The 133,200-nt window shown below is 48.2% G+C and overlaps 2 protein-coding genes and 3 pseudogenes across 2 annotated transcripts; 1 reads left to right on the top strand and 4 right to left on the bottom strand.

Moving 5' to 3' along the window:
* Positions 1–25,993: 25,993 nt before the first annotated feature.
* Positions 25,994–30,084, bottom strand: LOC129053934 (olfactory receptor 7E24-like; annotated as a pseudogene).
* Positions 30,085–41,056: 10,972 nt separating this feature from the next.
* LOC129053932 (olfactory receptor 7E24-like) lies at positions 41,057–44,006 on the bottom strand (annotated as a pseudogene).
* A 7,492-nt stretch (positions 44,007–51,498) lies between these two features.
* Positions 51,499–55,890, bottom strand: LOC100435912 (olfactory receptor 7E24-like; annotated as a pseudogene).
* Positions 55,891–64,852: 8,962 nt separating this feature from the next.
* On the bottom strand, positions 64,853–118,050 carry LOC129053930 (olfactory receptor 7E24-like). The gene is made up of 3 exons (XM_063723202.1): positions 117,243–118,050; positions 86,350–86,502; positions 64,853–67,532 (listed from the first exon to the last, which is right to left on the bottom strand). The coding sequence occupies exons 2-3, from the start codon at positions 86,447–86,449 to the stop codon at positions 67,147–67,149; spliced, it is 486 nt and encodes a 161-aa protein (XP_063579272.1). The 5' UTR covers positions 86,450–86,502; positions 117,243–118,050; the 3' UTR covers positions 64,853–67,146.
* On the top strand, positions 107,257–120,002 carry LOC129053929 (putative glycosyltransferase ALG1L2). Its single transcript, XM_054545975.1, has 5 exons — positions 107,257–107,333; positions 111,464–111,574; positions 118,034–118,144; positions 118,836–118,957; positions 119,801–120,002. Exons 1-5 carry the CDS (start codon positions 107,257–107,259, stop codon positions 119,893–119,895), a joined length of 516 nt encoding a protein of 171 aa, XP_054401950.1. The 3' UTR covers positions 119,896–120,002.
* Positions 120,003–133,200: the final 13,198 nt, after the last annotated feature.

The following is a 133,200-nucleotide window of genomic DNA, read 5'->3' as shown; positions in this document are numbered from 1 at the left end:
ACAGGACAGAAAGCATCGTGGAAGGATAGGGGCTTTGGAGTCCCACAAACCACAGTTTGCAAGACCAGGAGCATCCTGCACTTCCTTGCACACATCCTGGGTGGGTGTTGGAGCATCTAGACTTAGAGTGAATCTTTTCCCCCTCCTCCCCCAGCTGGGCTCCATTACACTTCCAGCAACAATGTGGTGTATGTACACAATGGAATACTATTCGGCCTTCAAAAAGAAGGAAATCCTGCCATTTCAGACAACATGGATGAGCCTGGAGGATATTATGTTAAGTGAAATAAGCCAGGCACAGAACGACAAATACCACCTGATCTCACCTATATGTGGAATCTAAAAAAGTTGAACTCCGCCAGGCATGGTGGCTCATGCCTGTAATCCCAGCACTTTGGGAGGCTGAGGCCAGCAGATTGCTTGAGCCTAGGAGTTCGAGACCAGCCTGCATAACACAGCAAGACCCCAGTTCTACAAAAAATACAAAAATTAGTGGAGCGTGGTGGTGCATGCCTGTACTCCAAGATACTCAGGAGGCTGAGGTGGGAGGATTGATTGAGCTTGGGAGGTCAAGGCTGCAGTGAGCCAAGATCACACCCCTGCTCTACAGCCTGGGCAACAGAATGCGATTGTCTCAAAAAAAAGAAAGAAAAAGGAAATAAAAAAGTTGAATTCACAGAAGCAGAGTAGAATGATGGCTGCCAGTGTGGGGAAGTGGGCAGATGCCAAAGGACACAGAATGTCATTTTTAGAGAGGAAGAATAAGTTCAGGAGATCCATGGGACAACATGGCACCTATAGTTAATAACAACATATCATACACTTGGAAATCACTAAGAGAGTAGATTTTTTAAGTGTTCTCACCACAAAAATATAAGTTTGGGAGGTGATATGTTATTTAGCTTGATTTAGCCATTTCGTAATGTATACATACTTCAATCACATCATGTTGTATACTCTCTTGTACATAATTTTTGTCAATTCAATAAATTCAACAACTCCAAAAAACAAGACATTTTCTTTACAAAAATAATTATTAAAAATAAAATTCAGAATTCTATTTTATTTATTTATTTATTTTTGAAAGAGAGTCTCGCCCTGTCACCCAGGCTGGCTGAAGTGCAGTGGTGCGATCTCGGCTGACTTCAACCTCTGTCTCCCAAGTTCAAACGATTCTCCTGCCTCAGCCTCCCAAGTAGCTGGGATTACAGGTGTGTGCCATCACACCTGGCTAATTTCTGTATTTTTACTAGAGACAGTTTCGCCCTATTGGCCAGGCTGGTCTCAAACTCCTGACTTTAGGTGATCCGCCAGCCTCGGCCTCCCAAAGTGCTGGGATTACAGATGTCAGCCACTGCACCTGGACAGAATATAAAAGATTGTTTAATTCAACTAAAACCTTAAAACATAGATTATTTCTATAAGTGGTAATTTTTCTAACATGTTTTGGTCAAAATAGTCTCCTTACCCATCCACAATTAAATGGTTAATTGACATTTGATTGGATTTTGATAAAGTTTTCAAATCATGATTGACTTTTCCACTTATTTAATGCAGTAAAATGTGTTTGAAAATATTTCATAAAAATTAATATTTAAAAATGGTCAGGCATGGTGGCTCATGCCTACAATCCCAGCACTTTGACAGGCCAAGGTGGGCCAATCACTTGAGGTCAGGAGTTTGAGACCAGCCTGGCCAAACCTCATCTCTACTAAAAATACAAAAGTTAGTCGGGCATGGTGGCACACACCTGCATTCCCAGCTACTTGGGAGGCTGAGGCAGGAGAATCCCTTGAACCTGGGAGGTGGGTTCCCCAGGCTTAGAGCAAAACCCACATCTTGTCTGTCTCCACTCTCATCCCAGGCAATCGCGGTCATTTCCACAGCCTCAACCACTGTCTACCCGGGATGCCTCCCAAGCCAGAGTCTCCAGCCCAAACCTGCCTTCCCAGCCCCAGACCCATCTGTCCTGGCACACATTGCCCCCTGGCTCCCAAGCAACCTCAGCCAATGAGTCCAACATCAACTTCCTGTACTTGTCTGACACTGTCAGCCCTGAGATCAGACTTGACCATTCACCTCCGGTACCTGATAGGTCCGTCAGTCTTTTGGCACATATCCCACGAACATTCCCCAAACCAGGCACCGGACTCCACACATCAACACCGTCATGTGAGTCACCAGCATCCCTGGCAGGGACCCCTGTCCCAGCCTCCAACTCATCTCCTTCCTGTCCTTTGAGTTCTGTGTCACATACCAGAGGCCACAAGAAGAAAAATGACCACCTTAATGAAATTAAAAGAATTGAGAAGACATTTCCCTATGGTCCAAAGTCTTTCCAACTGAGAAACACATAACAAGATCCAGCCTGCCGGCCCTGCGGTTAAATGTTCCTGAAATAATTAAAGCCCAGGGCAACACAGCCCCCACTCCACAAGTACTCCCAGCACAGCAAGACTTGCTTCTCCACAGGGGTTTGAAATGTCCAGTGTGTACCCTGCCCCTCTCTGTCATAGCTAAAAGGAATGTGCTCTGTGTCTTCTTCCTGCTCAAAGGACCATCCACCAACCTGGGCAGGCAGCACTTTCAGCCGGGGGGATGCGAGAACTTCCCATCATTTCCCACTTACGCACTGCATTCCTCAGGAGCCTGCCTCACAAATTACAAGAGCGCCATGGCAGACACACCACGTTCCAGTGGGTGGCCAGGTCTTCATGTCAGTTTGAAATATTGTCGCCAGGGAAATATCTATATCTCCGTAGAGAAAGCTTCAGCCTGTGTAGTCCAGCTGTGCTCAAATGGAAATCTGGAAACCCAGATGTTGATCCAAACACCCTGTCTCAGACAGCCAGCTCTGCAGGTCCCCAGCGTGGGAATGAACTGGGTGGGCCACCTGACCTGCCTGCCCACATCCCTGCCCCCTGGAGTCATGGACCTTGAGAACCAGGGTGATGTTGTGGGGAACAGGCAAGTCTTGTGCAGAAAGCCAAGTTGCCACCCAAATCCACTCTGCAGTCCAGGTGGGTGATATTCTGGTCTGCACTGCACCAGTGCATGAGGGGATGGAGGATGAACTCTAGACAAGTCAAATGTAACAACATATTGCCCAAGTATTTTGTGCTTTGTCTGTGTTACAATGCTATGCCCAGCCCAGCGTGGTGGCTCACACCTGTGATCTCAGCACTTTGGGAGGCCGAGGCAGGCAGATCACCTTAGGTCAGGCATTTGAGACCAGCCTGGCCAACATGGTGGAACCCCATCTCTACTAAAAATACAAAAATTAGCCGGGTGTGGTGGTGGGCACCTGTAATCCCACCTACTCGGGAGGCTGAGGCAGGAGAATCACTTGAGCCCAGGAGGTGGAGGTTGCAGTGAGCGGAGGTCATGCCACTGCACTCCAGCCTGGGCAACAGAGTAAGACTCCATCTTTAAAAAACATAAAAATAAATAAATGCTTTCCCCAGCATTTTCCATGTACTGTCTTATTAGCTCAGTAAATCCCATATAACCTTCCTATGAAAGTGTGTCTCATTTATCTCCATTTTATAGATGAGAAAACTGAGGCCCCTGGAGTAGTATTAATTTCCCAAGACCGCATTGCTCATAAAGGGTACAGCAGGGACCCAAGCTCAACATTCTCACCCTCAAACATTTCCACAAGTGTAGACCAATGGCTCTCAACTGGGGTGGTTTTGCTCACGTACCACTCCCTTGCTCCATGGCATTTGAAACCGCCTGGAGACATCTGGGGCAGCCATAGCTGGGAGGGTAGAAGGCACCTAGAGGATGGAGGGCAGAGATGCTGCTAACTCTCCTACAACACCCAGGACGGCCCCGCCACCACCACCACTAATGGTCTCACCCCAAGTGTTGTCACTGTGCCAAAGCTGAGAAATCCAGGTTTCTCCTCAGCAAGAAGGGAAAATACCTGCAACGTGGATGCACCTCTACAGGAGCCCCAGGCTGACAATAACCTTCCTCATCTGGATTCAACCCTGGATGCTTTTACCTGGTGCATCCATCAGGGATTTCAGGGACTCCAATGAGTTATTACCCTTGAATGCTCGGTTCCGACTGACAACCCAGAAATCTCTGCTGAGGTTCCTGGTCTTGGGGAAGACTCAGCAAATGGTTGAGGTAGATAACCAGATACCTAGGAGAGACATTTCTCTCCCTTCAGGAGGAGCTGGGGGTCAGACACACCCTGGGATCATTCACAAGCAGTCAATAAAGGCTTGGGGAGGGCCAGGTTTTCTAGGCCTTCTCAATGGGTTGGGTGTTTGTGGATACACAAGAAGCCTGTGAAACTTCTGATATTGGCAGGAAATCAATGCCTCCCACCCCCCACCCTCCACCCCCCCCATCTCTCCACCATAAACACATGCCCTGCAACAGGACTTGGCACTTAGGGGCTCCTGGGGGCCCGATTTATGTGCTAAAACATCCTCCAGCCACCAGCGAATAAAGCAACCCGTTGCCACCCAACCACAAGAGCACAGCCTGGGAGCCACTCCAAGGGACATCCAGTCCCACTAAAACCTCAGCCATCCAGAGCACCAGGCCTGGTGATGAGAAAGAACATTTTATCCTTAAAAGCATCTGAATGCCCATGCTGCTTCTTGCAGAGAAAAGTCCAAAATAATCTGCCATTAAAGAACGAGGATGGTTTTGACATTTTTGCCAAGCTAATGGTCTACACAGACAAAATCTCATAAAAGGGCACTCTGTTCTTCTTGATCCACTCAGACATGGCCTGTGAGTGAAGAAATGGGCTCTCCTCCTCAAAGAAATCACTGCTGATCCTCACACCAGCCTGACACAGCTTCATGGGTTCTTCAAGGAGAGTATTCCCATAGAAACTAAAAAGGAAGAGAAATGTATCTGGCGGGCATTGTGGGCAGCAGTGGGCTTTGGGCCAAATTTTAAGTTTGAAAATCAAGATTCCCTCTTTTCGAGGGGCCACCGGACTGAGCATATACAGGCACCGTGAAAAGAGGGTACCATGTTCAGATGCGGGAAACAAGGATGGTTTGTGTTCAGTTCCTCCATCATCCTTCACATCATGGGATTCCCATTTCCCTCTGTGGACCAGAAAATTCAGTGGGGTTTCTGCCTTTTAAATATTTCTTTATCAATATAACATCCTTCTAGCCTCCAGAAAGCATTTTAACATGGAGATTCTGGCTTAAGATTCTTGTGGGTCTGTCTGTCTCTCTGTCTTTTCCTTGAAACAGGGTCTCATTTTGTCACCCAGGCTGGAGTGCAGTGGCATGATCACAGCTCACTGCAGCCCGACCTTCCAGGCTCTAGCAATCCTCCCACATCAGCCTTCCAAGTAGTTAGGACTATAGGCACACATCACCATACATGGCTTTATTTTTTTTTTTTTTTTTTTTTTTTTTTTTGGTAGATATGAGGCTTCACCACGTTGCCCAGGCTGGTCTTAAACTCCTGAGCTCAAGCGATCCTCCCCCTTAGGCCTCTCAAAGTGCTGGGATTATTGGCTTGAGCCACCACGCCTGGCCAAGAACCTTGTCTCTCGTGATGCGCCCCAGAACAAAACATCACTGCAAAAACACACCAAGGCATGAGTTTCAGTCCTAAGTCCCATTTATTCACCATACACTATGTGCCAGGTACAACGCTAAGTGCTTCTATGGACGAGCTTCCCTTAATCTCAGCAGTAACAGCCCCAGGCAATGGGGCCTGTTGACAGATCCATTTGCCACTGAAGACAGTAAGGCTCAGGGAGGGTAAGTGGCATGTGCCATGTCAGCCATCTAAGGAGTGGCAGAACCAGGATGCAAACCCCAGCTGCCTAGCTCCAGATTCACGTTCCCAAGGTCCCACTACACTTGGTCACTCACTGCATTCTGGTATCCTAGTCTTTGGCAGAGTCCACGTAAAAGAGGGAGGTAGAGGGAGTGAGTGGGACTTCACGCAATAAAGTTTCCCGGCGTTACACTGCCACTGTAATTGTGTCCCCAACCAGGACCTCTCCCTTCTCATCCTTTCTGAGATCGGCCCTGGAAAACCTTCCAGAGAACTGTCCTCCTTCTCCCAGGATCTCAGAGAAAATTCACCTGAGTTCAGTGTCCAGGTGACCCAAGCTCTGAATGCGGTAACGTGCACGGGGAAATGAGGATGTCACCATGAGCAAGCCCCCCAGACAGCATCCGGGAGCAACCCCAAGACTGGGCAAGTAGGGCTCTGATGCCGGCCACAGCGAGGAGGGCTGCCCGTGCTGCCTAAATGGGTTCAGAATGAAGGTCGCCCTCTCTCCCATGTGGGGCTCATTAACCACGAATCAAATTATTAAGACAAGCTCAGCTGAGTAAATGGTCAAACATAAAGACATGTGGAAGGAACAAAGAGGTCAACCCCATTATCCATCAAAAACCATCAAGGTGGCGGCCCTCACTGAGGGGTACAGCGCTCCAGCGGGCCCTCATCTGCCCTCCAAACCCATGTGCCTCCCCAGTGGAAGGCCAGCAAAGCTACACAGGAAGAGCTGGGGTAGGAAAGCAGAAAGTGAACCCCAGAAGGCCGGGCTGGCCACGGAGCCCCATCCCACACACACAGGCCCGGTGACTCAGGGGCCCACGTGTGCAGGACACCCGGAGCTCACAGGGACAGCGCCCCGGGGGATGCAAGGAACTTTGCCTCTCTGTCCCTCTCTGTAGGGGTGGAAAGAGGAGAGCGATTTCTGGGATGGAAGCCATCTGCCTCCTCTCAACTGTCGCTGCCCAACCAGAAAGGGAAGAAAAACAGGCAGATGCCGGGCAGGTGAGGAGCTGGGTGAGCGCCGCCAGCCCGCAGCCCAGCAGAGCAGGGCTTGCCCAATCCTGGCGCCAGGGACTTCCCCACTACCCCCACCACAAGCCCCACGCCGGATGGGACCGACAGAGTCGCAGACAGATGCCCCAGACAGGATGCCCAGCGCAACCCCCGCCCCTTCCCCTGCTGGGGGCACCCAGGACACGGGGCTCCCCTCCCCTTTTGGCCAGCCGCAGAGTCCAGCGGGTCTCCCGCCCAGGGACGTCGTGGGAGAATCAGGAAGTCGAAGCCACACAGCCGAGAAGGGGCAGCTGGCGTCTCGGAGGCCGTCACGAGCTGTCACTCCGCGCCCGCCGAAGTTGCCGCTCAGTTACCAACTTCAACCCGGGGCCGGCCACGGAGCCTCCCGCCGCCCCTACCCCGCGCCCCCGGCACCCCTGGACCCCCGCGCCCGCGTCACTTACTCCTCTGCCGTCGCCACCTGTCTGGGTGCCGGTCTCCTCCCTGCCCGGCCGCGGCGCGTCCTCCCCGTCCTCGCAGTCCTCGGGCTGTGCGCTTCCCCCCTCCAGCCCCAGGCGCAGCCTCTTCTCCTCGGGAGGGACGTCGTCCTCCTCCCTCCTGGGCCGGCCATCCCTGCCTCGGGGCTTGCCAGTGGCTTCGGAGCTGCCGGAAGGGCTGGCCATGGCTCCGGGGGCTCTGCCTGCACTTGGGGAAGAGGAAGGACCCGGCGCGAGCGGCCTCTCGGCGGAGCTGGAGCGTCTGAGCGCGGGCTCGGTGGGTCCGCGCGGCGCGGAGCTGAGCATCGGGGCCGGCGCGGGCTCCTCTGCGGGCCGCTCCTGGCTCTCTGGCGCCCTCTGCTGGCCGCTCGTGCGCACCGCGGACACGGCGGGTCGGGGCCTGCGCCGCGTTCACCTGCCCCCGTCCAGGCAGTCGCTGTCCCTTGCCCGTGGCCAGGCCCGCTCTGGCCAGGCCCTGCACCTCCTCCCCGCCCCAGCCAGGTTGCACCCCGATGGTCTCCCTGCCCAAGGAGGAGAGAAGAGAAGGGACGTCCCGAGAGGGTGGACATCGGCCACAGCCACCTTGTCTTTGCTCTTATTGCATGATTTGGAGGTGGTGGGAAAACCGACGCTGCTCAAAACTCGTGGAGAATTCCGCCTGCAGGATGGCATGAATGCACCTTCGCATTGCCTACCAACAGATCTTTTTTGAGCATCAGTGTGGACCAAGTGTGGTGATGGGGGAGGGGATATTGCGGTGAACATGACAGGCATTGCCTTCACTCAGTGGGGCTCAGCGCTGGGTGACAAGGCATTGAGAATGGACATTGTCAACTGGGCAAAAGGAGGCCAGGGAGAAGTGCTGGGTGCATGAGAATTGAAAAAGACAGGAGGCTCAGCAGGTCCTGGAGCTGGGAGAGGGACCGCAGCAGCAGCTGTTCCAAAGGAAGCAACAGCTGAGAGAGGTCTCAGAGAGTTGTTCTCAGCCCAGTGGAGCGTGATCAGGCAGAGGGAACAGCGTGTGCAAAAGCCCAGAGGCTGGGAAAGAAGCAGAAGGAGGACTGTGGGGCTGGAGCGTGGTGGACAAAGGGGAGAGAGGTGTGGTGGGCTGACAGATTGCCTGGGACCCAGCCGTGCAGGGACAGAGGAGATAGGGGATCCTTGCAGGCCCCCAGTCGGGGCTCAGGCACAGAGACAATGCAGATGGGCAAAGGGAGGAGACGTGGAGAAATATTTTGGAGGCATGCCCTGATGAATGAGCCCAGGATGCACCCTTAGTGTCAGTGTGGAGCTCCTTCCTTGGCTGTGTGATGAGCTGAACCCGGGGGTATTTTCTGGATATCGAGGTGCTACACCCAGAGTCCAGGACAGGCCAAGTGAGCACCAGCAGCTCCCGGCCTACCTCAAAAGCAGGAGAGACAGGGGAGACTGGGGAGGCCGGGGACACAGGGGAAGGCAGGAGAAGCCAGGGAAGCAGAGGAGGCCAGGGAGGCAGTGGAGGCAGGAGAGGCTGCGGAGGCTGTGTCCTTTCCATGATTCTGCCCAGGATCCTAGGCCCCTGTAGTCCCTGAGCTTCCCCACCCCAAGCGCTGGAACGATGTTGCACAATGGTCTCCCCACTAAGCTCCTGATGGCGGCCCCTACCCTGCTGTGCTCCCTATTTCAACCCTAACAGCTCTCACAGTGGGCAGCACATAGTAGGTGCTCAGGAGACACTGGTGGGAGAGCACATAGGTGTGCTCAGCACCTTCCTTTCTCTTCCAGCTGTCCCCTGTCACGAAATAATTCTGTTAACGACACATAGGATTTCAAACCCTCTTCTATTACTTTCCATATGCTAATCCATCTATACCTCACAGCAGCCCTGAAGGTGGGTGCGATTAGGATGCTCATTTTACAGAGGAGACTGAGGTATAAAGAGGATAAGTGACATAGGCACACTACAGGGGCCAGGGCCAAGTGACCGCAGCACTCAATCCCCAAAGGCAAGGTGGACGCAGTTACCACAAAGGACAGCAGAGTTAAAGCTGCAAGCAGAATAGCCTGACTCACAGAGACCTATGGTGCCAGCTGATCGTGGCATTCCTAGAAGTGAATTAGATAGGAAGCCTGCCACATTTTTACTTGATCTGTGTTTGCAGAAGAGTTCTAGGTCAGGTGAGCGGAAGTCTAATCTGAATCATAAAAGCAGAGTCACAGTCCCCAGTCAATTCCCAGACATAAGCCAGTTCACAGACCCACAGGCCCTTGTCTGAATGGGAAGCCAGGTCCCCTCCAGAAAGGACTCTTCTCCACTGCCAAAAATTTATACTGTCAATCTTTCTCCCAGCCTGCCCCCAAAGGAATACACAGCCTTTTACCAGGATGACTGAACAGCGGAAAAGGAACTAATGAGACCTGTGCAGGATCACTGGACACAGGCTCTGAACTGGCACTAGGGCGAGACTAGGGTCTACCCATCAGAATAGGCATTTTGGAGGTCAGGGGAATGTTGGTGCAAGTTCATGTCATGCTACATCCATTAGGTCCCCAAATCCATCCTCTGCTTATATACAAAGTGGCAATGCTGAGATTCCAATTCAAGGCATCCAACATAGAGGCTGTGCTCTTCCTCATTGAACATTCTGACACTAGTAACCAATTTAAAAATGCAAACACCTCCTGGGGCTAGCCAGAGTCCTCCAAACAGTCATGTAAATTGGTTCTGTCAAGGATTTCCTCCTACCCCCTCCCCGCTGAGAGCCAGTTGTAAGGAGAGACTAGGGAAGGGCATTGGGTAACTTTGTTGCTAAAAGCTCTTCTGGATAAAGACGTTTGGGAAAAGCAGCAAATAGAGTTCAGCAGAAGAGGTAAGAAAGTAAGTTTATGTTTGACCAGGCACGGTGGCTCACGCCTGTAATCCTAGCACTTTGGGAGGCTGAGGCGGGCAGATCACCAGGTCAAGAGATCAGACCATCCTGGCCAACATGGTGAAGCCCCGTCTCTATTAAAAATTAGCAGGTCATGATGGCACACGCCTGTAGTCCCAGCCACTCGGGAGCCTGAGGCAGGAGAATCACTTGAACCCAGGAGGCAGAGGTTGCAGTGGGCGACAGAACAAGACTCCGTCTCATAAAACAAAACAAAACAAACAAAAAAAGTAAGCTTATTTTTAAGTCTGAACAAATGTAGTGGTTTAGGGGTTCTGCAAACACGGCCCCAATCAGGCTACAAGATGTTGTGGCAGCAACTTTTACACCCAGTCACTCCTGGCTGGCTGAGCCACTTTTCAAAATACCCTTGTAAGCTGTACAGAGCAGCTGGCTCCACTGGCAGCTGGCAGGGCCATAACTCACACTGTCACTACTCCCTTCAAACCCCTTCAATAAACACTTTTATTTTTTTTCTTTTTGAGACGGAGTCTTGCTCTGTCATCCAGGCTGGAGTGCAGTGGCGCAATTTCGGCTCACTGCAAGCTCCGCCTCCTGGGTTCATGCCGTTCCCCTGCCTCAGCCTCCCAAGTAGCTGGGACTACAGGCGCCCTCCACCATACCCGGCTGATTTTTTGTATTTTTAGTAGAGACGGGGTTTCACCGTGTTAGCCAGGATGGTCTCAATCTCCTGACCTTGGGATCTCCCCCCCTCGGCCTCCCAAATTGCTGGGATTACAGGTGTGAGCCACCGCACCCGGCCTGGTAAGCACTCTTAATCAATGCAACAGGAACAAACATTTGCTGCAGAGCGGCAACGTGCAGGGAGGAACATTGTTCCACTCAGGCTCAGAAAGCAAAACCTCTTGGCTCTTTACATCTATGCGGGAGCTCACAGGAAAAGCCCTCTGTGTGGCTGCCAGCCTCACACACTCCCCCCAAGGGGTGAGTTTCTCTTTCCATGTTAATCTATGCTCTGATGTGCCATCTGTCAACCACCACACCATTCTCAGTTGACATTTCAAAGCATCTTTGCTCAGTGAATGGTCACCAGCCCTGCCCTGCAAGCCCCCAGGTGACATTGAACTTAGAGAGAAAACAGGTTTCGGGGTGGATTTCAGTTCAGCATCTTGGAGTGTCTGTGTGGACATGAAATCTGTCTCCCCAGCTGTGGGCTGCATCCTTGTTTGTCATCTGGTTTGGCTGATGGGGACTTGGAAACTCGTGGGTCCCTTCACAATTTGTGAAGAAGCTGCATGGCCCTTCCAACAAAAGCAAGCAATAGGAACAGAAGCCCAAGACTTCAGATCAAGGTGCAACTTATAGCAGCCTCAGTGTAAAAGCAAACAGGAGTCAGAGGGATTTCTAAGGCAGAATCTAGTCCCCAGGGCAGCTATAAGGCAAAGAGAAAGAGAGAGAGAGACAGAGACAGAGACAGAAAGACAGAGAGAGATGGGAGGAGACACGAGGCACCCAGGCCTCTGCATCAAAATCCCTACAAGAGGGGATTCCTAAAAATGCAGGAGGCTGAGGTGGGTGCACACAGAAGTTCAAGACTAGCCTGGGCAACATAGCAAGACCCTGTCTTTACAAACAATACAAAAATCAGCCGGGTGTGGTGGTGTATGCCTGTGGTCCCAGCTACCCAGGAGGCTGAGGTGGGAGGATGGCTTGAGCCCAGGAGGTAGAGGCTGCAGCGAGCCGAGATAGCACCACTGCACTCCAGCCTGGGCGACAGAGTGAGACTTCATCTCAAAAAAATTTTTAAAAATTTTTAAAAAGGATCACCCTGGCTACCTGAATGGATGGTAAGAAGGTAAGAGCAGAAGCAAGGAGACCAGCAGGGAGATTCTGCAGTGGGAATCCACAGTGGCTCAGACCAGGCTGCCGCTGAAGACCGGCTGGATTATGTATATATTTTGATGATGAAGCAGCTCACTGACTCTTGAAGAGTGGGCTCTAGGAGACTGTATTTTTAACAAGCTCTCAGAGGATTCCAATGCAGGCTGAAGTTGAAGAACTCCTGATTTAGGTGAAGCTTCTGTTTCATCCTTCGGGAAGTACCTACTGACTTTTCTCCAAGCCACCTCAAAAGAGGTGCTAGACAAGTTGTGCTCCAGTGTCTGAACATGTGTGCACAGCTCTAGAGCAGACCTCAGGACACCGAGTCAAAGGTTAGGAGTACAACAGTGAACAACCACCATCCTCTTTTCAATGAGCTTTGCATTTAATGAGAGAAATAGAAAGCAAAAAAAAAAAAAAATCATTTTCAACTCAGAATGGTAAGAGTTATGGTGACAGTATGCCTGGGGCAATGGGGGCACATAGAAGGGGCAGCCAATCAGCCAGTTACAGTTGTTCATGCCTGTAATCCCAGCACGTTGGGAGGCCAAGGTGGGTGAATCACTTGAGGCCAGGAGTTCAAAAACAGCCTGGCCAACATGGTGAAATCCTGTCTTTACTAAAAATACAAAAAAAATTAGCTGGGTGTGGTGGCAGGCACCTGTAATTTCAGATACTCAGAAGGCTGAGGGGGGAGAATTGCTTGAACCCGGGAGGCAGAGATTGCAGTGAGCCAAGATCGTGCCACTGCACTCCAGCCTGGATGGCCAGAGTGAGACTCCATCAAAAAAAAAAAAAAAAAAGCCAGGAGGTGGGTGGGCATCCAATCTATATCAGGTGGTCAGAAATACTTCTCCATCACAGGACTTCTAAGTTGACGACTAGAAAATGGTAGGACTTAGCCAGGTCGATAGGAGAGGTATGGAAGATCATTCCCAGCAGAGGGAAGAGCATGTGCAAAAATTGAGAAGTGAGAGGGTGCGGAGCTGAGAGATGTTCATGTAATTGTAAAAAGTGACTAATGTAGAGGTAAGTTGGAGCCAAATCATAAAGGCTCTTTGTCATGTTTGTCCTGTAGACAAAGGGAGACAGTAGATGTTTTTAGGCAGGGAAGTAATGATCCACTTTGTGCTATAAAAAGAGCAGTCTGGCTGGAGGAGAGTGGGAGCTGAGTAGACCAGGTAGGAGGCTGCAATACACCAAGTGAGACAAGATGGTTGGCTGGACCAGGGCTGTGGCAGTGAGGATGGAGGGGAGACAGTAGACTAACTTGACTGAGAAAGTGGGAGGAATGCAGGATGAGGCCCAGGTGTTTTGGAAGCTTGGTGGATGGTGGTGAGCCCAGGCAGAAGAGGAAATCAGGAGAGGAAAGGTAAGGTGAAGTCAATGCAAGACAGACAGCCAAGTAGAGATCACCAGTGGGCAGCTGGATTCATCAGCCTGGAGTTACACAGAGAGCTCTGGAATGGAAATAAAGAGGAAAGGACTGTGCGAATAGGTGAATCCTCCCTGAATAATGTGTAGAGAAAGGAGAATAGAACACAGGGGACAGAAAAAGGGAAGAGATTTGTTATTAAAACCAACCATCCATCGGACATCTTCCAATAAAACACTTATTAGAGGTTTCCTCAGTGTGAGTTATTCAGGACCAGAGCTAAAGACCATATTCACAATAAAATAACTGCTGGGAGGGTCTTAATGAAAACATTTAATGCTGCTTTTAAAACAACAACAACAAAAAGGCTTTAGCTACTGCACAGACCGTGGAGCAATTTTTCAGCAAGAGTCTATCAAACACGAATCTGATCTGACTCAAGGAGGTGTCATATCAAGTATAAAAATCCAATTCCAATGTCCATAAGAGCCTTTCTGCCAGGTACAAGAACCTAATCCAGTTGAAGTGATTTTCTACTGATTAATAGGCTGGGAATACACAGGCTGTTGGTTTTTGAGATTTCCTTTCCTGTGCCTTCATGCCAGCTGTGAAAGAGTCAAAAGGCTCCCAACTGTCAAAATAAAAATGACACTTGGTCACAGAGGAAACAGATTACAGGTCAATCACCTTGATGACTTTTTAACTATGAGGAGCCATTAATGTTACTAAATAAGCAAATCTGTTTGCATAACCAGATTTTTATAGGCTACTGGGAATAAAGGTTTTCCTAAGTGGGTGATTTGTACAACGATAGCCTTAGGGTCTCTGATGGAACAGATCTGATGAGGAAATGTTCCTTTAATTATGTGGAAGGCCAATTACCACGTTATAGCAACATTGTTTTGCAGATTGCATATAATTTCACCATTTCCATAGCTTCAGCACTATAATTCTGGAGAAAATTCAGGCACCAAGAAGACACTTGAGGCACATTATGCTGGAGATAAAGATGTTTTAGTGAATTCAATTTAAGCTACAACATTAAAGTTATTTTGTTGAATAAAATATAATGCAATAATGAGCTTGTGTATGTCAACTCTATAGTGGAGGTAATAATAGCTAGAGAGAGCATGTCCCCTCTCCTCTTTTTCATGCTCATTAGAGTAATAGATAATGCTATAGAGAGAACCTTTCTCTAATATGTGCTTCATCTCAGGCTAAGCGTGTTTTGTGCAACTGCGCTTCATGAAAGAAAAAAAAAAGGTAAAGGAACTAATTTGGGAGCCATTCACAAAAGCGCTACCACTTGATGTTATTTTATACTCTGGGATTTCTTATTCCCAGTGCCTACCAGGAATGGACTTTCCGGAGAAGCTCAGATTAATCACTCCTTATGAGAGGTGACAGCCTGCTGGCAGCCCTCACAGCCCTCGCTCTCTCTCGGCGCCTCCTCTGCCTGGGCTCCCACTTTGGCGGCACTTGAGGAACTCTTCAGCCCGCGGCTGCACCGTGGGAGCCCCTTTCTGGGCTGGCCAATGTTGGAGCTGGCTCCCCCAGCTTGCCGGGAGGTGTGGAGGGAGAGGCGCGAGCCGGAACCGGGGCTGCGCGCGGCGCTTGCCAGCCGGCTGGAGTTCCATTTGGGCGTGGGCTTGGCGGCCCCGCACTAGGAGCTGCGGGCCGGCCCTGTCGGCCCCGGGGAGAGAGGGGCTTAGCACCTGGGCCAGCAGCTGCTGTGGTCGACTTCTCGCCGGGCCTTAGCTGCCTCCCCGCGGGCAGGGCTCGGGAACTGCAGCCCGCCATTCCTGAGCCTCTCCGCTCCGCGGGCTCCTGTGCGGCCAGAGCCTCCCGGACAAGCGCCGCCCCCTGCTCCAAGGCTCCCAGTCCCATCGACCACCCAAGGGCTGAGGAGTGCGGGCGCACGGCGCGGGACTGGCAGGCAGCTCCACCTGCGGCCCCTGTGCGGGATCCACTGGGTGAAGCCAGCGGGGCTCCTGAGTCTGGTGGGGACTTGTAGAACCCTTATGTCTAGCTGAGGGATTGTAAATACAGCAGTTGGCACTCTGTATCTAGCTCAAGGTTTGTGAACACACCAATCAGCACCCTGTGTCTAGCTCAGGGTTTGTGAATGCACCAATCGACACTCTTATCTAGCTACTCTGGTGGGGACTTGGAGATCCTTTATGTCTAGCTAAGGGATTGCAAATACACCAGTTGGAACTCTGTATCTAGCTCAAGGTTTGTAAACACACCGATCAGCACCCTGTGTCTAGCTCAGGGTTTGTGAATGCACCAATCGACACTCTGTATCTGGCTACTCTGATGGGGACTTGGAGAACCTTTGTGTGGACACTCTGTATCTAGCTAATCTAGTGGGAAGGTGGAGAACCTTTGTGTCTAGCTCAGGGATTGTAAACGCACCAGTCAGCGCCCTGTCAAAACAGACCACTCGGCTCTCTGTAAAATGGACCAATCAGCAGAATGTGGGTGGGGCCAGGTAAAAGAATAAAAGCAGGCTGCCCGAGCCAGCAGTGGCAACCCGCTGGGGTCCCCTTCCACACTGTGGAAACTTTGTTCTTTCCCTCGTTGCAATACATCTTGCTGCTGCTCACTCTTTGGGTCCACACTGCCTTTATGAGCTGTAACACTCACGGGGAAGGTCTGCAGCTTCACTCCTGAAGCCAGCGAGACCACGTACCCACCGGGAGGAATGAACAACTCCAGACGTGCCACCTTAAGAGCTGTAACACTCACCGCGAAGGTCCTTAGCTTCACTCCTGAGCCAGCGAGACCACAAACCCCACCAGAAGGAAGAAACTTCAAACACATCTGAACATCAGAAGGAACAAACTCCAGACACGCCACCTTTAAGAACTGTAACACTCACCATGAGGGTCTGCGGCTTCGTTCTTGAAGTCAGTGAGACCAAGAACCCGCCAATTCCGGACACATTTATATACTTGGCACTGGGAGGTCTGTATGGAGCAAGTGAAGAAATCAGCAGAGTGAAGATAGAGGGAGAACAATATGATGGGGGAAAGGCAAAGTTACTGCCATGTTGGTTTCAATTCTGCCACTCATGAATGAGACCTATGACCTCCTCTCTCTAGGACTCTGTTGTTCTTATCTGTAGAGTGGAGGAATAGCAGGGCCTTTTAAAGTATTAACATTTCCTGTCCTATCTGTAAAACACTTTCTTTCAAACTGATGGGAATCTTGACTACTTTGCTAAGAGGACATAATAATCATCAAGATGAATGCACCAAACAACATTGCCTGAAACTATCTAAGCAAAAACTGAGAAAGTTACACAGGACAGACAAACTTCCTATAAGAGTAAGAACTCTTTAGCACATGCATAGTGTGCCAAAGACAACGCTGTGTTCACACCATTCTGCTTCCTGGACAGGCAGAAAGACTACATTTCCCAGCATCTCTTGCAGTTAGTTTGGAACCATGTGACTGCATTTCCACCAATAGGAATGTAAGAAATCACTTCTGGGCCAAGGTTATCAAAGGCAAGTGTGAGCTATGTTCCGTCTCTTCCTATCCATATAGCAACAAGAGAAAAACTCTGAGATACCAGAATGAAAAGACGGAAACCTCCAGAATCTCTGAATCACTGTTGGACAAGGGCCCCCAAGGAGAATCCCCTGCCCTGCACCAGACTATGTTATGGGTGCCAACACACTAAGAGTTCAGGGTTTATTTGTCTCAGCAGCATTGTCTGGTGTTACACTGACTAATATCCTAAGGTTTGAGAGATCTAGCATATTGTTAACTGAAGCTAGATTTCAATTACACTGAGAACCTTATCTATTTAAAAATAAAAACTCCCCTGAAAAAACAAATAATCCATATTCCTTTTAACCACATGTGGCACATTTGCCAAAAAACAAACAAACAAACAAACAAACAAAAAAACCCCCAAAAGAACTGGCCACATATTAGGCCATAAATAAGTTTCAACAAAATCCACTATACTATTGACATTACCCAGACCACGTTTTCCTGACCATAATGCAACAAAATTAGAAGTCAACAGCAAGAAGATAGCTAACCATAAGCATACATGTGGAAAATTAAAAATATCCTGTCATGAGTTAAAGGAAAAATCACAATAGAAATTACTAAATATTCTCAACAGAACGAAAACAAAACTTTATATATATATATGTATATATATATATTTTTGTGAGTCTTCCTACTTTGTTCTTCTTTTATAAGGTTATTTGGGAAATTCTGGGTCTCCTGAAATTCCTCATAGAGTTTTATGCTGTTTGTCAATTTCTGTGGCTGGGATGAACTGGTCGTAGTTCTCATAGACCGGGGTCTGCGTGTCGCTGTCTAGAGCCAGGATCTGCCGCACCATGTCCATCTCACTGTCCATCAGCTGGGCCAGAGGGCACTCTCTATGCAGCTTGTCTAGGTAAACTTCCGGGTCCAAGTGCGCCCCGTTCAGATCACTGGGGTCCAGGGAGTCGGACCCGGCGGGGAGTCCCACCGCCTCCCCTTCCGAGAGGCCGTAATAAATCTTTAGCATCCTGTGGGCCTTCCGCCGACGCTCCGTGAACCTCCCCCTCGGGCCCTTCTGGGGAGTCCCCAGGTCCACACCCCGGGCTAGGCCCAGCGGCAGCTGCCACAGCCATAGCTCCAACTGCAGCCCACGGGCGTAACTTTTTATATTTTTAAGGTGGACACATGGAGCTACTTTTCTTCTGCTTTCATCACATCATTGAGGAAAGAGGTGGTTGCTTATGGTACCCCTGTTTCTACTGCAATCTGTAATGGATGAGAACCTCCCTGTTGCTGAGAGCAAAACAATGAACTAAGTTGTGCTGTAACACAGCCCTGTGTTGGGGGATTGGGAGTGATCATGCAAACGCTTGCAAATTTGCACAGTGACAGAGACAATTGTTTGGGCAGCTGTTCACTATATGAAAAGGCACCTGACCAAAAGTCAGTTACTGAGCTATCTCAATACTTTCATTTTATTTAAACTTTTGGCATCAGGGTGCAATTAAAGGAGAGAAAGGAAGCAAAGTGGTAAGTGTAAGATAAGGTACACACATGTGTAACAGAAAATGACAAGACAGGATGACTATTTGTCTCTTGGTTAGATCCTTGGGCTCTATGTCTCCTTCCGCAGAGAACCTAGTTTTCCTTTGTCCAGATTTGTTAGGGTGGATAATCCAGGCGCCTGCTCCCTCATGATGGAAACCAAAGACGTCCCTGGAGCCGCCTCCCGCTGCATCCTTTCCTGCACTGCGCACATGGACACAACTCAGCCGATTAGGTTTCCTCTCAGAACTTTAGTCTTGAGCAAAGGGATTAAAGGGTGAAGTGACTGAAGGTATGCCCTTCCAAAGTGGTACGTGAGCTAATGGTTAAAGTTTGCCAAGCCCATCCAAGCACTTTTTTTCGTAATTTTTATTTATTTATTTTTTTGGCACAGAGTCTTGCTCTGTCGCCCAGGCTGGAGTGCAGTGGAGTGGTCTCGGCTCACTGCAACCTCTGTCTCCCGGCTTCAAAGGAGTCTCCTGCCTCAGCCTCCGCAGTAGCTGGGATTACAGGCATAAGCCACCATGCCTGGCTAATTTTTTTTTTGTGTGTGTGTGTGTATTTTTAGTAGAGACAGAGTTTCACCATGTTGGCCAGGCTGGTCTCGAAATCCTGACCTTGTGATTCGCCTGCCTCAGCCTCCCAAAGGGCTGGGATTACAGGTGTGAGCCACCGCGTCCAGCTTCCAAAAGTTTTCAGAAGAGCTCAGAGGTTTTAACCACAGGCACGTCGGAGGAGCATTTTTGAAACACTTTCATGCTTCCTCAATAGGAATGGAAGCCAAACCCCGAATTGATGACTCCTTTGAGGAAGTCGAGAGCTGTAAGGAAAGCCAGGAACAGGGGGAAGGGAGAGATGCGTCCCGAATGATCCTGTGCCCATTCTTTCTGGAATCCTTGATGTGATCTCAGCTGCCCTTTCTATACTTGACACAGTGATTGTGGCACCCACTGGTCTAGCTGTGGTCTACAAGGAACCCCCAAAGAGAAGGGCACAGTGAGCAGGGGCATCGGCCTGAGTGACAAGGATTTGAGAGGGCAGGTTGGATGGAGGGAGAGGACTGGCCAAATGCCATGTGTCTGGACTTAGACTGCCCGGTTCAAATTGGACTTCACCTTTTTTGACTTCGTGATCTGGTACAAGCTGTATGAAAATGCGTTGCTCCTTTTCTAGTCTGTAAAATCACCATGAAATATGCACTAATAACATGGAGACTACACAGATGAAATGAAAGAAGCTGCATAGAGCAGAGAGCTCAGAGCCTGGCCTTTAGGAAGCCTCAGTAAGGGTTCATGACGCCATGGTGTCTGTCGTCATCCTCTTTATCTTCAGCATCACCTTCATAAACTTTTTGTCGTTCTTAGGGAATGGTTTAGAGGGACTGATTCCCTGCTATCATGTGTGAGATGTCTATGAAAAGGACAACCAATGGGGGAGGAAAGCAAAATTTTGAATAAGATTTCTGAGACCCCCAGCACAACCAAGAACAGAAACTCCACAGTCTGCTGAGCAGAGAGTTTGCACATTGGTCTCCTCCCATCTGCCCACCGCACTCTCTCGTTTGTCCTGAGGAGGAGGAAGGAAAACAAGGCTCCCGACCATCCCTCAGCACTCGCTTGAAGGAGTCGCCCTCTCCTCCACACCTGTGGGTATTTCTAGTCAGATGGGATGAGAGACTGAGAAAAGAAATAAGACACAGAGACAAAGTATAGAGAAACAACAGTGGGCCCAGGAGACCGGTGCTCAGCATACCAAGGACCTGCACTGGCACCAGCCTCTGAGTTCCCTCAGTTTTTATTGATTATTATTTTTATTATTTTAGCAAAAAGGAATGTAGTAGGAGGGCAGAGTGATAAGAAGGAGAAGGTCAGCAACGAACATGTGAGCAATAGAATCTATGTCATAAGGAAGTTCCAGGGAAGCTACTGTGACTGGAGATGCACGTAAGCCAGATTTATGTTTCTCTTCTCCTAAACATCTCGGTGGAGTAAAGAATAACAAGGCAGCATTGCTGCAAACATGTCTTGCCTCCCACCATAAGGCGGTTTTTCCCCCATCTCAGAATTGAACAAATGTACAATCAGGTTTTATACCGAGACATTCAGTTCCCAGGGGTAGGCAGGAGACAGTGGCCTTCCTCTCTCTCAACTGCAAGAGGCTTTCCTCTTTGACTAATCCACATCAGCACAGACCCTTTACGGGTGTAGGGCTCGGGGACGGTCAGGTCTTTCTCATCCCACGAGGCCACATTCCAGACTATCACATGGGGAGAAACCTTGGACAATATGCCGCTTTCAAGGGCAGAGGTCCCTGCGGCTTTCCACAGTGTATTGTGCCCCTGGTTTATTGAGACTAGAGAATGGCGATGACTTTTACCAAGTATACTCCTAGTAAACATTTTGTTAACAAGGCACGTCCTGCACAGCCCTAGATCTCTTAAACATTCATTTCATACAACACATGTTTTTGTGAGATTCAGGTTGGGTCAAAGTGGCTGGGGCAAAGCTACACATTAACAACATCTCAGCAAAGCAATTGTTGAAAGTACGTGTCTTTTTCAAAATGGAGCCTCTTATGTCTTTCCTTTCTACATAGACACAGTAACAGTCTGATCTCTCTTTCTTTTGCCTACACTCACTGAACTGCCCTTCCCCTCTGCTGGGCCATGACCACGGAGGACAGGTCCACTGTCCTCCCTGCATGGTGCCCGATGGAGTCTCAGACTCCGTCCCCGAGGCTGGCAAGAAGACAGGGTGAGACATGAGCCTCCTGATACAGGTGACAGGTGTGGAACCCACAGGACTGGACCCTCACACTGCAGGGCTGGAGGCACAGACTATTTACTCTTCTGTGGTCTGGGGAGTTCAAGGCACAGAGCTCCTCATTAGCCAGAGTCGCCCAAGTTCCCCAGCCTCTAAGGATTTCCTCATAATAATTCAAGAATTAGCGGAGAAAAGTGAGTGTCCATAGAAGCTTTGGGGCTCTTCCTCTAATCAGGAGAAAGCTGGTGTGTATTCTTCACTTCTTTCTTTTCTTTTTAAAGATCCAACAGCTATAATTTTCATCTTTTATGGGAAAATATACCACATATAAGTATTGAAAATTATAAATATATATTAAATTATATAGAATGGCCAGTATAAACATTTACAATTTCCACTCTTTTTCAGTTTACAGTTTTATGACATTAAGTACGTTCACATTGTTTAGCAACCGTCACTGCCATCGTCTCCGGAACAGTTTTATCTTTCAAAATGGAAATTGCACCCATTCACCAAACTCTCCACTCCTCTCTGTCCCCCACCCATGGGGGCCAACTTTCTAGTTTGCAACTCTATGAGTTTAACTACTCTAGACATTTGATAGATAAGTGTAATCATACCGTGTTTAATTTTTTTGGTTTGGAGACAGAGTCTTTCTCTGTCGTCCAGGCTGGAGTGCAGTGGTGTGATCTCGGCTCGCTGCAACCTCCACATCGTGGGTTCAAGCGATTCTTGTGTCTTAGTCTCTCGAGTAGCTGGGATTACAGGCGTGCGCCACCACGCCCAGCTAATTTTTGTATTTTTAATAGAGACGAGCTTTCACCATATTGGCCAGGCTGGTCTCGAACTCCTGACCTTAAGTGATCCACCTGGCTCAGCCTCCCAAAGTGCTGGGGTTACAGGTGCGAGCCACTGAGCCTGGGCGTGTTTAACCTTTTGGGATTTATTTATTTCACTGACGATAATGTCTTCGAGGTTCATCCATGTTGTGGTCTGCGTCAGAAGTGCCTGTCCTTTTTTTTGTTTGTTTGTTTGACTTTGTTTTGTTTTGCATTTCCATGGAGCCTCACTCTGTCGCCCAGGCTGGAGTGCAGCGGCACAATCTGGGCTCACTGCAACCTCCGCCTCCCGGGTTCCAGCGATTCTTGCGCATCAGCCTCCCGAGTAGCTGGGACTATAGGCACACGCCACCACGCTCGTCTCATTTTTTGCATTTTCACTAGAGACAGGGTTTCACCAAGATGGCCAGGCTTGTCTTGAATTCCTGACCTCAGGTGATCCGCCCACCTCGTTCTTCCAAGATGTTGCGATTACAGGCGTGAGCCGCCGCACCGGCTAAAAGTGCCTGCCTTTTTAAGGCTGGATAGTCTTCCATTGTATGAAGGAACTGCAGTGTGCTTTTTCATTCATCTGTCCACGAACCCTTGGGTTGCTTCCACGTTTTGGCTGTTGCGAATAATGCTGCTATGAATATGGATGTACAAATCTGTCTTCCACTCCTGGCTTCTAATTCTTTTTGGTAGGTACCCACAAATGCAACTGCGGGAACATCTGATCATTCTGTTTCTAATTTTTCCAGTGCACGCCATTCTATTTTCTCCGTTCCTTCACGGTTTTACATTCCCTCTGATCGTATTCGAGCATTCCTATATCCTTCTAGTCTGACCAATGCTTGTTTGTTTATCATATCCATCCTAATGTGTGGTATCTCATTCTTTGTTTGACTTGGGCTTCCCTATGACTAGTGATTTTGAACATCATTTTAGATGCTTATTGGCCATTGCTATATCTTCTTTAGGGACACGTCTACTCGAGTCTTCTGACCATTGTTGATGGAATGCTTTGGGTTTCTTGTTGTTTAGTTCTAGCTGTTGTTTATATGTGATGGATATCAGCCTCTTTTCAGATATATGATTTTCAAATGTTTTTCCTAATCCACGGGTTATCTTTTCACTCAGTTCACAGTGTTTTTCGCTGCACAAAAGTGTCTGTCATTTAGATGTAATCCAAGGAATCTAATTTTCTTTTGTTGCCTATGCTTTTGGTGTCATATCCCAGAGAGCATTGCCCAATCTGATGTCATGAAAGTGTGGCCAATGTTTTCTTTTAGGCATATGATACTTTTAGCCCTTGGGGTTATGTCTTTCATCCAGTTTGTGTTAATTTTTGCACCTGGTGTGACATGGGGTCCACCTTCATTCTTCTGCATGTGGAAATCAAGTTTCTCCGACACCATTTCTTGAAAAGGCTGCTTTTCCGCCGATGAGTTTTCTTAGCACTCATGTTAAAAATCATTTGAACATATAGGTGAGAAGTTATTTCTGGGCTCAAAAACAAACAAACAACAATCGACAACAGATAAGGATACAGCATGGGCTCGGCGCGGTCGCTCACGCCTGTAATCCCAGCAGTTTGGGAGGCCGAGGCGGGTGGATCACCGGAGGTCAGGAGTTGAAGGCCAGCCTGACCGACTGGGAGAAACTCCCGTGTCTACTAGAAATACAACATTAGCTGGGCGTGCTGGCTCATGCCTGTAATCCCAGCCTCTCGGGAGGTGGAGGCAGGAGAATCGCTTGAACCCAGGAAGCAGAGGTTGCGGTGAGCCAAGATTGCCCCATGATACTTCAGCCTGGGCCACAAGAGCGAAATTCCATCTCAAAACAAAAAACAAAAAACAAAAAACCAGCATGATTTCAAGAGTAGAAAGAGAAGAGCTTAAAAGCAGCATAATGAGAAAGGAAGTTTCTTACCAATGCATCTGGAAATATGCAAGCAATTCTCGTGAGTTAAAATGTTCACCCCGTACTTTCAAACACTAGAACTCACTATTCTATCTTCCTGTATTTTGGGACCCAGTTGTCCACTTGTCTTCATTCCCCATCCCACCCCTTTTCTTCCTAGCGTCTGCTAACCCCCTTTATACTCTCCACCTTCCTGAGATTCCTTTTGTGTGTAGGTGTGTGTGGGATGGAGTCTCTTTCTCTTGCCCAGGTTGGAGTACACAGGCACAGTCCAGGCTCACTGCAACCTCCATCTCCCGAGTTCAAGCGCTTCCTGGGCCTCAGCTCTCCGAGTAGCTGAGACTACAGGCACCCATCACCACGTCCGGCTAATTGTTTGTGTTTTCCGTAGAGACAAGCTTTCACCATGTTGGCCAGGCGGGTCTCGAACTCCTGGACTGAAGTGATCCATGCGACTCGGCCTCCCACAATGCTGGGATTACAGGCCTGAGCCACAACACCTGGCCAAGGTTTCCTTTTTTCTTCCTACATGGAAGTGAAGAGACGAAATATTTGTCATTCTGTGCCTGGCTTAATTCATTTAATATACAGACCTGCAATCTCACCCATTTCGTCCGCAGTGGAGAGGATTTTCTTCCTTTTTAGGCTGAATAATACTTCATTGGGTGTGCATACCACAGTTTCTTAATTGAAACAAATTTCAAAAGAGCAAGTATTTTTGAAATGTCTTGGAATGTGAAACATCAGGGATACTGTGCCCATTTTATTCTTTTCTATTTCGCATCTTATGTATATGCAAGTGTATAACAAAGCACCAATCAATGTGTGTATAAATCTATAACTTCAACAAATGTGAAATGTAAATGCTAAGTGGTGGCAGGGCGCGGTCGCTCATGCCTGTAATCCCAGCACTTTGGGAGGCGGAAGCGGGTGGATCACCTGAGGTCGGGAGTTCAAGACCAGCCTGGCCAAAATGGAGAAACACTGTCTCTACCAACAATTAAAAAAAAAATAAACAAATAAAATTAGCCAGGCATGGCAGCGCATGCCTGTAATCCCAGCTACTTGGAAGGCTGAGGCAGGACAATTGCTTGAATACGGGAGGCAGAGGTTGCAGTGAGCCGAGACCGTGACATTGAACTCCAGCCTGGGCAACAAAGGTGAAAATCTGACTCAAAAAAAAAAAAAAAAAAAGGAAAAGAAAGAAATAGAAAATACGAAATGGTAAGAAAAAACAGCATAATAAACATTTGTATGGTGTTGACGGACAATGCATTTGAAGATAATATTTGAAGAAATCATGTTACAATTAATTTCTGTTCTTACTCATTGGAGCTTGATGTCTCTAAAAACTTTGTCATTGGAAACATCTCTGGTGCTTTATAAGAAAAAAAAAAAATCCACATACTCACACAGGTGCAAGGAAATCCGAATCTCAGGTGTTGAGACCCAGGCCTCATCATTTGTAAGCTCCCCAGGTGATTAGACTCAAAGCCAAGATTCAGGAATGGCGACATGGATCTCTACACATAACCTGCCTAAGTAGATTCTCTAGAAGCAGTTTATGAAGAAATTCCACATGAACTGTGGAAGAGGATATGAATTTGATGTACAGTATGTCCTCACTTAACATCTTTGAAAGTCTCTTGGAAACTTCACCTCGAAGCAAAATTATGTATAGTGAAACCACTTATTTTTAATCAACAGTATAACTACACAACTTTAAACAACCAACGGTGTTGGAGGAGCTTCTGTACATTGTTTCCATAAAGTCAGTTTTCAGGGAATTCCAAAATGAAGTGAGGACTTCGTGTATATAAAAAGATGGTTGTGATTCCACCTGGATGAGAGGGTTACTGCTCAGAAACTAAAAGGGGCCGCCTAGGTATAGAGGATTCTGTCATGAGGTTTCTGCTAAACAAAGGATCCCAGAATACTCACCCATTCCAGTTAAAGGCATAACGAAGAAAGCAATATTCACAAAGGAAATGCGGAAAGGAATAAAAGCCATCAAGCCACAAAAATAATGTCACTAAGGGGCAGGATTTGCAGATGTAGAGATTGAATGTGGTTGCCCTTTCTCACCCACACAAGAGAAAGGATGGAACAGATCAGGAGATTCGACTGTTCTGCTGCGCAGCCTCCGCAGGGCACTTTGTATGTCCCTGTTTCTCAGGCTGTAGATGAAAAGGTTCAGCATGGGGGCGAGCACAGCGTACATCACTGATGCCACCACACCATTCCTGGGGGGTGGTGACACAGCTGAAGTCAGGTACATGCCAATGCCTGTTCCGTCAAATCAGCAAACAACTGCTAGGTGAGAGCCACAGGTGGAGAAGGCTTCCTACTTCCCATCTGACGATGAAATCCTTAGAATGGAGGGGACAATTTTATAGTAAGACAAAAGGATCCCTGAAACGACAAGAAAACCCAACATAGTACTACCGAAATCTATGAATATGCTATCGATGACGCTGTCAGAACAGGCAAGTTTGAGAAGTTGAGAGGGGTCACAGACAAAATGAGAGATTTCCACATTCTTGATGATGGTGAATTGTAACACAATCCAACTGGGCAGCTGGCAATCCAACAGGCTAAGGAAAAAGGACACCAAAACGAAGAAGACACAGAGGTGAGGATTCACGATGACTGGGTAGTGCAGAGGGCGACAGATGGCTACAAAGCAGTCATAGGCCATCACAGGCAGAAGCATGTCTTCTATACATGCAAAAAGGACCAAGAAAGACATCTGTGTCAGGCAGCCCGCATGAGAGATGACTCTGCTATGTGACTGCATGTCCACAATCATCTTGGGAACCGTGGCCGAGGTGAAACCCATGTCAGCCCAGCACAGGTTGGAGAGGAAGAAGTACATGGGGGTGTGGAGGGGGGAGTCAGAGCTGACAGCCAGGATGCTGAGCAGGTTCCTCAGCACCGTGACCAGATACGTGGACAGGGACAGGGAGAGCAAAGCGAGGACGGGCTGCAGTTCTGGATCCTCTGAGAGTCCCAGGAGGAGGAATTCTCAGACACCTGTGAGATTCCGTGGCTCCGTGTGGCTTGGACACCTTGAGAAGGAAAGATTATTGGAAAAATAAAAGATAAAAACCAGCCCTTAATGCTGGATGCAAGCAATTCACAAGGAACACTTTCACACTTGGGGACCATACACCGCCAGCAATGTTTCTCAGCTGTGACAATTCCAAAAATCTCAGAATTATTACGTGGTTTACTTTTTTGCTATACAAGTCTTTCTGTACATACTACTTTAGGGAAAATCCACTGAAGAATATTAGAAGACCAAAACGTCATATATAACAAATCCGTGATCTCAGTAAAATACGGCCTACTCTTTTCAGAAAAAATACAATGCAATGAAAATGTCCTTCTCTCTTTAAGAAAAAGATCTCATCTAATTGAAAGAAATTAAGAAGCGGTGAAATACACTCCATTTTATTCTGACACCGTGCTGCAAGTTCCTGTGATGTAGAATATGTAAAAGGACGACACAAGAGCTAGGACCCCATTATCTAAAACCGAAATCGAAGCTTATAGTTCTCAATCGGAGGACCTTTTAACATGCCTGTTACTTTTCATATTTATTATCATCCTTAGGTTTTCTGACATCATTTCTTCATAAAAGTACATGCACACTCAAATATGGGAGCTGTGTTTCCAAATGAATTGAATATATAACTCTTGGCCCAGCACCATGCCTCACACCTGTAATCCCAGCACTTTGGGCGGCCGAGGCTGATGGATCACCTGAGGTCAGGACTTCCAGAACAGCCTGGCCAACGTGGTGAAACCCCGTCTCCAGTGAAAATAAAATAAAATTAGCCGGGTGTGGTGGCGCGTAACCCTAGCTACTCGGGAGGCTGAAGCAGGAGAATCCCTTCGAACCTGGAAGGCAGAGATTGGACACCCTTTGATAGGATTTTTGATATTCTAGGGAGATATTGCTCCTGACAGCAGAGTGGGCGTACACCCTGTGATATTATCTGTAATATCCTAGAAAGATATTGCTCCTAATATCAGGGTGGCTCTACACCCTGTGATATTAATTGTAATGTCCTACAGAGATATGACTGCTAATAATACAGTGGGTGTACAACCTGTGATATTATTCATAATATATTACAGAGATACGACTCCTGGTATCACAGTGAGTGTACACCATGTTTCTACACCCTGTGATCTTATTTGTAACAACTTAGAGGAATATTACAGCTAATATCAAAGTGGGGGTCCACCCTGCGATGTTATTTGTTATCTACTAGGTAGATGTTACTCCTAATATCACAGTGAGTGTACATTATGTGTGGAGAGACTGTGAAATTCTTCATAATACCCTAGGAAGATATTACTCCTAATATCACAGTGGGTGTACACCCTGTGATATTACTTGTAATCACCTAGGGAGATACGATTCCTAATATTACAGTGGGTGTACACTCTGTGATGTTATTTGTAATGTCCTAGGAAGAGATTACTCCTAATATCAAAGTGGATGTACACCATGTGTGTACACTCTGTGATCTAATTCGTAATATCACAGAGAGATATTTCTCCTATTATCACAGTGGGTGTACATTCTGATATGATTCGTAGTATCCTAGAGAGATATTGCTCCCAGTATCACAGTGGGGGTACACCCTGTGATATTATTCATAATATCCTAGAGAGATATTACCTCTAATATCACAGTTTCTGTACACCCTGCGGTATTATTCATAATATCCTAGGGAGTTATTATCCCTAACATCACAGAGCATGTACACCATGGGTGGACACCCGGTGATGTTATTGGTAATATCCTAGGGGGATATTACCCTTAATGTCACAGTGGGTGTTCACCATGTGTGTATGCACTGAGATGTTACTCGTAATATCGTAGGGAGAAATTACACCTAAGGTTACAGTGGGTGTACACCATGTGTTTCTGTTGTGTGATGCTACTGGTAATATCTCAGAAAGTTATTAGTCCTAGTGCCACGGTGGGTGTATACCATGTGTGTCCACTCTGTGATGTTATTCGTATTATCCTAGGGAGGTAGTTCTCATAACATCGCCGTGGGTGTACATCAGGTATGTACTCCCTGTGGTCTTATTGACTATGTCCTGCGTTGATAGTACTCCTAATATCACCGTGCGTGCGCACCATGTGTGTACATTCTCTGATGGTGTTCGTAGTATCCTAGGGAGATATCACTCCCGATGTCATAGTGGGTGTACAGCCTTGTGATATTCTTGGTAGTATCCTTGGGATGTATTATTACTCGTGTTATCACAGTGGGTGTACACCCTGTGATAGTATTTGTAATATCCTAGGGAAATATCATTGTATACCCTGTGATATTGTTTGGGACATTTGAGGGAGCTATTTCTCTTAAAGTCAGAGTGGGTGTACACCCTGTAATATTCTTCCTAATATCACAGCGGGTGTACACCGTGAGTGATATTTTTTTCTAATATCCAGCGGGGGAGAGGATGATATTGCTTCCAGTATCACAGAAGGTGTACACCCCCCTGTGATATTGTTCCTAATATCCAGGGAAGGAGAGGATGACATTATTCGCAATATCACTGGGGGTGTACCACCTCCCGCCGGGATATTGTTCTTAATATCCGGAGGTGGGGAGAATGATGTTACTCCCAATATCACAGGGGTGTACACCACCCCTGTTTGTAAACACCCCCTGTTGTATTGTTCCAAATGGCCTGTGAAAGAGTAAATATGACTCCCATTATCGCGGGGGGTGTTGAGCCCTGATGATACTGTTTTCTAACATCCAGGGAAGGAGAGTATGCTATTACTCCCAAGATCGCAGGGGTTGTACACCCTTTTGTGTTTTTGTGCCCAATATCCAGGAAAATAGAGGATGATATTACTCCCAATATCGAAGTAATTGTACAGCTCCCCTGTGATATGCTTCCTCATATCCAGACAGGAAAAGAATGAGATTACTGCCAACAGCGTAGGGAACGTATACCCGCGCTGTGATATCTTTCTTTCCCAGTATCCAGGTGGGGAGACGATCATATTCCTTCCAATGTCGCAGGGTGTGTACACCCCCTCTGTGATCTCGTTGCTAACATCCAGGTTTGGGGAGGATGACATTACTCCCAATATCGCAGGGGGTGTACACACCCCTGTGAAAATCTTCCTCTATTCAGAGGGAGAGAGGATGATATTACTCCCAGTACCGCAGGGGGTTTACACAGCCCTGTGATACTCTTCCTAATATCCACAGGGAGAGAGGATGATAGTACTCCCAATATCGCAGGGGGTGTACACAACCCTGTGATATTGTTCCTAAGATCCAGAGCGAAAGAGGATGATACGACTCTCAATATCGCAGTTGGCGTACACCCCTCCTGTCCTATTGTTCTGAATACCCTGGGAGGGAGAGGATGAAGTTACGTTGAATATGGCAGGGAATGCACACCCTCCCCCTCTGATACCCTTCCTGATGTCCAGGGGAAGAGAGGAAAATTTTACCCCCAATATCGCAGAGGCAGTACACCCCACCTGTGATGTTGTTCCCAATATGCAAGGGGGGAGAGGATGATACTATTCTCAATATCGCAGGGCTGTTCACATCCCCAGTGACATTTTTCCTAATATCTAGGGGAGAGACAATTGTATGACAGCAAAGGTCGCAGGGTCTCTACGTCCCTTCCTGATATTGTTCCTAATATCCAGGGGGGAAGAGGATGGTATCAAATATGAAAGGGGGTGTACACCCCCCACCCCTACGATATTGTTCTTAATCATCGTGAGGGGAGACGATGATATCACTCCAAGTATCGCAGGGGTTGTTCGCCACCCCCTGTGATATCGTTTCTGATATCCACGGGGGGAGAAAATCATATTACTTCCAATATTGCAGGTGGCGTATACCCCACCTGAAATACGGCACCGAATATCCAAAGAGGGAGAGGATGGTATTAATACCAATATCGAAGTGTCTGTACACGCCCCTTGTGATATGGTTTTTAATATCCAGTGGGCGGGAGGATGATATTAGTGCCAACATGCCAGAGGGTGTACACTACCCCTGTGATATTGTCCCTAACTTCCAGAGGGGAGAGGATGATATCACTCCCAATATCTCAGAAGCTGTACATCCCCTGTGATATTGTTCATCATATCCAGGGAGGCGAAGGATGACATTCCATTGAATTTCACGACAGTACTACACGCACAGTGTGATATTGTTCCTAATATCCGAGAAGGGAGAGGATGATATTATTCCCAATCAAGTAGTGGGTGTACGTTACGCCTGTGTTATTGTCTCTAATATCCGGGGCCGCGGGAGTGGGGGAGAGGATAATATTCCCTCAAATTTAGCAGGTGGTTTGACGCCCCTTGTGGTGTTGTTTTAAATATCTCGCGGGGAAGACAATAGTATTATTTTTGATAGTCCGATTCATCTGCTCCACCTTTCTGGGGCTCTGAGGCCGGGAGGCGCCATGCAGTTTCCGTGGGATCCCCAATACCTTTGCCGTCTTCTGTACCAAGGGAGCCTAAAACGCAGGCCCGTTTATCTGAGCCGATCCGTAAGGGCAGTCGAAATCTAGGTATCAGATCTCGAAGAAGCACACGGGTTACTTCACGAGCTTTCTCAGTTGGTGTTGGATAGGCCGCCACCCACCCAGAGTAGGTACGCACGCCCAAGAACTAGTAAATACTTGTTACCTCCACACTTTGGCATCTCTGTGAAGTCTACCTGGAGATCTTCAAAGGGGGCTGCTCCATAAGCTCGTATGCCGGGCGGAACGGCTGGACCTTGCCTCGCATCATGCTGTCGGCAGGTAACACACCGCTGCCTCACCGTTTTGGCAAGGGCTGACAAAGGCGAGATGTAGAAATACCGGCCTAACAACTCTTCCAGTGACTCCTGACCTCGATGGGTGGTTTCTTGCACAGCCAGTACAACTGCAACTCCTAGCAGCTGTGGCACAGCTACGCTCCCATCTGGTAACCGAATCCATCCTTCCTCCATCACTTGTCCTTCCCTCTACCTGGAGAATGTCCTTTTCTTTTTTAGAAGAAGTAGGTCCAAGATCAGGTACTTGAGGGAGCACTGATGCCCAGAAGGGGGCAGATGCTGCTTTTCGAGCCTCTGAGTCAGCGCGGGAATTCCCCAAACCCACCGAGGTGGAAGCTCGCTGGTGTCCTCTGCAATGCCTAACTGCCACCTTGTGGGGTTTCCATACTGCTTGTAATCATTGCAAGGTTTCTTGTTGATATTTTCTGTCTTTTCCCTCAGAGTTCAATAGGCCCTTTTCTTTCTATCACGCTCCATGCACTCGAAGGGTTAAAAAGACACCGAGAATCAGTGTAAATGTTTACAGTCTCACCCTCACTGAGTCCTAAGGCCCGAATTAAAGCAATGAGTTCAGCTTTCTGGGCTGAAGTGGCCTGGGGCAACGATCTGGCTTCAACAAGAGTGTCCAGGGTTACCACTGCATACCCTGCACCTCTCTCTCCTTGGGGGTTGAAGAAGCTGCTCCCATCCACGTATAGTTCCCAGTCTACTGATGCCCAAGTCCGGTCCCGGAGGTCAGGTCTGCCAGAGTCGACTGAGTCCAAGACTTCCACACAATCAGGCTCGACAGGGCTCTCTGATACCGGGAGCAAGGTGGCGGGTGTAGGGTGTTACAAACTTCAATGGTTATACGAGGATTTTCACAGAGCCAAGTTTGGTACTTGGTGAGTCTGGCATTCGGTAGCCGACGATGTCCTTTAGCGTTCATGAAAGTCACCACAGCATGGGGGCCCTTTATGTTCAGGTTTTGCCCAAGAGTCAGCTTATTTGCTTCTTGTTCTAGCAGGGCAGTTGCTGCCAAGGCCCTCAAACAGGGGGCCATCCTTTAGTAGACCCGTCTAGTTGTTTAGAGAGGTAGGCCGCCGGCCTTGGCCGGAGCCCAACCGTTTGGGTTCAAAGTCCAGCTGCCATCTTTTCTCTCTCTGATGCATAGAATGGAAAAGGCTTTGTCAGATCGAGTAGCCCCAGGGCTAGGGCTGCCAGAAGTTTTTCCTTTAACTCATGAAAGACTTGCTGTTGTTGGGATCTGCATTCCAAAGGTTCCCGGTCCCCGCCCCCTTTGGGACCTCATACAAAGGCTTGGCTAATACTGCAAAGTTTGGGATCCACAGTCTACAAAACCCCACAGCTCCTAAGAATTGTCTCACCTGCTTTCTGCTCTTGGGCTCCACTAGATTGCAAATGACCTGCTTTCTTTCTGATCCCGGGCTGCGTTCCGAGCCCTGTCAGATAGTAAATCCCAAGTCACGTACCTGCTGTCGGCAGATCTGAGCTTTCTTCTTGGACATCTTATACCCACAGTCCTCCAGGTGCCGGTGTAGGGCATCCGTTCCCTTGGCACACCCGACTGCCGTGGGGTGTCCCAGCAGAAGGTCATCAGCCTACTGGAGCAACACACAGCCTAGGTCTCTGGTGGGAAACTTCTGGAGGTCTCGAGGCAACGCCTCCCCGAAGGTGGTGGGGGAGTTCTTGAACCCTTGGGGAAGCCCGGTCCAAGTGTACTGAGTAGTGACACCTGACTCCGGATCTTCCCACTGAAAGGCAAACAGCCTCTGCCTCTCAGGGGCTAATCTGATAGGAAAGAAAGCATCTTTCAGGTCCAAGCAGGTGAAGCAGCTGTCCTCAGCTGGCAGCAACCCCAACAATGTGGACGGGTTAGGTACTGTTGGATGTCAAGTCAGTGTAGCTTGATGAAGCAAGCGCAAATCCTGTACCGGCCGGTAGTCCTTGGTCCGTGGCTTGGGAACAGGCAGGAGGGGAGTGTTCCATGGAGACTGACAAGGAACAAGAATTGCAACAGTTCTTAGGTGCTTGAGACGGACCTGGATACCTTGAAGAGCTTCTCTGGAGACCGGGTCCTGTTTTTGCCTAACCCGCTGGGCCCCAGTCTTAACTGGCCAATCCCGGAGGGTTGTCTTCTGCCCGTACTCTTGGCCACCGCTTAGCCAGAGCTGGCCTTCTCTCTTGGCCCGGCTCAGTTCAGAAAAGTCTCCATTCCTCCTCTCGGGGTTCCATAAGGGTCACAATGACTCCCGTTCCGGGTAACTTTAGCAGCAAAGAGCCGTGCTCTGTCAGAGAGATCGTGGCTCTCAGCTTGCTGAGCAAGTCCCTTCCCCAAAAGGTCAAGGGACAGTCAGGCATGTACCATAACTGATGAATGACTTTATGTCCTCCTACAGTACAAGTCCGAGGCAAGCCTACAGCTTGCTTTGCTGAAACCCCCGTGGCTCCGATGACGTCAATAGTCTTTTTGGATAAGGGGGCGACCGGGGCGGTTACTAGCGAATGTTCAGCACCGCTATCTCCAAGAAAGTCAATGTCTCCACCCCCGACTGTCATTCTGACCAGTGGCTCTTTGGGGACACTTGAGCCCGGTCTCCCTCAGTCCAAGAACCCTCCTGCCGGGTTGAGCAGGGCCCCTTCCTCCTTGTCCGGGGCCTCCTGCTCTGAGTCATCTTGTTTTCTTTTGAGTTGAGGGCATTTGTTCTTCCACCGTCCTATTTCTTTACCATCAGCACACTGGTTACGCTGCAAACTCTGACAGCCAAGCTGAGTTCCTTTCCCAGGGCCCCCCTTCCCTTGCCTCTTTGTGGGGGCCCCTGTGATTGCTGCAGCTAGCAAACAGGTCGGTGTTTCGCCGGGCCTGACCTCCATTGTCTCCGCCGTTTTCCTGACGGCTTACTGCATCCCTGTTTACAGACACCTGGCTGGCTATTTCTAGTAATTGTGATGTGTTCATCCCCCCAAGTCCAGCGTGTTTCTGCAGTTTTCTTCTCATGTCTTCTGCGCTTTGACGGACTAAAGCCATGTGAATCATGCGCTGATTTTCAGGGCTATCGGGATGAAAGGGAGTATACATAGCATAGGCCTCACACAGTCTCTGGTAGAATTGTGCCGGACTTTCTTCTTTTCCCTGAATGACCTCAGAGACCTTGTTAACGTTTGTGGCCTTCTGAGCTCCCCTCATTAATCCTTCCAAGAGAGCTTCCCCGTCTCGGTTTAGCCTTTGCATATTCTCTCTTTCATGTGGGTCCAACTGGGGGTCGGTTCCTGGCAACTGGGTCCTTCCATACTCTTTGGGGTTTTGATAATCAGCAGGTGCATGCTCCTCTAGCCACTTAGTTGCTGCTTGGAGGACTCTCCGCCTTTCTTCGCTGTTAAAGAGGAACATGAGCAACTGGTGCCAATCAGCCCAGGTGTGGTTGTGGGTCTGGATAACAGTTTGGAGCAAATCAATTAGGGCTGGCGGCTTTTCGCTATAGGGCGGTGTATTGTTTTTCCAGTTGAGAAGGTCGACGGAGGTGAAGGGCTGGTATCCAAAAACACGCCTCCCCGCCACGTGACCATCCTCATCTATGCCAGTATACCGCTGCTCTCTCAGGGGCATTTGTACCCCCGTTTTGGGTCGTACACGAGCTGCCGAGGAAGGGGTGGAAGGGCGCAACGTGACTTACCGCAATTAATCATCTCAATTACTAATTGACACTAATAATTATCAATATTAATGATTGATAATATAATTTTTAAATCAATACCGATAACAAGGATAATGAATATTCAATAGTTATACTAACGATAACAATAAATGATTAATATTAATGATTAATGACGCCTGATATTAATAGCTGATATTGATCTTATTCGTTAGAAAACAGTAATATTAGCTCCTAATAATTAATATTAATATTAATAATCTGAAAATTATTAGCCATTATTTTTTAATATTAATATCAATATCGGTTATTCATATTTATGTTAATAATCAATGAGGAATAATTCCTACTACTATTACGCCTAATACCTCAGTGGGTGTACACCCACCGCTGATATTGCTCCTAATGTCCAGGGAGGGAGAAAGCATGATGTTACGTTCAATATCGCACTAGGTGTACACCCAGACGGTGATATTGACCCGAATATAATCTCCAGGGGGTGGAGTATGACGTTACTCCCAATATAGCACTGGCTGTGCATCCACCTGGTGATTTTGCTCCTAATATTCACGGAAGAAGGGAATGCCATTACTCCCAGAATCGCAGGAAGTGTACACGCCCGGGTGAGATGGTCCGTAACAATACTCCAAGGCGGAGGAGGTGATATGACTACACATATGGCAGAAAGTGGACACCCCGCAGGGACATTGTTCCCATGATCCTGGAGGGAAGAGGATGATATTACTTTAAATGTCACAGAAGGTGGACACGCCCCCACTGATATTGTTTCCAATGGCAACGTGGGGGAGGAGGATATGACACGCGATATCTCAGGGAGTAGAAACACCCGTGTGATACCGTTCTTAACATTGAAGGAGGAAGAGGATGATATTACTCCCAATAGAGACGGATGCACACCCTCTGTACATCGTGGGAGTGCACACGTCTGTGAAACAGTTCATAATCTCTCGAGGGGGAGATGATATTACTGACACTATGGTAAACAGGCTGTGAGGCCACCGCGGATCCTAAGAGCCCAGGGGGGCAAGAGGGGCTGGCTCTCAGTCCCCGCCTCGCGGGGGGTGCCTCACCCCCCTGCGAGGGGGGTCCTAAGAGCCCAGGGGGGCAAGAGGGGCTGGCTCTCAGTCCCCGCCTCGCGGGGGGTGCCTCACCCCCCTGCGAGGGGGGTCCTAAGAGCCCAGGGGGGCAAGAGGGGCTGGCTCTCAGTCCCCGCCTCGCGGGGGGTGCCTCACCCCCCTGCGAGGGGGGTCCTAAGAGCCCAGGGGGGCAAGAGGGGCTGGCTCTCAGTCCCCGCCTCGCGGGGGGTGCCTCACCCCCCTGCGAGGGGGGTCCTAAGAGCCCAGGGGGGCAAGAGGGGCTGGCTCTCAGTCCCCGCCTCGCGGGGGGTGCCTCACCCCCCTGCGAGGGGGGTCCTAAGAGCCCAGGGGGGCAAGAGGGGCTGGCTCTCAGTCCCCGCCTCGCGGGGGGTGCCTCACCCCCCTGCGAGGGGGGTCCTAAGAGCCCAGGGGGGCAAGAGGGGCTGGCTCTCAGTCCCCGCCTCGCGGGGGGTGCCTCACCCCCCTGCGAGGGGGGTCCTAAGAGCCCAGGGGGGCAAGAGGGGCTGGCTCTCAGTCCCCGCCTCGCGGGGGGTGCCTCACCCCCCTGCGAGGGGGGTCCTAAGAGCCCAGGGGGGCAAGAGGGGCTGGCTCTCAGTCCCCGCCTCGCGGGGGGTGCCTCACCCCCCTGCGAGGGGGGTCCTAAGAGCCCAGGGGGGCAAGAGGGGCTGGCTCTCAGTCCCCGCCTCGCGGGGGGTGCCTCACCCCCCTGCGAGGGGGGTCCTAAGAGCCCAGGGGGGCAAGAGGGGCTGGCTCTCAGTCCCCGCCTCGCGGGGGGTGCCTCACCCCCCTGCGAGGGGGGTCCTAAGAGCCCAGGGGGGCAAGAGGGGCTGGCTCTCAGTCCCCGCCTCGCGGGGGGTGCCTCACCCCCCTGCGAGGGGGGTCCTAAGAGCCCAGGGGGGCAAGAGGGGCTGGCTCTCAGTCCCCGCCTCGCGGGGGGTGCCTCACCCCCCTGCGAGGGGGGTCCTAAGAGCCCAGGGGGGCAAGAGGGGCTGGCTCTCAGTCCCCGCCTCGCGGAGGGTGCCGCACCCCCCTGCGAGGGGGGTCCTAAGAGCCCAGGGGGGCAAGAGGGGCTGGCTCTCAGTCCCCGCCTCGCGGGGGGTGCCGCACCCCCCTGCGAGGGGGGTCCTAAGAGCCCAGGGGGGCAAGAGGGGCTGGCTCTCAGTCCCCGCCTCGCGGGGGGTGCCTCACCCCCCTGCGAGGGGGGTCCTAAGAGCCCAGGGGGGCAAGAGGGGCTGGCTCTCAGTCCCCGCCTCGCGGGGGGTGCCTCACCCCCCTGCGAGGGGGGTCCTAAGAGCCCAGGGGGGCAAGAGGGCCTGGCTCTCAGTCCCCGCCTCGCGGGGGGTGCCTCACCCCCCTGCGAGGGGGGTCCTAAGAGCCCAGGGGGGCAAGAGGGGCTGGCTCTCAGTCCCCGCCTCGCGGGGGGTGCCTCACCCCCCTGCGAGGGGGGTCCTAAGAGCCCAGGGGGGCAAGAGGGGCTGGCTCTCAGTCCCCGCCTCGCGGGGGGTGCCTCACCCCCCTGCGAGGGGGGTCCTAAGAGCCCAGGGGGGCAAGAGGGGCTGGCTCTCAGTCCCCGCCTCGCGGGGGGTGCCTCACCCCCCTGCGAGGGGGGTCCTAAGAGCCCAGGGGGGCAAGAGGGGCTGGCTCTCAGTCCCCGCCTCGCGGGGGGTGCCTCACCCCCCTGCGAGGGGGGTCCTAAGAGCCCAGGGGGGCAAGAGGGGCTGGCTCTCAGTCCCCGCCTCGCGGGGGGTGCCTCACCCCCCTGCGAGGGGGGTCCTAAGAGCCCAGGGGGGCAAGAGGGGCTGGCTCTCAGTCCCCGCCTCGCGGGGGGTGCCTCACCCCCCTGCGAGGGGGGTCCTAAGAGCCCAGGGGGGCAAGAGGGGCTGGCTCTCAGTCCCCGCCTCGCGGGGGGTGCCTCACCCCCCTGCGAGGGGGGTCCTAAGAGCCCAGGGGGGCAAGAGGGGCTGGCTCTCAGTCCCCGCCTCGCGGGGGGTGCCTCACCCCCCTGCGAGGGGGGTCCTAAGAGCCCAGGGGGGCAAGAGGGGCTGGCTCTCATTGCCCCCCTCGCGGCGTGTGCCTGCTTCTCCCCCCTGCGATCTGGATCATCATATGCAGCTGGGGAGTGAGGGGTTTTATTACTCCCCGCCTGCGTGGGTCCGCCGCCCCCCTGCCCTGTGGGTCGTCGTATCCAGGGTGGGAATAGCGGGTGACCTTACTCTTCTCTTCGAGGGGGTTCGTCCGTGCCCTTGCGATGTGGCTCGTAATAGCCCGTGGGGGAGTCTGTGGTGATATTACTCCCCGCATCGCTGGGGGCGCCCTCACCTCCCTGCGATGTGGCTCGCAATATCCAGGCGGGAAGACGGCATGATATTTCTCCCTTTCTCCTCGGGTGTTTTCTCTGCTGCCGCACTTTGTTAACACCCTGGGACATTATTTTCCATATTGTAGGAGGATGCCACTGCTTAAGTCCCAGGGGGTATACACCCTGTGATATTATTCGTGATATTGTAGCGAAATGTGAATCCTGATGTCACAAGTCTCTACACACTCTGATATTATTCGCAATACCATAGCGAGACGTTAATAATAATGTCACAATGTGTGTACAGCTGGTGCTATTATTCTTAATCTCCTAAGGGGACGTTGATTTTATTGTCACACGGGGTATTTTCCCTTTTCTATGATTCGGAATATCCTGGAGGGACGTCACTCCTTATGTCACAGGGTTTGTACACCTTGTCAAATTACTCGTATTACCCTTATAAGACGTCACTCCTCATATCACCGAGGGTGTACACTGTGTGATATTATCGTCATATTCTAGGGAAATGTTACTTTCAATGTCACAGATGTTGCAAACCTTGTGAAATTATTCATTATAGTTTTGTTGGATGGGACTCCTATCCTCACACGGGGTGTACACACAGTGATATTACGTGTAATCTTCTCTAGAAATGTTACTCGTAAATCACAGGTCCTGTACACACTTTAATATTCTTCGTCATATTTTAGGACAACGTGACTACTATTGTCACAGGGCGTGTAGACCCTGTCATAAAATTGGTAATATCCCAGCGGGAGTTCACTCCTAATTTCACATTGCATGTACACCCTTTGATATTGTTCGTATTATCCTAAAGAGATGTTACTAGTCATGTCCCAGTGCATGTACATTCTCTGATATTGTTCGTTATATCCTTGGGGGATGTTACTTCTAATATCACACGGCGTGTACTCCCTGTGTTCTATTTCCTATTATCCTAGGGCAATTTTACTCTTAATGACACAAGGGGTGTACACATTGTGATATTATTCATGATATTCTAGAAGGATGTTACTCCTAATGTCACAGGGGTGTACGCCCTTTGATAGTAGTCATAATTTCCCGGGGGTCTATACCCCTCATGTCACAGAAGATAACACCTTGTGGCATTATTCGTAATATTCTGGTGAGATGATTCTCCTAATATCACAGGAGGTGTACACCGTGTGATAGTATTCTTACTATTCTAGGGGGATGTCACTCTTAATGTCACAGGTGTGTTCCTTCTGTGATAGTATGGAAAATATGCTACCTGAATATTTCTCCTAATGTCACAATGCGTGTACACCTTGTGATATTATTAGTAATATTCTGTGGGAATGTTACCCCTAAAGTTACAGGGGTGTACCTCGTGCAATATTGCTCCCAATATTGTAAGGGGATGTTACTCCTGATGTCACAGGGGGTGTATAGCCTCCGATATTATTTGTAATCTTATAGAGAGATACTACTTTAATGATGACAGTGGGTGTACACACATGGGGTACACCCACTGGGATATTCTTTGCAATATCTTAGGGAGATATAACTCCTAATGTCACAGTGGGTGTACCCCATGTGTGTACACCCTGTGATATTATTTGTAACATCCATGGTAAACATTACTTCTAGTATCCCACAGAGGGTACACCCTGTGATATTTTTCCTAATATCATAGGGAGATATTGCTTCTAATAACACAGTGGGTGTACACCATGTGTGTACACTCTGTGATGTGATAGCTTATGTCCTAGGGAGGTATTCCTTCTAATATCACAGTGAGTGTACACCCTGTGATATCATTCGTAATCTCCTAGAAAGATGTTGCTGCTAATATCACAGAGGGTGTGCCCCCAGTGACATCATTTGAAATATCCTAGGGAGGTGTTTCTCCTAAAGTCACAGGGGGTGTACACCCTGTTATATTATTGTAATATTCTAGGGGGGTGTTACTTTTAAAGTCACAGGGGTGTACACCCTGTGATGTTATTCATAATATCCCTAGGAGGGGTTGTTACTTTTAATGTCACAGGGGTGTAAACCCTGTGATGTTATTCGTAATATCCTAGGAAGGGGTTACTCCTAATATCACATGGGTTATCCTAGGAAGAGGTGATAGCATTCGGAATATCTAAAAGGGATGTCACTTTTAATGTCACATGGGGTTTACACCCTTTGATAACAGTCGTAAGATCCTAGGGACGTATGACTTCAAATATCACATTGGGTGTACACACATGGTGTACACGTTGTGTGTGAACACCTCCTGTGATATTATCCATAATATCCTAGGAAAATGGGACTCCTAATATCATGGTCAGTGTACACCCTGTGATATTATTTGTAATATCCTAAAGAGATGTTACCGCTAGGGTCACAATGCATGTACGCCCCCTGATATTATTCGTTATATCCTCGGGGGATGTTACTCCCAATGTCACACGGGGTGTACTCCCTGTGATATTATTCATACTATCTTAGGGGGATGTTACTTTTCATGTCATCGGGGGTGTATATCATGCGTATTCAACGCCTGTGATACTATTCCTAATATCCTAGGGGCATGTTCCTCCTAATATCACATGGGGTGAACACCATATGTGTACACCTGCTGTGATAGTATTCGTAATATCCTAGGGGAATATTACTCCTGATGGCACAGGAGATGTACACCATGGGTGTCAACCGCCTGTGTTATTATTCGTAATATCCTAGGGGGATGTTTCCTTGAATGGCACAAAGTGTGTGCAAAAGGCCACAGAAGGTGTACACCTTGTGATGTTATCTGTAATACCCTAGAAGGATGTTACTCCTAATATGTCACATGGGTGCACACACTTTCATATTATTTGTAATCTCGTAGAGAGATATGATATCAAACATCACAGTGGATGTTCACACATAGTGTATACCCTGTGATATTATTTGTAATATCCTAGGGAGATGCAACTCCCGATATCACAGTGCGTGTAGCCTGTGTGTGTACACCCGTGATATGAGTCATAATATTCAGGGTAAATATGACTCCTCGTATCACACAGTGTGCACACCCTGTGCTATTTTTCATCATATTTCAGGGAGATACTGCTTCTAATATCACCACGGGTGTACCCCATGTGTGTGTACTCTGTGACAGTATTTTTTCTATCCTAGGGAGGTATTACTCGTAATGTGACAGTGGGTGTGCACCCTGTGATATCATTCTTATTTGACCTTGCTGTCTTTTTTAACCCACCCTACAAAAGGAATGGAACAGATAAGAAGATATTGAGATTAGACTGTGCTGCCGTGCGGCCGCCGCAGGACACCTTTCATATCCCTGTTTCTCAGGCTGTAGATGAAGGGGTTCAGCATGGGGGTGACCACCGTGTACATCACTGAGGCCACTGCACCCTTTCTCGGGGAGGATGACGCATCTGAACCCAGCTACCCTCCAACGCCTGTTCCGTAAAATCAGCAAACAACTGACAGGTGAGACCCACAGGTGGAGAAGGTTGATACTTCCCACCAGATGATGAAACCCTCAGAATGGAGGAAACAATTTTACCGTAAGAGAAAAGGGCCCCCGAGATGGGAAGAAAACCAAATACGGCAGCAGGGAAATACATGTGGATGTTACTGGTGAAGGTGTCACAAAATGTAAGATGGGGGAGTTGAGAAGGTTCCCAGAAGAAATTAGGAATTTCCACATCCTTGAAGCAGGTCATGCGTAAGGCAATCAAGTTGTGCAGCTGGGAGTCTAAAAGACTGAGGAAAAAGAAAACAAAGACCACAAATCTAGGAAGCCACAGAAACACGGGTTCAAGATGGCTGAACGATACAGAGGGTGACAGAGGGCTACAAACCGCTCATAGGCCATCACACTCAGGAGCATGTCTCTCTTCCATGCCTCCAAAAATGGCCAGGAGACACATCTGAGTCAGGCAGCCTGCATAGGAGATGACTCTGCTGTGAGATTGGATGTCCACAATCATCTTGGGGACCGTGGTGGAGGTGAAACCGATGTCAGGCAAGGACAGGTTGGAGAGGAAGAAGTACATGGGGGTGTGGAGGTGGGAGTCAGGGCTGACGGCCAGGATGATGAGCCGGTTCCCCAGCACCATGACCAGGCACATGGACAGGAACAGCCCAGCGACGACCGGCTGCAGTTCTGGATCCTCTGAGAGTTCGAGGAGGAGGAATATAGAGACATCTGTTAGATTCTGTGGGTCTGTATCGTTTGGACATCTTTTGCCTAGAAAAGAGGGTTGAAAAATCGGAAACAAGTAAACCAACAGCCGGCATTGCGTCTGCATTTTGGATACAAGGAATTCAGAAGTAATGTTTGCAGATTTCAGAGCAATCCACACTCAGCAACATTTGGTAGTTCTGACAAACTCAATTGCCATATAATGCTTTCAACATCGATTGCTGTGTTATTCACGTCTTGCTGTACACACCTGCCTTAGAGACACTAGCTTCAAGAACATTCCAGGAACCAGATCATCGTATATAACAAATTCGTTATTGCTAGAAAATACAGCCTATGTTTTCCGAAGAAAGAGATGTAATAAAACCATTGTCTTCACTTTAAGGAAAAGGTTATCCTAATTAAAGGAAATTAGGAACTCAAATATTTTGTTTATTCTTCTAGATTGATATAAATTCCCTTGATGTAGACCATTCGTAAACACTGTATAACAGCTGAGACCATGCCATCTGGAAATGAAATGATAGTTGAGAGTTCATAAGCAGGAAATAGTTCCACAGGCCAGTTAGGTCCTAGTGATTTCATCATTGTGTTTTCTGACTTTTCTCCTTCAAGAGAGTAATTGCTTCCTCAAATCGGTGGGTCTTGTTTTAAAATTCATGGAAGCTCTAACTCCTGTCCTTAGCTTAGGTGGACTTAGAGTATTCATCAGAAAGTTTGGCTGGATGCGGTGGCTCACGCCTGTAATCCCAGCACTTTGGGAGGCCGAGGAGGGCGGATCACGGGGTCAGGAGATCAAGACCATCCTGGCCAACATGGTGAAACCCCGCCTCTGCTAAAAGTACAAAAACTTCTCCCGGTATGGCGGCACGCGCCTGTAGTCCCAGCTACTCGGGAGGCTGAGGCAGGAGAATGGCTTGAACCTGGGAGGCAGAGACTACAGTGAGCCGAGATCACACCTCTGCCCGCCAGCCTGGGCAACGAGAGCAAAACTCCGTCTCAAAAAACAAAAAGAAGTAAGTCAAAGTCACGCTGATGACAGCCAATTTTGGTGAAGCAAGGAAGTGTCAGTTCAATCATCAACATAGATGTTTGCTTTTGCTGCCTCCTATGTGCCAAGCAAGATATCGGCTCTGGGGAATCAGAAACCAAAGAGACTCACTTGTTCCTCTCACAGTACTCAGTACTTACTGAGAGAAGGACGAAACAAAATGTCCTGTCTGGAATGCAGGGAAACCAGAACTTCAGGTCAGGGGATATTTACGTTGAATTGTGTGGAGTTGAAGCTGAAAATCTTAAGGAATGTATCTAAAATCCACTTTGCCTTTACTTTATGCATCCGTCAGCTAGAGATCACGCAGCGGGCACCCACGATCGGCTTAATCATCGCTCACTTCCATTGGATCAACTGGAAATCAAGTCAGATGAGAGTGCTGAGTCTCAGAGGACGGACATCTCACCCCTTGCCACACAGAGAAGTAGAAAGGGCGGTATTCAAAATTCATGGCCAGACTCTAAGTCCCGGGTACTATACTTCCTGGTCTTCTAACTCCCAAAAATTGTGGGTTTTTTGGGTTTTGGTTTTGTTTTCGTTGTTTTGAGACAGAGTCTCATTCTGTTGCCCAGGCTGGAGTGCGGTGGAGTGATCTCGGCTCACTGCAACCTCTGCATCCCGGGTTCAAGCTATTCTCCTGTCTCAACCTGCCGAGTAGCTGAGATGACAGGCGCCCGCCACTACACCCGGCTAATTTTTTTCTATTTTGAATAGAGACGGGGTTTCACCATGTTGGCCAGGCTGGTCTTGAACCCCTGACCTTGTGATTCACCTGCCTCAGCCTCCCAAAGGGCTGGGATTACAGGCGTGAGCCACCGCACCCCGCTTCCAAAAGTTTTCAGCAGAGCTCAGAGTTCTTAACCACAGGCACATCGGAGGAGCATTTTTGAAACGCTTTCCAGCTTCCTCAATAGGAATGGAAGCCAAACTCCGAATTGATGACTCCTTTGAGGAAGTCGAGAGCTGTAAGGAAAGCCAGGAACAGGGGAAAGGGAGAGATGCATCCCGAATGATCCTGTGCCCATTCTTTCTGGAATCCTTGATGTGATCTCAGCTGCCCTTTCTATACTTGACACAGTGATTGTGGCACCCACTGGTCTAGCTGTGGTCTTACAAGGAGCCCCCAAAGGGAAGGGCACAGTGAGCAGGGGCACCCACCTGAGTGACAAGGATTTGAGAGGGCAGGTTGGTTGCAGGGAGAGGACTGGCCAAATGCCATGTGTCTGGACTTAGACTGCCCGGTTCAAATTGGACCTCGCCCTTTTTGACTTCATGATCTAGTACGAGTTCTATGAAAAGGCGTTGATCCTTTTCTAGTCTGTAAAATCATCATGAAATGTGCACTAATAAAGTGGAGACTACGCAGATGAGATGAAACAAACTGCATAGAGCATAGAGCTCAGAGCCTGGCCTTCAGGAAGCCCTCAATAACGGTTCATGATGCCATGGTGTCTGTCGTCATCCTCTTTGTCCTCATCATCACCTTCATAATCTTTTTGTCGTTCTTAGGGAATAGTTTAGAGGGACTGATTCCCTGCTATCATGGGTGAGATGTCTATGAAAAGGACAACCAGTGGGGGAGGAAAGCAAAATTTTGAATAAGATGTCTGAGACCCCCATCACAACCAAGAACAGAAACTCCACAGTCTGCTGAGCGCACAGTTTGCATATTGGTCTCCTCCCATCTGCCCACCGCACTCTCCTGTTTGTGCTGAGGAGGAGGAAGGAAACCAAGGCTCCGGACCGTCCCTCAGCACTCACTTGAAGGGGTGGCCTGCCCCTCCACACCTGTGGGTATTTCTAGTCGGGTGGGATGAGAGACTGAGGAAAGAAATAAGACACAGGGACAAAGTAGAGAGAAACAACAGTGAGCCCAGGGGGCGGCGCTCAGCATACCAAGGATCTGCAGAGGCACCGGCCTCTGAGCTCCCTCAGTTTTTATTGATTATTAGTTTTATTATTTTAGCAAAAAAAAAATGTAGGAGGAGGGCAGGGTGATAAGAAGGAGAAGGTCAGCAACGAACAGGTAAGCAACAGAATCTATGTCATAAGGAAGTTCCAGGGAAGCTACCGTGACTGGAGATGCACGTAAGCCAGATTTATGTTTCTCTCCACCCAAACATCTCAGTGGAGTAAAGAATAACAAGGCAGCATTGCTGCAAACGTGTCTCGCCTCCCACCATAGGGCGGTTTTTCCCCCATCTCAGAATTGAACAAATGTACGATCGGGTTTTATACCGAGACATTCAGTTCCCAGGGGCAGGCAGGAGACAGTGGCCTTCCTCTCTCTCAACTGCAAGAGGCTTTCCTCTTTGACTAATCCACCTCAGCACAGACCCTTTACTGGTGTAGGGCTCGGGGACGGTCAGGTCTTTCTCATCCCACGAGGCCACATTTCAGACTATCACATGGGGAGAATCCTTGGACAACACGCCGCTTTCAAGGGCAGAGGTCCCTGCGGCTTTCCACAGTGTATTGTGCCCCTGGTTTATTGAGACTAGAGAATGGCGATGATTTCTACCAAGTATACTTCATGGAAACATCTTGTTAACAAGGCACGTCCTGCACAGCCCTAGATCCCTTAAACCTTGATTTCATACAACACATGTTTTTGTGAGCTTCAGGTTGGGTCAAAGTGGCTGGGGCAAAGCTACACATTAAAAACATCTCAGGAAAGCAATTGTTGAAAATACAGGTCTTTTTCAAAATGAAGTCTCTTATGTCTTTCCTTTCTACATAGACACAGGAACAGTCTGATCTCTCTTTCTTTTGCCTACACTCACTGAACTGCCCTTCCCCTCTGCTGGGCCATGACCGCGGAGAACAGGTCCAGTGTCCTCCCTGTGTGTAGCACGGTGGAGGCTCAGACTCCGTCCTCGAGGCTGGCAAGAAGACAGGGTGAGACATGAGCCTCCTGATACAGGTGACAGGTGTGGAACCCACAGGACTGGAACCTCACACTGCAGGGCTGGAGGCACAGACTATTTACTATTCTGTGGTCTGGGGAGCTCAAGGCACAGAGCTCCTCATTAGCCAGAGTCGCCCAAGTTCCCCAGCCTCTAAGGATTTCCTCACAATAATTCAAGAAGGATAGGAGAACAGTGAGTGTCCATAGACGCTTTGGGGCTCTTCCTCTCATCAGGAGAAAGCTGGTGTGTATTCTTCGCTTCTTTCTTTTCTTTTGAAAGATCCAACTGCTTTAATTTTCATCTTTAATTATGGGCAAATATACCTCGTATAAATATTAAAAATTGTGAATATATATTAGTTCATATAGAATGGCCAGTATAAACATTTACAATTTCCACTCTTTTTCAGTTTACAGTTTAATGACATTAATTACGTTCACATTGTTCAGCAGCCATCACCGCCACCGTCTCCGGAACAGTTTTATCTTTCAAAATGGAAATTGCACCCATTTAGCAAGCTCTCCACTCCTCTCTCTCGCCCACCCCTGGGGGCCACCTTTCTAGTTTGCAACTCTATGAGTTTAACGACTCCAGACACTTGATAGAAAAGTGGAATCATACCGTGTTTAATTTTTTTGGTTTGGAGACAGAGTCTTTCTCTGTCGTTCAGGCTGGAGTGCGGTGGTGTGATCTCGGCTCACTGCAACCTCCACATCGTGGGTTCAAGCGATTCTTGTGTCTCAGTCTCACGAGTAGCTGGGATTACAGGCGTCCGCCACCACGCCCAGCTAATTTTTGTATTTTTAATAGAGACGAGCTTTCACCATATTGACCAGGCTGGTCTCGAACTCCTGACCTTAAGTGATCCACCTGGCTCAGCCTCCCAAAGTGCTGGGGTCACAGGTGCGAGCCACTGAGCCTGGGCGTGTTTATCCTTTTGGGATTGATTTATTTCACTGACGATAATGTCTTCGAGGTTCATCCATGCTGCGGTCTGAGTCAGAAGTGCCTGTCCTTTTTTTTGTTTGTTTGTTTGACTTTGTTTTGTTTTGCGTTTCCATGCAGTCTCACTCTGTCGCCCAGGCTGGAGTGCTGCGGCACAATCTGGGCTCAGTGCAACCTCCGCCTCCCGGGTTCCAGCGATTCTTGTGCCTCAGCCTCCCGAGTAGCTGGGACTATAGGCACACGCCACCACGCTCGTCTCATTTTTTGCATTTTCACTAGAGACAGGGTTTCACCAAGATGGCCAGGCTTGTCTTGAATTCCTGACCTCAGGTGATCCGCCCACCTCGTTCTTCCAAGATGTTGCGATTACAGGCGTGAGCCGCCGCACCGGCCAAAAGTGCCTGCCTTTTTAAGGCTGGAGAGTCTTCCATTGTATGAAGGAACTGCAGTGCGCTTTTTCATTCATCTGTCCACGAACCCTTGGGTTGCTTCCACATTTTGGCTGTTGCGAATAATGCTGCTATGAGCGTGTGTGTACAAATCTGTCTTCCACTCCTGGCTTCTAGTTCTTTTTGGTAGGTACCCACAAATGCAACTGCGGGAACATCTGAGCATACTGTTTCTAATTTTTCCAGTGCACGCCATACTACTTTCCCCGTTCCTTCACGGTTTTACATTCCCTCCGATCGTATTGGAGCATTCCTATTTCCTTCTAGTCTCACCAATGCTTGTTTGTTGATCGTATCCATCCTAATGTGTGGTATCTCATTCTTTGTTTGATTTGCGCTTCCCTATGGTTAGTGATTTTGAACATCATTTTAGATGCTTATTGGCCATTGCTATATCTTCTTTAGGGACACGTCTACTCGAGTCTTCTGACCATTGTTGATGGAATGCTTTGGGTTTCTTGTTGTTTAGTTCTAGCTGTTCTTTATATATGATGGATATCAGCCTCTTTTGAGATATATGATTTGCAAATATTTTTCCTAATCCACGGGTTATCTTTTCACTCAGTTCACAGTGTTTTTCGCTGCACAAAAGTGTCTGTCATTTAGATGTAATCCAAGGAATCTAATTTTCTTTTGTTGCCTATGCTTTTGGTGTCATATCCCAGAGAGCATTGCCCAATCTGATGTCATGAAAGTGTGGCCAATGATTTCTTTTAGGCATATGATACTTTTAGCCCTTGGGGTTAGGTCTTTGATCCAGTTTGTGTTAATTTTTGCACCTGGTGTGACACGGGGTCCACCTTCATTCTTCTGCATGTGGAAATCAAGTTTCTCCGACACCATTTCTTGAAAAGGCTGCTTTTCCAGCAATGAGCTTTCTTAGTACTCATGTTAAAAATCATTTGAACCTATAGGTGAGAAGTTATTTCTGGGCTCAAAAACAAACGAACAACAACCGACAACAGATAAGGATACAGCATGGGCTGGGCGCGGTCGCTCACGCCTGTAATCCCAGCAGTTTGGGAGGCCGAGGCGGGCGGATCACCGGAGGTCAGGAGTTGAAGACCAGCCTGAGCGACAGCGAGAAACCCCCATCTCTACCAGAAATACAACATTAGCTGGGCAGCTGGCGCATGCCTGTAATCCCAGCTACTCGGGAGTTGGAGGCAGGAGAATCGCTTGAACGCAGGAGGCAGAGGTTGCGGTGAGCCAAGATTGCACCATGACACTCCAGCCTGGGCAACAAGAGCGAAATTCCATCTCAAAACAAAAAACAAAAAACAAAAAACCAGCATGATATCAAGAGCAGAAAGAGAAGAGCTTAAAAACCAGCATAATGAGAAAGTTAGGAAGCTTCTTACCAAAGCATCTGGAAATATGCAAGCAATTCTTGTGAACTAAAATGTTCATACTGTACTATCAAACACTAGAACTCACTCATTCCATCTTTCTGTATTTTGGGACCCAATTATCCACTTGTCTTCATTCCCCATCCCACCGCTTTTCTTCCTAGCATCTGCTAACCACCTTTATACTTTCCACCTTCCTGAGATTCCTTTTGTGTGTAGGTGTGTGTGGGATGGAGTCTCTTTCTGTTGCCCAGGTTGGAGTACACAGGCACAGTCCGGGCTCACTGCAACCTCCGCCTCCCGAGTTCAAGCGCTTCTTGGGCCTCAGCCCTCCGAGTAGCTGAGACTACAGACACCCATCACCACGCCTGGCAAATTGTTTCTGTTTTCTATAGAGACGGGGTTTCACCATGTTGGCCAGGCTGGTCTCAAATTCCTGGACTGAAGTGATCCGTGCGACTCGGCCTCCCACAGCGCTGGGATTACAGGCTTGAGCCACCACATCTGGCCAAGGTTTCCTTTTTTCTTCCTACATAGAAGTGAGGACACGAAATATTTGTCATCCTCTGCCTGGCTTATTTCATTTAATATACAGACCTGCAATCTCACCCATTTTGTCCGCAGCGGAGAGGATTTTCTTCCTTTTTAGGCTGAATAATACTTCATTGGGTGTGTATGCCACAGTTTCTTAATTGAAACAAATTTCTAAGAGCAAATATTTTTAAAATAGCAGGAATGTGAAACTTCAGGGATACTGTGCCCATTTTATTCTTTTCTATTTCCCATCTTATGTATACGCAAGTGTATAACAAAGCAGCAATCAATGTGTGTATACATCTATAACTTCAACAAATGTGAAATGTAAATGCTAAGCGGTGGCTGGGCGCAGTCGCTCATGCCTGTAATCCCAGCACTTTGGGAGGCGGAAGCGGGTGGATCACCTGTGGTGGGGAGTTCAAGACCAGCCTGACCAAAATGGAGAAACACTGTCTCTACTAACAATAAAAAAAAAAAAAAAAAAATTAGCCAGGCATGGTAGCGCATGCCTGTAATCCCAGCTACTTGGAAGGCTGAGGCAGGAGAATTGCTTGAATACGGGAGGCAGAGGTTGCAGTGAGCCAGACCGTGCCATTGAACTCCAGCCTGGGCAACAAGGGTGAAACTCTGACTCAAAAAAAAAAAAAAAAAAAAAAAAAAAACGAAAAGAAAGAAATAGAAAATGCGAAAATGCGAAATGGTAAGAAAAAACAGCATAATAAACATTTGTGTGGTGTTGATGGACAATGCATTTGAAGATAATATTTGAAGAAATTATAATTAATTTCTGTTCTTACTCATTGGAGCTTGATGCCTCTAAAAACTTCGTCATTGGAACCACCTCTGGTGCTTTAAAAGAAAAAAAAAACAAAAATCCGCGTACTCACACAGGTGCAAGGAAATCCGAATCTTAGGTGTTGAGACCCAGGCCTCATCATGTGTTAGCTCCCCAGGTGATTTGACTCAAAGCCAAGATTGAGGAACGGCGACATTTATCTCTACACATAACCTGCCTAAATAGATTCTCTAGAAGCAGTTTATGAAGAAATTCCACATAAACTGTGGAAGAGGATATGAATTTGATGTACAGTATGTCCTCACTTAACATCTTTGAAAGTCTCTTGGAAACTTCACCTCGAAGCAAAATTATGTATAGTGAAACCACTTATTTTTCATCAACAGTATAACTACACAACTTTGAATAACCAGTGGTGTTGGAGGACCTCCTGTACATGGTTTCCATAAAGTCAGTTTTCAGGGAATTCCAAAATGAAGTGAGGACTTCGTGTATATAAAAAGATGGTGGTGATTCCACCTGGATGACCGGGTTATTGCTCAGAAACTAAAAGGGGCCGCCTAGGTATAGAGGATTCTGTCATGAGGTTTCTGCTAAACAAAGGATCCCAGAATACTCACCCATTCCAGTTAAAGGCATAACGAAGAAAGCAATATTCACAAAGGAAATGCGGAAAGGAATAAAAGCCATCAAGCCACAAAAATAATGTGACTAAGGGGCAGGATTTGCAGATGTAGAGATTGAATGTGGTTGCCCTTTCTCACCCACACAAGAAAAAGGATGGAACAGATCATGAGATTCGACTGTTCTGCTGCGCAGCCTCCGCAGGGCACTTTGTATGTCCCTGTTTCTCAGGCTGTAGATGAAAAGGTTCAGCATGGGGGTGAGCACAGCGTACATCACTGATGCCACCACACCATTCCTGGGGGGTGGTGACACAGCTGAAGTCAGGTACATGCCAATGCCTGTTCCGTCAAATCAGCAAACAACCGCTAGGTGAGAGCCGCAGGTGGAGAAGGCTTCCTACTTCCCATCTGACGATGAAATCCTTAGAATGGAGGGGACAATTTTATAGTAAGACAAAAGGATCCCTGAAACGACAAGAAAACCCAACATAGTACTACCGAAATCTATGAATATGCTATCGATGACGCTGTCAGAACAGGCAAGTTTGAGAAGTTGAGAGGGGTCACAGACAAAATGAGAGATTTCCACATTCTTGATGATGGTGAATTGTAACACAATCCAACTGGGCAGCTGGCAATCCAACAGGCTAAGGAAAAAGGACACCAAAACGAAGAAGACACAGAGGTGAGGATTCACGATGACTGGGTAGTGCAGAGGGCGACAGATGGCTACAAAGCAGTCATAGGCCATCACAGGCAGAAGCATGTCTTCTATACATGCAAAAAGGACCAAGAAAGACATCTGTGTCAGGCAGCCCGCATGAGAGATGACTCTGCTATGTGACTGCATGTCCACAATCATCTTGGGAACCGTGGCCGAGGTGAAACCCATGTCAGCCCAGCACAGGTTGGAGAGGAAGAAGTACATGGGGGTGTGGAGGGGGGAGTCAGAGCTGACAGCCAGGATGCTGAGCAGGTTCCTCAGCACCGTGACCAGATACGTGGACAGGGACAGGGAGAGCAAAGCGAGGACGGGCTGCAGTTCTGGATCCTCTGAGAGTCCCAGGAGGAGGAATTCTCAGACACCTGTGAGATTCCGTGGCTCTGTGTGTCTTGGACACCTTGAGAAGGAAAGAGGATTGGAAAAATAAAAGAGAAAAACCAGCCCTTAATGCTGGATGCAAGCAATTCACAAGGAACACTTTCACACTTGGGGACCATACACCGCCAGCAATGTTTCTCAGCTGTGACAATTCCAAAAATCTCAGAATTATTACGTGGTTTACTTTTTTGCTATACAAGTCTTTCTGTACATACCACTTTAGAGAAAATCCACTGAAGAATATTAGAAGACCAAAACGTCATATATAACAAATCCGTGATCTCAGTAAAATACGGCCTACTCTTTTCAGAAAAAATACAATGCAATGAAAATGTCCTTCTCTCTTTAAGAAAAAGATCTCATCTAATTGAAAGAAATTAAGAAGCCGTGAAATACACTCTATTTTATTCTGACACCGTGCTGCAAGTTCCTGTGATGTAGAATATGTAAAAGGACGACACAAGAGCTAGGACCCCATTATCTAAAACCGAAATCGAAGCTTATAGTTCTCAATCGGAGGACCTTTTCACGTGCCTGTTACTTTTCATAGTTATTATCATCCTTAGGTTTTCTGACGTCATTTCTTCATAAAAGTACACGCACACTCAAATATGGGAGCTGTGTTTCCAAATGAATTGAATATATAACTCTTGGCTCAGCACCATGCCTCACACCTGTAATCCCAGCACTTTGGGCGGCCGAGGCTGATGGATCACCTGAGGTCAGGACTTCCAGAACAGCCTGGCCCACGTGGTGAAACCCCGTCTCCAGTGAAAATAAAAAAAAATTAGCCGGGTGTGGTGGCGCGTAACCCTAGCTACTCGGGAGGCTGAAGCAGGAGAATCCCTTCGAACCTGGAAGGCAGAGATTGGACACCCCGTGATAGGATTTTTGATATCCTAGGGAGATATTGCTCCTGACAGCAGAGTGGGCGTACACCCTGTGATATTATCTGTAATATCCTAGAAAGATATTGCTCCTAATATCAGGGTGGCTGTACACCGTGTGATATTAATTGTAATGTCCTACAGAGATATGACTCCTAATAATACAGTGGGTGTACAACCTGTGATATTATTCATAATATATTACAGAGATACGACTCCTGGTATCACAGTGAGTGTACACCATGTTTCTACACCCTGTGATCTTATTTGTAACAACTTAGAGGAATATTACAGCTAATATCAAAGTGGGGGTACACCCTGCGATGTTATTTGTTATCTACTAGGTAGATGTTACTCCTAATATCACAGTGAGTGTACATTATGTGTGTAGAGACTGTGAAATTCTTCATAATACCCTAGGAAGATATTACTCGTAATACCACAGTGGGTGTACACCCTGTGATATTACTTGTAATCACCTAGGGAGATACGATTCCTAATATTACAGTGGGTGTACACTCTGTGATGTTATTTGTAATGTCCTAGGAAGAGATTACTCCTAATATCAAAGTGGATGTACACCATGTGTGTACACTCTGTGATCTAATTCGTAATATCACAGAGAGATATTTCTCCTATTATCACAGTGGGTGTACATTCTGATATGATTCGTAGTATCCTAGAGAGATATTGCTCCCAGTATCACAGTGGGGGTACACCCTGTGATATTATTCATAATATCCTAGAGAGATATTACCTCTAATATCACAGTTTCTGTACACCCTGCGGTATTATTCATAATATCCTAGGGAGTTATTATCCCTAACATCACAGAGCATGTACACCATGGGTGGACACCCGGTGATGTTATTGGTAATATCCTAGGGGGATATTACCCTTAATGTCACAGTGGGTGTTCACCATGTGTGTATGCACTGAGATGTTACTCGCAATATCGTAGGGAGAAATTACACCTAAGGTTACAGTGGGTGTACACCATGTGTTTCTGTTGTGTGATGCTACTGGTAATATCTCAGAAAGTTATTAGTCCTAGTGCCACGGTGGGTGTATACCATGTGTGTCCACTCTGTGATGTTATTCGTATTATCCTAGGGAGGTAGTTCTCATAACATCGCCGTGGGTGTACATCAGGTATGTACTCCCTGTGGTCTTATTGACTATGTCCTGCGTTGATAGTACTCCTAATATCACCGTGCGTGCGCACCATGTGTGTACATTCTGTGATGGTGTTCGTAGTATCCTAGGGAGATATCACTCCCGATGTCATAGTGGGTGTACAGCCTTGTGATATTCTTGGTAGTATCCTTGGGATGTATTATTACTTCTGTTATCACAGTGGGTGTACACCCTGTGATAGTATTTGTAATATCCTAGGGAAATATCATTGTATACCCTGTGATATTGTTTGGGACATTTGAGGGAGCTATTTCTCTTAAAGTCAGAGTGGGTGTACACCCTGTAATATTCTTCCTAATATCACAGTGGGTGTACACCGTGAGTGATATTTTTTTCTAATATCCAGCGGGGGAGAGGATGATATTGCTTCCAGTATCACAGAAGGTGTACACCCCCCTGTGATATTGTTCCTAATATCCAGGGAAGGAGAGGATGACATTATTCGCAATATCACTGGGGGTGTACCACCTCCCGCCGGGATATTGTTCTTAATATCCGGAGGTGGGGAGAATGATGTTACTCCCAATATCACAGGGGTGTACACCACCCCTGTTTGTAAACACCCCCTGTTGTATTGTTCCAAATGGCCTGTGAAAGAGTAAATATGACTCCCATTATCGCGGGGGGTGTTGAGCCCTGATGATACTGTTTTCTAACATCCAGGGAAGGAGAGTATGCTATTACTCCCAAGATCGCAGGGGTTGTACACCCTTTTGTGTTTTTGTGCCCAATATCCAGGAAAATAGAGGATGATATTACTCCGAATATCGAAGTAATTGTACAGCACCCCTGTGATATGCTTCCTCATATCCAGACAGGAAAAGAATGAGATTACAGCCAACAGCGTAGGGAACGTATACCCGCGCTGTGATACCTTTCCCAGTATCCAGGTGGGGAGACGATCATATTCCTTCCAATGTCGCAGGGTGTGTACACCCCCTCTGTGATCTCGTTGCTAACATCCAGGTTTGGGGAGGATGACATTACTCCCAATATCGCAGGGGGTGTACACACCCCTGTGAAAATCTTCCTCTATTCAGAGGGAGAGAGGATGATATTACTCCCAGTACCGCAGGGGGTTTACACAGCCCTGTGATACTCTTCCTAATATCCACAGGGAGAGAGGATGATAGTACTCCCAATATCGCAGGGGGTGTACACAACCCTGTGATATTGTTCCTAAGATCCAGAGCGAAAGAGGATGATACGACTCTCAATATCGCAGTTGGCGTACACCCCTCCTGTCCTATTGTTCTGAATACCCTGGGAGGGAGAGGATGAAGTTACGTCGAATATGGCAGGGAATGCACACCCTCCCCCTCTGATACCCTTCCTGATGTCCAGGGGAAGAGAGGAAAATTTTACCCCCAATATCGCAGAGGCAGTACACCCCACCTGTGATGTTGTTCCCAATATGCAAGAGGGGAGAGGATGATACTATTCTCAATATCGCAGGGCTGTTCACATCCCCAGTGACATTTTTCCTAATATCTAGGGGAGAGACAATTGTATGACAGCAAAGGTCGCAGGGTCTCTACGTCCCTTCCTGATATTGTTCCTAATATCCAGGGGGGAAGAGGATGGTATCAAATATGAAAGGGGGTGTACACCCCCCACCCCTACGATATTGTTCTTAATCATCGTGAGGGGAGACGATGATATCACTCCAAGTATCGCAGGGGTTGTTCGCCACCCCCTGTGATATCCTTTCTGATATCCACGGGGGGAGAAAATCATATTACTTCCAATATTGCAGGTGGCGTATACCCCACCTGAAATACGGCACCGAATATCCAAAGAGGGAGAGGATGGTATTAATACCAATATCGAAGTGTCTGTACACGCCCCTTGTGATATGGTTTTTAATATCCAGTGGGCGGGAGGATGATATTAGTGCCAACATGCCAGAGGGTGTACACTACCCCTGTGATATTGTCCCTAACTTCCAGAGGGGAGAAGATGATATCACTCCCAATATCTCAGAAGCTGTACATCCCCTGTGATATTGTTCATCATATCCAGGGAGGCGAAGGATGACATTCCATTGAATTTCACGACAGTACTACACGCACAGTGTGATATTGTTCCTAATATCCGAGAAGGGAGAGGATGATATTATTCCCAATCAAGTAGTGGGTGTACGTTACGCCTGTGTTATTGTCTCTAATATCCGGGGCCGCGGGAGTGGGGGAGAGGATAATATTCCCTCAAATTTAGCAGGTGGTTTGACGCCCCTTGTGGTGTTGTTTTAAATATCTCGCGGGGAAGACAAGAGTATTATTTTTGATAGTCCGATTCATCTGCTCCACCTTTCTGGGACTCTGAGGCCGGGAGGCGCCATGCAGTTTCCGTGGGATCCCCAATACCTTTGCCGTCTTCTGTACCAAGGGAGCCTAAAACGCAGGCCCGTTTATCTGAGCCGATCCGTAAGGGCAGTCGAAATCTAGGTATCAGATCTCGAAGAAGCACACGGGTTACTTCACGAGCTTTCTCAGTTGGTGTTGGATAGGCCGCCACCCACCCAGAGTAGGTACGCACGCCCAAGAACTAGTAAATACTTGTTACCTCCACACTTTGGCATCTCTGTGAAGTCTACCTGGAGATCTTCAAAGGGGGCTGCTCCATAAGCTCGTATGCCGGGCGGAACGGCTGGACCTTGCCTCGCATCATGCTGTCGGCAGGTAACACACCGCTGCCTCACCGTTTTGGCAAGGGCTGACAAAGGCGAGATGTAGAAATACCGGCCTAACAACTCTTCCAGTGACTCCTGACCTCGATGGGTGGTTTCTTGCACAGCCAGTACAACTGCAACTCCTAGCAGCTGTGGCACAGCTACGCTCCCATCTGGTAACCGAATCCATCCTTCCTCCATCACTTGTCCTTCCCTCTACCTGGAGAATGTCCTTTTCTTTTTTAGAAGAAGTAGGTCCAAGATCAGGTGCTTGAGGGAGCACTGATGCCCAGAAGGGGGCAGATGCTGCTTTTCGAGCCTCTGAGTCAGCGCGGGAATTCCCCAAACCCACCGAGGTGGAAGCTCGCTGGTGTCCTCTGCAATGCCTAACTGCCACCTTGTGGGGTTTCCATACTGCTTCTAATCATTGCAAGGTTTCTTGTTGATATTTTCTGTCTTTTCCCTCAGAGTTCAATTGGCCCTTTTCTTTCTATCACGCTCCATGCACTCGAAGGGTTAAAAAGACACCGAGAATCAGTGTAAATGTTTACAGTCTCACCCTCACTGAGTCCTAAGGCCCGAATTAAAGCAATGAGTTCAGCTTTCTGGGCTGAAGTGGCCTGGGGCAACGATCTGGCTTCAACAAGAGTGTCCAGGGTTACCACTGCATACCCTGCACCTCTCTCTCCTTGGGGGTTGAAGAAGCTGCTCCCATCCACGTATAGTTCCCAGTCTACTGATGCCCAAGTCCGGTCCCGGAGGTCAGGTCTGCCAGAGTCGACTGAGTCCAAGACTTCCACACAATCAGGCTCGACAGGGCTCTCTGATACCGGGAGCAAGGTGGCGGGTGTAGGGTGTTACAAACTTCAATGGTTATACGAGGATTTTCACAGAGCCAAGTTTGGTACTTGGTGAGTCTGGCATTCGGTAGCCGACGATGTCCTTTAGCGTTCATGAAAGTCACCACAGCATGGGGGCCCTTTATGTTCAGGTTTTGCCCAAGAGTCAGCTTATTTGCTTCTTGTTCTAGCAGGGCAGTTGCTGCCAAGGCCCTCAAACAGGGGGCCATCCTTTAGTAGACCCGTCTAGTTGTTTAGAGAGGTAGGCCGCCGGCCTTGGCCGGAGCCCAACCGTTTGGGTTCAAAGTCCAGCTGCCATCTTTTCTCTCTCTGATGCATAGAATGGAAAAGGCTTTGTCAGATCGAGTAGCCCCAGGGCTAGGGCTGCCAGAAGTTTTTCCTTTAACTCATGAAAGACTTGCTGTTGTTGGGATCTGCATTCCAAAGGTTCCCGGTCCCCGCCCCCTTTGGGACCTCATACAAAGGCTTGGCTAATACTGCAAAGTTTGGCATCCACAGTCTACAAAACCCCACAGCTCCTAAGAATTGTCTCACCTGCTTTCTGCTCTTGGGCTCCACTAGATTGCAAATGACCTGCTTTCTTTCTGATCCCGGGCTGCGTTCCGAGCCCTGTCAGATAGTAAATCCCAAGTCACGTACCTGCTGTCGGCAGATCTGAGCTTTCTTCTTGGACATCTTATACCCACAGTCCTCCAGGTGCCGGTGTAGGGCATCCGTTCCCTTGGCACACCCGACTGCCGTGGGGTGTCCCAGCAGAAGGTCATCAACCTACTGGAGCAACACACAGCCTAGGTCTCTGGTGGGAAACTTCTGGAGGTCTCGAGCCAACGCCTCCCCGAAGGTGGTGGGGGAGTTCTTGAACCCTTGGGGAAGCCCGGTCCAAGTGTACTGAGTAGTGACACCTGACTCCGGATCTTCCCACTGAAAGGCAAACAGCCTCTGCCTCTCAGGGGCTAATCTGATAGGAAAGAAAGCATCTTTCAGGTCCAAGCAGGTGAAGCAGCTGTCCTCAGCTGGCAGCAACCCCAACAATGTGGACGGGTTAGGTACTGTTGGATGTCAAGTCAGTGTAGCTTGATGAAGCAAGCGCAAATCCTGTACCGGTCGGTAGTCCTTGGCCCGTGGCTTGGGAACAGGCAGGAGGGGAGTGTTCCATGGAGACTGACAAGGAACAAGAATTGCAACAGTTCTTAGGTGCTTGAGACGGACCTGGATACCTTGAAGAGCTTCTCTGGAGACCGGGTCCTGTTTTTGCCTAACCCGCTGGGCCCCAGTCTTAACTGGCCAATCCCGGAGGGTTGTCTTCTGCCCGTACTCTTGGCCACCGCTTAGCCAGAGCTGGCCTTCTCTCTTGGCCCGGCTCAGTTCAGAAAAGTCTCCATTCCTCCTCTCGGGGGACCATAAGGGTCACAATGACTCCCGTTCCGGGTAACTTTAGCAGCAAAGAGCCGTGCTCTGTCAGAGAGATAGTGGCTCTCAGCTTGCTGAGCAAGTCCCTTCCCCAAAAGGTCAAGGGACAGTCAGGCATGTACCATAACTGATGAATGACTTTATGTCCTCCTACAGTACAAGTCCGAGGCAAGCCTACAGCTTGCTTTGCTGAAACCCCCGTGGCTCCGATGACGTCAATAGTCTTTTTGGATAAGGGGGCGACCGGGGCGGTTACTAGCGAATGTTCAGCACCGCTATCTCCAAGAAAGTCAATGTCTCCACCCCCGACTGTCATTCTGACCAGTGGCTCTTTGGGGACACTTGAGCCCGGTCTCCCTCAGTCCAAGAACCCTCCTGCCAGGTTGAGCAGGGCCCCTTCCTCCTTGTCCGGGGCCTCCTGCTCTGAGTCATCTTGTTTTCTTTTGAGTTGAGGGCATTTGTTCTTCCACCGTCCTATTTCTTTACCATCAGCACACTGGTTACGCTGCAAACTCTGACAGCCAAGCTGAGTTCCTTTCCCAGGGCCCCCCTTCCCTTGCCTCTTTGTGGGGGCCCCTGTGATTGCTGCAGCTAGCAAACAGGTCGGTGTTTCGCCGGGCCTGACCTCCATTCTCTTCGCCGTTTTCCTGACGGCTTACTGCATCCCTGTTTACAAACACCTGGCTGGCTATTTCTAGTAATTGTGATGTGTTCATCCCCCCAAGTCCAGCGTGTTTCTGCAGTTTTCTTCTCATGTCTTCTGCGCTTTGACGGACTAAAGCCATGTGAATCATGCGCTGATTTTCAGGGCTATCGGGATGAAAGGGAGTATACATAGCATAGGCCTCACACAGTCTCTGGTAGAATTGTGCCGGACTTTCTTCTTTTCCCTGAATGACCTCAGAGACCTTGTTAACGTTTGTGGCCTTCTGAGCTCCCCTCATTAATCCTTCCAAGAGAGCTTCCCCGTCTCGGTTTAGCCTTTGCATATTCTCTCTTTCATGTGGGTCCAACTGGGGGTCGGTTCCTGGCAACTGGGTCCTTCCATACTCTTTGGGGTTTTGATAATCAGCAGGTGCATGCTCCTCTAGCCACTTAGTTGCTGCTTGGAGGACTCTCCGCCTTTCTTCGCTGTTAAAGAGGAACATGAGCAACTGGTGCCAATCAGCCCAGGTGTGGTTGTGGGTCTGGATAACAGTTTGGAGCAAATCAATTAGGGCTGGCGGCTTTTCGCTATAGGGCGGTGTATTGTTTTTCCAGTTGAGAAGGTCGACGGAGGTGAAGGGCTGGTATCCAAAAACACGCCTCCCCGCCACGTGACCATCCTCATCTATCCCAGTATACCGCTGCTCTCTCAGGGGCATTTGTACCCCCGTTTTGGGTCGTACACGAGCTGCCGAGGAAGGGGTGGAAGGGCGCAATGTGACTTACCGCAATTAATCATCTCAATTATTAATTGACACTAATAATTATCAATATTAATGATTGATAATATAATTTTTAAATCAATACCGATAACAAGGATAATGAATATTCAATAGTTATACTAACGATAACAATAAATGATTAATATTAATGATTAATGACGCCTGATATTAATAGCTGATATTGATCTTATTCGTTAGAAAACAGTCATATTAGCTCCTAATAATTAATATTAATATTAATAATCTGAAAATTATTAGCCATTATTTTTTAATATTAATATCAATATCGGTTATTCATATTTATGTTAAGAATCAATGAGGAATAATTCCTACTACTATTACGCCTAATACCTCAGTGGGTGTACACCCACCGCTGATATTGCTCCTAATGTCCAGGGAGGGAGAAAGCATGATGTTACGTTCAATATCGCACTAGGTGTACACCCAGACGGTGATATTGACCCGAATATAATCTCCAGGGGGTGGAGTATGACGTTACTCCCAATATAGTACTGGCTGTGCATCCACCTGGTGATTTTGCTCCTAATATTCACGGAAGAAGGGAATGCCGTTACTCCCAGAATCGCAGGAAGTGTACACGCCCGTGTGAGATGGTCCGTAACAATACTCCAAGGCGGAGGAGGTGATATGACTACACATATGGCAGAAAGTGGACACCCCGCAGGGACATTGTTCCCATGATCCTGGAGGGAAGAGGATGATATTACTTTAAATGTCACAGAAGGTGGACACGCCCCCACTGATATTGTTTCCAATGGCAACGTGGGGGAGGAGGATATGACACGCGATATCTCAGGGAGTAGAAACACCCGTGTGATACCGTTCTTAACATTGAAGGAGGAAGAGGATGATATTACTCCCAATAGAGACGGATGCACACCCTCTGTACATCGTGGGAGTGCACACGTCTGTGAAACAGTTCATAATCTCTCGAGGGGGAGATGATATTACTGCCAATATGGTAAACAGGCTGTGAGGCCACCGCGGATCCTAAGAGCCCAGGGGGACAAGAGGGGCTGGCTCTCAGTCCCCGCCTCGCGGGGGGTGCCTCACCCCCCTGCGAGGGGGGTCCTAAGAGCCCAGGGGGGCAAGAGGGGCTGGCTCTCAGTCCCCGCCTCGCGGGGGGTGCCTCACCCCCCTGCGAGGGGGGTCCTAAGAGCCCAGGGGGGCAAGAGGGGCTGGCTCTCAGTCCCCGCCTCGCGGGGGGTGCCTCACCCCCCTGCGAGGGGGGTCCTAAGAGCCCAGGGGGGCAAGAGGGGCTGGCTCTCAGTCCCCGCCTCGCGGGGGGTGCCTCACCCCCCTGCGAGGGGGGTCCTAAGAGCCCAGGGGGGCAAGAGGGGCTGGCTCTCAGTCCCCGCCTCGCGGGGGGTGCCTCACCCCCCTGCGAGGGGGGTCCTAAGAGCCCAGGGGGGCAAGAGGGGCTGGCTCTCAGTCCCCGCCTCGCGGGGGGTGCCTCACCCCCCTGCGAGGGGGGTCCTAAGAGCCCAGGGGGGCAAGAGGGGCTGGCTCTCAGTCCCCGCCTCGCGGGGGGTGCCTCACCCCCCTGCGAGGGGGGTCCTAAGAGCCCAGGGGGGCAAGAGGGGCTGGCTCTCAGTCCCCGCCTCGCGGGGGGTGCCTCACCCCCCTGCGAGGGGGGTCCTAAGAGCCCAGGGGGGCAAGAGGGGCTGGCTCTCAGTCCCCGCCTCGCGGGGGGTGCCTCACCCCCCTGCGAGGGGGGTCCTAAGAGCCCAGGGGGGCAAGAGGGGCTGGCTCTCATTCCCCCCCTCGCGGCGTGTGCCTGCTTCTCCCCCCTGCGATCTGGATCGTCATATGCCGCTGGGGAGTGAGGGGTGGTATTACTCCCCGCCTGCGTGGGTCCCCCGCCCCCCTCCCCTGTGGGTCGTCGTATCCAGGGTGGGAATAGCGGGTGACATTAGTCTTCTCTTTGAGGGGGTTCGTCTGTGCCCTTGCGATGTGGCTCGTAATAGCCCGTGGGGGAGTCTGTGGTGATATTACTCCCCGCATCGCTGGGGGCGCCCTCACCTCCCTGGGATGTGGCTCGCAATATCCAGGCGGGAAGACGGCATGATATTTCTCCCTTTCTCCTCGGGTGTTTTCTCTGCTGCCGCACTTTGTTAACACCCTGGGACATTATTTTCCATATTGTAGGAAGATGCCACTGCTTAAGTCCCAGGGGGTATACACCCTGTGATATTATTCGTGATATTGTAGCGAAATGTGAATCCTGATGTCACAAGTCTCTACACACTCTGATATTATTCGCAATACCATAGCGAGACGTTAATAATAATGTCACAATGTGTGTACAGCTGGTGCTATTATTCTTAATCTCCTAAGTGGACGTTGATTTTATTGTCACACGGGGTATTTTCCCTTTTCTATGATTCGGAATATCCTGGAGGGACGTCACTCCTTATGTCACAGGGTTTGTACACCTTGTCAAATTACTCGTATTACCCTTATAAGACGTCACTCCTCATATCACCGAGGGTGTACACTGTGTGATATTATCGTCATATTCTAGGGAAATGTTACTTTCAATGTCACAGATGTTGCAAACCTTGTGAAATTATTCATTATAGTTTTGTTGGATGGGACTCCTATCCTCACACGGGGTGTACACACAGTGATATTACGTGTAATCTTCTCTAGAAATGTTACTCGTAAATCACAGGTCCTGTACACACTTTAATATTCTTCGTCATATTTTAGGACAACGTGACTACTATTGTCACAGGGCGTGTAGACCCTGTCATAAAATTGGTAATATCCCAGCGGGAGTTCACTCCTAATTTCACATTGCATGTACACCCTTTGATATTGTTCGTATTATCCTAAAGAGATGTTACTAGTCATGTCCCAGTGCATGTACATTCTCTGATATTGTTCGTTATATCCTTGGGGGATGTTACTTCTAATATCACACGGCGTGTACTCCCTGTGTTCTATTTCCTAATATCCTAGGGCAATTTTACTCTTAATGACACAAGGGGTGTACACATTGTGATATTATTCATGATATTCTAGAAGGATGTTACTCCTAATGTCACAGGGGTGTACGCCCTTTGATAGTAGTCATAATTTCCCGGGGGTCTATACCCCTCATGTCACAGAAGATAACACCTTGTGGCATTATTCGTAATATTCTGGTGAGATGATTCTCCTAATATCACAGGAGGTGTACACCGTGTGATAGTATTCTTACTATTCTAGGGGGATGTCACTCTTAATGTCACAGGTGTGTTCCTTCTGTGATAGTGTGGAAAATATGCTACCTGAATATTACTCCTAATGTCACAATGCGAGTACACCTTGTGATATTATTAGTAATATTCTGAGGGAATGTTACCCCTAAAGTTACAGGGGTGTACCTCGTGCAATATTGCTCCCAATATTGTAAGGGGATGTTACTCCTGATGTCACAGGGGGTGTATAGCCTCCGATATTATTTGTCATCTTATAGAGAGATACTACTTTAATGATGACAGTGGCTGTACACACATGGGGTACACCCTCTGGGATATTCTTTGCAATATCTTAGGGAGATATAACTCCTAATGTCACAGTGGGTGTACCCCATGTGTGTACACCCTGTGATATTATTTGTAACATCCATGGTAAACATTACTTCTAGTATCCCACAGAGGGTACACCCTGTGATATTTTTCCTAATATCATAGGGAGATATTGCTTCTAATAACACAGTGGGTGTACACCATGTGTGTACACTCTGTGATGTGATAGCTTATGTGCTAGGGAGGTATTCCTTCTAATATCACAGTGAGTGTACACCCTGTGATATCATTCGTAATCTCCTAGAAAGATGTTGCTGCTAATGTCACAGAGGGTGTGCCCCCAGTGACATCATTTGAAATATCCTAGGGAGGTGTTACTCCTAAAGTCACAGGGGGTGTACACCCTGTTATATTATTGTAATGTTCTAGGGGGGGTGTTACTTTTAAAGTCACAGGGGTGTACACCCTTTGATGTTATTCATAATATCCCTAGGAGGGGGTGTTACTTTTAATGTCACAGGGGTTTAAACCCTGTGATGTTATTCGTAATATCCTAGGAAGGGGTTACTCCTATTATCACATGGGTTATCCTAGGAAGAGGTGATAGCATTCGGAATATCTAAAAGGGATGTCACTTTTAATGTCACATGGGGTGTACACCCTTTGATAACAGTCGTAAGATCCTAGGGACGTATGACTTCAAATATCACATTGGGTGTACACACATGGTGTACACGTTGTGTGTGAACACCTCCTGTGATATTATCCATAATATCCTAGGAAAATGGGACTCCTAATATCATGGTCAGTGTACACCCTGTGATATTATTTGTAATATCCTAAAGAGATGTTACCGCTAGGGTCACAATGCATGTACGCCCCCTGATATTATTCGTTATATCCTCGGGGGATGTTACTCCCAATGTCACACGGGGTGTACTCCCTGTGATATTATTCATAATATCTTAGGGGGATGTTACTTTTCATGTCATCGGGGGTGTATATCATGCGTATTCAACGCCTGTGATACTATTCCTAATATCCTAGGGGCATGTTCCTCCTAATATCACATGGGGTGAACACCATATGTGTACACCTGCTGTGATAGTATTCGTAATATCCTAGGGGAATATTACTCCTGATGGCACAGGAGATGTACACCATGGGTGTCAACCGCCTGTGTTATTATTCGTAATATCCTAGGGGGATGTTTCCTTGAATGGCACAAAGTGTGTGCAAAAGGTCACAGAAGGTGTACACCTTGTGATGTTATCTGTAATACCGTAGAAGGATGTTACTCCTAATATGTCACATGGGTGCACACACTTTCATATTATTTGTAATCTCGTAGAGAGATATGATATCAAACATCACAGTGGATGTTCACACATAGTGTATACCCTGTGATATTATTTGTAATATCCTAGGGAGATGCAACTCCCGATATCACAGTGCGTGTAGCCTGTGTGTGTACACCCGTGATATGAGTCATAATATTCAGGGTAAATATGACTCCTCGTATCACACAGTGTGCACACCCTGTGCTATTTTTCATCATATTTCAGGGAGATACTGCTTCTAATATCACCACGGGTGTACCCCATGTGTGTGTACTCTGTGACAGTATTTTTTCTATCCTAGGGAGGTATTACTCGTAATGTGACAGTGGGTGTGCACCCTGTGATATCATTCTTATTTGACCTTGCTGTCTTTTTTAACCCACCCTACAAAAGGAATGGAACAGATAAGAAGATATTGAGATTAGACTGTGCTGCCGTGCGGCCGCCGCAGGACACCTTTCATATCCCTGTTTCTCAGGCTGTAGATGAAGGGGTTCAGCATGGGGGTGACCACCGTGTACATCACTGAGGCCACTGCACCCTTTCTCGGGGAGGATGACACATCTGAACCCAGCTACCCTCCAACGCCTGTTCCGTAAAATCAGCAAACAACTGACAGGTGAGACCCACAGGTGGAGAAGGTTGATACTTCCCACCTGATGACGAAACCCTCAGAATGGAGGAAACAATTTTACCGTAAGAGAAAAGGGCCCCCGAGATGGGAAGAAAACCAAATACGGCAGCAGGGAAATACATGTGGATGTTACTGGTGAAGGTGTCACAAAATGTAAGATGGGGGAGTTGAGAAGGTTCCCAGAAGAAATTAGGAATTTCCACATCCTTGAAGCAGGTCATGCGTAAGGCAATCAAGTTGTGCAGCTGGGAGTCTAAAAGACTGAGGAAAAAGAAAACAAAGACCACAAATCTAGGAAGCCACAGAAACACGGGTTCAAGATGGCTGAACAATATAGAGGGTGACAGAGGGCTACAAACCGCTCATAGGCCATCACACTCAGGAGCATGTCTCTCTTCCATGCCTCCAGAAATGGCCAGGAGACACATCTGAGTCAGGCAGCCTGCATAGGAGGTGACTCTGCTGTGAGATTGGATGTCCACAATCATCTTGGGGACCGTGGTGGAGGTGAAACCGATGTCAGGCAAGGACAGGTTGGAGAGGAAGAAGTACATGGGGGTGTGGAGGTGGGAGTCAGGGCTGACGGCCAGGATGATGAGCCGGTTCCCCAGCACCATGACCAGGCACATGGATAGGAACAACCCAGCGACGACCGGCTGCGGTTCTGGATCCTCTGAGAGTTCGAGGAGGAGGAATATAGAGACATCTGTTAGATTCTGTGGGTCTGTATCGTTTGGACATCTTTTGCCTAGAAAAGAGGGTTGAAAAATCGGAAACAAGTAAACCAACAGCCGGCATTGCGTCTGCATTTTGGATACAAGGAATTCAGAAGTAATGTTTGCAGATTTCAGAGCAATCCACACTCAGCAACATTTGGTAGTTCTGACAAACTCAATTGCCATATAATGCTTTCAACATCGATTGCTGTGTTATTTACGTCTTGCTGTACACACCTGCCTTAGAGACACTAGCTTCAAGAACATTCCAGGAATCAGATCATCATATATAACAAATTCGTTATTGCTAGAAAATACAGCCTATGTTTTCCGAAGAAAGAGATGTAATAAAACCATTGTCTTCACTTTAAGGAAAAGGATATCCTAATTAAAGGAAATTAGGAACTCAAATATTTTGTTTATTCTTCTAGATTGGTATAAATTCCCTTGATGTAGACCATTCGTAAACACTGTATAACAGCTGAGACCATGCCATCTGGAAATGAAATGATAGTTGAGAGTTCATAAGCAGGAAATAGTTCCACAGGCCAGTTAGGTCCTAGTGATTTCATCATTGTGTTTTCTGACTTTTCTCCTTCAAGAGAGTAATTGCTTCCTCAAATCGGTGGGTCTTGTTTTAAAATTCATGGAAGCTCTAACTCCTGTCCTTAGCTTAGGTGGACTTAGAGTATTCATCAGAAAGTTTGGCTGGATGCGGTGGCTCACGCCTGTAATCCCAGCACTTTGGGAGGCCGAGGAGGGCGGATCACGGGGTCAGGAGATCAAGACCATCCTGGCCAACATGGTGAAACCCCGCCTCTGCTAAAAGTACAAAAACTTCTCCCGGTATGGCAGCACGGGCCTGTAGTCCCAGCTACTCGGGAGGCTGAGGCAGGAGAATGGCTTGAACCAGGGAGGCAGAGACTACAGTGAGCCGAGATCACACCCCTGCCCACCAGCCTGGGCAACGAGAGCAAAACTCCGTCTCAAAAAACAAAAAACAAAAAGAAGTAAGTCAAAGTCACGCTGATGACAGCCAATTTTGGTGAAGCAAGGAAGTGTCAGTTCAATCATCAACATAGATGTTTGCTTTTGCTGCCTCCTATGTGCCAAGCAAGATATCGGCTCTGGGGAATCAGAAACCAAAGAGACTCACTTGTTCCTCTCACAGTACTCAGTACTTACTGAGAGAAGGACGAAACAAAATGTCCTGTCTGGAATGCAGGGAGACCAGAACTTCAGGTCAGGGGATATTTACGTTGAATTGTGTGGAGTTGAAGCTGAAAATCTTAAGGAATGTATCTAAAATCCACTTTGCCTTTACTTTATGCATCCGTCAGCTAGAGATCACGCAGCGGGCACCCACGATCGGCTTAATCATCGCTCACTTCCATTGGATCAACTGGAAATCAAGTCAGATGAGAGTGCTGAGTCTCAGAGGACGGACATCTCACCCCTTGCCACACAGAGAAGTAGAAAGGGCGGTATTCAAAATTCATGGCCAGACTCTAAGTCCCGGGTACTATACTTCCTGGTCTTCTAACTCCCAAAAATTGTGGGTTTTTTGGGTTTTGGTTTTGTTTTTGTTGTTTTGAGACAGAGTCTCATTCTGTTGCCCAGGCTGGAGTGCGGTGGAGGGATCTCGGCTCACTGCAACCTCTGCATCCCGGGTTCAAGCTATTCTCCTGTCTCAACCTGCCGAGTAGCTGAGATGACAGGCGCCCGCCACTACACCCGGCTAATTTTTTTCTATTTTGAATAGAGACGGGGTTTCACCATGTTGGCCAGGCTGGTCTTGAACTCCTGACCTTGTGATTCACCTGCCTCAGCCTCCCAAAGGGCTGGGATTACAGGCGTGAGCCACCGCACCCAGCTTCCAAAAGTTTTCAGCAGAGCTCAGAGTTCTTAACCACAGGCACATCGGAGGAGCATTTTTGAAACGCTTTCCAGCTTCCTCAATAGGAATGGAAGCCAAACTCCGAATTGATGACTCCTTTGAGGAAGTCGAGAGCTGTAAGGAAAGCCAGGAACAGGGGAAAGGGAGAGATGCGTCCCGAATGATCCTGTGCCCATTCTTTCTGGAATCCTTGATGTGATCTCAGCTGCCCTTTCTATACTTGACACAGTGATTGTGGCACCCTCTGGTCTAGCTGTGGTCTTACAAGGAGCCCCCAAAGGGAAGGGCACAGTGAGCAGGGGCACCCACCTGAGTGACAAGGATTTGAGAGGGCAGGTTGGTTGCAGGGAGAGGACTGGCCAAATGCCATGTGTCTGGACTTAGACTGCCCGGTTCAAATTGGACTTCACCCTTTTTGACTTCATGATCTAGTACGAGTTCTATGAAAAGGCGTTGATCCTTTTCTAGTCTGTAAAATCATCATGAAATGTGCACTAATAAAGTGGAGACTACGCAGATGAGATGAAACAAACTGCATAGAGCATAGAGCTCAGAGCCTGGCCTTCAGGAAGCCCTCAGTAACGGTTCATGATGCCATGGTGTCTGTCGTCATCCTCTTTATCCTCATCATCACCTTCATAATCTTTTTGTTGTTCTTAGGGAATAGCTTAGAGGGACTGATTCCCTGCTATCATGGGTGAGATGTCTATGAAAAGGACAACCAGTGGGAGAGGAAAGCAAAATTTTGAATAAGATGTCTGAGACCCCCATCACAACCAAGAACAGAAACTCCACAGTCTGCTGAGCGGACAGTTTGCATATTGGTCTCCTCCCATCTGCCCACCGCACTCTTCTGTTTGTGCTGAGGAGGAGGAAGGAAACAAAGGCTCCGGACCGTCCCTCAGCACTCACATGAAGGTGTGGCCTGCCCCTCCACACCTGTGGGTATTTGTAGTCGTGTGGGATGAGAGACTGAGGAAAGAAATAAGACACAGGGACAAAGTAGAGAGAAACAACAGTGAGCCCAGGGGAGCGGCGCTCAGCATACCAAGGATCTGCAGAGGCACCGGCCTCTGAGTTCCCTCAGTTTTTATTATTAGTTTTATTATTTTAGCAAAAAAAAAATGTAGTAGGAGGGCAGGGTGATAAGAAGGAGAAGGTCATCAACGAACATGTGAGCAATAGAATCTATGTCATAAGGAAGTTCCAGGGAAGCTACTGTGACTGGAGATGCACGTAAGCCAGATTTATGTTTCTCTCCACCCAAACATCTCAGTGGAGTAAAGAATAACAAGGCAGCATTGCTGCATACATGTCTCGTCTCCCACCATAGGGCGGTTTTTCCCCCATCTCAGAATTGAACAAATGTACAATCGGGTTTTTACCAAGACATTCAGTTCCCAGGGGCAGGCAGGAGACAGTGGCCTTCCTCTCTCTCAACTGCAAGAGACTTTCCTCTTTGACTAATCCACCTCAGCGCAGACCCTTTACGGGTGTAGGGCTCGGGGACGGTCAGGTCTTTCTCATCCCACGAGGCCACATTTCAGACTATCACATGGGGAGAATCCTTGGACAACACGCCGCTTTCAAGGGCAGGGCTCCCTGCGGCCTTCCACAGTGTATTGTGCCCCTGGTTTATTGAGACTAGAGAATGGCGATGATTTCTACCAAGTATACTTCATGGAAACATCTTGTTAACAAGGCACGTCCTGCACAGCCCTAGATCCCTTAAACCTTGATTTCATACAACACATGTTTTTGTGAGCTTCAGGTTGGGTCAAAGTGGCTGGGGCAAAGCTACACATTAAAAACATCTCAGGAAAGCAATTGTTGAAAATACAGGTCTTTTTCAAAATGAAGTCTCTTATGTCTTTCCTTTCTACATAGACACAGGAACAGTCTGATCTCTCTTTCTTTTGCCTACACTCACTGAACTGCCCTTCCCCTCTGCTGGGCCATGACCGCGGAGAACAGGTCCAGTGTCCTCCCTGTGTGTAGCACGGTGGAGGCTCAGACTCCGTCCTCGAGGCTGGCAAGAAGACAGTGTGAGACATGAGCCTCCTGATACAGGTGACAGGTGTGGAACCCACAGGACTGGAACCTCACACTGCAGGGCTGGAGGCACAGACTATTTACTATTCTGTGGTCTGGGGAGCTCAAGGCACAGAGCTCCACATTAGCCAGAGTCACCCAAGTTCCCCAGCCTCTAAGGATTTCCTCATAATAATTCAAGAAGGATAGGAGAACAGTGAGTGTCCATAGACGCTTTGGGGCTCTTCCTCTCATCAGGAGAAAGCTGGTGTGTATTCTTCGCTTCTTTCTTTTCTTTTGAAAGATCCAACTGCTTTAATTTTCATCTTTAATTATGGGCAAATATACCACGTATAAATATTAAAAATTGTGAATATATATTAGTTCATATAGAATGGCCAGTATAAACATTTACAATTTCCACTTTTTCAGTTTACAGTTTAATGACATTAAGTACGTTCACATTGTTCAGCAGCCATCACCGCCACCGTCTCCGGAACAGTTTTATCTTTCAAAATGGAAATTGCACCCATTTAGCAAGCTCTCCACTCCTCTCTCTCGCCCACCCCTGGGGGCCACCTTTCTAGTTTGCAACTCTATGAGTTTAACTACTCTAGACACTTGATAGATAAGTGGAATCATACCGTGTTTAATTTTTTTGGGTTGGAGACAGAGTCTTTCTCTGTCGTTCAGGCTGGAGTGCGGTGGTGTGATCTCGGCTCACTGCAACCTGTACATCGTGGATTCGAGCGATTCTTGTGTCTCAGTCTCCCGAGTAGCTGGGATTACAGGCGTGCGCCACTACGCCCAGCTAATTTTTGTATTTTTAATAGAGATGAGCTTTCACTATATTGGCCAGGCTGGTCTCGAACTCCTGAGCTTAAGCGATCCACCTGCCTCAGCCTCCCAAATTGCTGGGGTAGAGGTGCGAGCCTCTGCTCCTGGGCGTGTTTATGTTTTTGGATTTATTTATTTCACTGATGATAATGTCCTCAGGGTTCATCCATGTTGCAGCCTGCGCCAGAAGTGCCTGTTTGTTTTTGGTTTTTTTTTTTTGGTTTGGTTTTATTTTGTTTTGTTTTGCGTTTCCATGGAGTCTCACTCTGTCTCACAGGCTGGAGTGCAGTGGCACAATCTGGGCTCACTGCAAACTCCGCCTCCCGGGTTCGAGCGATTCTTGTGCCTCAGCCTCCTGAGCAGCTGAGATTACAGGTGCATGCCACCATACCTGCTAATTTTGGTGTTTTTAGTAGAGATGGGGTTTGCCATGTTGGCCAAGCTGGTCTTGAACTCCTGACCTCAGGTGATCCACCCGCCTCAACTTCCCAAAGTGGTAGGATTACAGGCGTGAGCCACTGTGCCCAGCCCAAGGACGTGTATATTTTCTATAGACTTTTGATGATAATCCTTTGACAGCAAATATTTTGTGAATATATATATATACGTATATATATATATGTGTATATATATACACGTATATATATATATATAGAGAGAGAGAGAGAGAGAGAGCGTGTGAGAGAGAGAGAGAAAGAGAGAGAGTCTCCCTTTGTCACCCAGGCTGGAGTGCAGTGGCACAATCATAGCGTGCTGTGGCCTTGAATTTCTGGGCTCAAACAATCCTCTCACCTCAGCCTCCTGAGTATCTGGGACTACAGGCATGTACTACCATGTCCGGCTAACTTTTTATTATATTTTTTTGTAGAGATGAGGTCTGACTTTGTTGCCCGGGCTGGTCTTAAACTCCTGTCTGAAAGTCTTCCTACTGCCTTGGCCTCCCGAAGTGCTGGGATTACAGGTGTGAGCCATTGCATCTGGTGTGAAGCTGGGATTGCAGGTGTGAGACATGGCGTCTGGTGTGAATATCTCCTGGTAAGTACCTTGTACTTTCACTTTCATTAGGATGTCTTTCGACCTCGTGAAATTATCTGAAAAACAGGGATGAAGCACTGTTCTGCTGCATCTTCCCTGCAGGCACTTGGTCCCCATCCTCCTCTCTTGCCCCCCTTTTCTAGTGAATGGCCAGACAGGAACTATTGCAGGTTTTATGGGCCATATGGTCTCTGTTGTCAAAATAACAACTCTGCTTTTGTAGTGCAAAAGGAACCACAGACCATATGTAAACCATCTTTCCTGCATGGCCTCTATAACCTTTTAGAAATACACGTTGGGTCACATCACTGCCTGACTTAAAACGTATAGATGACCTCTTCCGTCTCCGAAGCTATTAGGTTGGCATAAAAGTAATTGCTGTTTCCACCATTAAAAGTAATGGCGGAAATTGGCTGGGCATGTTGGCTCACACCTGTAATTCCAGAAGTTTGGGAGACCGAGGCGGGTGGATCACTTCAGGTCAGCAGTTTGAGATCAGCCTGGGCAACATGGTGAAACCCCATCTCTTCTGAAAATACAAAAATTAAAATTAGCTGGGGGTGGTGGCGTGCGCCTGTAGTCCCAGCTACTTGGGAGGATGAGATAGGAAAATGGCTTGAACCTGGGAGGTGGAGGTTGCAGTGATCCAAGATCACACCACTGCACTCCAACCTGGGTGACCGAGGCAGACTCTGACAAAAAAAAAAAAAAAAGTAATGGCGTAAATCACAATTACTTTTGCACCAACCTAATAAAAGTCAAGTCCTGACCACAGCCTAGAAGGCTGGCTATGACTTGGCCCTTTTCACCCTCCCCAAGTTCAACTCCCGAGACCTTCCGTTTCTTCTCTGCTCCCCGCTCCGGCCTCCCATTCCTCACTCGTGTTGCATCAGATGCCTGCGCACCCTGGTGTTTCTGCATGTGCTCTTCTGTTAGCCTGGAAAATTCTTTCCTCCTTCTTTATCCAGCACTACTACATACGTCCCCCTGCCTTAGCCTAGCCAGGTCCCCTGTCATTTAGTCTCAGAGTATCTTGATTGTCTTCTTCACAGCCCAAGTTACAATCCTAACTCACTCGCTGAGTGGGTGCCATCCTTTCTCTCCACCTAGAATGCAAGCTCCCTGAGGGCAGGAGCTGGAACCGTCTTGTTCTTTGACAAATCCCCAGTGCCGTCTCTGGCACAGAGTGGGCATTATGAAAATATTTGCTGAGTGCATAAAGGGAGGGAATCGTGGATTTAAGCACTCGGCTTGGCGCCCTGGGGATGGGGCTCCATAAAATCAGTTCCCATTTTTTCTCTCTCCTCTTCTCCTGGGAGGTGGGTGTCTGAGTTCTCCTGCCAGGAGAGCTTCTCTCTCATAAGACTCCAGGTGCTTCTTGGCCTAGGCCTGCCTCCTGCTAAGTGAGCACTCTTTAGGGCAAGTCTGCATCAACTCTGCTGAGATGCAGCCACCAGAGATGGATAACATGGGCAATGCTTGGCAAGTCCCTGGGAACGAGGCTTCCTAGTCATCTGAATCAACTAGTTTGAAGTTGCAAACTCACCAGATGTTGGTCAGCTGGAATCTTAGTGATGAGCTGGTCCAACCCCTCTTGTTGTAGTCAAGTCACTTGTGCAAAGCCGCCACTTGGCTGGGACACCAAGCTCAGGCCAGGGCTCTCTCCGTGGTCCCAGGCTTTACACTAAGGGAATGTCAACTGTTCTCTAGAATCTCTTGGACTACTTTATACTTTTGGGTCTCCTTTTCCTATTCTGTATTCTGGAAAAACAAAGTTTTCCTTGTGATTGAACAGAATCTTCACACTGTGTTAATGCCGGCATTGTTCTAAATTTAGCCTTGGTTCATTCCCAGCTGGAGTGAATGACTTTAATTTGATCAGCTGTTGTCTGCCCTTGGGAGCCTCCGAAGGGGGTCCTATGGGCTTTAAGGCTCCTTTCCACTCTTAGATCCTGACTTGGGGCAAACACACACTCCAGCTCGTTCATGTCCAGATAAGACACCCAGAGGCCATGGAGAGGGTTCCCCCTGTCGGGGCCCTATTGCTGTTGAGAGGATCAAGGCAGCAGTCAGGGCCCGAGGGTTGTCCAGAAGAAAGCACAAAGCGTACCGAGCGCTGGTCTGACAGCACTTAGGGGTGTGACAGAAACCTTCTGTCATGGAACTGGAGATTGGAGACCGTGGGAACACATCTGAATCCACATCTCGGTGACAAGGCGGTGCTAATTTCCAGGGGTCCTCCCTGGTGGGGGAATCTCGTAGCTCTGACTCTGGAGCGTGTTGTTGTGTTTCTCTTTCCGTATGAGCTTGTCTGTGGCCCTGGAGTTCCTCCCTGATGAAACAATGATGCCTCCCAACACAGGACATCCCAGGCTGCAAGCCTGTCCCTTCTGCCCAGCTTCCTTACCCCTGTGCCCCAAAAGCCCACAGCAGGGCCTGCCAGAGGCTGATGACATATCTGTCACTGTCCCAAGGGGGCAGGGGCAGGGACGGAAACATTAGGCCACAAAAGGCATGCCTGCAGGCACATATGAGGTAAACACCCAAAGCCAGATGTCAATGAAACAGTAATTCGGTGGAATAGGAGAGGTCATATTCTCATGCAAGACTATCTAAATACGTAAGTCTCCTTGGGCACAATCTGCCAGGGGACAATGGTTCGTGCCGAGCTAGCTATTACACTGCCTTGCTAAGAACTTCCAACACACACTTACACACACAGATACACACGCACATATGCATGCACACACATGCATGCACACATGCACCCCCACACACATGCAAGCACACATACAGATACACGCACACGCACAAACACACATACAGATATACATACAGGCACACACATGCACACACACAGATACACACACATGCACACACAGATACACACATGCACACAAACACACGAAGGCACACACATGCACATAGACACATGCACACACATGCACACAAATACATGCACACACAGATACACATGCACAGGGATACACATGCATGCACACACATGCAAACACACGCACATGGAGACACACATGAACACACACATGCACACACACATGCACACACACACATGCACACACACATACACACATGCACACAGGTACCCATGCATGCACATACAGACACACACATGCAAACATGCACACGCAGATATGCATGTACACACATGTACTCACACATGCACACACATACAGATGCAAAAAACACGTGAACGCACATGCACACATACACACACACAGTTGCACACACATGCACAGACACATGCACACAGATACAAACATGCACACACAGAGGCACACACATGCACACATCCACATGCACACACGCTCACACATATGCACACACATGTACATGCACACGTGCACACGCATACACATGCACACACGCGCACACACATGCACACGTGCACACGTGCACACACACGCACACACACGCACACACCACTCCTTTTCCATTTCTCTAATTTCCAATTTTTTTCTATGAGCTTCCTCAGACTCGTGATCTTGATTCTAGAATGAATTCCGGGAGTAGTCTGTATTATTGAAATGACAGTAAATTCAAACATGCCTGAGAAGCTTTTTGAATGTTGGGGAAACCATCTCACAGATTATTCATATGACCCCAGGAGACACTTCACCAGGGACCCTTGTTCATCTCCCTCTCCCTTCTGCCAACCTCTGTGCTTTAATATCAGGTGACAAACCTCTCGATTTTGGTTTCTCATCTCTTTGTCCCCGTGTACACTGGACTGCACTACTGTGTCAAAGCTACTTGCAGCCTGACCTGGGAAATGCACTTTTGGATTCACTCGATTTGCCACCTATTTGGGTGGCTTGGGCTGGAAACTGCGCTGCTCACACTCTTGGCTCCCAGCTGCTCCTGCTTTTGGGGTGCCTAGAGACCCCAACTCATCCCGTGGGTCACATCCCCACAGTGGGGCCGGGGATGCGACTGAGAGTTGTCTGGGCACCTCTCTCCAGCAGCATTGAGGATGGAGCTCAGCACTGTGTGACGCTGGCTGGTGGCCACTGCCTGTTTAGGTCCAAATGGCCCAGCCTGATGTCCACATGTACCTCCGTGGCACACTGGCCTGCAGACACCCGAGCATGCGCTGCATGCTTCTCACCTCTAGAGTGGCCACCCAGACAGCGATACAGACACACCAAGAAAACCCACAGGCAAGCCCAGAGTCGCCCGTTCTACTAGGGCTTTGTGAGCCTCTGTGATTTGAGTCGCGAACTTCTTGTGGTGATTTCATTTAGCTAACATCCAACACAGTGCATTTAGAGACTTTCTCTTGGACATGATATGGAGGCGTGGCAATGGTTTGCTGAGATAAATGTCCCAAAACACCCCTCAATAAAACCAAATAACAGCTCATCGACTCCTCACATTTAAACAAAAAAACCTGACATCTTATAAATAGCAAATATTGGTTGACAATAAGGCACAGGAAAAAACTCATAAGTCCAGATCAGCAGTCATCATTCAGTTGTTCCTTAACTACTGACTGCACCTGTACTGTACCAGCACCGCATCCTAGATGCAGGGACACCACATGAAATAAGATGACAAAGCACCTGCCCCTGTGGAGCTGAGCCACTGGCAGCAGAGACAGTCACTAAACGAATATCTCCATCCTGTGGTTTCTGGGAATGACAATCACATAAAAGGATAGAAAGGGATGGAGGAAAGCTAATTTAGACAACTCGGGATCAGAGTGGGGAGGTGGTTGCGTCCCTCAAAATTCAGAGTAGCTGGAGTGCAAGCCTTATATTAGCTGAGCCTGAATCCTGGCCCTGCCGTTGTCCATGGTGTCCTCAGGCAAATGACTCAACTCCTCTGACCACTGGCTTCAAGTGCAGAACAGGGGACCAGAGTCCCATCTCTCAGGGTTGTTGCTATAGACTGAATTGTGTTCCCCCCAATTCACTCATTAGGAGCTAATTAAGGTTAAAGGAAGTCATAAGGGTGGAATCCTAATGTGATAGGATTGGTGGTTTTATAAAAAGAAGAGATGTCTCTGTCTCTGTCTCTTCCCCCTCTCTGTCATGTGAGGACAAGCAAGAAGGCTGCTGTCTGCAAGCCAGGAAGACAGCCCTTACCAGAAAGTCATCGGTGGATACTTTGATCATGAACTTGTGACCTCCAGAACACTGAGAAAATCAATGTCTGTTATTTAGGCCATCCAGTCACGGGAACTTTGTTATGGCAGCTGGGCTGGCTGAGGCAGTTGTTGAGAAGAACCGACAAGGTAGTTGGGGTAAAGCACACAGCACGGCCACAGCTCACTGAGCCCAATGTCGGTCTCATTCAACTTCAATTGTTGTTCTCTGTCTGGAGGATTTTCATGACGGCTTTTCTCCAAGAAGCTCCCTGGGGTCTTTGTAAATATGGGGATATTTCTGCCAAGAAAAATCCTTATGGTTCTTAACATTGGCAATGATCAGGAACAGCAAGACATGAAAATGAGAAGGTGGCTAGAAAAGAGAGGACTCGCAGAAGAAACCAACAACCACACAACACACACACAGGAGGAATCCTAATGCAGGAGGAGAATAGGACAGCAGGGGACCCCGAGACTGAACTCTGCATCTCACGTATTGAGATCATTCCCTGATATGGTTTGGCTGTGTCCCCACCCAAATCTCATCTTGAATTGTAGCTCCCCTAATCCGCATGTGTCATGGAGGGACGTGGTAGGAGGTAATTGAATCATTGTGTGGGTCTTTCCCATGCTGTTCTCATGATAGTGAATAAGTCTCACGAGATCTGATGGTTTTATAAAGGGGAGTTCCCCTGCACAAGCTCTCTTTCCTGCTACTAAGTAAGACCTGACTTTGCTCCTCATTCACCTTCCACCGAGACTGTGAGGCCTCCTTAACCATGTGGAGCTGTGAGTCCATTCAACCTCTTTCCTTTATAAATTACCCAGCCTCAGGTATGTCTTTATTAGCAGCATGAGAAGAGACAAATACATTCCCTAAGCCTCTATTTTCCTGAGACAGGCTTACCCCGAATAGCCCCATCTTTGCAGGCCTTGAATAGTAATACTGTTATGTGTTATATTAACATGTATTTTACTGAAGGTCTCTGGTTTTGGTCTCTCTGAACATAGGCAGGCATTGCTGAAACTTGCAGATGACATTCCAAAATGCATTCTATCTTAAGATAAGCAGAGCGGGTGGTGAGGAAAAATTGTACATACCTTCCCCTCAGTGATGAGGTCCCCGCTGTGTGGCAGGCCTTGGTATAAGCCTTTTGGCTCTGCTAATTCATGAGGGCTGAGTCTGATTGATCCTCGTGGGGAAGACTAACAAGGGAAACCTTGGTAACCATTAGGAATAACTCCCATGACCCAGAAAGTGGTTCTGTCTCATGGGGTATCATCTGTCTTGTTTACTAAGTGACCTTCTGGCTCATTTTTCTTCCAGCCAGTGTTGGAATTCAATAATCCCAGTTCCTTCCCAAATTTTAGAGCTGGGAAATGCATTCCTCGGGTTTCTACTTTTCAAAAGCGAACAATATCTGTGGAGCTCAACTCCTAAATAGTGTGACTTTGTCTGTTTATATGGTTCTCTTGCTGACTGCCTGGTTGCGACTGTGCCTGAACTCAGGCCTCTGTGTTTCTGAATCTGAGAAGCGGTGGTTGGCATGTCAAACTTGAAGTCATTGTCCTTTACTTATCTGAGTGTTATAATTGCACAGCACATTTATTAACAAGATTTTAGTAAATCCATCAGCATTCTAGGAAACTTTGAATCATTGACCTAACTCTAATGTAAGCAAAGGTGGCCAGAGAGTTGCTAACAAGAATTCCATCTTTCCTCAGAACCTTCGATTCAATTGGGTCGAAGTTTATACCTGTTTCATGAAAAATGTAAAACAAATTAATCACAGCTGTTCATAGTATGCCTATTCTAAGAGACCTCTGCTGTTCCTACCCAGGGACCGCCAGAATAATTAAACATCACAGAAATCAAACAAATGGGCCTCTGGCTAAATTATAGAAGATTAACCCAGGAAGAGCACTTATTAAATAGTAAGCAGTCCCCAAAAATATTAAAGTACAAAAAGGATTAGAGATTGTTTTAAGTGTTGGTTCCAACTTCAGGTGCTGGTCTTCCACTCCACTGCGGAAGGGAACAAATGGATTTTCCCAACCTAAAGACAGTGACATTCATCACGCCCCTTGGAAGCTTAATAACATCTCACTTTGTTTTATTTTAATTATTTATTTATTTATTTATTTTTGAGATGGAGTTTCACTCTTGTTGCCCAGGCTGGAGTGCAATGGTGCGATCTCGGCTCACTGCAACCTCTATCTCCTGGGTTCAAGCGATTCTCCTGCCTCAGCTTCCTGAGTAGCTGGGATTACAGGCACGTGCTACCATGACCAGCAAATTTTTGTATTTTTATTAGAGATGGGGCTTCACCACTTTGGCCAGTTTGGTCTCGAACTCCTGACCTCAGGCGATCTGCCTGCCTCAGCCTCCCAAAGTGCTGGGATAACAGGCGTGAGCCACCGCCCCTGGCCAATAATATCTCATGTTAAGCATGGAGTTGCTGTCCGCTGTGTGGCCACAGATAAAATAATCCTCCATTACAGAGGGAGGTGGTATTGGGCTACATTTTTTTGGAAACAACAGCAAAATGTGAGGTAAATCCGCTTTTAGATCCTGGTTACACTGCTGGATGGAGCTTAGCAAGCCTGTGACAGGGTAGCCTGGTGATGGATTGGGGGACTCCTAGCCATGTCAGACAGGACAGATGCCTTTGAGGAGAGATGGCACAGCTCTGGCTCTCAGGTCCCCACTGCAGTGGGACCAGGCTGTTTATGGATCGGGTGGGAACCCTGTTAGAAAAATAAGAGGAGGCTGGGTGTGGTGGCTTATGCCTGTAATCCCAGCACCTTTAGAGGATGAAGTGGGTGGATCGCTTGGGCCTGGGAGTTCAAGACCAGCCAGGGCAACTTGGCAAAGCCCTATCTTTAGAAAAATAATAATAATAGTTAATTACTAAGTTAATTTTTTTTTTTTAAAGAAAGAGAAGTGGAGCTAAGGAACACAGAGCCTGCCAGAAAGCCAATGTGGCCAGCTAGAAGGACTCAGAAGAACATTACCATAGTTCTCTCTGAGCTTTTGGACTAGGGGTGCTTTCATAGGTTTTCATATCAAACATACTTTACTTTTATACTCAGGTGGGAAAGACCTAATACATACAATAAAGGTAACACAAGACAAAACCCTCACCAAAGCCTAACATCTTAGATGCTCTACTGGATCTCTGCAATTTCTATTAGGGACCCCATGGGTTTGAATTCCATTCTAGATTTGATAAGAAAATCCAAATGCTCTATCCCATCAACCCCCCCACCAAAACCCATCCACCCCATTTACAAAAGCCAAGTGAAAACTAAGGAGGGGCCGGGTGCAGTGGTTCACACCTGTAATCCCAGCACTTTGGGAGGCTGAGGTGAGGGCAACTCCTGAGATCAGGAGTTCGAGACCAGCCTGACTAACATGGTAAAACCCCGTCTCTTCTAAAAACACAAAAATTAGCAAGGTGTGGTGGTGGACACCTATAATCCCAGCTACTCGGGAGGCTGAGGCAGGAGAATCACTTGAACCTGGAAGCAGAAGTTGCAATGAGTGGAGATTGCGCCACTGCACTCCAGCCTGGGTGAGAAAAAGCAAAACTCTAAAAAGAAGAAAGGAAGGAAGAAAGAAAGAAAGAAAGAGAGAGAGAGAGAGAAAGAAAGAGAGAGACAGAGAGGGAGGGAGGGAAAGAAAGAGACAGAAAGAGAAAAAGAAAGAAAGAGAGAGAGAAAGAAAGAAAGAAGAGGAAGAAGGAGAAGAAGGAAGAAGGAAGAAAAGAGGGAGAGAGAGAGGGAGGGAGGGAGGGAGGGAGGGAGGGAGGGAGAAAGGGAGGAAGGAAGGGACGAAGGAAACTCAGGAGGAAGGTGGAGTGTACAGAGGTACTGAGGCCCTCAGGTCCTAGCTGGCCCTGGGCAACAAGAGTGAAACTCGAAGCAAAGGAAAGGAAGGAAGGAAGAAAGAAAGGAAAGAAGGAAGGAAGGAAACTAAGGAGGAAGGTGGTGTGTACAGAGGTACAGAGGCCCTCAGGTCCTAGTCGGCACTGCCACCTACGTCGGTTCCAATGGGCTGAGCTTTGCAAAAGCTCATTGTGTAACCCAGGAAGCCCAAATTTATTTCTGAGCAGGTGTCTTTTCAAAGTGATTTTCCTTTTAGGAAGTGAGAGGAGAATGAAGGGGAGGTTTATCCTACTTCTGATGTTAAAAAAGTCAAAACAAAATAAAATGGTGTTCACTGCAACTATTGGCCAAAGCACTATCATCACCAGGACTGGTACCTCAAACACACCTCCTGACAGCCCCTTCCATTCTAATCAACGTGTGCCCAACTGTGGTCACCTAGGGGCTGTTTACCTTTACTTAAAGAGAAATTCTGGTAGTAAGCCATAAAAATTACCATATTCACCATCTTTCTGCTTCAAAGAAGGTTTAGATTAGCAATGGCTGGGTCAATCACTGTCAGTATGTTCTTGGGAACTAAAAGCCAAAAAGAAATATTTTAAATATGTGGTATAATTTTAAAATGTGGACTCTTTATGTATTTTTAAATGCAATGTAGATAAGATTTTAAAATCACTTTCCAAATCAGTGCAAGAGTCACTCACTCTCCCTGTTAGATACACATACATACACACAACCCAATGGTATCCATGTGATCATCAAATGCTCCAGAGAGGTGGTTTTGGGCCCATCTTGCAATATTTAAAAAATGGAGAATAAAAACAAGATATGATATATCCATCCAGTAGAATATACCTCAGTAATAAAAAGGAATGAAGGGTCGGCATGGTGGCTTACACCTGTAATCCCAGTACTTTGGGAGGTTGAGGAGGACAGATTACTTGAGGTCAGGAGTTTGGAGTTTGAGACCAGCCTGGCCAACATATTTGAAACCCCATCTGTAGTAAAAATACAAAGTTAGCTGGGCTTGGTGGCACAAGGCTGTAATCCCAGCTACTTGGGAGGCTGAGGCAGGGAGAATTAGTTGAACCCGGGAGGCAGAGGTTGCAGTGAGCGAAGATCGCACCACTGCATTCCAGCCTGGGTGACAGCGTGAGATTTCAACTCCAAAAAAATAAAAAGTGAAGTACTGATATGATACATGCTACAACATGGATGAACCTCTGAAACATTACATTCAGTTAAAGAAGTCAGCCATGCACACACACACAAAACCATCCATTGCATAATTCCATTTGTATGAAATATTCAAAATAGGCAAATCTAGAGAGAAAGTAGATGTGTGGTTATCTGGGACCGGGGGGTTGGGAATGGGGCAGTGATGGCAAATGGGCACAAGGGAGCTTGGGGGATTGTGAAAATGTTTTAAAACTGGAGGGTAGTGATGGTTGCACAACTCTAAATGTACTAAACATCATTGAATTTTATTCACTTGTAATAGACTTTTAAGAAAAATAAACAATACCTCAATAGAGTGGTTAACTCTGGGCCAGGCACGGTGGCTCATGCCTGTAATCCTAGCACTTTGGGAGGCTGAGGCAGGTGGATCACTTGAGTCAGGAGTTCAAGACCAGCCTGGCCAACATGGTGAAACCCCATCTCTACTAAAAAATACAAAAATCAGCCAGACGTGCTCACTTGAACCCAGGAAGTGGAGGTTGCAGTGAGCTGAGAGTGTGCCACTGCACTCCAGCCTGGGTGACAGAGCAAGACTCCATCTCAAAAAAAAAAAAAAATGTATATATATATATAGCGGTTAACTCTGAAGATGAGCTTCCCTGGACTTAGTAAAGCAAAATGACTGACCAACTCAAAATCCACCACCAAACTCTCCCAGCACCTGCTCTTCTGCTTTCTACCCCAAGCTCTTTGCCTCTGTGTTTCCATCGTAAATCTGGAAAGAATTCGAAGACTCTGTGCTAAAGTGATTTGCTAAATATCATAAGAAATGACTACAGAAAGATGCAGAGAGGATGGCAGCGTGACCGACTCTTTTGAAGGTGGTTTAAGACTCTGCTGAACCGATGCTAAGAATAAGCCCTGGATGTCAGAATCCCCAGGCATAGCAGCTGGCACATGACAGCACCCGCTGAAACAGAAGGCAGAGCAAGAATTCTGCAGGCCAAGCACACTGCCGCAGGCTGGGAGAAGGGAGTGGAAACCGAATATTCCTGCTGCACAAAATTGCTTCTTTTTCTTTGTTCCTCAGCTCAGCTGAGATCTTGGAGAAGTAGCAACAGGAAATGGAAAGAAAGCGAAAACAAACTGCAAATTCAATTGACTGCTTTTTTAAAAAAGAACGAGTGAGACATCTTCAGCAGCAAGAAAACCTTGTTTCCTTTCTTGGAGGGCTTAACTAAATTCTTCTGGGGATGTCCCAGGATCAACAACCACAGGACATTCCTAGATTGTGAGTTTTCCATGTACAGGAGGCCCTGGTGCCTTCGTGCCCATCAGCAGCAAGGGAGACTTCCCAGGGAGGCCCCGTGAAGTTGCTGGAGGTGGCTGATGATTTCCAGGGCCTCAAGGGATTGTCCCTTGGCTGTCCTCAGGGCACACCACTGATCCTGGGACCATGGCAGCTTTGGAGACCTGAGCTGAGCTGCTGCAAAATGCTTTCTGCTTTAATTACCTCTCATTCATTTCTGGGCCCCGAGAAGGATGCAGTAGCCTGGGAAGTGTCAGCTCTCCCTGCCAGGAGTGGTACTTCTTTCTCATGTCTGCCTCTTGGCTTGTTCTCAAACTGTGGCTTCAGGAGGGCCTTGGCTCTTGGCAAATGCCAGAGGCTTTACAGTTTGAGGAGGAATCAGAATTTTGAAGAGGAGCTCAGAGACGAAGGGCATTCTAGGATGCACTTTGCAGAATAACCAGGCAGTGAAAGGGTTAAATTGGCTGTGTATGACACAGGCCACGGCAGGGAATGTGCCCCTCTACTATGTGAAATTGGCTCTGATATCCAGAGAATCTTTTAGGACCTTTAAAATCACCTTTGTCAACACAGTTGTCAGATTTTTGCATCTCCTTGTTTCAAATTGGTTCAGAATGAGGTCGGGGACTGGGGTGTGATTGATCACCGTCCTGCTCCACTTCAGATATGTTGGTGAAAACACTAGGGACCACTCTTCATGGAGCTCCTACTGTGTGCAGGACCCTGTTCTCAGCAGTTGAAACCAGGGAAATCTTCCTCCTTATCAACACCTTTCCTCTCCCACTCAGCAACCTCAGCGTCTCAGCCCCCAGTGTGCAGCTAGTGTGCACACCCCAGTGTTCACCCTACAGGATGGTTCTCTTTGGAAGACTTAAACCACCACCCCAAAGCTAAATTAGGCCCCCTCCACTGCTATAGTCTTCTTCCCTTTTCTAAAATAGCATTTGTCACAATAGGGCATGATGATGTGTCTGGCTATTTGGTTAATGCTTGCCTTTCTCCCTCAACTGTTCATCCCATGAAAACAGGACCGTGTCTTTTTTATTTTGAGACAGAATTTCACCCTTGTCACCCAAGCTGAGTGCAGTGGCGAGATCTCAGCTCACTGCCAACTCCGTCTACCAGGTTCAAATGATCATCCTTGTCACAGCCTCCCAAGTAGCTGGGATTACAGCAATGCGCCACCATGCCCAGATAATTTTGTATTTTCAGTAGAGGTGGGGTTTCACCATGTTGGTCAGGCTGGTCTTGAACTCCTGACCGCGTGATCCACCCACCTCGGCTTCCTAAAGTGACAGGATAATAGGCTTGAGCCACTGTGCCCGGCCAGTTCTTGTTCTTTTACTTATTTATTTTTGGCTGATTACTCTTTACAAGCATTTATACACACACACACGCGCACACACACACACACACACTCACACACATATGGGAATTTATTAAGTATTAACTTACATGATCATAAGATTGTGATTGTGTTATTAAGTATTGACTTCCACAATCATATAGCCTATTAGTTCTGTCCCTCTAGACAACCCTGGCTAATATACACACAAAAGGACGTACCGAAAAGGGGGGAGCCGCTCTGCCTCAGAGGAGCAGATGTCCCTTTCCTGGGTCTTCTTGCCATAGGTCGCAGAGTAGATGTTGAGGAACTCGGATTCATGGCAGTGCAGTTTCAGCTCCTGGTCTTCACACACGGTTTTTTTTTTAATTCATCTGAAGCAGAAACAAAAATTGAAGGCACCATCAGCTTCCCCCAGAAGGAATTGATGAGCTCTGTCCAAGTCCACTGCTCATTTCCCTGGGGCTGCACCCTGAGAAGGGGGCAGTGGGGATGGCCCTGTGAGCTCATGCTCTCTCTGACTCCAGAAAACAAAGCCCTCTGCAGGAAGCCGGTGGGAAGTAACCTGTTGACAAGTACAAAGACCCTGGGAATTATACTAAGGGGCAAATGGACGAGACATGCTGGCATTAAGGAGGCAGACGCATGGAGTTAGGTCCCAGGAAGGGCCTGGATAGAAAGGAAGTTTCTCTCGCTCACCACTTAAGGTCACACATTCCTTCACTGAAGGGAGTCTTTTCTCAAATGTTGGCTTGGGATCCACATAGGTAAAGACAGACCAGAAATTACTTGAAAGAAGCATTAAGCTTCTTTCTCTCTCTGGAGAGAGCCCAGTTAAACCTCGCCTCCAGCCCCTCAACTGGCATCCCCTTGTGTGTATGAATTATTTATATGTTAGTTTAGCTTAGTTTTGTTTTTTTGTTTATTTTTTGTTTTTTTTGAGATGGAGTTTCACTCTTGTTTCCCAGGCTGGAGTGCAATGGCCCGATCTCGGCTCACCGCAACCTCCGCCTCCCATGTTCAAGCAATTCTCCTGCCTCAGCCTCCCAAGTAGCTGGGATTACAGGCATGTGCCAAAACACCCGGTTAATTTTTTTGCATTTTTAGTAGAGACGGGGTTTCACCATGTCAGCCAGGATGGTCTCGATCTCCTGACCTCGTGATCCACCCGCCTCAGCCTCCGAAAGTGCTGAGATTACAGGCGTGAGCCACCGTGCCCGGCATTAGTTTGGTTTTTTAGACACAGGGTTTCACTCTGTTACCCAGGCTAGAGTGCAGTGGTGCAATCATAGCTCACTGCATCCTTGAACTCTTGGGCTCATACCTAGTCTCAAGGGATCCTCTCACCTCAGCTGCTCAAGTACCTGGGAATATATGAATGCACACCATGCCCAGCTTACATTTATTTGTTTAAAAGACAAGAAAGAGGCCAGGCACAGTGGCTCACACCCGTAATCCCAGCATTTTGGGAGGGAGGCTGAGGCAGGAGGATTGCTTGAGCCCGGAAGTTGGAGACCAGTCTGGGAAATATAGCAAGGCCTCGTCTCTAATTAAAAAAAGAAAAAAGCAAGAAAGACGATATGATACCAAATCAAATCATTTCCTTTACTAGGAAAAGGGCAAAAACAAGGCACGGTGTCAGTTAAGAATCCCTCTTTAGAGAAGCATGAAACGTCTGCCCCAAATCTGGTAAATCCAGGAACAACTGACTGTCAAGCTGATGGTGCATTCTAGGTTAGGATGATTTGGACCAGGTTGTACTTTGTTCCCAAAGAATTCAAGGAAAAGTTTGTTTGTTTGTTTAATCTGCTTATCATGGTAAAATCTTTCTTTGCAATGTCATACAGGGTTGGCATTTTGTGTGCACTGTTGAAGAAAACATAATTGTTTTTTTTTAAAGAATGTACTCCAAAACCATTTAATTAGTAAAAATGTTTAATAATGATTTGATTTTTTTTTTTTTTTTTGAGATGGAGTCTCACTCTGTAGCCCAGGCTGGAGTGCAGTGGCACGATCTCGGCTCACTGCAAGCTCCACCTCCCGTGTTCATGCCATTCTCCTGCCTCAGCCTCTGGAGTAGTTGGGACTACAGGCGCCCACCAACTCACCTGGCTAATTTTTTGTATTTTTAGTAGAGACAGGGTTTCACCGTGTTAGCCAGGATGGTCTCGATCTCCTGACCTCGTGATCCACCAGCCTTGGCCTCCCAACGTGCTGGGATTACAGGCATGAGCCATCGCACCTGGTCCTTTGAGTACATTTTCTAAGAAGCTGGTCATGAGTTCAGTTGTGTGCCTCAAAGAGATACTTGTGGTTTCCATTAAGGAACCCACCTTCCCTTTCTACAGGAGTATTTATGGGAGATATGGGCCTGGAGGTTGGAAACTATCCTGTTTGTACTTTGCTATACTGAAGTAAGGATTAAACCTACAAATAAATTCATATTGAAGTGTACAAAGGGGTCTCTACAATAGATAGGAATTCTATTTAGTTTTGTTGGGTAACAAATCCTTTCAGAAGCAAATAATAGCTCACCTGCAAAACTGGTGATCTGTATAAGTTGGGATTTTTCATGGATCAGTTTTGCTTGGATTGAACTATATAATCACAAATATATTTATACCCAGAGAGAGAGAAAGAGCGTCTGTTGAAACTGTATCATCTTAACGTGTCTATAAAAGGCAATACCTGGAAGGTGGTGGGTGCCACACAGGTTAAGCTGTCTTCCCTCTGGGAGGCAGGCTTCTGGGAACTACACACTTGGTAATCTTGCCCATAAAATGCCGATTAAACACTTATCGTAGAATGCCGAGGGCACTGTAGATTCAAATAGTCCCCATCACAGGCAGAGGTGGTGTGGTTTTGCAGGAGTTTGGTTAGGTAACCTGGAAAATATTCAGTCGGGTTACAAGAGGCCCAGGCACCCACCACTCCTCCTTGGGTTTGGGGACAGGAGGATGTTGGTTCTCCTGGGGAAGGGCTGTTGAGTTAACAACATGTGGGATGGGGCCTCCCTAGCAGCTCTGGTGCAGAGGTCACCAAACCAGGCCCAGAGGTGGGGCACAGGAGCCAATGTCAGCTTTCATGTTGATATGGAAGCGGGGCAGGGGAGTGCTGGGTGGAGAAGGGTGGGGTCCCTGGCGAGGGCTCTGCCCTCGGGCTTGTGCCCTTGGACCTTAGTGAGAACAGGCACTCCTGTTTTCATGTCCAAATGTTGCATTCTCCAAGACTACTCTAGCCTGCTAGGACCCCCATCCTGTGCCCATAAAAAACTCAGACCCTAGTGGGCACAGACACAAGTGGCTGGACGTCGAGAGGAGCAGAGAAGCAGAAGAGCACACCGACAGACATCAGCAGATGTTGGCAGGCTTTTGAGAGCAGGGTGATGTGGAATTCAGTCAGGGGCGGTCGGAGGAGAGTCTGGCTGCTGGGCAGCCTGACTCTAGGGGAAGACCACCTTCCCACTCCACCCCCCTTCTGGCTCCCCATCCATCTGAGAGCCACCTCCTCCACTCAATACAATCTTGCGTTCATTCTCCAAGTCCACTTGCGATCTGATTTTTCAAGTACACTAGGGCAAGAACCCGGGATACAGAAAGCCCTCTGTCTTTGTGATAAGGCAGAGGGCCTCATTGAGCTAATTAACACGAGCCACCTGCAGATGGCAAAACTGAAGAAGACCACTGTAACACCTGCCCACTGGGGCTTCGGGAGTTGTAAACACCCAATTCCACACGCTGCTGTGGGGTCGGAGCCCAGAAACGCTCCCAACGACCTGCTTGTCTGCACGCTCCCTCTAGGGGTTTGAGCAGCAGGGTACTGAGAAGCGAGCCATGCCCCTGTCACATGCCCTGCATGGGGGATAACGGAACTCCTCCTGTTTCAATGTCTGGGTCAGAAACCTCGGTCTGGGATGGCCCAGTGAATGGTTTGGAGGCCTCTTTCCCCTTCAGGAAGCACTAAGGTGTTGGCCAGGAGCCAAGAAGTCCTGAAGCACCTTTATGAGCCAGGAAAAAAAAATCGGGGTGAGAGTCCCCTGGATGGGTGGATGCCCATCCTGAGGGAGGCTTTCATTTGCTCATCTCCCACTAGTGAGGCCATGCCTTATTGGGATGAGACGATGCAGTTTCATTTCAAGAAATCACTCTTGGCTCTGTCTTGGTGCTAGAGAGGAAAGACAGGCAGGGTGCCCTGTGCAGAGAGGTGATGGTGGGGCTCTGCTGTGGTTTGAATGGCGTCCCTTCAAATTCACATTTATCAGTGTGGGGAAAAGAAAGAGAAATCAGATTGTTACTGCATCTGTGTAGAAAGTAGACATAAGAGACTCCATTTTGTCCTGTACTAAGAAAAATTCTTCTGCCTTGAGATGCTGTTAATCTGTAACCCTACCCCCAACCCTGTGCTCCCTGAGACATGTGCTGTGTCAACTCAGGGTTAAATGGATAAAGGGCTGTGCAGGGTGTGCTTTGTTAAACGAATGCTTGAAGGCAGCATGCTTGTTAAGAGTCATCACCACTCCCTAATCTCAAGTACTCAGAGAGGCAAAACACTGCGGAAGGCCACAGGGACCTCTGCCTCGGAAAGCCAGGTATTGTCCAAGGTTTCTCCCCATGGGATAGCCTGAGATATGGCCTCGTGGGCAGGTAAAGACCTGACCATCCCCCAGCCTGACAACCGTAAAGGGTCTGTGCTGAGGAGGATTAGTGAAAGAGGAAAGCCTCTTTGCAGTTGAGATAAGAGGAAGGCATCTGTCTCCTGCTTGTCCCTGGGCAATGGAATGTCTCGGTGTCAAGCCCGATTGTATATTCCATCTACTGAGATGAGGGAAAACCACCTTAGGGCTGGAGGTGGGACATGCTGGCAGCAATACTGCTCTTTAATGGATTAAGATGTTTATGTGTATGCACATCAAAAGCACAGCACCTAATTCTTTACCTTGTTTAAGATGTAGAGACCTTTGTTCACGTGTTTTCTTACTGACCTTCTTCCTGCTATTACCCTATTGTCCTGCCAAATCCACCTCTCTGGGAAATGCCTGATAATGATCAATAAATACTAAGGGAACTCAGAGGCCGGTGCCAGCAGGGGTCCTCCATATGCTGAACGCCCATCCCCTGGGCCCTATTTTCTTTCTCCATACTTTGTCTCTGTGTCTCTTTCTTTTCCAAGTCTCCCCTTCCACCTGACTAGAAACGCCCACAGGTGTGGAGGGGCAACCCATCCCTTCAATCAGGAACCTCAGAATGTGACATTTGGAAATAGGGTGGTTGCAGATGTAACGAATTAACTTGGCGATATACAGGAGTAAGGTGGGCCCTTCACACCATGTGACTGGTGTCCTTATAAGAAGAAAAGAAGAGACACAGAGGGAAGACAGCCGTGTGCAGCTGGAATGATGCATCTGAAGCCAAGGAATGCTGAGCGTTGCCGGCCACCACCCAAAACTGGAAAAGGCCAGGAAGGATTCTGCCCTAGAACCTTCAAAGGCAGCACAGCCCTGCCAACACTTGCATTCAGTCTCTGGCCTCCAGAACTGTGAGAGGATGAATTTCTGTTGTTTTCAGCCACCCAAGCTTAGGAAAGGGGTTGCAGCAGACTGGGAATAAGACAGGCAGCCCGTCAGCCTCTGTGGAATTCCCAGGCAGCTTGCAGGAGCCACAGTGGGCCCTGGGCTCTGAGAAGTTCTGAGGCCCAGCAGACACAGGGGCCTAAACTATTACTCGGCAAGGAGGAAGGAAGGTTCATCCAGAACGTAGATCCCCTTCCTCCTTCTCACACCTCACAAAGTCACAGTGAGGTGGCTGGGAGGAGAGCCAGGGACTTTTCACTGAGGTGTGTGGGAGACAGCTTGGCAGCCCTTGGCCTCTGAAGGGAGGAGGTGGCACGAAGGAGGGCAGCTTCGGAACTTCCCAGTTCCTGCTTGATGACCTGTGTGTAAAGTATTCCTGTTTAGGTTTCAAAATCCTCTCAGAAACATAATTCTCAGAAAATTCAGGCACCCAATCCAGCTCCCTGGCCTTCCCTGAAATCTGAAGTCAAAGGGGCTGAGCCAGCCTGTCCTGGGTGTCAGGCCTCTGAGCCCAAGCTAAGCCACCATATCCCCTGTGACCTGCACATACACATCCAGATGGCCGGTTCCTGCCTTAAGTGATGACATTCCACCACAAAAGAAGTGAAAGTGGCCTGTTCCTGCCTTAACTGATGACATTGTCTTGTGAAATTCCTTCTCCTTGTTCATCCTGGCTCGAAACCTCCCCCACTGAGTAACTGTGACCCCCACTCTGCCCACCAGAGAACAACCCCCCTTTGACTGTAATTTACCTTTACCTACAAAATCCTATAAAACGGCCCCACCCCATCTCCCTTCACTGACTCTCTTTCAGACTCAGCCCGCCTGCACCCAGGTGAAATAAACAACCATGTTGCTCACACAAAACCTGTTTGGTGGTCTCTTCACATGAACGTGTATGAAATTTGGTGCTGTGACTTGGATCGGGGGACCTCCCTTGGGAGATCAATCCCATGTCCTCCTGTTCTTTGCTGCATGAAAAGATCCACCTACAACCTCAGGTCCTCAGACCCACCAGCCCAAGGAACATCTCACCAGTTTTAAATCGGGCAAGTGGCCTCTTCTTACTCCCTTCTGCAACCTCTCTGTCTGTCAACCACTTTCTCCTTTCCAGTCTTCAATCTCTCCCTTCTCTTAATTTCAGTTCCTTTCATTTTCTGGTAGAGACAAAGGAGACACGTTTTATCCATGGACCCAAAACTTTGGTGCTGGTCATGGACAGGGAAGGCAGCCTTCCCTTGGTGTTTAATCATTGCAGGGACACCTCTCTCTCTGATTATTCACCCACGTTTCAAAGGTGTCAGACCACCCAGGGACGCCTGCCTTGGTCCTTCACCCTTAGTGACAAGTCCCGCTTTTCTGCGGGAGGGACAAGTACCCCAACCCCTTCTCTCCGTGTCTCTACCCCTTCTCTGCTTTTCTGTGGGAGGGGCAAGTACCCCAACCACTTCTCTCCATGTCTCTACCCCTTCTCTGCTTTTCTGGGGGAGGGGCAAGTATCCCTCAACCCCTTCTCCTTCACCCTTAGCGGCAAGTCCCACTTTTCTGGGAGAGGGGCAAGTACCCCAACCCCATCTCTCCATGTCTCTACCCCTTCTCCACCTTTCTAGGGGGCAAGAAACCCCCAACCCCTTCTCCTTCACCGTTAGTGGCAAGTCCCACATTTCTGGGGAAGGGACTAGCACCCCAACCTCATATCTCTGCACCCCAATCCCTTATTTCCACACCACGACCCCTTTTCTCTGTGCCCCTATCCCTTATTTCCACACCCTGACCTCTTATATCTCTGTGCCCCCATCCCTTATTTCCATGCCCGGACCTTGTATCTCTGCATCCCAACCCCTTTCCCACTTTTCTGGAGGGTAAGAACCCCTGAACCCCTTCCCTCTCTGTCTCTTTTCTCTGGGCTTGCTTCCTTCACTATGGGCAACCTTCCACCCTCCATTCCTCCTTCTTCTCCCTTAGCCTATATTTTTAAGAACTTAAAACCTCTTCAATTCTCACCTGACCTAAAATCTCAGCGTCTTATTTTCTTCTGCAATGCTGCTTGACCCCAATACAAACTCAACAGTAGTTCCAAATAGCCAGAAAATGGCACTTTCAATTTTTCCATCCTGGAAGATCTAAACAATTCTTGTCATAAAATAAGCAAACGGTATGCGGTGCCTGACTTCCAGGCATTCTTTTACACATTGGTCCCTTCCTAGTCTCTGTGCCCAAAGCAACTCATCCCAAATCTTCCTCCTTTCCCTCCCGCCTGTCCCCTCCGTCCCAAATCCAAGCATCACTGAGCCTTTCCAATCTTCCTTTTCTACAGACCATTCTGACCTCTCCCTTCCTCCCCAGGCTGCTCCTCGCCAGGCCCAGCTAGGTCCCAATTCTTCCTCAGCCTCTGCTCCTCCACCCTGTAATCCTTTTATCACCTCCCCTCCTCACACCCGGTCCGGCTTACAGTTTCATTCCATGACTAGCCCTCCCCAACCTGCCCAGTAATTTACTCTTAAAAAGGTGCCTGGAGCTAAACATATAGTCAATGTTAATTCTTTTTCTTTATCCCAAATCAGATAGCATTTAGCCTCTTTTTCATCAAATATAAAAATCCAGCCCAGTTCATGGCTTGTTTGGCAGCAACCCTGAGACACTTTGCAGGCCTAGACCCTAAAAAGTCAAAAGGCTGTCTTATTCTCAGTATACATTTTATTTCCCAATCTGCTCCCTACATTAAATAAAACTCCAAAAATTAAACTCTGGCCCTCAAACCCCACCACAGGGTTTAATTAACCTCACCTTCAAGGGGTACAATAATAGAAAAAGGTTGTAATTCCTTGCCTCCACCGTGAGACAAACCCCAGCCACATCTCCAGCACACAAGAACTTCCAAACGCCTGAACCAGAGCAGCCAGGCGTTCCTCCAGAACCTCCTCCCCCAGGAGCTTGCTACAAGTGCCAGAAATCTGGCCACCAGGCCAGGGAATGCCTGCAGCCTAGGATTCCTCCTAAGCCACGTCCCATCTGTGCGTGACCCCACTGGAAATCGGACTGTTCAACTCACCTGGCAGCCACTCCCAGAGCCCCTGGAACTCTGGCCCAAACCTCTCTGACTGACTCCTTCTCAGCTTAGCAGCTGAAGCCTGATGTTGCCTGATTACCTCAGAAGCCCCGTAGACCATCATGGACGCCGAGCTTTAGGTAACTCTCACAGTGGAGGGTAAGTCCGTCCCCTTCTTAATCAATACGGAGGCTACCCACTCCACATTACCTTCTTTTCAAGGGCCTGTTTCCCTTGCCTCCATAACTGTTGTAGGTATTGACAGCCAGGCTTCTAAACCTCTTAAAACTCCCCAGCTCTGATGCCAACTTAGGCAATACTCTTTTAAGCACTCCTTTTTAGTTATCCCCACCTGCCCAGTTCCCTTATTAGGCCAAGACACTTTAACGAAATTATCTGCTTCCCTGACTATTCCTGGGCTACAGCCACACCTCATTGCCACCTTTTCTGCCAGTTCAAAGCCTCCTTCACATCCTCCTCTTGTATCTCCCCACCTTAACCCACAAGTATAGGATACCTCTACACCCTCCTTGGCGACCAACATGCACCCCTTACCATCTCATTAAAACCTAATCACCCTTACCCCACTCAACCCCAATATCCCACCAAACAGCATGCTTTAAAAAGATTAAAGCCTGTTATCACTCGCCTGCTACAGCATGGCCTTTTAAAGCCTATAAACTCTCCTTACAGTTCCCCCATTTTACCTGTCCTAAAACCAGACAAGCCTTACAAGTTAGTTCAGGATCTGCGCCTTATCAATCAAGTTGTTTTGCCTATCCACCCCGTGGTGGCAAACACATATACTCTCCTATCCTCAGTACCTCCCTCCACAATCCATTCTTCTGTTCTAGATCACAAACATGCTTTCTTTACTATTCCTTTGCACCCATCATCCCAGCCTCTCTTCACTTTCACTTGGACTGACCCTGACACCCATCAGGCTCAGCAAATTACCTGGGCTGTACTGCCACAAGCCTTCACAGACAGCTCCCATTACTTCAGTCAAGCCCAAATTTCATCCTCATCTGTTTCCTATCTCAGCATAATTCTCATAAAAACACACGTGCTCTCCCTGCTGATCATGTCTGATTAATCTCCCAAACCTCAATCCCTTACAGAACAACAACTCCTTTCCTTCCTAGGCATGGTTAGTGCGGTCAGAATTCTTACACAAGAGCCAGGACTGCACCCTGTAGCCTTTCTGTCCAAAGAACTTGACCTTACTGTTTTAGCCTAGCCATCATGTCTCCGTGCAGCGGCTGCTGCCGCCCTAATACTTTTAGAGGCCCTCAAAATCACAAACTATGCTCAACTCACTCTCTGCATTTCTCATAACTTCCAAAATCTATTTTCTTCCTCACACCTGATGCATATACTTTCTGCTCCCCGGGTCCTTCAGCTGTATTCACTCTTTGTTAAGTCCCACAGTCACCATTGTTCCTGGCCCGGACTTCAGTCCGGCCTCCCACATTATTCCTGGTGCCACACCTGACTCCCATGACTGTATCTCTCTGATCCACCTGACATTCACCCCATTTCCCCATATTTCCTTCTTTCCTGTTCCTCACCCTGATCACGTTTGATTTATTCATGGCACATCCACTAGGCCTAATCGCCACACACCAGCAAAGGCAGGCTATGCTATAGTACAAGCCACTAGCCCCCCTCTTAGAACCTCTCATTTCCTTTCCATCGTGGAAATCTATCCTCAAGGAAATAACTTCTCAGTGTTCCATCTGCTATTCTACTTCTCTCCAGGGATTATTCAGGCCTTTCCTTACACATCAAGCTCGAGGATTTGCCCCCACCCAGGACGGGCAAATTAGCTTTACTCAACACGCCCCGAGTCAGATAACTAAAATACCGCTTAGTATAGGCAGACACTTTCACTGGATAGGTACAGGCCTTTCCTACAGGATCTGAGAAGGCCTTCACAGTCATTTCTTCCCTTCTGTCAGACATAATTCCTCAGTTTAGCCTTTCCAGCTCTATACAGTCTGAAAACAGACCAGCCTTTATTAGTCAAATCAGCCAAGCAGTTTTTCAGGCTCTTAGTATTCAGTGAAACCTTTATATCCTTTACAGTCCTCCAGCTTCAGGAAAAGTAGAATGGACTGAAGGTCTGTTAAAAACACACCTCACCAAGCTCAGCCACTAACTTATAAAGGACTGGACAATACTTTTACCACTTTCCCTTCTCAGAAGTCAGACCTGTCCTCAGAATGCTACAAAATACAGCCCATTGGAGCTCCTGTATAGACGCTCCTTTTTATTAGGCCCCAGTCTCATTCCAGACACCAGGCCAACATAGACTGTGCCCCCAAAAAAACTTGTCATCCTTACTATCTTCTATCTAGTCATACTCCTATTCACTGTTCCCAACTACTCATACATGCCCTGCTCTTGTTTACACTGTCGGTTTACACTGTTTCTCCAAGCCATCACAGCTGATATCTCCTGGTGCTATTCCCAAGCTGCCACTCTATACTCTTGAAGTAAATAAATAATCTTTGCTGACAGGACTATGCTGAATTTCCTTAGGCACTCTAATTAGATGTCCTAGGTCCTCCCAATTCTTAGACCTTTAATACCTGTTTTTCTCCTCTCTGTTTAGTATTTTAGTTCATACAAAACTGTATCCAGGCCATCACCAATAATTCTAAATGACAAATGTTCCTCCTAACAACCCCACAATATCACCCCTTACCGCAAAATCTTCCTTCAGCTTAATCTCTCCCACTCTAGGTTCCCACGCCGCCCCAATCCCGCTCGAAGCAGCGCTGAGAAACGTCGTCCATTATCTCTCAATACCATCCCCCAAAATTTTCGCTGTCCCAACACTTTACCACTATTTCATTTTATTTTTCTTATTAATATAAGAAGACAGGAATGTCAGGCCTCTGAGCCCAAGCTAAGCCATCATATCCCCTGTGACGTGCACGTACACATCCAGATGGCCGGTTCCTGCCTTAACTGATGACATTCCACCACAAAAGAAGTGAAAATGGCCTGTTCCTGCCTTAACTGATGACATTGTCTTGTGAAATTCCTTCTCCTGGCTCGTCCTGGCTCAAAACCTACCCCACTGAGTACCTTGTGACCCCCACTCTGCCCGCCAAAGAACAACCCCCCTTTGTAATTTACCTTTACCTACCCAAATCCTATAAAACGGCCCCACCCCATCTCCCTTCGCTGACTCTCTTTTCAGACTCAGCCCGCCTGCACTCAGGTGAAATAAACAGCCATGTTGCTCACACAAAGCCTGTTTGGTGGTCTCTTCACACGGACTCACATGAAACTGGGGTCCTTACGCCCACTAGCCCAGAGTGCTCACTAGAGGAAGGCTACAGAAACTTCCTGCCTCGCTCATCCAGACGTGAGCTGTCTTGCTGAAACTCCTTTTTTCACCCTTGAAAACCACTGGAAGAATGGCCAAGAACCCAGCTGTCCTGAGTAAGTTCACTTAGAGAAACAAAATCTAACATGAGTGGCAAAATGGACATTGGCACGAGGAGTGTGTGTCAGAATCCTGCCCCTTGGAACTATATCATCGCTTGTACAGTGTACCCCGCAGGCACCAAGAGACCAGGCCGAGACCCTTCAGTGGCCCTGGGCCTCTGGTCAGTGTCTTCTCGCCTGGCACACAGGCAGGCCCTCATAAAACAATGAGTACTGAAAGTTCCAGCCTTCTTGGTGGGTTCTCAGCACCCTGTCGTGAGCCACACCCTGCCCCAGGGAAATCAGGATCACCCTGATGCTACCCCTAGGCCAGTGTCCCTGCTGAAGTGCCCCAGGCTGGCACCCCTATACTTAGATCTCTTCAGCCTCCTCATGAAAACTTTCTTGTCCATCACCCCAGCATTCCCCAGACTGTGCTAAATGAGCAGCTGACCACACGTCAAATCAATTTCCAGAGTTTGCCTTTGGTTTAATATTCACGGCTCGTCCAAAAGATCTTGTCACTATAGCTAGACGGAAAAAATAACAAGGCTCCGGAGAAGCAGAGCCACCAGATGGAAGATACCTGGGTCCCAGGTTCATGAGGAGAGGAGCTGCCTGCTCCACAGACTGTCACATGAGTGGGAATGAAGCTTTTGCTGCGTTGAGACCATTACCTTTCTTCACTCTGTCACATAGTCTATCCCTGCTAAACAGAACTTGACCTCCACCAGACCGTTTACATCAAGACCTGTATGTGCAGTGCAGTGGCCTGAGCCTCCAATCCATGCCCCACCTATCCAACCGGCCTTGCCATATTCTTACTCTGAGAGTGGTATTCTGGGGACAGAAGCTCAGCGCATACAATTGACTAATGCCAGATCCTTCAGGCGCTTTGCACTTTGAAGTCTATCCGTCCTAGCGCATTCCAAGTACAAAGAAGACGCTTCAGCAGTACAACCTGCCTTACACTCAGTTCAATTCCTTCTTCAAAAACCTAGGCCCGGCCAGGTGTGGCGGCTCACATCTGTAATCCCAGCACTTTGGGAGGCCGAGGCGGATGGATCACCTGAGCTCAGGAGTTCGAGGCCAGCCTGGCCAACATGGTGAAATGCCATCTCTACTAAAAATGCAAAAAATTAGCCGGGTGTGGTGGCACGCCTCTGTAATTCCAGCTACGTTGGAGGCCGAGGTCGGGGAACTGCTTGAACCCTGGAGGTGGAGGCTGCAGTGAGCTGAGATTGTGCCACTGCACTCCAGCCGGGGAAACAGAGCAAAACCCCATCTCAAAAACAACAACAACAACAAAAACAAAGAAACCTAGGCCCACATCCACACAATGGAATGTTATTTAGCACTAAAATGAAATGAGCTATCAAACCACAAAAAGACATGGAGAAACCATAAATGCATATTCCTAAGTGAACGAAGCGCATCCTAAAAGGCTGCGCACTGTATGATTCCAACTACATGACATTCTGGATAAAGCAAAACTATGGAGACAGCGAAAATATCCACGGTTGCCAGAGGTCAGGAGAAAGGAGGAAAGAATTGGTGAAAGACAGAGGATTTTTAGGGCAGTGAAACTACTCTGTGTGATACTACAATGATGGATCCATGTCATTGTCCATATGTCCAAACCCATGCAATGTAGAACACCAAGAGTGAGCCCTCATGTAAACTTTGGGCTCTGGGTGACAGTGATGTGTCAGTGTAGGTTTATTGATTATAACAAATATCCCACTGAGGTTTGATATTGCTAGTGGGGGAAGCTGCGTGTGTGTGTGTGTGGCAGATGGGAGTAGAGGTTGATGAAAACTCTGCACTTTCTGCTCCATTTTTCTTTCTTTCTTTTCTTTTCTGTTTCTTTCCTTTTCCTTCCCTTCCTTCCTTCCTTCCTTCCTTCCTTCCTTCCCTCCCTCCCTCCTTTCTTTCTCTCTCTCTCTCTCCTTTCTTTTTTTCTTTCTTTGTCACCCAGGCTGGAATACAGTGGTAAGATCTCTGCCCACTGCAACCTCCACCTCCCATGTTCAAGCAATTCTCCTGCCTCAGCCCCCTAAGTAGCTAGGATTACAGGCATGCACCACCAGGCCCGGCTAATTTTTTGTATTTTTAGTAGAGACAGGGTTTCATCATGTTGGTCAGGCTGGTTTCAAACTCCTGACCTCGTGATCTGCCCACCTCGGCCTCTCAAAGTGCTGGGATTACAGGTGTGAGCCACAGTGCCTGGCCTCTGCTCCATTTTTTCTATGAACCTAGAACTTCGCTAACACATTAAGTCTATTTAAAAGGAAAAAAATAATCCGTATCCCCAGGATAGCATTACCTTTGGGAGGAGAGGAGCTAGCATTAGGGAGGGGAGAATGAGACGCTCAGGTGAGCTAGCCATGCCCTGTTCCTTGATCTGCATGGCGTGCATGTGCTTTACTTTGTGAAAGCTCACCCAGTTATCCACTTTGGATATATAAACAAAATTGTTTAAGAAAACTTCACCTGCAGTTATCTGACCTGCACTTTTAAACAATAAAGAAAGCCTAGGCACCATGGAGCCTTGGGTAACACACGGAGCAAGGGGGTGCAGAATGCCTTCCGTAGCCAGCCTCAGTCCCACGAGGATGGGCTGCTGGGTGGCAGCAGGACAGGCTCATGAGGACCAGCCATTGCCCAAATGCTCTGGTCCTCCAGGCTGCCTGCCCATGCCTCAAGCTGTTTGGTCTACAGTGCCAAAAGCTCAGAAAGAAGGAGAGTTAGACAACCCCATGGTTTCAGCAACACGGAGGCCGTGAAGAACCATTTTGAAACCATATGGAATCGGGGTTGGGGACAGAAGCTTGTTTGGAAAAGGTTGAAAAGTGAGGGGAGGGGCCAGGCACGGTGGCTCATGCTTGTAATCCCAGCATTTTGGGAGGCTGAGGCAGGTGGATCACTTGAGATCGAGAGTTCAAGACCAGCCTGACTCACATGGAAAAACCCCATCTCTGCTAAAAATACAAAATTAGCCAGGCGTGGTAGCAGGCGCTTGTAATCCCAGTTACTTGGGAAGCTGAGGCAGGTGTATCACTTGAATCTGGGAGGCAGAGGTTGCAGTGAGCCGAGATCGCACCATTGCACTCCAGCCTGGGCAACAAGAGCAAGACTCCATCTCAGAAAAAAAAAAAAAAGGGAGAAAGAAACATAATAAAATGGACATGGTTTATACTGGATCATTCTACCTGAGGAATGCAGGGAGGAGATATTCCCAAGCAGGGAGCCTCTTTTCTCCTACGACTGACTCTAGAACAGTGAGGAGCTGCTGGATTCTATCAACAGTTTGATAGTGCCCTATATAACCAACTCTCAACTCACTCACCCCCAGCTGTTTGGTCTGTGAATGACAATTTCGCGGTGAACAAACAACATCCTGTTTGGAGGGCTGCTACTCTGGCTAAAGACGGTAAAAATCAGTCAGCTCAGTGAGCTGAATTGCATGCTGTTTTCCTAGCTGCTGATTTTTACCAGAATGATGCCAATAACTGATTTTCAAAGAATCATGGTGTCTAAGTGTTCCTCAGGAGTGTGATATTGTGAAATAGATATTTCATCAGTTGAACAGTGGTAGAAGCCCCCTGTTTGGGTTTTTACTGACTCCTGGGCAGTGACCAGTGTCTTGGCTGTATACTCAGGCAAGAGGGTAATAGCCACCTGGCTTATTAACGGGATGTCCATATGGGGCACAGCCCTGTGGAGAGGTGAAAGATGCCTTGAAGTAGAACAGGTTCACACCCATCAGGAAAACTCCCTTCCAGGCTCAGGAGGTGGCTGGAGTCACCAAGTGGATTTTTTTTGTGTGCTCCTGTGAGGCGGTCCCCTGGGTCCATAAAATGAGTGAACAAGGTGGTTCTGCAGCAGTGCAGAGATGGGCTGAATCTAGCCATGCCCCTCGGGCTCAAAATGCCAATAAGAACTGTTCTGTCGCTGGGTGCGGTGGCTCAAGCCTGTAGTTCCAGCATTTTGGGTGGCCAAGGCGGATGGATCACCTGAGGTTGGGAGTTCAAGACCAGCCTGACCAACATGGAGAAACCCCATCTCTACTAAAAATACAAAATTTCCAGGGCGTGGTGGTGCATGACTATAATCCCAGCTGAGGCAGGAGAATTCCTTGTACCCAGGAGGCGGAGGTTGCCGTGAGCCGAGATGACGCCACTGGACTCCGACCTGGGCAGCAAGAGTGGAACAACATCTCAAAAAAAAAAAAGAACTGTTCTGTCTGCCAGCAAGAGAAACAGCGACTGCGCATGGCTGCGAGGCACATTCCCTGGTGGGAAAGCTCTTAACATAACTGGCAAGTGAGATGGATGCTGGCAGCCCTGGGGGGCTGCATCTAGATCTTGACAGGAATAGACACTGTCTCTGGACTGGGCTTTGTTTGTGTGGTAGAAGATGCAAACACTCAGAGTGCCCTTAAAAAAAAAGAAAAAAGGCCAGGCACGGTGGCTCATGCCTGTAATCCCAGCACTTTGGGAGGCTGAGGCGGACAGATCACCTGAGGTCAGGAGTTCAAGACCAGCCTGGTAAACATGGTGACACCCCATCACTACAAAAATACAGAAAAATTAGCCAATCCCAGCTACTTGGGAGAATGAGGCGGTAGAATCACCTGAACCCTGGAGGCGGAGTTTGCAGTGAGCCAAGATCGTGTCATTGCACTCCAGCCTGGGAGACAGAGGGAGACTCTGTCTCAAAAAAACAAAAAACAAAAAAAAAAAAAAAAGGAAAAGAACAGAAAGAAAAGGGGAAAAATAAAAAACAGAACAAGAGATACTGCATGAATCTTGATGGCCAACGTCATTGCTTCAGAAAAAGGAGCACTCTGTACAGCCCATAATGTCCAACAATGGGCAGAGAGGCATCCTCTTCAGAGTCATAATTTGGCACAGAAATGGAACAGGCAATTCAAATCCTGGTTGTCTAAAACGGCGGAGGTGAGAGCAGAAGGGCTGGTGATAGAGTCTGGATCTGTATCTCCATGCAATTGTGTGTTGTATTGTAATCCCCAGTGTTGGAGCTGGGGCGTGGTGGGAGGCAATTGGATCATGGGGGCAGGTTTCCAATGGATGGTTTAGCAGCATTCTCTTTGGTATTGTATTCACGATAGTGAGTGAGTTCTCATGACATCTGGTCGTTTAAAAGTGTGTGGGGCCAGGCGTGGTGGCTCAGGCCTGTAATCTCAGCACTTTGAAACGCTGAGGTGGGTGGATCAACTGAGGTCAGGAGTTCAAGACCAGCCTGGCCTACATGGCAAAACCCCGTCTCTAATAAAAATACAAAAAGTAGCCAGCATGGTTGTGGGCACCTGTAATCCCAGCTACTTGGGAGGCTGAGGCAGGAAAATCACTTGAGCTCAGGAGGCAGAGGTTGCAGTGAGCCAAGATCACACCATTGCACTCCAGCTTGGAAGACAAAGGAAGACTCTGTCTCAAAAAAAAAAAAAAAAGTGCACAGCGCGTCCACTGGTCATTCTCTCTGGCTCCTGCTCCTGCCATGTCAGAGAACTGCTCCTCCTTCATCTTCTGCCATGATTGGAAGCTTCCTGAGGCCTCACCAGAAGCAGAAGCTGCTATGCTTCCCGTACAGTCTGCAGAAGAGTGAGCCAATTCAACCTCTTTCCTTATAAATTACGCAATCCCATTGCTTCTCAGGCTTTTGGCTAAGATCCAGCATAAATTACCCAGTCTCAGAGATTTCTTTATAGCAATGCAACAATGAACTAATACAGCTGGCTTGCAGGCTTTGTGAGTGTGCACTCATACTTAGCATGAGTGGTCTAAAGGAGTGGCCTTCCAGATTTTTCTCCATTTTTTTGGTTGATCTGGGGAAGGGGGGGTGGGGAGGATGCTGACATGACCATGCAATATTTTTTGTTTTTTTCCCAAGATGGAGTCTTGCTTTGTCACCCAGGCTGCAGTGCAGTGGCACAATCTCAGCTCACTGCAACCTCTGCCTCCTGGGTTCAAGCCATTCTGTCTCAGCCTCCCGAGTAGCTGGGATTATAGGCGCATGCCACCAGGCCCAGCTAATGTTTGTATTTTTAGTAGAGATAGGGTTTCACCATGTTGGCCAGGTTGGTCTCAAACTCCAGATCTCATGATCCACCCGCCTCAGCCTCCCAAAGTGCTGGGATTACAGGTGTGAACCACCGCATCCAGCCCAATGAACTGTTCTTGAATGAATGACACAGTGAAGAAGACTACCAGAACTAGAGCACATCAAAGGTGAATAAGTGAGTAGTAGCTTCTGGTTAATCCTCATCAGCAACCAACATAACCCAGGGCTTATAGATTTCTCTATGTAATATGCTACACACACGTCTACGGAAAGAGAGAGAGACAGAAGCACATCCGTCAACCAATTTTCAAAAGTTACTCTAAATGTGCTGTGTTGATCTTGTATTAAAATCTTTAGATTACACTACTATTTTATTTCAAACAGGACTGGTAGAAACTTCTTCATGCCTTTCCAACCAAAGGCCTTCAATCCTACAAAAATGATCACCTTGTTCTTTGACCAAGTACCAACCTTAGAAAGTTATGCAGCGAACTCCATCTGACTTAGATTAGTTGAAAAGTAACTGGATCAATCCCCCTTTACCCCAAGCATCTAAACGGAACAATTTTCTTTTCTTCGGGATGCAGCATAATCCTCAAACTGCAGAGCCACTTGGCGATGAAGCCAGGATCGCAGTGCATTTGATAACTTAATGCAACTTTTTACTAGCACTTAAAACTCAGATATGAAATCTGTACTTGATCTTTTCTGCTTGGAATTGGCCAGATTAGTTGTTCTGCCCCGGCATACAACAAAATGCTCTCAGAAACACTCAGGGTCGCTAACCAATCAGAAGGACCAACAGAGCACGACACACGGACAGGAGGGAGAAGGGCACCGCCTTCCACCCCACCTGTTTAGACAGCCTTTCAACTCTGCCCACTTTGAGGATGTGTAGTATGATCCAAGTAAGCATGATACCTACCTTAACTTCAAGGTAGAAATTAAGGCTTGAGGGCACTTATTTGGTGCCTTATTCAGTTAATTGGAAGATTATATGGTAATTTCACTGCTCATAATAATTAAAGCTTTTTTTCACTTTAGGGATGATAATGACATTTGGAGAGTAGCACAATAAACCTCAGACATCTCTTTTGAAGATGATTGGATTTAGGAGCAGGACAGGTTTGCTGTACACTCGACAGGGCATGCTTTGTTCCCCAAAGCAGCAAAAAAGCCAGAGCCTGGAAATTTCTAAAACTTGAAGCAGATGTAAGCGGCAAAGCCAAAAAGCTGTGCCTAGAGAACAGGTCGGGTGACCGGCTGTATCTATTCCGGCCTCCCCATTGGCTCGGTGGAGGATTTCAGACAGGTCTCTCAGTTTCCCCTTCTTTGATTTCACCTTGGAATGAGGGGAAGTCACAGCATTTCTTCCTTTGTATTTCACAGAAACAGAGGAAGCTGGATTGGCAGTCAGCAAATGTAAAGAAATACGGGCGCCCACATGGTGATTATGCTGGCCTGGCCTCAAGCTTCATATTCATCCTTAATTGATTCCCTGGCACACTCGCCAGTGACCTGGCTCCGCTTCACCGAATGGCCCCAAGGGCCCTCACTGTCTTAATTCTCCTGTGGACCCTTCATTCACTCCCCCTCATCCTTCCTTTGCTGACGGTGGTTGCTTCGGACTGCCCCAATCTTTTATTTCTTTTCTTTTTTTTTGAGATGTAGTCTTGCTCCGTTGCCCAGGCTGGAGTGCTGTGGCTAGATCTCAGCTCACTGCAACCTCCACCTCCCCAGTTCAAGCGATTCTCCTGCCTTGGCCTCCCAAATAGCTGGTATTACAGGCATGTGCCACCACGCCTGGCTAAATTTTTTTGCCTTTTTAGTAGAGATGGAGTTTCAGCATTTTGGCCAGGCTTGTCCCTAACTCCCAACCTCAAATGATCCACTTGCCTTGGCCTCCCAAAGTGCTGGGATTACAGGCACGAGCTTCCGAGCCTGGCCTCAATCTTATGCTTACTGTTCTTAATCTGTTGCCTCATTTTATAGCCACAGCTCAGGTGACAGCTGAGGGATTACATTCGTCTGTCTCTGAGCCTCTAAGACTTCCATTTTCTTCACCACCCTCCAGGAATCCCTTTTTCTAGCTCTTGGTTGCTGGCTATCTCCTGGACGGTGAAGTTGAAAATCTGACCTCCAGTTCATTGGTGCATCTACAATCAATCCTCGTTACCTGCAGATTCTGTAGCTGCAAATTCACCTACTTGATAATGTTTCTTTATAGCCCCTAAATCAATCCCAGCGGGGCTTTCCTGGATGTGCGCCGCGTGCTGAAGAGGTTGAATGGCTGATATGCACCGTCTCAGCAGAGCTCCATCGAGGAACCTCTGCCTTTTGGTTTCCGCTCTTATACCATAAATAAATGCCCTTTCCTTGGTCGTTTTGCGGTTTTTTTGAGACAGAGTCTCACTCTGTCACCCAGCTGGAGTGCGGTGGCATGATTGCAACCTCTGCCTCTCAGGTTCAAGTGATTCTCCTGCCTCAGCCTCCCGTGTAGCTGGGACTACAGGCATGTGCCACCTCACACAGCTAATTTTTGTCCTTTAGTAGAGATGGGGTTTCGCCATATTGGCCAGGCTGGTCTCAAACCGCTGACCTCAGGTGATCCACCTGTCCTGGCCTCCCAAAGTGCTGGTACTACAGGTGTGAGCCACCATATCCAGCCAGGGTTCTCCTAAATGTAATGGAAAGAGGAGAATTGGAATGGCAGAGAGAGAGAGAGAACTAGGACCCGCATGAATGAATCAAGTTGAGCTGGAGAGAAACTGTATTCATGGGAAAGTTAAGGCTCTGAGTTTGGAGGCTAAGCAACGTGGGGGTGAGCAAAGCCATGGGAAGGAAAGCAGGGCTTCAAAAAACAGCTGCTCCTTCTTGATAGACGCAGGGAGGAAACAGGAAAGACAGGGGGCCGTGCGGTGTTACTTGTAGCACTTGAATAGCTTGGGTCTTAGAGTCCCAAGGCCTCCAGCTAGTGATCCACAGATGCCATTAGAGGGCAAAAGCGCTGCCGCTCCCTCATTTGCCACCAAGACCCGGTACGGCCCTGGCCTTAAGGACAAGTTAGTCAATTGCTTATTGTACATCACGGGATGAACGCTGGGAGAGAGGAAACGCAGAGTGTGTAGGGAGAGGGCAAAAACGGCTACATCTGACCCACCCCAGAGATGAGGAAGGCTTCCAAGTGGGAGGTGATGCCAGGAGGTAACCAGGTGGAAATCTCCCTCAAGTAGCAGGGACAGGTGTGCAAAGGCTCAGAGGGAGCTTCTCCAGGATCAGCAGAGCTCGATTGTAGGGTGTGAAGCTGTCACAGAGGCTGGAGGACTAAGCAGTGCCTTGCTAAGAAGCCTGCATTTTAACCTGAAGGGACATGGGAGCTACTTCAGGCTGGTAGGCAGGGGGGTGATGCTGGTTGGATTGCAATGCAGAGAAACCCTTTGTTGGCCTGCGTCTGATGGACTGGAGAGACCCTTGAAGAAATCAGGGTACAGGCAGTCCTCGGGAGGAGAAATGAGGAAGATGCCAACTGAGACCACAGCAGTGGGGAAGAGCATGAGAGGGATGGAAATTGAGACAAATTCATGGGTGTTTGGCCTGTGCAGTCACACAGGGCCCCATGCTGAGAGGGACCCCGAGCTTGGCTTAATGCTCTGCTGTTACTGTCTTAAAATTCCTGCTCATTTTATGTTTGAATCTATGTTTTGTTTTGTTTTGTTTTGAGAAAGAGTCTCACTCTGTCACCCAGGCTGAAATGCAGTGGTGCCATCTCGGCTCACTGCGACCTCCACCTCCCAGGCTCAAGTGATTCTCCTGCCTCAGCCTCCCAAGTAGCTGGGACTACAGCCACCCACCACCACGCCCAGCTAATTTTTGTATTTTTAGTAGAGAGTGGGTTTTGCCATATTGGCCAGGCTGGTCTTGAACTCCTGACCTCAAGTGATCTGCCCACCTCAGCCTCCCAAAGTGCTGGGATTACAGGTGTGAGCCTCTGCACCCAGTCTGAATCATGTTTTATCAGTGAAATCCAACGGGGCAATAGAACATGTGCATGGGCAGACGAGACACCAACAATAAGAGTTACCCCCGTCCCTTGCCACCACACTCCCCACGGCGTGTCTGCCGTGCCCTGAGCATAGAATCTTGGGGGGTCCGCAGTGCATGGGAGCCCAGCAAGGCTCCAAGTGAGAATAAGGGCAACCTACTATGTCCACAACGGAGTCTGCGAGAGACGCTGATAGCACCAAGAGGTCGCGGTTTCTCTTATTATAGAATCAGAATAGAAAACCAAGTCAATGGCATTCTAAGAAACAGGAACAAACAAGGAACCCTCTCCCAGCCTTTTCTACTCATCTGATTCCCTGTGGTAGCCAACCACTTCCACTGGAAATGATGACATAGGAGAGGCAAAGATAGCAGGGTCATAGTTATTTTTCCTTTCAATTCTTCCTTACACATCAGTAAGCCAAAGGTAGAGAGTGGTGGTAGATTGTATAGGTGTGAAAAAGTGAAATAAAAACAGCTGAATGGCAGGTGTGGTGGCTCATGTCTGTAATCCCAGCATTTTGGGATGCTGAGGCGGGTGGATCACAAGGTCAGGAGTTTGAGACCAGCCTGGCCAACATAGCGAAACCCCATCTCTATTAAAAATACAAAAATTAGGCGGGTATGGTGGCGGGTTCCTGTAATCCCAGCTGCTCAGGAGGCTGAAGGTAGGAGAATGGCCTGAACCTGGGAGGCAGAGGTTGCAGTGAGCTGAGATCTCACCACTGCACTCTAGCCTGGGCAAGAGAGCAAGACTCTGTCTCAGGGAAAACAAACAAACAAACAAACAAACAGAAACAGCTGAATTAGTTGCCTGCAATGTCTCACTCTTTCTGTGAGGCAAAAAAAACCCCACATGCAAAGTACAAATTATGTCATTTCTGTAATTCCACATTTGAGTCCAATGTTCCTGTTGAAATCTGGCATTGCACAATGTAAAGAGGAACAGTATAATCCATGCTAGTTATTTAAAATGTTAATTTTTTTTACTTAGAAGGACATTAAATAACAATTGAAAGCATCATGATAAATTGAGACGCAGAGACCACACAAGAAAGAAAATGCTTTCTATGTTAATATTTCAGCAGTGCTTTTCCTCGGATTTTTGAATAAGGGGGCCCATGTTTTCATCTTGCACTGGACCTTGCAAATTCTGCAGCTGGTCCTGACTGCCAAGAGAGGGATTTAGCCATAAAATCAGCAGGGGTTTGTCGTGGGGATGTGGGGTACATGAACAGAGAGGGTTTAGGCATGGCTGCAGGGTTTTAAGCTGGTGGTACTGTTGGCTGGGAAATCTAGGCAATCCAGCACTGAAGGACAGGCTTTGTGAATCTGTTGTGGATGGGCTGAGCCTGCAGTGGCCATGGGGCATCCTGTCTGGGAGGAGGGCGAGCAGCAATTCATCAGCACAGGTGGTGACTGAGGCTCAGGAGGGGCTACTGAGGCAGGAACTGTGGGCATGGATGCTGGGGAATGCAGACATTTAGGAGATGGGACAACAGCTGGGTATGGTGGCTCACACCTGTAATCCCAGCTACTCAGGAGGCTGAGACAGGAGGATAGCTCGAGGCCAGGAGTTCAAGATCAGCCTGTACAACATAGCGAGACCCCATTTCCCCCCCACCAAAAAAAATCATAAAAAGTAAAAATACAAAAAAGAGATGGGACAATAAAGAAGGCCTCCTAAAGGAGATGGAGAGGAAGGGGACAGGAGAAAAGGGGAGAGGGAAGGTGACAGCCAGAAGCAGGCATGAGAGGTTCCCTAGAGTGGGGTTTTATTATCTCAAGTGACCATGAGCAAATTACTGAACTTCTGTGTGCTGCAGACATCATGGATAAAACGAAGATAAAATGAAGACAATAACAAGAGCATTTATGGGCGGGGTGGTTGTGGTGAAGATGAAATGAAGAGTTTATATGGGAAGGGCTCAGAATTCTGCTGTATTAAATGCCTCGGGCTGCTGTAACAAGGTACCACAAGCTGGGTGGCTTAGAACTACAGAAATGCATCGTCTCACGCCTGCAGGCCAGAAGGCTGAGATGAAGGCGTTCTCAGGGCCATGCTCCCTCTGAAGATACTAGGGAAGGATCTCCCTCCCAGCTTCTGCCAGCTCCTTAGCTTGTGGAAGCAGAAGTCCAGTCTTCACGTGGCCTTCTCCCTGTGTGCATCTGTGTCCAAAATTTCCCCTTTCCATATCTATATCTATATCTATATCTTTATCTATATCTATATCTTTATCTATATCTACACACACATACACATATATGTAGTGTGTGTATATATATAGATATATATAATTTTATTTATTTATTTATTTATTTATTTATTTATTTATTTATTTACTTATTTTGAGACAGAATCCTGCTCTGTCACCTGGGCTGGAGTGCAGTGGTGCAATCTTGGCTCACTGCCACTTTCGCCTCCTGGGTTCAAGCAATTATCCTCCCTCAGCCTCCCGAGTAGCTGGGATTACAGGTGCCCACCACTATGCCCAGGTAATTTTTTTGGATTTTTATTGGAGACAGGTTTCAGCATGTTGGCCAGGCTGGTCTTGAACTCCTGACCTCAAGTGATCCACCTGCCTCGGCCTCCCAAACTGCTCAGATTACAGGCGTGAGCCACCACGCCTGGCCTATTTATTATTTTTTAAAGATGGGGGTCTTGCTGTGTTGGCCAGGTTGGTCTTGAACCTTGGCCTCAAGTGATCCTCCCGCCTCAGCCTCCAAAAGTGCTAGGATTACAGGCATGAGCCACTGTGCCCGGCCTATTTTATTTATTATCTTTTTAATAGAGATGGGAATCTCCCTATGTTGGCCAGGGTGGTCTTGAACCTTGGTCTCAAGTGATCCTCTTGCCTCAGCCTCCCAAAGTGCTAGGATTACAGCCATGAGCCACTGCACCTGGCCAATTTCCCCTTTCCATAAGGACATCCATTATACTGGATAAAGCCCACTCTATCAACCTCATTTGAACTTGACTACCTTTGTAATGACTGTCTCCAAATATGTCACATTTTGAGGTACTTGGGGTCACGACTCCAAGAAGTCTTTTGTGGGAGAGGGGATGCAATTCAACCCACAACAGTGCCCTGCTCTGTTAAATGTTCACCTTTGTGAAAAAGATGACCTCCACGAGTTGTTTTCTTCAAAGGTATGAGGAAGAGAACAGTGAGGGACAACGTGAGGGTGGGGAACCTAAATTTGTTGTGGCCACAATCTCCGCAACAACCCGATGTTTCTCCCGCAGCACTCAGCAGCCCAGGTGAAGGTAAATACAAGAAGGAGAGGGAACAATGATGAGGGAGTGACACGCGCCAAAGACAACCATAGGCAAAAATACTAATGGCAGCAAGGCAGATGGGGAACACTGTTCATTGCTCTACCTGCCTCACTTTTGTTCAGGGGCCACCAGGAGGCCTGAGGTCCCAGGTGGACAGAAATCACCAAGATCCCCTCTTGGCCCCAACCAACATACGCACAGGAGGCAAACCAACTTTTGATCATTTATTAAAACAAATAAGAGGTTAATCTCTGGGTAAAAAGGCCTTGTTTGCCAGCAGCTCAGGGGATGCCTTCAAGCTGACAGGCGCTAGTGTGCTTTGAAGTAGGAAGCATCACATGGGTTCTGGAGATAAGCAATAGATAAACAACGGGAGTTACCAGAAGTGTCAAGTCAGGCATCACCTTAACAGAAATTATTCCTGGAGCTAATGTGGAAGTCATTAGTCCCAAGAGAAAAGACAGAGGTGGGCATGGTGGCTCATGCCTGTCATCTCAACAGTTTAGGAGGCCGAGGCGGGAGGATCCCTTGAAGCCAAGAGTTCAAGATCAGCCTGGGCAACAAAGTGATACCTCGTCTCTACAAAAACTAAACTAAATAAAATAAATTAGCCAGGTGCAGTGGTGCACAGCTACTTAGTCCCAGTTACTCAGGAGGCTAAGGCAGGAGGATTGCTTGAGCCCAGGAGGTCAAGGCTGCAGTGACCTATGATCATATCACTGCACTCCAGCCTGGGCAACAGAGCAAGCCCCTGTCTCTAAAAATAAGAGAAGACAGATGAAGCAAAGTGGGCCAAAACTAAAAAAAGGGAATTGTTCCGTTTTAGATGAAGGATTGCAAAACAAAATTTTCAAGAGCAGCAATGAAAGACCTGTCTACCACAGTGTAGCCCTCAGCTAAACCACAAGTGGGCAGACTCTGACTCTCCCACGCCCCTCTCGCTCACCCCAAACCCCTTCTAGATAGAATGTTCTCCTTCCTCTTCATCCTAATGCCAGGAGCAACTTTGGTGGTACGTTCCCCACAACTGTCCCGTTTGCCAAAGCTCCAGGTTCTAGAGCCTTCCTTCCTTTCTTCTCTTCTGCTTTAAGGCGTGCTTACCCTGAGTTCAAGACCCTTATAGCCTTGTTAGATAAATGGCTACCTAAGATGATCGGTTAATCAGAGCGAGTATGGCTGATGATGGCTTCTGCAATATAATGCAATGAACCTGCGCCCACCTTCACTGAACGATCAACATTCACTTTGGTGTAATGGGGTAAACCATGAGCATATCCTTCCTGATGTGATATACAGAGAACATGACACCATTGCTGTGATACTCCCACCCCAAATGCATAAGAGTATCACCGCCAAGAAACATCAGCCAAATGCAAAGTAAGGAACATCTATCAGATAACCGTCTCGTGTTCTTCAAGAATGCCAATACCATGAAAGATAAAGTGAGGAGCTGTTCCAGGCTAAAAGGGACCTACAGAGACACAACAACTGAAAATAATGCATGATCTGTGCTTATCTTTTGCTCCAATATACATCACTGGATTAACAGGCGAAATCTGAATGAGGTCCATACATTAGAAAACCGTATTGTAGCAGGGTTAGTTTCCTGATTTTGATCATTGCCTTGGTTATATAAGAGAAAGTCCTTGTTATTAAGGAATACACAGGAATATTTAGGGGTAAAGGATAACTCATCTGCCACTTAGAAAATAATAAATTAAATGGGGTAAAATGGTAGCACTGGGGAATCTCAGCGAAGGGTATAAAGGATGTCTTTGTACTATTCTTGCAACGCTTCTGTGTCTGCAAAAATAATAATAAATATTACATATTTAATAACTAAATGAATGAAAAAGTGTGCAATGTTTCTGCAGTCGTCAACCTTGGCGATGCAATAGGATCATCCCAGAAGCTCTGCATGAATATCAGTGCCCAGGCCCCAACCCAGAGATTCATAGTCAGTTAGCTGGGGGTGAAACTCCACACATCGGCATGTGTGAAACAAACCCCAAGGTCATTCTAGTGTGAATCCAGAATAATAAGCCGCCAGCTTAGCCTTTAGTGTCATTGGGTGACAGGAAAGTTCTAGGCTGGGGACCTTCTGAGCCCCCCATGTCTGCTTGTTTTGAGATCTGATCTTGGGGGCAGCATGGTGACTCAAAACAAGAGCACAGTTGTGGGTCCAGTCTTGGTCCTTCCAATAATAAGATGGGAGACGTTGGGTCCGCTCCCTTGCCTGTGCCAAGCCTGGGTTTTCTCAGCTGTGGAATGAGGTTAACCAGGAAGTGCCTCAGAGGCCAATGTGCATTCAAGGAAGAAGATGCCCAGCTCAGTAACTGATATGGTGTGGCTGTGTCCCCGCCCAAATCTCTAATTGTAGTTCCCATAATCACCACATGTTGTGGGAGGGACCTAGTGGGAGGTAACTGAATCATGGAGTGGGTCTTTCCATTCCAATGTCATTATTCATGACATTGAATAAGTCTCACAAGATCTAATTTTTTTTTTCTTTTTTTGAGACCGAGTCGCACTCTATTGCCCAGGCTGGAGTGCAGTGGCATGATCTCAGCTCATTGCAACCTCCACCTCCTGGATTTAAGCAATTTTCGTGCCTCAGCCTCCTGAGAATCTAGGACAACAGGCATGAGCCATCACGCCTGGCTAATTTTTGTATTTTTATTAGAGATGGGGTTTCAACATGTTGGCCAGGCTGGTCTCAAACTCCTGATCTCAGGTGATCCACCCACCTTGGCTTCCCAAAGTGCTGTGATTAGAGGTGTGAGTCACTGTGCCCTGCCTGATCCAATGGTTTTATAAAGGGGAGCTCCCCTGCACAAGTCTCTTGCCTGCTGCCATCTAAGATGTGACTTTGCTCCTCCTCCACCTTGTACCATAATCATGAGGCCTCCCCAGTCATGTGGATGTGTGAGTCCATTAAACCTCTTTTTCTTTATCAATTACCCAGTCTCAGGTATGTCTTTATTAGCAGAGTGAGAATGGACTAATAGAGTAACCCTTACATCCCTGGACCCCAAAATGGAGTTGCCACAGGATGGCAGTCTGAAATCCTTGTGATGTCCAGCTGGCAGAAAGGAATTTGGATGAGTAGGGCTGGCCAACTTCTGGTATTGCTGGTGGGTCCTGTCATTGTGTGGGTGACTCCTTGCACCCCGGCCCTTCATAGGACTAAATTCTGGGAGGGTTCTTGGGAAAGTGGCCAGAGAAGGCAAGAGGACACCAATCTTCTTCCAGGCAGTAGGAAGGCAAGCTGGAGAGGCCAAGCTCCCAAGTAAACTGAGGCACCTCCACTGGCCCCTTTGTGAGTCATGCTTGACCTGGGTTTTATGGCAAGAATGTGCCCTCACCAAACGGTGCGAAATAAGGCCCCAGGCTCCACATCTGATCCCAGGTGCCCCCCTCTGCCCTGCCCTAGACTCACCTAAAGCTGTACTGCCCAGAGTCATGGCCTCAGGCCACACGTGGCTACTGGGCACTTGAGATGTGGCCGTCTCAACTGAGATATGCTGTTAGTGTAAAATATACACTAGTGTAAAATATACACTAGAACATAAAATATCTCATTAAGAATTTTTCAGTATTCATTAATGTTGAAATAATAATATTTTGAATATATTGGTTAAATAAAGTTTACTAGGAGAATTCATTTCACCCCTTTTACTTTTTCTAATGTGGTGACTAAATTATTTAATATTACACATGTGGATTACATTATATTTCTATTGGACAGCTCTGTTCTGAAGTGTGCACATTGTCCTTTTGTGGCTTATTCCCCTGATAATTTTATTAAAATTAAATTGAGGGGCCAGGTGCAGTGACTCACACCTCTAATCTCAGCACTTTGGGAGGCTGAGGCAGATGTATCACCTGAGGTCAGGAGTTCGAGACCAGCCTGGCCAACATGGTGAAACCCTGTCTCTACTTAAAGATACAAAAATTATGTGCCACATTTTCTTAATCCAGTCTATCATTGTTGGACATTTGGATTGGTTCCAAGTCTTTGCTATTGTGAATAATGCGGCAATAAACATACGTGTGCATGTGTCTTTATAGCAGCATGATTTATAGTCCTTTGGGTATATACCCAGTAATGGGATGGCTGGGTCGAATGGAATTTCTAGTTCTAGATCCCTGAGGAATCGCCACACTGACTTCCACAAGGGTTGAACTAGTTTACAGTCCCACCAACAGTGTAAAAGTGTTCCTATTTCTCCACATCCTCTCCAGCACCTGTTGTTTCCTGACTTTTTAATGATTGCCATTCTAACTGGTGTGAGATGGTATCTCATTGTGGTTTTGATTTGCATTTCTCTGATGGCCAGTGATGGTGAGCATTTTTTCATGTGTTCTTTGGCTGCATAAATAAGAAAATGTGGCACATATACACCATGGAATACTATGCAGCCATAAAAAATGATGAGTTCATGTCCTTTGTAGGGACATGGATGAAATTGGAAATCATCATTCTCAGTAAACTATCGCAAGAACAAAAAACCAAACACCGCATATTCTCACTCATAGGTGGGAATTGAACAATGAGAACACATGGACACAGGAAGGGGAACATCACACTTCGGGGACTGTTGTGGGGTGGGGGGAGGGGGGAGGGATAGCATTGGGAGATATACCTAATGCTAGATGACGAGTTGGTGGGTGCAGCGCACCAGCATGGCACATGTATACATATGTAACTTACCTGCACATTGCGCACATGTACCATAAAACCTAAAGTATAATAATAATAATAATAATAATAATAATAATAATAAAAGAAAAAAAAAAAGATACAAAAATTAGCTGGGCGCAGGGGTGCGTGACTATAATCCCAGTTATGCGGGAGGCTGAAGTAGGAGAATCGCTTGAATCCTGGAGGCAGAAGTAGCAGTGAGCCGAGATCACGCCACTGCACTCCAGCCTGGGGGACAAGAGCGAAAATCCATCTCTAAATAAATAAATAAATAAATAAATAAATAAATAAATAAATAGAAAAATTAAATTGAGGGCCGGGCACGGTGGCTCATGACTGTAATCCCAGCACTTTGGGAGGCCGAGGCAGGAGGATGACATGAGGTCAGGAGTTCCAGACCAGCCTGGCCAACATGGTGAAATCCCATCTCTACTAACAATACAAAAATTAGCTGGACTTTGTGGTGGGTGCCTGAAATCCCAGCTACTCCGGAGGCTGAGGCAGGAGAATCACTTGAACCCGGGAGGCGAGGTTGCGGTGAGCTGAGATTGCACCAAGGTGCTCCAGCCTGGGCGACAGAGTGAGACCCTGTCTCAAAAAATAAATAAAGAAATAAAAATAAATTGAGGAAGGATTGAGCATGCAAAATAGAATCAGCCTTTGACCCTGAATACCCTGCAGTGAGAATTCCCCTGTGGTTCTCAGGCTTCTGTAATTCCAGCAAATACACTCTTCCTTCAGGTTCACTAAAATGCAGATATCGTGAGATAATGCTCATTTCTCACAGCTTGCTTGAATAATAATAATGATCATGATAGTAATTTACAACTTAATAGTCAACACTGCCTTTTTAACCCAGTCTGTGAGACTGAATCGTAAACGTGACATTCTTTGAAGTAAAGCTCTCAATTAATGTACCAGACTGCATAAACTCTAATAACTTACCTTTCCACGGAAAGAGAACATGTGGGTATTCTCTTTGAAGACAAATGGCGGAGAGTAGACTCCCATCAAAGACCCTCTGGCAGTAATGAGTTGCATTCCAGAAGGTTCCAGAAGGTTCTGTGGAAGGCTGTAGTTTGGGATGGGTTCTCAGGTGTCTAACTGCTTTCTAAGTATGAAGACTCCTGGTTTGTGCTTTAGCTACACCCACAGGAGCAACAGACTAAGACATTCCTCCACACAATAACAGACCCAGGCAGTGCAGAGCCATGTGGGTCTTATCTGTTCTGTTGTCCACAGTCTGGTTTTATCTTAGACCCAGCCTTGTGCAATCCATGTTGTGTATTGGCACTCTAATTAAGTTTCCTATTTGTAAAAAGCCCCTTTCATTCGGTGATTCCTCAGGGCTTTAGGGGAACTTTCTGGAAACCAGGAAGAAGGAAATAAAGGTTGTTTTGCTGAGGATGGGTGACGTTGGGCACGGGACCCAAATGAGTGGTTTGAGCAGAAAGTAGCCTCCACGCTGGACTAATGCTTGGCAACATTATGGGAAAATTTGGGGAAGCCGGGAGAGGAGGGGGCAGAGTTTCTTTCCCAGCCAGCCAAGGGATCCTGGCAGTTTTGGTCCTAGGATGTCTCTCTGTGCATTCCCAAGTGATTGCAAGGCTTCTTCTTGTCATCGTGTCTGAGACTTGGATTCCCCAAGCGTCCTTCTTTTCCTGGAGCCTCTGAGTCCTCTATTCCTGAGGCCTTTCTTCAGCCCTCCCAATAGCCCCGCCATGATTTCATTGCAGGGCTGTGACCATCTATGACAAGCCGGCATCTTTCTTTAAAGAGGCACCTCTGGACCTGCAGCACCGGCTGTTCATGAAGCTGGGCAGCACGCACTCTCCGTTCAGGGCCCGGTAGGCCTCCCATCCTCAGCTGCCTTCTCTCCTGCTCCCCACTGCCCTGGCCTCTGCCCTTCTCACTGCAGACCTGGGAACCCACTCATCCAGGGGTTGGCAAACTAAGGCTACAGGCCAGTCTCCTGCTTTTGTAAATCAAGCTTCTTTGGGACACAACACACTCATTGCCTTCTGAGTTGTCTACAGCCGCCTTTGAGCTACAATAGCAGAATCGCATTTTGCAACAGAGAACCTGTGGCCCGCAAAGCCTGAAGTATTTACTCTCCAGCCAGTGGGTTCCCAGGTCTGTGGCAGGATCTGTGGACCTGTGTGTCCCCTGGGGTGTCTCATGGGGCTAAGGAGGGGACCTTTGTGCAGGTCCACACACCTTGAGGTGTGCACCTGGGTAAGCTGGGGTGGTGTGGGAGGGCATCCCTGCACCCTCATCTTGAGTCTAGGGGATAAGACAGTAAGTCCCGTGGAGAAAAGGAATGAGTCAGTCTTGTTTGCTGTTGTAACCTTAGCACCCAGCAACAATATTAGAGAAAGGAAGCCCAGGCCTCGGATGGCAGGGGTGGCCTGGTGCTGCTGATGTGGCCGGGCACCCCAACCGTTGGGAGCCTGCAGGCCTCGCCACGGCAGGAGATGCCCGTTCTGGGTCATGGGCCTGCTCTGTGGCCTCTCACAGGCTTTTTTTCTGCTCTTTCAGCTCAGAACCTGAGGACCCAGCCACGGAGCGATCAGCCTTCACGGAGCGGGATGCTGGGAGCGGGCTGGTGACATGTCTCCGTGAGCGGCCAGCCCTGCTGGTCAGCAGCACGAGCTGGACAGGTCTGCACGACCCCTGGAGTACTTGGGGTTGGTGTGACGGCACCTGGCCAACCTGTGTTCTCCTCACCCCCGCCAGTCCTGCATACCCCCACCCCGCCATGGTCTCAATGAGAAGGGGAGGGCGTGTGAGCTGGAAGAGGGGTGTCCAGAAACAGGCCCCTGACATTCAATTCTCTTCTCATAGAGGACGAAGATTTCTCCATCCTGCTGGCAGCTTTAGAAAGTAGGTGTGCGGCTGTGGTGAGGAGCTCTGGGCTTGTCGGGGGCCACTGAGCTGTGAGCTGCTTGTCTGGCCTGCAGCATGTTCCTGTCCCAGGACACCGGGTGTGGTGGAGGTGGGCCGCCTTGAATCCCCAGTTGGGGCGTGACCAGGCCCTGACGCTGAAATGTCCCCTTCAGGAGAGTATCTCACAGAGGCTGGTGGCCTGCCCGCCAGAGCAGGGCTCTTTCTCCACCTGACTAGGTGACTCTGGCTATTGTTTATTTAAAAAAATTTTTCTGAATGGGCATGGTGGCTCACAGCTGTAATCGTAGAACTCTGGGAGGCTGAGGCAGGCAGATCACCAGAGGTCAGGGGTTCGAGACCAACCTGGCCAACATGGCGAAACCTGTCTTTATCAAAAATACAAAAATTAGCTAGGTATGGTTGTGGGTGCCTGTAATCCCAGCTACTTGGGAAGCTGATGCATGAGAATTACTTGAACCCGGGAGGCAGAGTTTGCAGTGAGATGAGATCGTGCCATTGCATTCCAGCCTGGGTGACAGAGTGAGAGTCTGTCAGAAAAAAAAAAAAAAAAGTCTATCAGAAATTCCATGTAGAATTGTTTCTTTTTTTAAACACAGAATTTGAGCAACTGACTCTTGATGGACACAACCTTCCTTCTCTCGTCTGTGTGATAACAGGTACCGCCTGGGACCCTCGGTGTCTGTTTGGTTAGGGGATGGTGGAGGGGGAGAGGCACGCAGCCTTTACCCTGTGCTTCACATGATCTTGTCTCCTTAATCCTCACTGCAGCTCTCCGCCATAGGGTCTTATACTGCTTGATGTGGGGGGAACCTGAGGCTCAGATGGTTTCACAGCAGGGCAGGGAGCCCAGATTTGAATCTGTAGATACCAAGCTTTCTACTTTTTCAGTAGTTTCTAAGCATCTTTTTTGTTGTTGTGGTTACGTCATTGTTGTCTTTTTTTTTTTTTTTTTTGAGACAAAGTCTCTGTCGCCCAGGCTGGGGTGCAGTGGTGCGATCTCAGCTCACTGCAACCTCCACCTCTCACATTGAAGCAATTCTCATGCCTCAGCCTCCCAAGTAGCTGGGACTACAGGTGCCCACCACACGCAGCTAATTTTTGTATTTTTAGAAGAAACAGGGTTTCACCATGTTGGCTAGGCTGGTATTGAACTCCTGACCTCAGGTGATCCACCCGCCTTGGCCTCCGAATATGCTCGAATTATAGGCATGCACCACTGTGCCCAGCTATGTCATTGGTGCCTTAACCGAGCGCCTCTTTCAATTTTTCAAACGGAAGAGCCCCTGTCCCACAGTTACTGCTGCTGAGCCCTTTCAAGGTGACTCAGTGAGGAGGGAGAAAAGAGGAAGCGGTGTGGGAAGAGGTGGGGTCTGGGCCAGCTGCTGGTCCTGCTCTCCTCCCTCCTTTGGCCTCTAGGCTCCGAGGAGTGGTTTGGAACCCGCACCATGTGCTCTGTGGGCTGTGCCAGGACAGGGGGAGTGCCCGTGTCCCCTGTGCACAACATTGACCAAAGGCTGGGTCCACCCAGTGGGCGGCTGGGTGCCAGGCCAGTGCTTACCCCGCCATATTTGCAGCCCGAGACCAGCTGGCTGCAGGTGCAGAGCTGTGCGTCAGGGGTCAGGGGTCAGGGGTCAGGGTGCACACACTGCTGCAGGTCTCATCTCTGTTTTTGCTGTGGATGGCTTAAAAAACATTCCCTAGATTCCCCCCTCTCATGCAGATTTTTGTATATTCTGATGTCTTTTTCTAAGTCTTAGAAAATGAAAGCGCTGGAGCTGTCGGAGGTGCTGACACCCACCTACAGTGCTGACTCGATGGTTTTGTTCTTTGAACAGGGGTGTTTTTAAAGGGTATAAGCACACCTGTGGTTCTTCTCTCAGGTCTTCCGGAGAGATTCAGGAGGCAGGGTCATGAGTCCCAGGGACTCTGGGATTCTTACCTTCTGCAAAATATCCCGCAGCAGCTCAGAATCTGATGAGTCTCTGAACTTTGCTTCTAAGTTCTGTGTGGAGGGAAAGAGAGAAATCTCAAGGGCGCATTCACAGGAACATGAAACACGCAATAGAATGTGTGGGCAAAGCCCTATGTGATCCCTCCTTGGGGACGTGGAGTCAGTTGGCAGTGGAAGCCACAGCAGCTGAAAGCCTGACCTTCAGATGTCGCAGGGTGCACCTGGATGAGTGACAGGAAGAAGGCTAGAAGACTGACTCTTGGCCGCATTAGTCCTGGCTACTTAGCGGCCACCCGGGTCATGGGCCAGCTCCCTGGTTGCACTGGTCAGCCAGGAATTACCAGGGCAGCCATGGCACCAAGGTTTGATGGGCTTGCCATGTGAGTTTAAGTGGAAATGCAGAATGTGCCCATACCAGCCTGGGTTACATTGTCCTCTTACAGGGGCCTCAAGCCCAGCAGCGAGCTTTGGCTCCCGAGTTAGGCAGACTGTCTCGGCTGGTATGTGACACAGTGCAAGGCACTTCATTGCTTCAGAGCTCCTTCCATGCCGTAAAAGGCCTACAAGACCTGGTCCTAATCCCTCTCTCTGGCCTGTTCTCCCTCACCCCTGGCCCACCCTGCTCACTCCACTCCAGCCACACTGGCTGCTTTGCTGTTGTTCCTCAACCACAGCTGGCTTGTTTCCACCACAGGGCCTTTGCATATCCTGTTCCCCAAGCCCTTGCCATGGCTGGCTGCTTCACCACTCTGGCCCCGGTTCAAATGCCACCTCTTTGGGGAAGGCTTCCCTGATTCCCCGACTTTGGTGACTCTTCTCCCCAGTTGCTCCATTCACCATTTCCCTGTTTTCTTGGCTTTAAAGCCACTCTTATCTGGTCTTTTCTTGTTCATTCATTTATTTGTTTATTCTCTGGCTCTCCCATGCAAGCAGAGCCTCATCTGTCTTGGGTACTGCTTGCCTGGCTCACGGAAGGCATTTATGAAACATTTTGAGACTGAATAAAAACAGTAGCTAACACCGACATGCATTTACCCTGAGCCAGGCACTGATCCACAGGCTTTTGTACTCAACCCTGACAACAACCCTAAGAGATAGTTATCATTATATCCTCCATTTTATTAATAAGAAAACAATAGCAGAGAGAGATGCAGTCACTTGCCTAAGGTCACACAGGGCCAGGGGTTGGGCCAGGATTCGAACCAGGCAGGCTGTCTCCTGGGTCTACTGCACCCTAATCAAACAATCCCTCTGGTGAAATGTGAGTGATAATAATAGTACCCATCTCGTGGGTGCTGAGGGTGAGCCCAAGTTAGCATTCAGCGTGGGCATGTGAACAATTATAGTCAATATTGAATGGAGACCTATGATGATTTTATGAAGGTTTCTATTTTGGGTTAAAAATGCACAAATTTCTCCTGACCAGAAATGATCTCTGAGTGCTAAATATTTTATGTCAATGGAATAACGCAAATGATTAAGCAACACCCCATAAAATGGGGCAGACCCAGGGAGGAATATATATCCAAACTGACTCATCCCAGTGAGCTCACCCCACATGAATTACAAATGGGGCTGAGTGCATTAAGCCCCTCTGCTGGCAGAAGGGAAGCTGCTGCCTGCCATGCGCCTGTGCTGAGAATGGCAGGTCCCCAGGGAGACGAGAGGCCACCCCCTTCTCTGTCTCTTCCATCACAGGCGTGAGAGCCTCAGCACATGAGCCCATTCTGTGTAGTGCTCGACATACAGATGAGAACACTGAGGCACGAGGGACATCCTGTGACCTGGTCACCGCGCTCAGGAGGACGTGGTTACCCGCGGTCCTGAGGGCGCTGACTTTTTAGAATGGGCGAAGGCAGCTGTCTCCCAGTGACCAGAACGATTACTGCCTTTAAAAAGTCGTGAAAATGATCGTGAACTGTACCCCACACCGAGAGCGCCTCTGCCCCCCAAGACGGCGGAGACGCCCCCAGCTTCCACCGCCAGCTCGCGGGGCAAGAGGGGTGCGAGCGACTCTGGCCAGGCCCCAGGGATGGGGACCGGGTGGCGAGGCCCTGACCGACGGGAACCCAGGAACTCACGTGGCGGGGGCGCCCGGGGCTTCAGCACGAAGACCCATCCCGTCTGCCCCTGGACTCCCGCGAGCCCCGCGGGCCTCTCCGCTCGCCCCGCCGCCCACCTGCCAGGGGAAGGAGCGCAGTGCGCGCGCCGCCAGGAAGCGGCGCTCGAAACTCTGCAGCAAGAGTTCGGTCCCCGCGTTCTCCTCGGGCGCCATGACGTAGGCGGGACCACAGGGTTTTCGGGAGACCGGGCGGAAGCCGGGCCTGGACTGAAGAGGGGCGGGCGCAGGGCAGTGCGCGAGGGCAGAGAGTGGGCGGGGCCCGGGGGTAGGGTCAGGAGGAGCGTCCTGGGGGCGGACTCTAGGGCGCGGCCAGGATGAGCGTTATGAGGGCGGGGCCTGGGGTTGGGCCAGGATGAGCGTCATGAGGGCGAGGCCTGGGGTAGGGCCAGGATAAGCGTCGTTGGGGAGGGTCCTGGGGAGAGTCCCGGTTGGCGGGTCCTGGGGCGGGTCCAGGATAAGGCGATCCTGGAAGCGGAGCTTCGGAAGCGTCCAGGTTGGTGGCGTCCTGGAGGCGGGGCCTTGCGTGGTGGCAGGATGAGTCCTGGAGGCGGGCATTAGGGCGGGGATAAACGCCATTGGGTTCAGGAGGCGGGACTCGGAGCAGAGCCCAGGAGACAGGTCTTAGGGCGGGGCTAAGGCCAGACCCAGAGAAGGGCTCAGAAGGCGGGGCCGGGGCGGGGCGTTGACTATGTCGTAGACATGGCCAGGCGCTGCTCGGACTCTGGGAGGCGGAGCTTAGTACACGCCGTCGTGGGGAGGGTCCCAGCGTCTGGGAGGCGTGGCCGAGTCGGGGCTGCGGGCTGCGCTCAGGAGGCGGGCCCTGGGAGGCGGAGCTTAGGGAGGGGCCGGTGTCGGGAGGGACCCAGGGACTCGGAGGCCGGTCGGGGCTGAGCTCAGGGGCCGAGACGGAGCTGGGTTTGGGGCGGGGCCGAGATGGAGCGAGGGGTCCAGGATGTGGGAAACGGGAAGGGGTTTGAGGAGGGGATCGGAGTGTGGCTCAAGTTCGGGACGCGTTACCTGCGGAGGGTTTGTGGCGGGCCCAGGAGCGACGCCACGGTCTGCCGACGCGGGGCCAGGGGCGGGCCCCAGGATCCGGAGCTTCGGGCGGGGCCGAGTCCGGGTTTGGGGCCCGGGAGGCAGGTCCGGTTAGGGCTAGGGTCCCTGGGATTGTCGGGTCAGGCCTTGGGCCAACTTAGGCACTCTCGCAGTTCCTCCGCCTTCAGGAAGGTGTTTTTGGCAGGGGCCTTACGGGTGCGCGCTTCGGTCCTGGAGGCCTTAACCTAGCCTCCTCTCCATCAGCGCCACCCGTCTGGGGCCCAACAGGAGGGAGCTTTCCCTCTGTCTCCCAGCCTTTGGACTGTCACCAAACAAGCCATTCGTTCACCAAATACTTATTAAGCGCCTAGCATGTGCCTGACAAGGGAGATGTAACGGTGAGAAAAACTAGGTGTGGTCCAGGCCCTCCAGGGGCTCAGGGGCTCGTGGAAGAAGTGGACATTGAAGTACTTATCACACAAATGGGTATAAAAGTACAATAGCGGTATCTGCCACGAAGGCGAGCAGACAGCTAGCGGGGCTTCCAGGAGGAGTTTTGATCTTGCAGGGACAGGAAGGAGTTAGCTCCTGTAGGGTGGGATTGGGGGTGGTGGTGATACAGACGTGGGGACAGAGTGGAAAACAAAAATATAATTATTTTAGTTCAAAGTTATTGTGTCTTGAGTTGAAAGGCAGGGCAGTTAGCAACACAGTTCAGATTTCAGTACTGCCCCTGAAATCTGAACTGTGTTCAAAGTCTAAAACGTTTACCTTAGCAAATGCCTCAGAAAACTCCATTTGGAAGAGTCCCGAGAGCTAATTTGTTAAGTATACTTGCAGAAGGTAGATGAGGAGACAGGTTAAATCTTATTATCCCTTTCAGATGAGAGGCACTTGAGCCCTGCTCAGCTGTGAGAATAAGAGAGGGGCATTAATTCTAATTGAATACACTTGTTCTCTCATAGCTGTTGTTCCCCACCAGAACCAAATGAGCGCAAGATCTGAGAAAAAAAAGGGGTTCATCTTTTATTCCCCCAAACACTTTCATTTAAATCGAGAGGGTGGGATGTGGTTCTTGCTGTGTTTTTAGACAGAATCAACGGTTTCTGGGTCTGAGATGTTGCATACACCCTCTCAGTCCCCGTATCCTGAGATGGAGTCGCCTGAGAATCCACAGCAAGTCCTAACCAGGGATGGGTCTGGGTGATTAAGGAAGGTTGGCTTCAGAACTGGGCCAGGGACCCTGCTTTGCTTTTGCTGTTTTGATCACCTCTCTGCCTGCAGGAGACAAGGAAAACCAATGGGAACAGGTTAGTTATAAATCCTGGGCTTATTTTATTAACTCACATAATAGCTATTAATTGCCTTTCCTCCAAGCAGCAAAAGGGCATATATGGTCAATGCTATAATAAGTAACACTGTATTATGTTATACTAAAATATTAATAAATCTAGGTTGGTTCAGTCTTTCCTGAGTCCATAGATTGGAAGCAGATTGAGGAAGGACCCTAGCGGACCACAGAGTTGAGCCATGCACACAGAAGAAATCTTTTTTTCTTTCTTTTTTTTTTTTTTTTGAGACGGAGTTTTGCTCTCTTGTTGCCCATGCTGGAGAGCAACGGCGCGATCTTGGCTCACTGCAACCTCCATCTCCCAGGTTCAAGCGATTCTCCTGCCTCAGCCTCCCGAGTAGCTGGGATTACAGGCATGAGCCACCATGCCGGGCCATTTTTGTATCTTTAGCAGAGACAGGGTTTGAACACGTTGGCCAGGCTGGTCTCAAATTCCTGACCTCAGGTGATCTACTCACCTTTGCCTCCCAAAGTGCTGGGATTACAGGTGTGAGCCACCGCGCCTGGCCAGAAGAAATCTTTATCTTGGTGCGCGGGCTCTGATGAGGGACAAATGTCATCTATCTTGGATCTGAATCTGGAAGGATCAAGGCACTGAAGGGATTTTTTTTTGTTTCAGACAGTCTCCCTCTGTTGCCAGGCTGGAGTGCAGTGACACGATCTCGGCTCACTGCAACCTCTGCCTCCCGGGCTCAAGCTATTCTCCTGCCTCAGCCTCCTGAGTAGCTGGGACTACAGTCATGCGTCACCATGCCCAGCTAATTTTGGTATTTTTACTAGAGACAGGGTTTCACCATGTTGGCCAGGATTGTCTCAGTCTCTTGACCTCATGATCCACCTGCCTTGGCCTCCCAAAGCGCTGGGATTACAGGTGTGAGCCACCATCCCCGGACTCACTGAAGGGATTTTTTTTAATGTCACGGGGCTCTCACAGGTGCGGTGTGTTCGGACGCAAGTGAAGATTAGGACTGATGCTTACAACCAAACGTAAAATTCCAGGTGGTGTTGCTATGGGGAGCAGCATTAGGACAATCTGAGTGGTTTCAGTTGCAAGAGTGTGTGTGTACATGCAAGAACTACAGTCAAGATTCAACTTCTGGCTTTGAGGGTCTCTTTAATAACAGCAATAACAACCTAAGGCAGTTTAACAGTATGGAATGGTTGCCTTTTAGAAGTTAAGCTATGGGCATGGAAGTTCAATCAGTACATTGAAGTTTTTCCTTTATCTCTCCTATGGTTAATGGTTTGTGCAGAAAAGGACCAATTGATTTCTTTCTAAAACGTTGCTTCAGGGTGTAGAGACCTTTATAGGTCATGTTTCAACTTACAGAAAATTTTATAGTTCAAATATAAATTACGTTCAGTGTGGACTTTGTAATAGGATTTAAGGTTAAGTAAAGTTTCCACTTTCCTTAGGCTGTTTGCAGTGCCCAGCAGGCCCCATGATATCGAGATGGAAGTTATGTTAAAGAAGGAGATTGGTCAGGGATGGGCAGAATGAGGAATATGGGCAGCTCAGGCTAATGATACAATGATTGAGATGCAGAAAGTGGTCCAGGCACGGGATAATGCCTGTAATCCCAGTGCTTTGGGAGGCCAAGGCAAGAGGATCGCTTGATGTCAGGAGACCAGCCTGGTCAACAGAGTGAGACCTAACCTGTACAAAAAAAAATAATAATAATAATTAGTTGTGCATGGTGGTGTGCACCTGTAGTCTCAGCCACTTGGAAGGCTGAGGTCAGGGGACCCCTTGAGCCCAGGAGTTTGAGGCTGCAGTGAGCTATAATCACAGAACTGTACTCCAGCCTGGGTGACACGGTGAGGCCCTGACTCAAAAAAAATTGAGTCAGGGAAAAAATTGGAAATCTTAATCCTCCATACCCAGGAATGTGACCTTATCAGGAAATAGGGTATTTGTAGATGTAATCAAGTAACGATGAGTCATACTGGATTGGGGGCTGGTGGTGAGGGGGCAGATGCAATGACTTGTGTCCTTATAAAAGAAGAGAATGAGGGCCGGGCATGGTGGCTCATGCCTGTAATCTCAGCACACTTTGGGAGGGTGAGGTGGGCGGATCACTTGAGGTCAGGAGTTCGAGACCAGCCTGGCCAACATGGTGAAACTCCATCTCTACTAAAAATACAAAATTAGCACTGCGTGGTGGCTGGTGCCTGTAACCCCAGCTACTCAGGAGGCTGAGGTGGGAGAATCACCGGAACCTAGGAGGCGGAGGTTGCAGTGAGCCAAGATTGTGCCACTGCATTTCAGCCTGGGTGACAGAGGGAAACTCCGTCTCAAAAAAATAAAAGAGGAGAATGTGAGGTGAAGACAGAGACACAGGGAGGAGGCAGCCATGTGACGAGGGAGGAGAGATTGGAGCGATGCATCTAAAAGGAACACCAAGCATGGCCGGCAGCCACCAGAAAGCAGAAGAGGCAGGAAGGATTCTGTGTTACATGTTTCAGAGGAAGCGAAGCCCGGCTGACACCTTGATTTTGGGCTTCTAGCATCTAGGCCTGTGAGACAATACATTTCTGTTGTTTTCAGCCACGTTGTTGTTGTGGTTTTTTTTTTTTTTTTTTTTGGAAACGGATTTTCATTCTTGTGTCCCAGGCCGGAGTGCAATGGTGTGACCTCGGCTCTCTGCAACCTCCTCCTCCCAGGTTCAAGCAATTCTCCTGCCTCAGCCTCCTGAATAGCTGGGATTACAGGCTTGCGCCACCTTGTCCAGCTAATTTTTGTATTTTTAGTAGAGGTGGGGTTTCACCATGTTGGCCGGGCTAGTCTCAAAATCCCGACTTCAAGCGATCCGCCCGCCTCAGCCTCCCAAAGTGCTGGGATTACAGGCATGAGCCACTGCGCCTGGTCTTGTGGTTATTTTTTTAGGCAAGATCCCGCTGTGTCTTCCAGGCTGGAGTGCAGTGGGACAATCTCAGCTCCTGCAGCCTCGACCTCCCTGGGCTCAGGTAATTTTCCCATCTCAGCCTCCAAGTAGCTGGGACTACACGCTTGGCTAATTTTTGTATTTTCTGTAGAGATGGGGTCTTGCTATATTGCCCAGGCTGGCCTCAAACTCCTTGGGCTCAAGCCATCTGCCTGCCTTGGCTTCCCAAAGTGCTAGGACTACAGGCATGAGCCACTATCCCTGGCCACCCTTGTTAAAAAATAAAGAATTTCAAATGGTGATGGCAGATTATGAAACCACAGTGGGGACTCTTCTGTGTGCCTGTGGGGCTGTCCATGTTGCAAGCCCATGAAGCCGGCCCTGGCTGCTGGGTTCTTGGAGTGCTGGACCTCCCGTGGCATGTAGCAAGGAGGTGTCATGGGTTATCACAACATATGATGATGAACTACAGGAGACCCAAAGACCACTCAGTCCTTTTTCCGACGAATGGCTGTGTATGTCACACTAGCAACAAACAGAACTGCAAGAGCTCCTGTGACAATGCTGAGCCCGATCACTGCGCCTTGCAGAGCAGCTGCCCTCTGTACCTACGCTCCTGTTAAGAAGCCAGAGGGTTTTTAATTACCTGATTATTAAGAGGCTGTTCTGGCTGCTCCTGGTTCCCTGGGAAGTTTCCCATCTAGCCACTAGTGAGTATTAATTATGGAAATGAAATGTACATTTAACCCGAGAAAATGCTCACTCTAGAGAAATCTCATAGGGCAAGTCATTGAAAGCCGATTTACTAAATGACCTCTTCGCCAAATGACCCATTTGCCTAATGACCACTTTGTCAAATGATCAATTTGCTGAAAGCCAATTCGCTGAAAATCTGTTTGTGGGATGTCCTGCTTATCAGTAACTGACAGTCAGACGCAGCTTATCCCAGGCTCCCAGTGGGATGTGAGACAGGGGAGGGGCTACAAAATAGTTGTAGCAAAACTTCAAAACTTAAAAAGAAGAAAAATCCTCCATAATTTGGTGAATTGGTCATTCATTTAGTTAGTTTTCTACAAAACAGACTGCTTCCTGTATGTTCACAAGGAGATCATGGGCAGTGGCTTACAAGGAGAGAAAGGATGTTTCCTGCCCTCCCCTCTTTTCCTTTTTTTTTTTTTAAGGCAGGAATCACAGTGCCGTAGCACTCAAAGCTCACTGCAGCAAAACCCACCCAGCAATCCTCCCACCACAGGCCTCCCCAGTAGCGACTACAGGCATGAGACACCACACCCAGCTAATTTATTGTAGAGACAGGGTCTCACTATGTTGTCCAGGCTGGTCCTCCTGGCCCCAAGTGATCCTCCCACCTCGTACTCCCAAAGTGCTGGGATTACAAGTATGAGCCATGTCCACATTACTTCTTCTTGCATGTAATTGGAAAGATAGATCACTGGAACCCACAAAAGAAGGAAAGCAGCCAGTGTGCGTGATTTTATTCTTCCTTTGTGAACCCAGATTGAAGGGGTTTGAAGACTTGAGAATTTGCAGTCTCGTTTCAGACTCTCCCCTCTCCTTTTTTCAGCATCGAGTGAACAGCAGGGTTTTGCTCCTCCCCTATGAAGAGCTTTCTGTGCTATTGAAGGAGGGCTGATTTCCGTATCTGGAAGGGGCATCTTGGGAGCAGACTGTACACAGTGATTTCCTGAGGACTGGAAGGATTACAGCCTGACTTTCTCTAAAAAGCACCTTCCCTCTGCCTAAAAGGCACTATGTAAAATGTTACCAGCAGGTCGAGGGATTCCCTACCTCCCGTGCTATCTGTTTGGAGCTGTTGGCATCTGTTCCTGCGGCTCCAAACTGCTGGGAAACAGGATTGTTCTGCTTGAGATTCCCTCCTACCAGGAGAAAGAGACTTTTCATCTCAGGCAGAGCAGACATGTTGACAGTTTTCTGGCAGCTGCTTTTGATCTCACCAGGCTGCTGGTCATAAGAGTTCACGAGCATTTCCTGGGTGACTGAGGAGCCGTTGTGGGTTTGGGGGTGACTCCCAGGAGCTTACACATGAAGGGAGAGGGTGCTGTTAAAAGGCTCGGCCAGGCGATTCCTCTTGAAATCTAGCCCAAAAGCTCTGATATGGCCTTCGTATCCATGAGGACACTACAAAGCCATGGCTGCCTTTGTTGAAACACATTATAATTCTCTGAAAAATAATAACGATAAAAAAGCCATTTTAGATTCCAATCCCCTGAAAGAAACTGTCCCTTAGTTAATGTCATGCTTGTTAGATCCATGAAGTCTTTGAGAATTTAAACTACAAGGACACTGCTCTCTGTGGTGGTGGAGAGAATACCAAGGATTTAAAGGTCTTTAAGAAAGAGAATGTAGAAAGCATAGCCATTGGAAGCAGCAAGATGATGATAATCGTACTGACAGTAATAATAAGCTCAAATATATAGAGCTTTCTATGTATCATGAATTGTTCTGAATGCTTCATAAATATACGTTACCTCCTTTACCCTCATGGCAGCCCAGTAAAGGCGCCATTCCCCATTTTACAGCAGGGGAAACTGAGTTACAGAGCTTGTCTGCACTGAGTCAACAGGAACAAATTCTAGATCAGGTCACTGAAGCCAAGCAATCTGGTTCCAGAGCCAAATAGATGTATTTTTTATGGTATACATACACATGCATACATTTTTAGGGGAAGAGTGGGGGTAGGATGGGATGAGGATTCTGGGTAATTGCTTGGTAAATGCCAAATACCTTTCTTGTCTGTCCCTCTTTTGATAAATAAACAATGGCCACTTTTTTTTTTTTTTGTGACAACAACTAGCTGGAGTACAGTGATGCAGTCATAGCCCACTGGAGCCTCAAATTCCTGGGCTCAAGCAATCCACCCACATCAGCTTCCAAGTAGTTGGGACTACAGGCCCACACTACTATGACCAGCTAATTATTTTAATTTTTGTAGAGATAGCAGGTGGTGCTGGGGGTGTCTCGCTATGTTGCCCAGGGTGGTCTCGAACTCTTGACCTCAAGTGAACCTCCTGCCTCAGCCCCACAAAGCTCTGGAATTATAGGTGTGAGCCACTGTGGCTGGCTACAATACTATATATTTTAGACCAACAGATATTCTAGCATATAAGAAATGTGATGCTCTCTGTACATTGAATAGTTGGTCTAATATTTGGCCTGGTGGATACAGAAATTTCCTGTCTGCTCCGCTCTGGTTGAAGAAACCAGTCCGACTGTCTCTGAGGCTATGGAGCAGTCCATCAGGAATGAAAGCCCTCGGCCAGGCACGTTGGCTCACACCTGTAATACCAGCACTTTGGGAGGGCGAGGCAGGTGGATTACTTGAAGTCAGGAGTTGGACACCAGCATGGCCAACATGGTGAAACCCTCTCAAAAAAGTAGAAAAATTAGCTGGGCCTGGTGATGCATGCCTGTAATTCCAGCTACTCAGGAGGCTGAGGCAGGAGAATCACTTGAACCTGGGAGGTTCAGAGGTTGCAGTGGGGGGCTGAGATCACACCACTGCATTCTAGCCTGGGCGACAGAGCGAGACTCTCTCAAAAAAAAAAGAAAAGAATGAATGTCCTCATGATGGCCTCAAGCACGTTGGTCCCTGAAGAGACTCAAGGAAGGCCCACTTTACTCTGCACTGCAAAGCAGGCAGGTGGACAGGAATCTCAGAAGTGGATTCAGTGAGAGGCATTGACCCAAAGGATTTTCTGTCTAATGGTCGGTTCAGCAGAAGATTAAACTGAGCACAGCATCCTGTTCCCTGAAACTATCTGGTTGGCCAGTGGGGAATGTTCTTGTCTCGTTAAATGTCCTCATGCTACTGTCAAGATATCCTGTTACAAAACGTCATAAACCAGGTTTAGAAATAGCCAAGTGACTGTGGAATTTCTCCTTGGCAAAGGGAGCTAGGGAGGGGCCTCCAGAGGGGTGAGAGTAATCCCTTGTTCAGGATCGTTGAAGGAATAGACCTCCCTCAGTGTCACCATGATTTCAATAACAGTTGCCGCTGGTGATGCCCGAAGACAACCAATGCCTGTTACACTCAGTCAGCACGGAAATGAATGCATTTATTTATTTATTTATTTATTTATTTATTTATTTATTTAAGAGTCTCACTCACTCTGCAGCCCGGGCTGTAGTGCAGTGGCATGATCTCGGGTCACTGCAGCCTCCGCCTCCCAGGTTCAAGTGATTCTCCCGCCTCAGCCTCCCGAGTAGCTGGCATTACAGGCGCCTGCCCCACTGTGCCTGACTCAGTTTAGTATTTTTAGTAGAGTCCGGGTTTCGCCATGTTGGCAAGGATGGTCTCGAACTCCCAATCTCAGGTGATCCACCCGCCTCAGCCTCCCAAAGTGCTGGGATGACAGACGTCAGCCACTGCACCCAGCATTAACCGTGTATTTTTAAGTCAAGGAGCTTATCAGGGAAATACGAGAAGTAGGGAGGCCACACGTGACAGAGAGAAAAGTTTGAAAATACCCCTTCCATCCAAGTGGGGACCTGGCCTCGACCTACCAAAATCATACACTGAGTGGCAAAGCCTAGCAAGGCCCGTCTGTCTAGATTCCTCTCGGCCTCTCTAAGCAGGTGTTTCTCACTTTCATGGAAGGTTCAGGGCCCTCCCC

The sequence above is a fragment of the Pongo abelii genome (genome assembly GCF_028885655.2).
Source record: "Pongo abelii isolate AG06213 chromosome 18 unlocalized genomic scaffold, NHGRI_mPonAbe1-v2.0_pri chr18_hap1_hsa16_random_utig4-1076, whole genome shotgun sequence".
Lineage (NCBI taxonomy): Eukaryota > Metazoa > Chordata > Mammalia > Primates > Hominidae > Pongo > Pongo abelii.
The sequence above is the reverse complement of the archived record's forward strand: the minus strand, read 5'-3'. Positions and strand labels throughout refer to the sequence as shown.

What these genes read in the sequence shown, in the direction of transcription:
- LOC129053929 (XM_054545975.1), top strand. Translation starts at nt 107,257, where the DNA reads ATGCCATTAGAGGGCAAAAGCGCTGCCGCTCCCTCATTTGCCACCAAG. An exon ending in GGCCCTGGCCTTAAGGACAA is followed by an intron (nt 107,334 to 111,463) that starts GTTAGTCAATTG and finishes TTTTCTTCAAAG; the next exon opens with GTATGAGGAAGAGAACAGTG. An exon ending in CGCAGCACTCAGCAGCCCAG is followed by an intron (nt 111,575 to 118,033) that starts GTGAAGGTAAAT and finishes ATTTCATTGCAG; the next exon opens with GGCTGTGACCATCTATGACA.
- LOC129053930 (XM_063723202.1), bottom strand. Translation starts at nt 86,449, where the DNA reads ATGAATCCGAGTTCCTCAACATCTACTCTGCGACCTATGGCAAGAAGA. An exon ending in GAGCGGCTCCCCCCTTTTCG is followed by an intron (nt 67,533 to 86,349) that starts GTACGTCCTTTT and finishes CCTCTTTTCTAG; the next exon opens with GCAAAAGATGTCCAAACGAT.